The sequence below is a fragment of the Danio rerio genome, chromosome 5 (genome assembly GCF_049306965.1).
Source record: "Danio rerio strain Tuebingen ecotype United States chromosome 5, GRCz12tu, whole genome shotgun sequence".
NCBI classification, from domain to species: domain Eukaryota; kingdom Metazoa; phylum Chordata; class Actinopteri; order Cypriniformes; family Danionidae; genus Danio; species Danio rerio.
This window is the reverse complement of record NC_133180.1, coordinates 45132302-45276480: the sequence shown is the minus strand read 5'-3', so window position 1 is coordinate 45276480 and position 144179 is coordinate 45132302. Positions and strand designations below refer to the sequence as shown.

The following is a 144179-nucleotide window of genomic DNA, read 5'->3' as shown; positions in this document are numbered from 1 at the left end:
TTTTTGGATAAAAATGTGCCAAAGAATGACAATAACATTGTTATGATCAAAATAAGAGTCTGAGAGGAGCCAATAGCGAGTGACAATGTTTATTTGACAAAGTCAAAATAAACAAACAAAAGTAGTGACAGGCAAGGAGGACGAAGAACACAGAGCAGGAACAGACAGGATAACAGGGTCTAGGTAATTCTCCTCAGGGGCCTGAGCACAGACAACACACACATGAGCAAGTGTAACGAACTGACAAAGTAACATAGATACGTCGCCCAGATATAGGCACAATAATGAGCCTCAGCTGGTGAGCTAATCAGACCAGCTGAGTGTCATCATAGCACATGAGCATAACAAATATACATGGACAATCAAAACAAAACAAACCCACGTGATCAAACATACACTCCGGAAAAGCGTACAAACCTGCAACCGTGACAAACATGTTATATATTTGGACAAAAATATGTTCTGTGGTGGAAAAAAAAACACAGTGTTAATACAAACAAATACAGTGTTTATGACCGAATTATCATTTGCTTCACGTTTTAGCTTCATGTCACTTCATATTTTCAGGAATGTATATAGTTTGTGTCAACAAGGTCAGCTTAGCATTAGCCTAATTAATAAAGGTACATTTATTATTATGCATTGCATGTTCAGTTCATTGACTTAGGTTTTCTGTGAAAAATTGTTCAAATAAAAAAAGTTTAATTGTAAATGCCAGCACATCTTAACAGAGCAGTTACATGCTACAGACAAAATATTTATCTATATATTTATTTAATATTAGATAAATGTTTGTAAAAACATTCTCTTATATATCAAAGGAAAATACAAATAATATATAGAAATATGTTTATTAAATACTTATTACCTAATTTACTTGGTAACATATTGTAATATTACTTTTTAATTAACAATAAATGGTACACACACACGCACACACACACACGCACGCACGCACACACGCACGCACACACACACACACACACACACACACACACACACACACACACAGATTGCAGCTGGGAGGGTATCCCCTGTAAAACATATGCTGGATAAGTTGGCGGTCCATTCCACTTTGGCTACCCCAGATGAATAAGAAACTAAGCCGAAAAGTAAATTTATGAATCAAAAACTTGTGATGAATATAAATTTAACCAGATTACAGCACAAAATGCACAAAATACACATTTTAAACATTTTATTTACTATTTATTTCACTTAAACTCAGTAGGTTACTATGTATTCATTTATAATATTTATTTAAGTTAAACAATTTGTTTTTATATGATAATTTATATATTATTTATATATTATATTATTTTTATATTCATGATTTATTTTATTGTTTATAATAATATTTTCATTAAAACCTAAACAGTTAACATTTTCAAGAATCTGTTCTGTATCTGGTACTCTGCCCTTTAACTCTGTGCATCTGTAAATCTATGTGGACTTTCATAAGTTTCAGTTGAGATCTGAAAAACATAATGATTTCCACAAAGCAAATACGATTACGATTACAAACACTGGACCTTTCATATCTCTCAGCAACAGGCTTGTGGAAGGACTGTAACAGTGCGGAGAGACGACTGCTGTTAAGACGGGAAAAGCACCTAAATAAACCACGATGACAAGACTAAGAGCTGCGCAAACAAAGGATTAGCTGAAAGATGAAAGCAAAGGAAAGTGGAGATACATTAATCTACAATGAAATCTGTGCTACTGTTTGCAGTCTGGGCTGCAAAATCAGGCTCTTGTGGATACCATGTGATTTCATATACATTATACAGTGGATACAGTATGTATTTTGCTCACACTTTCACATTTTATTGCTGAGTGTCTCTGGCACTGCAAGTACGGGCTCTCTTAACTGTTAATGACACAAAATATATCAGTTTATAGTAAAATATACCAATATGCTGCAAAAATTGACAAAAAATCTTCGGTTGAGTTTATATTTTTAAATTTCTCTTAAAATAAATTATAGGTCAACACAGGTTTTGTAGCTGTCATCACCTCTGCCTAAATATATACAAAACTGATCTTTATTTTTATTTGATAGAATGTATTAAATTAAATGCATTAAAAATATATTATACATCATATAAAATATATCAAAGCTAATATACTCCCAGTGTCAATAAGGTTTGTAACAATTAAAGATAATGTTTTATTTGTCAATATCATTAATTGCACACTATTTAACATTAAATATAAGTAATATTTACATTTTATATAGTGTTTTAAATTATTTTTTTCATTTAAATTAAAGCTTTATTCCTTTACCAGGAACCATAGATTTATACACTAGAAATCGCATACGGACCCTGAGCGTGTCAATACCTCTCCACATTTGTACAGTGCTCCCAGGACTTTAGCACTTCGTAGGGGTGTGGTAATGAGCAAACAAAAAAATCAAAGCATAAAGGCAGAACATTTCATAGGCAAGATTTCAGTTTTTATGTTTCTGTATGTTAGGAAATTTTGTGCTCACGTAACATTATTAATGATAATACAGTCACTGCACTGACTATAAGGCAAAGTAGCATCAACTTGCTCTAACTTCTAGGCTTCTGCTAGTTTTGTTGAACAAAATCAGTAAACAACGTCAATGAAATATGACAACAAGACGTTGCAATGCCAGAAACTTTGAAGTAGCGACTAGTTTTGAAGTAACTTATAAGAGTGCCTGATAACATAACAGTGCCTGCTCCTCAATGTGCATACTGTCCACACTTAAATTATCGAACATTACAAATGTTAAATACCATTTAGATCAAAAAGGTGGATATGCACATTGAAACGCTGGGGTACTGATGCTTCAACGAGTTGTTCATAACAGATATTCATTCCCAAGTGAATCGCTCTTTCTATTAGAATAAAGCTGCGGTCACACTCCACTGAACATTAAGTGAAGGTTAAATGCATTCTTGTTTTGCCAAATTTGTTGTGGAAACTATGCAGTAGCCGATTTTATGTCATTTACAGTTTTTCTAGTTTGCTTTGACCTGGTTAAAGAAACTAGGTACCTCTTCATTTTCATTATCACTATCCCAGCAGAGCAGAGGACCGGTCTTGCAAATGTGTAAACCCTTTCTCATTGGGTTGACACATTTTCCCTACCATTTTTCCAAACAGTTAACACAGATGTCATTCAAGCAGTCCAAACTCCATTGTTTTAGTTTTGGTAACCAAACAGAATCCATCTATTCCTAACTATTAAAAACTACCAACATCATTATGAAATCACTGAAGCACCGGTTTGACACTCCTTCACACAAATCTTCAATTAGCCATCATTCTGCAAACCTTATATAAATGATGGAAGGTCTGTGTTGTTCTGTGCCAGCATTGATGGAGGAGGTCAATATGACTATGTCCTATACTCCCAATAGATTTGACTGTATATTAGTTTACATGTGTTTTCTCTAATATTTACAGTATTTTATTACTTTTGTCTGTTTTTTTTTATATACAGTATTTCAGTTTTCAGCCACAGTTTGAAAAATGTCATGAATTCAATATATATTCAATCAAAGCACATCTTATTCTTGATCCAATTCTTTGCAAAAAGGCAAATTTGACAGCCCAAATAGAGACAACAAATGCCATTGGCAATAAGCTACAATGGCAAGCAATGGTGGTGCATTTTGAGTTCTGTATTTTGTATTTTGTTGTCCATTGTGTAATGATTAAATGAAAGAGCTCTTATACTTGTTTGCAAGTTATGTTGTTTGAAGGTAAAACTAGCTTTTGTTGCATATGTTAAATGTTTTGACACGATATGTGCCTTTTGCAAGCAAAATGTGTCATTTTGACCATGAGTGCCGCTGTTTAGGCCTGTGTGTTAACTGTTTTGAAAATGTGGAGTTTCAGTTGACAACTGCATCCAAGCAATCGAGAAAAACTGTAACTTGAGCAGCTTTGTTTTCCCACGCTGTCTCTGTTTCACTGATGCTATGGTGTTGCTTTTTTAAATATATGGTCATATTGGCTATAACTTTGCATGAGCACATTAAGTTCAGCTGGAGAGTTTAAACTCAGAGTTGGTTGAACCTCCTTAAGCTGTGGTCACACTAGAATTTGCATGCATATGAATGGAAGTCTATGGGGAAGAACTGAAGTCTAAACTAAACCGAACTGATGACTGGGGTCCCTGGTTAGTACTACCAAGGTCGGCAAACCAGGGTTAAAGGTGGTTACTAAGATGTTGCTAGGTGGTTGCTAAGGTGTTCTGAGTGGTTGCTAAGGTGTTGCTAAGCGGTTGCTAAGATGTTCTAAATGGTTGCTAGGTAGTTACTAAAATAAATTACCATGGTTCTAGTGAGAATTAGCATGTTACTAGCATGTTTCTAGCATAAACTAGCATGCAAGAATTATCATGTTGCTAGCACATTTGTAGTATGAATTAGCATGTTGATACTATGTATATTAGTATGTTTGTTAGCATGTTTTTTGTATGGATTAATACAGGAGTGTTCAAACTCGGTCCTGGAGGGCTGGTGTCCTGCTGAGTTTAGCTCCAACTTGCCTCAACACACCTGCACAGAAGTTTCTAGTATATCTAGTTAGAGCTTGATTAGCTGGCTCAGGTGTGTCTGATTGGGTTGGTTGGAGCTAAACTCTCCAGGACACCAGCACTCCAGGACTGAGTTTGGACACCCCTGGATTGATATGTTGTTAGTATGAATTGGTTTGTTGTTAGTATGTTTCCAGTAGGAATTGGTATGTTACTAGTATAGATTGGTGTACTGTTAGTATGTCTAATGTAAAATCAATGGCAGTTTTTTTTTACAATGGTACAGTTACTAAGGTGCCATAAGTGGTTGCTAGGGTGTGGCTAGTAAGTTGAAAGGTCATTAGTGGTTGGTAGATTAGTAGTCTGAGTTAAATGAGTATAGCCTTAAGTCTCTATGACAGTCTGGCACAAAGTTATGAGATCACAAAGTTTGGTCCAATGTCAAGTCAAAGGGACTTTTCCCAATTTTCCGGGTCAGTTTTGGGAAGTTTGGAAGTTTGGTGTTAGTTTGGTGGTTGTAATAGGAGCAGTCTAGTAGGAGATGCATATATAAATTAGTCTCATAAGAAGAAGAAGAAGAAGAAGATGAAGACAGAAGAATAATAAGTTTATGTATGACAGTATATTAGCTTTTACAAGCCAACATAAATAATAGCAAAAAAATTAAATAGAAAATGTAAAAAAATCAAATAAATGAATAAAATAAACAAGCTATATTTAATCAAGTGATGATAAGAATGAATTTTCACATCATCATTTTCACATGACATTTATTTAAAATAAAATCTTCTGTACTACGTCCAATTTAATGCACTGCTATTGAATAAAAAATATATATTTTAAATCTTCTGAATGGTAATGAGAGCTGCTTCAACAAAACAATTGTACAAGCTGTGATATCTGCCAATCAACCGTTGGCATTAGTATCTTACCAGGAACTCATGTTGATTCTATTGTAAGACTTGAGTTATGCATCACGGCCCAAATAAACAGCAGATTTCCGAGACACACAGACAAAGCAACACTTCACCCGTGAAACCTGGACTCTGACACTGCCTGTTGCTCCTCAGCCGAGACTGGCATCTCACCGCAGGCCCTGGCTTCAGGACCCCTGCCTGTGGCTGAGAGCTGGCCGTGGCCGTGCCCGCAGAGAAGTGTGACAGCGAGACCTGACAGCTCCGGGGCCGGACCCAGGGGCCGCGCTGTCACACACACACAATGAGCTCACACATCAACAACAGCCCCGCTTCCTGATGGAGGATTACAGGACCACCACTACAAAGAGCCATCTGACAAGAAAGCCCGTGTTAAATTGGGCATTAAATTTAACATTCGGTCACAGGGTCATAAGTATTCAAACAGGAGATCATGAAAAACAGACATTAGCTTGGGAGGGGTAAAGAAAAAAAAAAGCGTCGAGTGAATTTTTCAAAATGGGATAATGCACCCGCTACTAAACATTACAGCACTCGGGGTGCTCCTCGCTCCATAGAAAACCCATTATGACCTTCTCAAAAGAACGGCGTGGTCCTAATGAAGCAAAAAACCAGGAATGCAGTGTTCTCCAAAAGCCTCTTGTTTAATCGAAGACAGATTACAAAATTAATTTGGCCTCTCGCCCGTATCGCAGAAGTCTAATTAATCCAGGATTGAAGAAGGGACATATCCTTGGATCCAGCACTCGCTGACGACGGGTTTGTAATCAGCTTGAGGCTTTCAAGAAGAAGCGAAGGGCTGGATTCTCATCAAAAGGCTCTAGGGTACATGTTGGTCACACTGAATATGAACACTGTGCCTCATTAAAAAGAGACAGCAGGTGGGTAAAAGCTGCAAAACCTCTTAACCCCGAGGAAGAAAAACTGCTCTGAAATTCAAATCTATTACCACTCTTTAGGTTTGGTCTGTGGTCGCCCTGGTCAGCCGTACGTGTTTTCACCGGCCACTTGCAGGAGAGCCCGGCTATACTTTCTGTCAAATCCTGTTCCGCAACCACAGTAGAAAAACACCACAGAAGCCTGGCACAACACTGATGTTTCAGCGCTGCTCATGTCCACTACTGCTACACACTGACGACTAGAGTAACGACGACTAAAAATTCACCCTTGTCACTACAGGAATGTCATTTATAATGAGATTAATAGGAGAAGCAGACTCAGTGTTATTATTATTAGACTATGGCTATTGTTAAATTCTGCTTAGTTGTGTTCTGCTCTCTATCTCTGTTTCAATGGAAATTAGGCCAACACACTCAGAATAAAACATGTTTCAATGTACTTTGGTAACACTTTAGCTTAGGTCACAATTCATCGTATTAACACACCATTAACTAACACTACTTGCTTAATAAACCACTAAGTAGTTGTTGATTAATTGGTAAGTTAGAAGTCACGTTTAGTTTTTGGAAAGGATTAAAGGTCCTATGAAATTAAAATAAAGTTTTTAGATGTTAGTCTATTGTTAATATTTAGGATATCTATAAGCTAGTGCACATCTAAACAGTAACAAAATTAGCATTTAGGCTATATCAAACTAATATAAACATGTAAAGCTTATAGTTTGTCACTTCCACCAATAGGGATCAATGGTTTTATTCACGTCACCTCATACTTCAGTTTCTCATCAAATCATGACCAATCAAATGCTCTCTATAATCAAACATGCCACGCCCCCTTCAAGACATTTTACATTTGATGCACTGGCAGAGTAGTGATAACACAAAATCCTATTGGCTGTTGTTTAAAATGAAGAGGAACTACATGTCCCACCATGTCTTCATGTTTTGGTTGAGATTACGTCAAACATCGAATAAAAACACACATTTCAAAGCACATTTCAAATCCCAAAGGACCTTTAAGGATGCAGAATAAGATCATACTTTATGACTACTAATAAACCGCTAATATCTTAATAATAGGCAGGCACTAACCAGTAGTTAATAGCATGCATTGTGACCTAAACTAAACTGTAGCTGGTACTTCAAATAAATTAAATACCACTTTATTAGGTAAACCATACTAGTGACAGATTGGACCCCCTTTTGCTTTTAGAACTGACTAATCCTTCGTGGCTTAGATTCAACAAGGCATTGGAAATATTCCTGAGATTTTGTTCCATATTGACATAATAGCATCATGCAGTTGCTGCAGATTTGTCAGCTGAACACCCATGATGTGAATTTCTCGTTCCACCACATCCCAAAAGTGCTCTATTGGATTGAGAACTGGTGACTGTGGAGGCCATTTGAGTACAGTGAACACATTGTCATGTGTTCAAAGAAACCAGTCTGAGATGATTCATGCTTTATAACATGGCGTGTTATCCTGGAGGTAGTTGCCATCAGAAGATGGGTACACTGTGGTCATAAAGGGATGGACATCGTCAGTAACAATACTCAGGTAGGCTGGGGCGTTGACACAATGCTCAATTGGTACTAATGGACCCAAACTGTTCCAAGAAAATATTCCCCCACACCATTAGACCACCACCACCCCCAGACTGAACTGTTGATACAAGGCAGGATGGATCCGTGCTTTCATGTTGTTGACAGCAAATTCTGACCCTACTCTCTGAATGTCTCAGCGGAAATCAAGACCCATCAGACCAGGCAATTCTCCTCTGACATCTGGCATCAACAACGCATTTGCACCCTCAGAACTGCCACTCACTAGATATATTCCCTTTTCAGACCATTCTCTGAAAACCCTGGAGAAGGTTGTGTATGAAAATCCAAGTAAATCAGTAGTTTGTGAAATACTCAGACCAGCCCGTCTGCCACCAACAACCATGCCACATTTAATGTCCCTTGTCATGTTTAATGCCTAAATGCATTGAGTTGCTACCATGTGATTGACTGATGAATAATTTGCGTTAATGAGCAGTTGGACAGGTGTACCTAATAAAGTGGCCAGTAAGTGTATATCATTTAGGTTATAATGTTGTGCCTGTATTCTGGTACACATCATTACCTTGAAAAAGTATAGAAAATGTACCTTTTGAAAAGGACCTTCTCCAGTCACCTTCAATTTTTAAAAATGTAAATTATTCTGAAACTACCTTTGGTATAAATAAGAACAGACCTGTGAAACATCTCCGGGATGTGTGGTTTGGTGAATCATTATTCCTGAATGCTTCCTATCTGAGTAGCATCACCTCAAGACATAAAACGATTTGTCATGTGGCGCAACTTCAAAAACTACACTCTTAAAAGTAGAACAGTGCTCCCTTGACAAAATTTCCACGTTCTTTTTTTCTTCTTTTAACCTGATTTAAGCCGATATGTTGTTGCCCTTGACTGTTTGTGTGAGTGTGTGTGTACAGAAGAGTGCAGAGTGTCTTTTTTCCACCTCAAATGTTCACTCTGGCCAGTAAAATACAGCATCTGCGTCAAATGACCTTCATCGGTGCCCATACACAGCTTTTACTGTAAATGCACTTAATGAGCGATGACCTCAAACACTTTACAGACTGTAAAACACACACGCACTGTCAGTAAGGGGCCAAATCTCCAGGTCGCCAAAGCAATGACCTAAGAGCCTGGCCATTACCACTGAATTGAGTGTGTTTATTTATTTATTTTTTGGGAGGCAGGAGCACAGAAGTGGTATTGATGGTGTGAAGGGGTGGAGAGGCGTCTCTGTAATGGAAGCTGAAGGGACTGCTGAATGCACGCAGATTCTCATTGAAATGCAACTCACCACTGCGCTTTGACAGGCTTTGACATGCATATAGGCAACATTCCTCCCATCAACTCACCAGCATGAAAAATACATGCTGATTTTTCTTTGCATGGGATGCATTGAAATAGCAATAACCCGCTGAGAATGAGACAGCCGAGATTTACAATTATAGTGGTTGGTGCATACAAAATGATTAGCTTGACTAGTACCACTAAAAATAAATATGTTTGTAAAATAACATGGAAGCATTATTATTTGAATATAATGTTGTTTTAAATGACAAAACCAAATACAACATGCATGGTGTTGGTGCATAAGTATTCATTCATTCATTCATTTTCTTTTTCGGCTTAGTCCCTTTAATCATGATGGGTCTCCACAGTGAAATGAACCGCCAACTTATCCAGCATATGTTTTACACAGCGGATGCCTTTCCAGCTGCAACCCAGTACTGGAAAACTTCCAAATACCCTCATTCACACTCATACACTACGGCCAATTTTTTTTATTCAATTCACCTTATATAGCACCTTATATAGTCTTTTGACTGTGGGGGAAACTGGAGCACCCGGAGAAAACCCACACCAACACGAATGAATAATATATGTATTAAAGCATAATAATTTTCTATATATCATATAATAGTTACAAAATTACAGACACACTGACTTACAAAATAAAATAATATTTAATATAACATTAAATATAACAATATGTTATGATTGTAGTGATTGTATTCAAGCACACTGAATACTTCACATCATTTCATATTTTGTCATAAAATAAAATGAAAACTATAATATTTTTGTGCATAAGATAACATCATTATTATCTCATTATTACACAAACCTGTAATACTTTATTATCAAATAAAGCATGAATTAAACTATAATGAGTACATTGCAGAGTACTATAACATAAATGACACCAATATAATAAAACAAAAAAACATTAAAGTCAACATATTCATATCTAACAGAATAAATAATCTGATCAAATCAACTCAACCTGGATTTTACAGTGAATCAAATACTCTCTTTTGTTTAAACAAGTGCTGTTTTTGTTTTACATTTCAGGCGTTTATCTTTGAAAGAAACTGAACGCGACGCAACAGAAATTGGCAGTGGCATAATATATACCAAAACAGAATTATTAGACAAATTTGAGGTCGTTACAGGTTAGAAAACGACAAAGTTTCACATTTGATAGTTAAGCACACTACTAAAAAATTCAATTTGTTTAATTAAATTTAGCTTAATTAATTTGAGCCAGAAAGTACATTAAAGCACATCAATCTAACATTAGACTTGTTTGGACGGTTAATTAGGCTAACTTGTCAATGCAAACTAATGTTAAACGTTCGCTAAGCTTGAAAAATCCATAAACAAATATTAATTTTACGATCTTTACATTACTACTTCTATAAATTGATTGGACAAAAATTGTGATCACTTGTCTTCTTCACTGGTAAAAAAAATAAAATAATGGCAGGTGTGTTTTTTCTTTTTCTTTTTGCTTATGCAGGGCCACATAATGATGACATGATAGCGTTTGATTGGCGGATGGAGTTGTTGTCCCTTGGTAATCATAAAAAAATGTTGGTCTCAGGACAAGTAGCACTTGGCAAAATCAGGACATTCCTCATTTACACACATACACTATGGCCAATTTAGTTAACTCAATTCACCTATAGAGCATGTCTTCGGAATATAAGGGAAACCAGAGCACCTGGAGGAAACCTACGACATCATGTGGAGAACATGCAAACTCAACACAGAAATGCCAACTGATCCAGCCAGTACTCGAACCAGCAACCTTCTTGCTGGCAGGTGACAGTGCTAACCACTGAGCCACCATGTTGCCCATAAAAGAATAATTTGAACAAATATATAAATGTGCAATATCATATTTATCAGGGGTCTCAAATTGGCAGGGGGGCATATCAGTGACTGACAATTTATAGGGGGGTCGTTTTAACATTCTAGCACACGAAAAAAGTGGAAACCTAACGTAATTAATCCACTCAGAAATTCTTCCGCACAGTATCAAAGCTCCTTCTTTATGTTTTTTTATTGTACACATTAAAGGGGTAGCTTAAATTGCTATGAAAATACTACAATTTAATAATAGGCATAATAATAATAATCAATTAATTATTGATTTACCAAAAGTTTAACAGATAGCGTAAGACAGCAGAATTCATAACTTTATTGACTTTACTAGCAATTGTTCTTCTCAATGTCATTTTTTTTTGTTATTAAAAATATTCACATTTACATTAACATGCTCAATTTAGCCAGCAGTAAGAACTGCTTAAAACTTTACTAATGCATTTTTAATACAAAATCTTAGTATGCATATTATGAATATCTACTAATAAGTCCATTTGAATCGAATATTAGCAAAATTATTATATTTACACCACCATCAAAACGTAAGCCCTGAAGAGGTTTTTGTACAACAAAATACAGGTGGTCTAAAACTGATAACAATCAAATTAATATCAAGTGACCCTTAATCAAATATCAAATGACTCTTGAATATTTACAAAAAAATAGCTTTAAATAAAAATAGAGCATCTAAGGAAATATAACATATATATATCAACGTTTAAATCAGCCCCAGAAATAATCCGACACCGAAAGTAACCCGAAAAGTACAGTACCTTGAATGTCAAGTAGGTAAAGGGTCAAAACCACAAGTTATATGCGACTGCACAACAATGACAGTAATGTAAAAATAAATGTTTTGTTGGGCCAAATCTTGTTTTATTTTCAACCCAGGCTAATTATGAAAATCTGGTCCCATGGACGTTTCTGGAGACCGCAAAATACATCCCCAGAGGTATGTATTTTTTTAGTTTTTGTATTCTCGAACCGAGAAAAGGGTGCTGTTTGCGCTTTTTCGCATCTCAACTGCCTCTCGCGAGTTGCTGTTTGCCCCCGCGCTGTTCTTGCATGAACCCACCAGAGGCCGCTGTCGACAAACTGAATGACTGAGTGGTTGATTGTTCCTCCTCCTTCTCTAGACCCAACCAATTTTATCGATAGACCTGCCCACCTTCTTACTTCCCTAAACCCAGCCAACGGTTTACAAAATCCATCCAAAAAAAGAAACCCCCTCATCTGATTTTTACCATGTTTTCATATTTTACCACTTTCTCACCCTGTTGTTCACTAATTTGTTTTAGTTTTAGGATTCTGTTTTAGTCTTACCTGATTTCTAGAACCGCTCTTCCCCAGACTCGAACCCAGTTGTCGTGGTCAACTCCTCTCTGCATCTCAAAATCACCGATCTACACAACGAGCTAACTGGACAAACTGGTTGCAGCAGGAAAGCCTTCCACACGGAGGTAAGGAGTCAGCCGGTAAGTGCCAAAAGGAACGGCATCATACCACCCCTTAGTGTTCACTTAAAAAAATGAAATGCAGCCATACTGTATACCGCTGGACATTCAGAATGAGCCTGTGTTGTTTACTTTAGACGTCAGCTGCGGGTCGAATGGAGGAGGAGGGAGGGTACAAATCGCCCGCAAGCTGGCAGTTTGAGACCCCTGATATATATTATATTATATTACACAATATATGTCTGTGTGCGCACACAGGTATGTGTGTGTATATTTAACACCGGTAATTGATAACATTTATTGTAATAATGGTAGTAACAGGGCAGATTTTCACGAGCATTTCAGTGATGAAGTTTGCTCGCTTTGGGCAATGACTGTAATGCAGCAATGACAAGGTTTCATTCATAGTTTCTTTGTCTCCACTTCACACATTACTAGAGGCAACTTCCGCCATCTCTGAGGGCTTCATAATTTAGGGTTGTTTTAATCAGTTGTACTGCTTCCAGATCCCACACACTGTTAAAAAGAGCAACTACAAATCATTTGAAGATGACGATGCATCTAGTGAAAAGCCAAGAACAGAGCAAGCTGCCTGTAAGGTAAATAATCGTGTGTGGCTGTGGCAGCAAGTATGTGTGTGTGTGCACGCGTGTGTGTGTCTGTGAAACCCAGGTGTTGTATGATAAATGTGTACTGAAATGTTTCAAGATCACTCTAAAATCCCCTAACAACTGACTAGAAAAACAGTTTACATTGAGGTCAGCCTGGGCCAAAACAACAGCTCCAAGTTGTTTAAATGTTTCACACAATCCAGCATTAGAGGAAATAAACATGCTGTAGAGCGGTTTATGCGCTGAACTAGATTTAAAAAGGCCTGATGTGCTCATAAGGAACAGTAAGTATGTTATCTGACTGTGGTGTGATCTTTACGCTATTGTGCATCCCAAGTGTAATCTAAATGGATGTGTGAGAGGAACTCAGTGATGAACAGCAGGAAGATTAGGGACAGAAGTGAGTCTGTCAGGTCTGATTTCATGACAGATCGTGGGATTCACCCTCTGCCTTTGGGAAAACAATGTTGATTTGAGTCCATGTGGGGGGCCCGCAAGAATATGTGTGAGGCCCGCTTTTACACTGGTTGTAATTGGACAAGATTTTCTACTTTTTTGTTTGTAATGTGCTGGTCATTCAAGCAATCAAGTTAAAGGAGAACTCCTCATCTCCTATTCTCATAAAAATAGCAGAAATTGAGGTTTTCAGAAACCAAGAAGTTGCCAGTAAACTTTTTGTTGTTATTATTATAACAACTTATTATTGTTATTATATGTTTTTCTTGCAATGCCTGAGAACTAAATGTGGTTTAACACAATTCCCAGATCACAATGACTGGTGTAAATTTTATAAATATGTAATCTAAAGAACAGTGTTAGCTTTTTTTAATTGCATATGATAACTGTTTTCAGTATTTCAGAGTGGCTCATTTATAACATTCGTCAGCAAATGTAACATGCTTAAGTTTGCAGACATGAGACTAAAGATTTGAATGTTTCTTTCAATTTCCAAATGTGAAATTTAATCAATATTCTTTGGATTCATCTTCAATGCCTCCTCTTTCATCTTACCCCAGACATGCTCAATAATGTTCATATATGGTGACTGGGCTTGCCAATCCTGGAGCACCTTGACCTTCTTTGCTTTCAGGAACTTTAATGTGAAGGCTGAAATATGAGAAGGAGCGCTATCCTGTTGAAGAATTTGCCCTCTCCTGTAGTTTGTAATGTAATGGACAGCACAAATGTCTTGATACCTCCAGCTGTTGATGTTGCCATCCTCACTGCAGATCTCTCGCATGTCCCCATACTGAATGTAATAGCAAATAATGATTTTTCCTTTACCAAACTTGACTAATTTCCATGAGAATCTTCGGTCTGGGTTCCAATAGGTCTTCTGCAATATTTGTGGTGATTGGGATGCAGTTCAACATATGATTCTTTGGAAAAAACTACCTTCTGCCACTTTTCCAAATGATCAACAGATAAAACGATTATTATTTGTTGCTCTTACAACTGGAAGCGATGACAAGACTTTTGTCAGGTAGTGGATAGGAAGTACATGTCATTCTAATGTAATAATGAAGAAATGTTTCTGCCAAACCATGGCTGCAGCAGGCACAATTATATTTACACAGTGACTGTGACAGTGAAAGAAGTCCCTAACTTCCAACATGACCAATGATGATTATATTGACAGAAGTTAGTTGATTTTCAGGTGCTACATTGCATCATTCAGCCTACTGCCGTGATGGTACAACAGCAAAGTTTCTCAATCTTGTTTTAGTACAGGAAATAACTAGAGAAGATTCAAGCTTTAAATATGGCAATTATTGAAACCCTTTGGTCATTTTTGTGCAATATCGTAAGGGTCTGATCTGATTAAATGATCTGTGCTAAGCTAAAATGCTCTTGCCAGACCGGGCTGAATAGATTCAAAAATTGTTAAAAAAAGTAAACTGTTTACCTCTAACGAAGATGTAAAATGAGCCTACAGTATTTTCAAGAATGTACATTTACACTCCACTTCAAAATAACATGTTTATTTCTTTAGTTTAGCTGTCAGAAATAAAACAGTATTGTGGGATATTAAAGTAGTGACAAACATGTCTGAGCCCTTCAAAATTTGATCAGAAGAAGGTACCCCCAGAGACAAAAAGCGAAGCAGATTTTTAATTCAGACATGCCTGAACAACTGGAAAAGAAAAGTCTTTGGATAAATGTTGCTACTGCATCTCAAATTTTCAGATTTAGATCTGTGAAGAGATAATGCTAACCATTGAGGACCTCAAGTACAACACATATGAAGAGATGATGCCAACTCTCGAGGACTTTGAGGACAACACATACGAAGAGATTAGGATATGATGCCAACTATTGAGGACTTCCAGGACAACACATAAAAATAATACACAAATACACTTAAACATGTACACATAGGGCCCTTTCATACACCCGGCGCAATGCGGCACTACGACGCAATTATTTTTTGTAAGTTACAGCTTGACTCAAACATCGTTCTCACGTTTTGCACCATGCTGTTTAAATAGCAAATGCATTTGCGCTCATATGTCCACCCATAGGCGTTCTGGTCTAACAAAGGAGGTGGGTTAAGGTGCATTGCTGGCGTATTGCTATTTTGAGGAACTAAAATACACTGTTCAATTGACCAGGTGAGATGAGGCCTAAAGTCTAGTGCAATGTTAAACAATGGTTAATACACACAGGATGTACAGAAATACGCAATTATCTTTACAAATGAAAAAAAAAATTAAAGAATTAATATGTTACAAAAATAATTATTTTTTACAGAAATATAAAAACCATACGTTCATGCCTTCATCGCGTGGGGCTTTTCCAGTTTATTCATGACAATTTGCTTTTGTATAATGTTATTATTATTAGCAGTATTATTTATTACATGCATATTTGTATTTGTTTTATTAAAAACAAGCTTAGTGTCCACCTGTCAGGTTTCAGACCATATGGGATATAGCATGTGTATATAGATATAACTAGTTTATTCGCTTGCTGGAAATTAGAAATTAATTTAGAAATAGGTTTGAAACAAATCTTTGGGCTCAACAAACAAAATGATTTATGTAGGCGAATGGATGTCTGTGCATACAACACGGTTCCTTATCCACGAGAGTGAAAGTGAAAGTAAATAATGAGGAGGCTCGTTCTCTCATTCTCGTGCCGCAGAAGCTCTGTTTAACTGCTTTCTCGCTAGTGAATCGCTCAGTTTTTCCACTTACTAAGTCCGCCATGTAAATAAATAAAATAGCAAAAGTGGATTCGGGCATGTCCTTTTTGTGTTTAATGTTTCCCTGTTTGTCCTGTGCTTGTGTACATTGCTTTGCCTTAATTTGTGTTGGCCATGTGCTCCTCTTGTCTTTCCTCCTTGTTTTCAGTTTTCCCACCTTCTTATTTAGACCTTGTTTCCTGATTGTTTTCACCTATCTCTTGTATGCTTTGCTCTATAAACTGAGCTGTGTGTTCTCATTTCTTTGCTGGTTCATTCCATGTGAGCTTGTTTTTGCTTATCTTGTATCCTATTATTTTATCCTTACATGGTGTTTTGTCTTGCCTTTTCTTCTCTCTTGTTTATTTACTGTTTGTACTTTTTTTTTTTGTTTCTAGTGTTTACTTAATTTTGTGTTCTAATCTTTGTCTTGCTTTTATCCTTATAACCATTTTTGTTCCCTTTTTTTCTATCAATGCCAGTCTTGTATTAATTATATTATTAGTTGTCTTATTAGTTGATTGTTTAATTTCTCTCTTTAAGATTCTAAAAGTCATCTTTTCAGTTGTATCCAGTTGCCCGAGTCAGTCTAGAATTCTTTCTACTTGGATTTATATGTAATTTTATATTTTCTTTGAGATTTAGTTAATTTTATAATTTTATTGTAAAATTTATTGCTGCCTTTTTGCTGTCCTGTCTTGTGTCTCATACCAGGGATTCTCAACCTTTTTTACTTTGGGGCTCACTTATAATACATTTGTTATACCTTTTATTTTCTATTATCAGCATTTTATAGAAAAATATGCAATTTTATTTAAATGTAAATAATTAATGTAAATATTTAAATGTGTGTGTGTGTGTGTGTGTGTGTGTGTGTGTGTGTGTGTGTGTGTGTGTGTGTGTGTGTGTGTGTGTGTGTGTGTGTGGATGAATGAATGGATGGATGGATGGATGGATGGATGGATGGATGGATGGATGGATGGATAGATAGATAGATAGATAGATAGATAGATAGATAGATAGATAGATAGATAGATAGATAGATAGATAGATAGATAGATAGATAGATAGATAGATAGATAGATAGATAGATAGATAGATAGATAGATAGATACAAGTTTGAAAGTTGTTATTTCAAATATAGACCCAAATGTTAAATATAAGCGAGAAAGAAAAATCACTTGCACTTTAGATGGCCTTGTAAAAAACTACAGGGCACAGGGCAGATTCTGCTCTTCTTCTTGGCTTTGTGTCTGTTCACCAAGACATTGACAAGGTTTGTTTAAGCTCAAGTCGACCATGGCCTGTTATTGTATGTATATATTATTACGGTGTATTTAAAGCATGGCGGTTTCGTTGTTTTTCTTTTTTTCTTTTATTTTTTCCCTCTTTTTATCCTTTCTGTTTATTCTGGCTTGTTGCATGAGTGAGTGACGTATCACTGTAAACCAATATCGGTCAGTTGCGCATCTAGCTTCACCTTTTGGTACCCTTTTGTTGTGCTACAAAAAGTGGTATGTTAGAGTTCGCTTTTAGGTCCCTTTTGACAGTGGAATTGGCCATAAAAACGTACTGAACCGAACCGTACCAGACTGTACCACTCAGATTAAATGAGCCATAAGATTGCAGGTTAATTATGTTTGTATGTAAAAACTTATATTTGATTGTAACTTTAACATGTTTTGACTAATGAAATTGTGCACCTTTTTAGAGCTTCTTTAAAACAATAATAAAGTAACAAACACTTTACAAATAAACTTGAATTGAGTTTTATGCTTTAAATGGATGCAGATATAAGCAGGCAAGTATTTAATCAATGTGATATTTATCTAATGCGACTTCATTTATCCTGTTCATTCAAATTCAACGCTAAAATCTGATTAAAGATGCAAAACTGAGTAGCAATTACAGCTAAAACATTTGCAATAGCTTAACGTGCTATTTCTGCTTTTATAAGCCTAACAATCGGCCCACAAACATCACAAGTTTTTCTTCAGGGGAAAGCTAGTGACTTCTGTTTGGTTACTGGCTAAGACTTTTTATAGGTTTTTCCAGAAGAAGAGAAAAAGAAAGTGAGCGAGAAAAACTAGGCCTGTAATGGGCCTGAAACTGAGGCAGACCCAAAAAGCCTTTATGGAAGTGCCAAATATGAATCATTGTAGTCCGGATGCCAGACGGGCCTCTCCTGTGTTGCTAAGAGAAAAACCCCCACCCCGTCCCACCATCGAGGGGCAGCGAATGGGGGGTTAAGTGCTTCAGATGGCTGTACAGTTTCAGTTGTGTTAGATATGACTGGATGCTCCTATTCCTGTAAAGGCTGCCTGGGTGGTCCGAGGCAGGGGGCTGGATTTTAATACTGCCACCTATTAGCTGCAGTAGGCTGTGATTTATGCAGCTGTCAGCTTGAACTTCATCAGGCTTGCTGGCCCTGATGAGTTGTGGGCACCCAAATCGGGACCCGAACCTCCCGGCCTCTCTTGAGGAGCTAAAGTAAACGTTCCTCTGAGGGAGGGAGAAAAAGCAAAGCGAGAGGAGGATGAAAAAAATGAGAGGAAAATACAGAGAGTGCATACCTATGTCTTGCTCAGTCTCTCTTCTGAAATATGCCTCCTTTTGAATGTTTGGCTTGTCCAAAGGCACTGAGAGTAAAAAAAGAATAATAAAAAAAAAAGATGTTTGAGCATAGTAATTGTGTTTAGATACCAACAACGCTCTTGTATTTCCATTGTTGACAGTGTGCATAATGTTTATATATATATATATATATATATATATATATATATATATATATATATATATATATATATATATATATATATATATATATATATATATATATATATATATATATATATTTATTTATTTATTTTTATATATTTATTTTTTTGCATATTATTTTTTTTTGTTTGTTTGATTTCTGTATGTAGACCCTGATGTAGAAAGAAGCAAAACTGAAGTCAAATGATTTATAATTTTATGATTTAAAAAGGAATTTACTTACTTTACTTACTTACAGTTCTAAAAAAAAAATATATATTAGACTTTTAGTCCTTGTTATAGTTGACAGCTCAGTATAGGAAGTCTGAATTAAATAGAAACAAACAATTATTACAGTATTATTAATAATAATAAAAATAATAATAAATTAATAATTAAATTAAATTTATTCATTCATTCTTTTTCTTTTCGGCTTAGTCCCTTTATCAATCTGGGGTCACCACAGTGGAATGAACCGCCAAATTCAATTTAAATGTAATTATTATATTCTAATATTCCTGTAACCAGGTTCAAATAAGAACAACTTATAATATCTGCCAGTGGCCATAGTAATCGTTTATTTTTATATATAATTGCGGACTGCTGTTTGGAGCTTCTAAATTTTCTCATTCACTTTCCTTGGGCTTAGTCCCTAAATTATCAGGGGTCACCACAGTGGAATGAACCAACAGTTATTCTGGCATAGGTTTTTTTAAATGTAGCAGATGCCCATCCGGCTGAAACCCAGCACTGACAGTACACCCGTCAACACCAATACTGGTATTTTCTAAACCGCCTTTTTTATACATGGTTTGGCCGTTTGTCCAGTCAAAAGTGGAGTATCTAAAACCAAAACATTCAGAAAAATCTGGCCAATGTGAAGATTTTCCAAAACTCTAGGTATAGTGTGTTCATGTGGACGCTACAATTAAAGTTTTTCTTCATGATGTCAACTTGTGCGTTGTTTTCTCTTTTCTGATTGGGCAACATGGCACGAATGAGGCAAATTATACATGTTCGCAGCAGCTCACAGAACAGTAATCTGCCTCTGTTCTTACATTCGCAATGACTTGTATGCAATTAACTGAATGTACTTAAAAAAATACCTAATTCCTTTTAATGTCTGTTGGTTCGGCATGCCCTTAAGATGCATCACAGTGCGCTTTGGTGAGGAAAAATTCCTGTGTGCGTGTGGACATGGCCTAACTCAGAAACTCCAGTGGTTGGAAACACCCAAACACTCTCTCTCACACACACTTCAGCCAATTTAGTCCAGTTCACCTGTACCACATGTCTTTGGACTCTGGTGGTAGAATAGAAAAATGGGACTCAAAACAGGGACTTGAACCAACAGCCGTCTTTCAATTTATTATTTGTGAATATATATATAGAAAAGTGCAGTGAAATTTCTTTTTTGAAACGCTTATATGTTCTTCACAAAAATTTGTACTTATTCTCATTTCCCATATAGTAATATGTTTGTTTCATGTGCATGTTTCTGGTTCAAATACACATTATAGGCAAACCAAGCTGCTCTGAGTTGCTGAAAACATGTTATCATAAAGGATGCTCAAATGAGCTGCTTATATGAAAAGATTACAGTCCTGTGCATCCAATTACTGATTTGGACAATTGCAATGCAGCTTTTGTAATTGATAATCCTGAAAAAAGTACAGTTATAATTCAAGTAACTGGCCAGATGGCAAGTAACAAATTTTCATAGTCACATTTGGCACTTAACAAGTGTTAATGTAAGTGTTAATTAATACCCTGGCCGTAACCAATTAGAACAGGACATCACTGCTTGGCTCTGCAAACCAGAAAAAAAACAATCTTCATATAGAAACCAGGTATCATGCCTTCAGCTTTGGTGCCAATAAATTACCCTGATTTAGATTCCTGGCCATATTGTCTACAGAGGCATTGCTTATTATTTCCAGACATTGGGGAGGGAAAGCATTACTGTTGTTTAACTGTAAAACAAACCAGACAATAGTCAATAGCCATAATGTTTAATATATGTTCACTTCACAAATGCAGTAAAAAAAACAATCTGAACATGCTACTATCATATCATCTGCAAATGTATACTACCGTTCAGAACTTTGAGTACAGTAACAGTACATCAAAGAAATATAGTTCACCCCAAAATTAAAATTCATCTACCTTTTACTCACCCTTCACTTGTTCCAAACCAGTGAGATTTTTACTTCGATTTTTGTATTTGGTTGTTCTGTGTTTTTCTAACTATGGGTGTCAGTGGTTACAGGTTTCCAATGTTCTTCAAAAACATATTTTTGCGTGTGTTCAACAAAACAATAAAACTTGAACTGGTTTGAAACAAGTCAAGGGTGAGCAAATGATGGAAGACTTTTCACAATAGTAATTCAAAAGCTAACCCTTTCTCCAAATTTCCACCATATCACTTTAAATTGAAGCATTGCTGTTGTATACAAAACCGCATTTCATTTCATTGATATATATTCAGTAAATTGTTTTGGAACATATTAAATTATACAAACTTATATAGCCTGGAGGCTAACATAATCATGATAAAATTCACATTAAAAAATTATTCACTGGAGAAAAGATTTGCTATTCAAATGAATGGTATTGTTTTGAATTCTCCATTCACGAGTGGGTTCATCCTGAAAAACTAATCAATTTATAAATGTTCCTTGAAACTATTAAGCAGCCCAACTGCTTCCAGTGGTTGATGATGTCACCTATCTACACTGCACACATACAGTGCTGTAGTCCATCTTTGTTAAATTGGTTGTCAAGCACTGGTGCATTCCAATAGACATTATGTCATCATTTTCACTTTTTTTTTTTTTTTTTGGAAAATGATATGATGTATCATTTTTAAGAAAAAAACAAAAACAAAAACAAAAAACTTTTACTTCAAAATTAGCATTTTCAGCCCCCAAAATTATATGTAAATGAAAAACCAACAGATTTAGTTGAAAACAGTCTTCCATGTCAAAGAGGTTTGGCTGAAATCAGCATCACAAATTTACTTGTCAATGAACCCTAATAAATGACAGCACAGGCCTTAGACATTTAGTCAGCCCAAACTCTTTACATTGACAAATGACTCAACTGACTGAGAGATGACTGTAATTTACTGTAAATGAATGAGCCATCCCAGGCTCACTGTAAATACATGCCTCAGCAAAAGATTTTTTTTTGTGAAACCTAAAATACATAGCTTCAGACACATTTTGTTGCATGCTTTAAATGACAAATCCTTTAGAGGGTGCTGTTTACATTTTTGCAAATCTGAAAAAAAAAAAAAAACTTTGAAAAAGTTTTGCTGTAAGTTTCAAATACACAACCTTCACTGTACACTCTCAGACATGAAGGTACAATCCTATCACTGGGGTGGTACATTTTCAAAAAGTAAACTTTTGTATTTGACAGATGCAAATTGTTTATTTTGACTAACAACTTAAAATCCTGAGTATACTATAAGAGTTACACACTTATTTTTATATTGATATGTACAGTGCTCAGCATATAGGTGCATTTAAACATAACAGATTTATTCAACAGAATATTTATTAAAATAATATTTTAGTCCTGGAACATCTTCAGAAATGGAAAGATAATACATTTAAATTTATGCAAAATATTTAATTTCAACAAATTTGTATATATTTTTTGTTTCTCTTGATTTTTGCTACTTTTAAAAATAACATAAATTTGGGCTAATCTTTTAACCATTATTTTAATTTCATTTGTAAGATTAGCTTCAGTACTGACTAAATGAATGTATACATTTTGCACAATTATAATATTGTACAGCATCCCAAATATTAATTTAAATGAGAGATTTGTGAGGGGTGTATTCATAAATGATAACCACTGTACATTTAGGTACAAATGTTGACCTGTTACATACAAAAGTGTACCTTTTGAAAAGATACAACCCCAGTGACAGGTTTGTACCTTTACTTCTGAGAGTGTTCTGCATCACAAGTACAACACCATACAAGATGAGCTACTGAGCAAACTGACCATAGCAGAAAAGTTATCCATATATGAACAAAAATTGGTGAGGCAAATTTATTAGATTACAAATCATATGCACATTAAGTTATTTTGTGGTATTTGTTTTGTTGTTGTGCAACAAACTGCATAAAATAAATCTTTTTGTTTTTTGATCATGTCAAATTTCAGCAACGTGAAAAGGAACAAAAGTTGTTGGCTTCATGCTTCCACATAGCGTTCATTTATGCTGTGTGCATGTGCAGAGAGAGAGAGAGCAATTTTCCGCTTTCACACACACACACTTTGTCTTTACAACATAAAAATTCTTTTCTTATATATTAGCCTTTTAAAGCGATAGTTTACCTAAAATTCAGAAGTGGAATTTCTGTCACCATTTACTCACGCTTCACTTGTTTCAAACTTTTTTGAGAGTCTTTTTTATTATTACTATTTTATTAAAACACACACGCATAAAGACCTGTGTGTTAGAAAAATGTTAAAAACTGAAAGCCACAGACTTCCAGAGTACAACCCCCCCCCCCCCCCCCCCCCCCCACACACACACACACACACACACACACAAAAAGAATGTCAGTGGATATTGGTTTTGTTTCCAACATTTCTCAAAATATCTTTTTTGTGCGTGTGTGAATGTTCAACATAAAATCATAAAGGTTTGTGACCACTTGTAACTACATAATGAGTACATTTTAGGTGAACTGTTGTTTTAACATAGTCAACAAATGTCTATGTCGCTACGAAGAGCGTTTCACATCCCTCCTCCCTTTATTTTACATGTGGGAAAATGCACAACACAAAACTCTCGGTCGCTCAATGCTGCCTTAATCACCAATCAAAATAGCGCCCTGATCTCACCACGACTTAATATAAAACATCAGCAACACTATGAAGAACACATGTCTCTTTTCTCTGTTCATTATGAGGAAGGTGTTAGCACTAGCATGGGGTACTCGCTAATTGGCCACCAGATGGTCATTATGTGGCATGTTTTGAATAGACAGGGATTTTTGAGGCTTGTTGCGGAGCACCTGGGGTGTTTTCTGATTGGACCTTTTCTCGACAGATGATTTATTCATCTCATGTCATTGGTCAGACCTCTGTAGCCACAAGGCAAAAATTAAGGGGGTAGTTTCCAAAATGCCCAGGGCATGGGATGGAAAGAATGGGCTCATTTACACAATGAGCCTTTAACAATGTAAGGGGTCAGGCCGTGCATTTGCTTTGCTCTTAATTCACAGCATAAGTTAATGTAACGTACATGTTTTGGTAAAGCTAAACTTTGAGTGCTAGAATGTTTAGAGTCAGAGACTAAAAGGCATATTTCAAGTGTTAAACGATAAAAGTGTAAAACAAATGACTATTACACATTTAACTATTCTACTATTGCATATTTTATTGTAATTATTGCAGCCCAGGCTCATTCTGAAAATGTACCTCTACATACATTTCTAGATGGCACCAAACAGGCTCCAGGAGCTATGTTTTTTTTGCAGTTTTTGTTTTCACGAATCCACCAGAGGCTGCTGTGTATGCTTTTTCAGATCACAAATTTCTCTAGTGAGTGCCATTCATGCCTGTTGTTCTCGCATAAATCCACCAGAGACCACAAAAGACTTACTGACTTACTGAGTGACAGATCCACTGATCACCCCACCCTCATTCTTCCCTAAACCCAACAAATAGTATTTTAAAAAGCACCAATTGACCCACCCACCCCTTCCCTAATGCCAACCACAGTGTTTTGAAAAGCAATCCAGAAAAAAAGAATAGCTCTCTTATTTTTACATTTTCAGATTTCACCATATTCTCAGCCTGTTATTTACTTGTTTATTTTATGTTTTGGCTTATGTTTTTGTCTTACCCGCTTTCTGGAATTATTCTTCGCCAGACTCGAACCCTAGCATCGTTATCAACTCCTCTCTGCGTCTAAAGTCCAACATTATACATGGTGAGGTAACTGGACAAATTGGTAACAGCAGAAAAGTTGTCCATACAGAGGTAATCGGTCAGCTGATAAGCGAGAAAAGGAATGGCATCATACCGCCCTGTATCATTCATTATAAAAATCAAATGCAGCTATACGAAGCTCTGGCTACATAATTTGCGATCTCCAGAAATGTATATAGGGCTACGTTTTCAGAATAAGTCTATGTTAAAAAAAAGCACAAAATCACTGTTTCCTATCTCTGCGATCTTCATGGTTAGTCCACATATTTTTTATCAACATTACTCCTCAAAGTCCTCCTTTTACAGTTTAAGTGTAAATTTAATAGAAAAAATAACCCCTGCCACTGCTTTTAAGCCAGACTGGAATCAGCTGTGGTTGGCCCAATTTACCCAACATAAATCAGCTGTGGGTCAATTAGTCAACTGTTTATTTATGATCATGATCATGATATTGATATTGTTTTTGAACTGATATTATTGCAGAAGCAGAGGTTTTTATACTGTATCTAAGGTTTGGATTATTGTTTGTGCTATTGTGGGATGTTGTGTGTTAACATTCGTAAATACTACAAAAACAATTCATCATTTTGTTGGGAGGAATAGCTTGTCTGCTAAAAAAATTTGACAACCCAGGCTCATTTTGATTACGTACCTCTATATACATTTCTGGAGAGAGCAAAACACATCCCAGGAGATATGTTTTTCTGCAGTTTTTGTTTTTGCTAATCCACCAGAAGCCGCCTTGTATGCTTTTTCAGATCTCAAATTTCTCTAGCAGGTGCCATTCGCTCCTGCTGTACTTGCATAAATCCACCAGAGGCCGCTGCTGACCAACTCAATGACGGACTGACCAACCGACCAATCCCCCACCCTTCCCCTTCCTTAAACACAACCGATAGTGCTTTGAAAAGCACCTATTGACCTGCCTACTCACTTCCCTAAACCAAACTGCAGTGTTTTAAAAAGCAATCCAGAAGCCCTCTGTTTTTTACGTTTTTCGATTTTACCACATTCTTAACCTGCTATTAACTTGTTCATTGTTATTTTTTTGGCTTCTGTTTTTGTTTTACCCACTTTGAAACTGTTCTTTACCAGTCTCAAACCTCATTAACTCTGCTCTGCATCTAAAGTCCACCAACTTACGTGTCATCCACATGCAGGTAAGCGGTCAGCTGGTTAGCAAGTAAAGGAATGGCGTCATACCGCCCAGTACCGTTCATTTGTAAGACGAAATGCAGTCATACGTAGCTCTGGTTACATAATTCATGATCTACAGAAATGTATATATGGCTTTGATTTCAGAATGAGCCTATGCCAAAAATTAAAGCATTGTGGAAATGTGTTCACTGACTGCATATTGGGTGAAAACAACATGAAATATGTAAATAGTATGGCCACAAAACGCTGATGCTGTGTTCATTGCCTAAAGAGTTTTGAAAATGTGACAACAGGTTGGACAAACGCTTGTTAGGGACAGAAAAAAACTGTAATCTAGAGTTAGTTAATGGTTTTTTTAATACCATGAATTGTGACCAAAACTAAAATGTTACCAAAACATGCAGTTAGATATTTAGTTGGCCTTTTGTTAATTGTTCATGTAACGTTATGCACACATCAAAATAGGACATCTGTTTTTTACCCATGCTCATTCCTTTTATAAAAACAAAAACTAACATAATTTATTGAAGCTACAATAAAACATGCATTGCTTTGTTGGTTTTGTCTGTATATATCCTCAGCATTTAACAGCCATTTAATTCTTCCGTCAGAAGCTTTGCAAAGTCCCCAGCAATTATGAGTATGCCCAATTTATGATGTGGTGCGCCTGAGTGCAAATATTTGGTTTCACTGTGTTCTATCTGGGGTTAAACCCATATTATGCACTTCAAAGTTTAAAAAAAAAAAAAAAAAAAAAAACGCTTGCACATGCGTGGAGTGTGACGCTGGTCTCCTCAGCCAAGTTGTCTTTGTAAAGGGGTTTGTTTAATTTACATCGGGTCATGTGCAGAGGTCATACTTGTGATTTTGCAAAAGACTTTGCTTGAGGTCACCGATAAACTTTCCAGATGTGCCAGAATGTCAAATGTGCATAAGCAGAAGCGTGTAATTTTGTGACATGACGATATTAAAGATGGCAGTTTGGTTTCTTGAGCAAAAACTTCACGGGCAGCTCACCATAATTTAAGGTTTTACTCACATTCAGCCATTTAAGTGGAGAAATGTAGGATAAAATAAATAAAATATTTAAAGATATAAACAAAGACTGGAAGACCAAAAATAAAAGTATTACTAATAAACACTTGACTGACATTTCATAACAAACGGGACATTCTGACAATGTTCCCTATTCATTTTGAGAAACTACTGTAGAAATAAATAAATAAATAAATATATATATATATATATATATATATATATATATATATATATATATATATATATATATATATATATATATATATATATATACACATACATACATACATACATACATACATACATACATACATACATACATACATACACACACACACACACACACACATATATATATATATATATATATATATATATATATATATATATATATATATATATATATATATGTGTGTGTGTGTGTGTGTATATATACATATATACATGTATATATATATATATATATATATATATATATATATATATATATATATATATATATATATATATATATATATATATATATATATATATATATAGGGACTTAATATATATGGGGACTTAAGCTTTAGATTTTTTGAATTATAGCTGCATTGCAAACCTTTAAATTTGTAAAAACAATGTAGTTAATCGATCTGCACTGGGAACTCAGGATGGACTTGTGTGAAACCCAGCATTTTTTAACAATGCAAAAACAATTTTTACAGTGCAAGTGCTGTCCTAACAAACCCTACATCAGTCAAAGGAAAGACTATGGATTCACTGTGTGGTGTAGGCCTATCAAAAATGTTTCAGTCATTTCCAAAAATTTTCAGTCATGACTGGTCTTGTGGTCCTGGGTCACATTTATGTGTCACTCAACCAAATTTAAATGTTTCGAATTGGTGAAATGAACAAAAACAAATCTAATAAATACTGTAAAAACACATTCTTACATTATATTATATACTTATGTAGCATAAATATTTTAAGATCAATTACCCATCTACTGTTGTGAGAGTAGGTTATTTAGTTTTATTTGTTTAGTATCAGCATTTCTCTAAAGTATCTGCTAGTATTTTCTCTCTCTCTCCAGAGGTTGGCTGATGAGCCGTGACTGTTCATGTGTGCTCGAGAGTCTTGATCCAGAACAGCGAGCTCATGCAGCCTCATTGTCCTCCTACAAGGGGTTTGTGTGCGCAGAAGAAGCTCAGTTTGTTTAGCTCAATGGAGCATTTTAACCCGCATGGCCAGATGCCCGGCCCAACATATGGTGAGAATCCACTCAGAGAAGATTGAAAATTCATGGAGCACTCACCGACTCTCTGGTATATATCACACGAGGCCAGAGGTCAATCGGAAAAAAGATTAGACTTTGGTTTGTCGGTCAGTCTTTCTGATTTTTATTTTTCTGTAGTTAAATGAGTAATCTTGGAGAGCAGCACCACCGTGTGGGCATCAGATGAATAACAATTTTAAAAAAAACTACTGCACTCATAAAGCTCAAAAACAGTCAAGCCTATTCGATCTATAAAGAAATATGAAAAAATAATTCATGCTTTTATTACTTCTAGGTTGGACTACTATAACTCAATATATTTCGGGATTAGTCAGACAGCTCTATCCCGTTTACAATTAGTTCAAAATGCTGCTGCAAGGCGTTTAACTGGTATCAAAAAACATGACTATATCACACAGTCTTACACTCTTTGCACCGGTTGCCTGTGTCACTTTTAAAATTCCTCTCTTGGTTTTTAAATCACAAAATGGCTTGGCACCTTCTTATCTGTAATATCTGTTGACTGAACATTAGCCTCTTCGATCATCAAATGTATCCCCATCAAATGTAATGCTCTGCCCCTCTGTATTAGATCTATATCATCTCTGTCTGTTTTTAAATTTAGGTTGAAAACAAGGGTGGACTTAGTGATTTCAGGGCCCTAAGCAATTCCAGATATGGAGCCCCAGCGTTGAAACTCAAAACATCTTCTTTTTCTATAGATATTTTTTCTCTCTTGATTCAGTTTTTTTTTTTTTTTTTTTTATAAGTGAAACCTTCTTAATGTAAAATGGAATACAATAAATTCACAAATTAAAAACAAGTTTACAAACTACAGTTAGTTAACCGTACTGGTGGTTAGATATTTATATTTGCATGTTTAGTATAGAAGGAACGTTCCACTATCCATTGTGGTCCACGGTTTATAAAAGAAGTAACAACGTTAAAATCCTAATGATTATAGGCAGATTTTAGAATGATATAAAACATTTAAAAGACCTCGTCATCGGTGGGGGCCCCCAATTTCCCTGGAGCCCTAAGGCTGCTCACCTTGCTTATTGGTAAAGTCCGCCCCTGGCTAACAACGTACCTTTTTGATTTGGCATTTTATCAGTGAGAATTGTGTGTTTTAGTTGAAATTGTATAGTCTTCCTCTTTGTTATTTGTAATGTGCACCACAATGGTCAACCTTTTCTTGTGTTTAATAGTGCTATATAAACAAAATTGACATTGACAGTGACAAAGCTGTGTTGCTTGGAAACAACTATATTTTGTTAACAGATTACAGAAATGTAATTGCAAATGCTGTACATTTTTATAATTCATTTCCTGTAGGCAAAAACAAAATATAAACAAGGCACAACTGCCATGTAAATATCATATTAATTTGTAATTCATACTTCTGATGGGTCAGAGTAAACCAAACTAAACTAAAAAAAAACAAAATGCTCAGAAATCAGAAATGGATTTTACAACTAATTGTTATATATTTTTTATTAATCCATATATTATACATTATACATACTCGTGCGTACACAATCACAGCTTAATCATTTTATGATGAATGTAGAAATGCAGATCGTGCACAGGTATTTAGGTAAAAGCTTCTCATATACAGATCATCAAAATAAACAACAATGTACACTAAAAGTACTCTTCTATATTGTTATTTTGGTGTGTGTGTGTGTGTGTGTGTGTGTGTGTGTGTGTGTGTAAAGATTGTATATTAAATATACTGCATTTACTGTAATAGGAGTGAGGTAGAGATGCTTTTTATCCCTAGGCATGTTAAAACCAAAGTTCTGTCTTTTAGGTTCACCTTTGTGCATCAGAACAGAGCACCATTTTTACATCCCAAAGAAAAAATAAAATTAAGCAATATTACTACAATAAATTATTACAATTACTACAATAAAAGAGCATGCATGCAGAAATAGTCCACCCCCCCAAAAAAAAAGTCATATTTACTGCCCCTGTTGTTCCAAACCTGTTTGAGTTTCTTTCTTCTGTCGAACGCAAAGGAAGACACCATGAAGAGTGTATGAAGAAGTATTTTTTGTTCCTTCTTTGGATGTCAATGGCAATTTTTTCCTAACATTCTGAATATTTTGTTTTGTCTTTAACAGAAGAAAGAAATTTAAAAAGTTTAGAACCACTTGAGTAGGGAAAATAACGAGTAAATACTCATTTTTGGGGTGAACTACACTGTAAAAAAGTTGACTCAACTTAAAGTTAAGGTAACAAACTTCAGGACATTTGAGTTAACTCAACTTAAATCGAGTCAAGTGCAGCAATTGGGTTGAAAGTTGAGTCATCTTAAAACAACTGAAGTTTGTTGCCTTAAAATAAGATTTTTATTGAATTTTTTTAAAGTGAAGCTTTAACTGAGAAAACACATTTTACACTGTTGTCACATCATCTTGTAGTACATACTTTACAAAACAAAACCTGACAGGCACCAATAAATTGTTATTGAGGTAAGAATGCTGGAGATGATCATCAAAACCGATCTTAATTACAAAGTGCCAAAAGCTACTCTGCTTTCACCATTATATGCTGATTTTTTTATTCATATTTGAATTATTGGAGTCTGAATGTTATGTTAGATAACCAAAAGAAAATATGTCCTCCTCTTGGTGTTTGGCGATTATCCACATGGTGAAGCGATGCAGCTTCTCTGATGAACAGGGTTCTTCATGGCTGTGGCCGTGCTGCCTAAATCATTCAGTCCAAATCGTATAGAGGCCATTGTCTGGAAATACTGGCCAAGAAATTCAGTCTCTGGCTTTGCTTTCTCCCAGAACTGCTTTTCGTTTGAAGTGAGTTCATTTCCTTCAGGTATCTACAGTAAATAAGTAAAACACAGAGGCTTTAATTTAAATGGCAAGAAAAATATTAAATGTGCTACACTGCCACCACATGGCCAATAAACAGATTTTTTGTTTATTTATTTATGTTTTTTATGTATTTATTTATTTATTTATTTATCAATATTATTGTTGTTGTCGGTGATAATAATAATAATTTGTTGTTATAATAATAATAATTATTATTATTATTATTATTATTATTAATTATTATTATTATTATTATTATTATTATTATTATTATTATTATTCAAAATGCGATTTCAGCATTTTTTTGTTTGTGGTGTTTTACGGTTTGACGGAATATTATCTTAATTAAAACACAAAATATATAAGGAACAAAAAGCATCTTACTTCAGCAGATAATCTTTGCAGCCAGAGTTTCTCTTCATCTGTGAACTCCATTGCAGAACTGAAACAAGTAAATGCCTCAGTTATAGCAATTTACTTAATTGGCTTGAGAAATTTGACATTAAAAATTTAAAAGTAAAACACCTTTTAGGGCTATCTGCCCCCAAAACCATAGAACCCCCAGTCTATCTATTAATTCTGATGATATCTGGGTCAGAAAATAAAACATCATAACCTGTCAAAGTGCCGTTTGTTTTAAAGGATAACACCAGCAATATTTGAAACAACTTTTGAGGGCGTGCAAAAATGAAAGTGAAATTAAGCTCATCGTTCAACGCGGAAGTATGCTATTTAATTTATGGATAGTCTTTCTTTGCAATCAAGACCTTGAAAAATATTAATAATCATAATAAAAAAAATATCCTGATACATATTCTTGTGTACTACATAGCCCAGCAAATACAGCAAGTGTTAATTTTAGAAGTAGATATCGCATTATAAAAATAAATTAGGCATTTCACTTAATGGGCTTTATATAGGTTATACACTATATGCATGTTGAGGTTATGTCTATGTTATTGACGTGTCACATATCTCCAAAATCACCAATGTCCATTATATTACGGTTTACTCTTTACCTTTTCTCAAACAGCACAAACAAATTGACTTACCTTTTTAGGGCAATAATTTATTGAAGAATAAAAAACCCAAATCCTTATTCTGTCGTAATAAACATCGCCTCTGTATCCAAAAGCATTTCTGTCCAGCAACAGAATATTTTGTGAGTACGTTAACGTTAAACACAAAGCGAAAATAAACATTCAGACAAGAGAGCTGTAAAAACGATCTGTTTCGGAAAAGTCGATGCAGTTCACCAGAGACGTAAAACTGCAATATGCTCAAAATATTTAAAAGAAAATAGAAATTAAATCCAATTCAAAGTCTGGTGCTTGTTCACTACTCTCGCGTTTATTTGCTTTGACTTGCAGTGCAGTCACGTGATTTCTTCTCAGTCAGCTGAAGAACCCAAGTGAAAGAGAAAGTAGCCTAATACAAAGTTTCACCAAGCATAAGCGACAATGTCCATCTAATCTTCTCTACTTCTTTCCTTGTTCACGTTTTACAAAGAAATATCGGAAAGACTTCAAAAGTGAGGATTCATAGGTTATTTATACAATAGTTAACAATAATAAAAATCCATTGTAGAATTTGTTCACAGTTATCAAAATAAACGACTTAAATGACTTAATATCTGTACTTGGACATAATTTATAATGCTAGATAAATCGTGATGATTCTGTAGTGGGAGTGCATCTCCATAAAATCTAATATACTATATATAAACTTTTTGAGATCCCCGACACATTTTCATTTGTTTCTTTATTGTGGATTTGATGCTTCTGTAAGCGATTTGAGTCTAAGAAAAGCTCTTAATAAATAATCATTATCAAAGTTATAATTTATTAATGATAAATATATTATTATTGTTGTTGTCTGTGCTATTCACAGAGCATTTCTGTATTTGCATTTATTGTATTTTCATGCATAACAATCAATGAATACAATCAAGAAAAATATACAATTGAAAAAGTGTTTTGTCGTTTTCCAAGTCTAACGATGTTCAAGCACAGTAACTGAATGATAAAAAATAAAAATATTTCAATAAGATTAATCGTTGTTAAGGTTACAAATAGTACAATTTGTTATGCCTAAATGTATTTAAGGGCAATATACAATCACAGAACTCAGGAACAGATGAAAATGATGAATTATAATCCAGACTCAACATTGTCATATTGTTATATGTGACTATTGCGAATGATCATATTGCAATATCGATGCTAAAACGATATATTGTGCAGCCCTACATTCATGTATATTATAATTGCCAACCCAACGTTAGCAGATGCACTGTTTGTTTTTAATTGTGAAGCTTTCGATGTGTTTTAAGTAATCACAGCACAAGTGAGACATAAAATTGGAAATATTTATTTTTTATTTCTTTAACACATCAGGATCACTTCCAGACATTACTGTCATTTTTCCTTATCCACATACATCGACAGAAAAGCCTCTTTCCTCTAACAAACAACTATGGCTATGTGACGAATAAGCATTCCCAGAATATTTAATATTACAGTTGATTTGAAAGCAAAGTATTGTAAATCAGATCTACAGACTTTAGGACAACTGACTGATTCATTACACAGTATTGTCAGTGATTTAAAAAGGAAGCCCCTGAATAACACACTGATCCAGCTGAGAGGTTACGGCTGATCTAGAGCACCACATTGTTGCCCAGTGGTGTGTTGAGTTTATGGCGTGTGAAGTAAGAGTTGAGGTTTGTGGAGATCAGAATTCTTCCTCTGCGTTTCGGGTTCTGGAGGCTTTCAGCTGTTTGAGGCGCTCCATGCAGTCCGTCAGACTCCTCTCTCCGTGCACCTTGTTGTCACGAGTCCTAACATTCACTGTGTCGCTGCTCTTCTCCTTCTCACCCACCACTGTCATTGAAAATTGTGAAAGGTAAGATCACAATTAATCCACGATCACTTTATGCATCTGCAGCTGACGGTTTTCTTTTAAAAGAGCTGCAATTAAATGGATTATTCACACAAAAACAATTGTTTCAGTGTTTGAGTTTCTTTTTTCTGTTGAACACAAAACTAAGTGCTTTAGAAAAGTGTTGGAAACTGGTAACCATAGATTTTCTAAGAATTAGTTTTCCTACTATGGAAATCAATGGTTAAAGGTTTCTAACATTCTTCAAAATGTCTTCTTTTGTGTTCAACAGAAAGAAAAAAAAACACTTCAATAACGACTGCTACTTGTTTAAAACAACTTGAGAATAAGTAAAAAGTGAGTAAATTTTCATTTATTGGTACACTATCTTTTTAAGAGTTAACTTGTGAATTGGAAATCAATGTATTATTTCCGATGTGTAACAAAACTTGTATAACATCATATTAAAACTATCACAACAACATAATTTTAGCATGTCAACAGGATGCTGGTGAATTACAAAGTAGTGCAAACATAACATATTCACTATGGCCAGATGCTTTGTAAAATTCTGCTTTTTTTTACCACTTTAAATTTTCCTGTGCTCATTTTGTCATTGTGATGAAGTTAAAGCAGTGTTTCCAGGAAGTTTGTTTCAACAAACAGTGCCTTCAACATCTTTTTATTTAATTTTAGAAAATGTAATTTTCTGTGAGTTTGTGGAGTGCTTGCTTTTTAAAGAAACAACTATACTGGTGACCTTTACTTTGTCAGTTATAAAATAAATATACGGGCAGATAGTTACAATGTTTGCATAAATTGATGTTGGTAAACAGGAGAACACCAAGATTTTAAAACTGTCTAAACCAGGGGTGTCTTGGAGGGCCAACTGCAATCAGACACACCTTAAGACCCCTGTATGCTGAAATACTATAAAACAGTGGTTTCTCAAGCTTTTTTCACCAAGTACCACCTCAGAAAAAATTGTCTCTCCAAGTACCAAGGGCAGTATTGAAATACAGTAGCGTAGTTGGCCTAGTAAAGCAGCTACAGCTCTCCACAGATTAAAAACGTGTCAGATGAATTACTATTATTAAAAATATTAATTAGTGTCAGCCATTTAAACATTATAAATAGTCTGAACATGAACACTGTGCTGTGCTTGTATGTAAAAAACAAACAAAACCAAAAAAAACCCATCAACATTTAAACTAAAATGTGCTGTTAATAGTAAAAATGGTAGGTTACTGTTTATAAAAAGTAAAAAAGAAAACTCCTGTACTTAAATTAAAAGTATTAACATATAGTGGCAAATTCATCAACACCTGGAAATGTTGCCTGGACCTCATAAATATAGGCTATATGTCATCATATTCATATATAAATAATTTGTAATAAATTTTGAAATATATGTAGCATTTACATATGACATATTTGATTCCTTCGCGTACCACAAGTGGTACACATACCACAGTTTGAGAACCACTGCTATAAAATACACAAGACGTGTCACTCGTATAGTTTTGAATGGGAAAAAGCCATTCAAATATTTCACTATTTTCATTCACCATATTTAACAGCCAATATGATGAATGAAGCCCCGCCTTCTAGTACAGGAGCCAATCATCGATCACTATAGACTGACGATTCTCCAGGGGAGGGGCTCAACTTAGACGTAGTTTGACGTAGCAGTTTCTGCAGATTTTGTTCGATTTAAAACGTTTAAAATTAAACTAAAGAGACATCTGTTGCTTAATATTACTCGTGATTCCAAATATGAAATTTAATAGTAAGCTTGGCATAAAATGTTGGAGAATTTGATGTTTCCCCATTCAAACAGAATGCCCAAGCACACTGCCCGAGGGGCGTTTCAAAGACGGCCGCTGAGTGAAATGACTTGCCTTAAAGAGACTTTGGTAAACTTCAAACAAAATTGAAAAAAGAACTGAAATGATGTAATGTAATTTTCGGCCGTAACAAAAAAAGAAACATTGAGTTTGTTTCAGCACTCCACCAAAGCAAAGTTTTTGGGGGTGTTTGTATTGATCCTAAACACCTTTAAGCTACCATTGGGTCAGTGACGACAATGCAATCTATGAGTTTGTTCTTAAACTCTGCCTTCAATAACTTACTTCGTATTCTTGTAGTTCATAGTTAGGTAGGAGGAAAACATCCAGCACAACAACACCAATAGCAACAAAAATACACTAGAGGGTTGAGTAGCAGCGCTGGTACAGATGTATAGATTTTAAAAGCACAAACCAGACGAGCACATGAGGGTTTTGTACGGTTCGGAAACAGTACACCGTCACTCAGCCTTTTTAAACTTCTTTTTATTGTCAAACGAAGATCGAAAAATAACTTTGTTTGAAATATACCAAGGCCCTTAGACAGGTAATCAAGGTCTTACTAGGCTTGCCAGAAAAAATCCTGGCAGGTGTGTTGAGGAATGTTGAAGCTAAACTCTTCCCGACACCGGCCCTCCAGGACTGAGTTTGGGCAGCCCTGATCTAAAGGGTTTTCTAAAAAAAAAGTTATGTTGGATCACTCACCTAAAATGAAGTTGTACTGAGCTAACTGAGCATTCCTGATCTTCTTGTTCAGAGTACAGCCTGGGTCCAAGTCCACATCCGTCATCAAACCAACTTTGTGGAACTCCTTTTGTACCTGAGAGTGACAAAGGTTTCTAATTAATTAATTAATTCTAATAACGGTCTTGTAATTCATGTTAGAATCAGAGCTGACAGACACCAATTTACTCTAAACTGTGAGCAGCATACACATTAATGTTTAACATGCTTATTATAGAAGAACAACGTATGAAATTATTAATGAGCAAATATATTTACAAACTGATTACAGCACATTAAGACAGACAGACAGACAGACAGACAGACAGACAGACAGACAGACAGACAGACAGACAGACAGACAGACAGACAGACAGACAGACAGAGAGGTTTTGGGACAATTTTCACATAATAGCTAACCTGCATATCAGGCTTCGGGCCTAGTTTAGAAAAAAAACTTTTTCAAAAACACTTAATGAGATCTAATGCATGCGGTCCGGAAGTGCCAGTGATGCCTTGCACATAGAGATTTCCAGCCACGTGCAATGGAGAACATAAAGAGAAAAATTGCTAATGGCGAACTTGGTGAAAAAATGCTAGAGGAAAGGCAAACTTCTGGTCAATTTTTTAAATACTGACAACTTTAAATAATGAGCCTACTACTTATGCACAATGCACAACTTGTAAATTGAGTAAACTCACTGTGGACCACATACCGCTTGGATATAGATATCACTTAAAGAAGTAACACTTACATAAAAAAGACTCCAAACATTTCTCTAAATTATTCTGATAAAAAAATAAAATGAAATGAAAAAACATCAACTTTCAATTGAATACATATCTGGTCTATTTTAATAGCTGTAACAGTATACGCTGTTTTGCAGAAAAAAGACATATAGCCTGTGCGTCTTGGGCCAGGGCTTAGATTTAAGGCTTGCTGCAGGGCTCTAAACTAAATATTAAATCTTAAAAATTATTTTTTTTTTTTATTAAAAACACTTGTGAATGAACTAAAAGCACTAGATGAATATGCTAATTTACATCATGATCAATTTGTATTGATCTATTTAAAAAAAAAAAAAAAAGGGAGGAAGTGTAAAAAAAATCGGTATCAGAATCTGTCAAAAGTTTAATAAAATAAGTATCAGCCATAAAAAAGTGCACCTTTTGTAAAGCAATGACAATAAAGAGAAGGAGTTATACTAGGAATACTATTTAATTAAAAGTGAAATAAATTAATGTAATTAAAATTTAATAAGCAACAATGCACTTAACTGATCAAGTGTAAAGGCATTGTAACAATGCTACTAAATATTTACATCTCAAGTAACCTTTTTCATTAGAATTTTCTATTCATTAAAGAATACGACGTAAATTTAAACTAAATTTCCACTAAAATATCAATCATAACATCTGTTTACAACACTGACAATAATTCAAAATGTTTCTTAAGCTAAATTATCAGAGCTAACAGCTACTAATGTCTGATGAATAGTGAGCAGAACTTACTCTCTGGGCGTATTCATCACAGGTGGGTCCAATAGGAACCACCATCACCTGACGCGGGGACAACCAAAGTGGCCTGTGGGAAATAAAATCAGGCGTATGTTTTATGCGAACATACAGCAGAGTTAGGAATAAATATCATCATGTGAGAGCCTTCCTATTAACCGTACCATTTCCCTCCATAGTTTTCTGTCAGGATAGCGATCATCCGTTCCACTGAGCCCAGGATGGCTCTGTGGATGATCACTGGTCTCTTCTTGTCATCACCATCATGACTGAAGAGAGATGAGGTTTAAAAGATCAACAACGTGCAGTGCAGTAATCAAATAGAACCACAAAATGTCACTGTTGTACAAGGAACTGAAATCAAGCCCCTGGATGTTCCTTCAGGCACTCAATTTTATTGATTACACTCATTATTGTACACAGGCTGTAATGTTTCACTGAGTAAACACACCTTACAAATGTGAGATTGAAGCGAATGGGCAGCTGGAAGTCCAGCTGAATGGTGGCACATTGGTGATACCTGCCGATGGCATCCTTTATCTGGATATCAATCTGTACCACAGAAAAAGACAAAATAATTGTGAGGATAGTCATTTATGTTACAAAGTGTTCAGGTAATTCTTTATTCATTTGTTTGTACCTTTGGTCCATAGAAAGCCCCATCACCAGGATTCAGAACCCATTTCTCTCCGAAATCATTCAGACTGTTCTCCAGTTGCTAAAACAATAAGAGCTTAATGAAGTGATGCTAAACATTCACAATTAATCATGAATATTGCAAGAGGTATTGAACACTGATAAAAAACACATTGTTGCACATTGATGATATGACTTGTTGGTGGTAAAATTACAATCTATTTAAATTATGGTTTAAAACCTTGGATTTCATTGGAATTCTTCTGAAAAAAGGCAATATTTTTATTCAGAAATGCATTGAGTTTTTCAAATGTAACAGGGTTCTTGCACCATTTTAAAAGTAAAATTTAATGCTTTTTAAGACCTCAACAAACATAATTTAAGACCCCAAAATTTTATAATTTCTTCGGAATAGGCTACTCAATTTAATGCTCTCGCTAGATTAAAAAAAATTGTGCCTGGTCACAGTATGGATAACCAACAGTACCTGCCTTTTGGGTGTCTGGTGGTGAAATGAAACTGTTGTAGCTGACTGTGGGGTGGCATCTGAACTAGAGCTGTAATCAGGCTGTAAAAGTTAGGCCCGATAGAGCCTGAACGCGACAAGTACATTTTGATTGACAGCTTTTTAAAAGCCTGAACCCGTTTGTAGCCCGACATTATCCAAATGTGCACATGCACACAGCTCGTTTGTCTTTTCTCATGAATGAGTCGCTTATATGGGTTAACATTACTTATTCATAATATAGGCTACAGGCCAAGTTGGGACAAAAAAATAAAATAAGCCCTCTGTAAGATCTTAACATCTCAACACTCTAAATAGGCCTGGGTACATACACTTAGCCTTTAAATTGGCCAACGCACCAATAAAAATAAGTCTTTCTTCGCAAATGAATTAAAATAAATGATAAATGATGACGGATATTTGGCACTAACGAAATTAAGATAAAGGCTCTGTGAGATTTGTTTTGCCACTTCACTTCACTATAAGGCGATGGTGAAGCTGAATAATAAAATAATGCCAGCATCAGCCTGTATACTCTGACTACATTATGATTTTATTAATATTTAGTTATAATATGAAATTCTTTACTCATCAAGATTAGGCTATGTGTTTTTGTGGGTGAACATTATTGAATCCAATGTAAATGGCTTTAGTGCAGTCCTGCGCTCACTGAGCGGCACTGAACACCTTATCACTGCTGCTGGTACTGGCCGGGATGCACTACTGATCTGGCTAATTTAGCATGTTTTGGGTAGGATTGTTTGTTCATCTTCCACCAGTCAAGAACATTCATTTCATTTTCCATGATAGCGGTTCAATGTAGCGAGTGACCTCATCATGTTCCCTGTCAGCTCGCTGGACACTGCTCCTTAGTGCTCTACCGTAATACGCAGTGTATGAGCGGCTAGAATGACTGTTTGAATTAAACTGGCGGCTGGCCTGACCGTTGACAAAATTCGCTCTCTTTGACATCTCCGTCATCATTTGTTTCACCTTTGCAGAGATGGATTTCAATGTTGAAACAAACAATTTGATTACTTCCTTGCGCTAATCGAAATCACATGACTGTTCATTTACTGCGCGAGCCCAAGCCCGGCACAACTACGTCTAAAATTATAAAAGTAAATTCCGACCCCAACAAAGACTATCAGCTCTAGTCCGAACTAGTAACATTGTTAGGTCGAGCTGCAAACAATGCAAGGATTAACCTGGACCTGCTATGACTCGCTGCTGCAATGTCCCCCCAACATAAGCGTCTGTACTCTGTAGCCGACCTACCGTAAAAAGCTAAAAAATCATGGAGACTGTCATTTCTCTCTTGTTTCACACACACTAAATTAATCAACTATTAGATGTTTTACAGTGGACCACTGTGCTTCCCTATTGTCATTAAACACACCAGCTAAAAATTTAATACCTACAGCCACTTTACGGTAAAATTTAAAACATTTTAAGACCTTTATTTCCCGGATTTTAATTTTAAGACATTTTAAGACTTTTTAAGGACCCGCGGGAACCCTGTGTAAATATTTCAATAAAACAAATTATAAAAGGTAAAAAAATATTCTTTATAATTTTCCATTTATTAAAGAAAAAAATTTTTTTAGAAGCAATCTTAGAACTTAGAACTAGTACACAAAAGAAGTGTATACAAAAATATTGATTAAGGGGGATTTTATTTCTTGAGCACTGAATATTTTTAGAATAAAATATGTGACGGAAGTTATGACTTAATATAACTGTTATTTACTTTATTTTTGCAGCCGTGCTGAACTTAAGAAAATTCCGTTAAAAAACAAAAACAAACATTACCTCAAAGAAAAAACAAATGTGCTATCAGCTCCAAAATTGAGAGTGATTGAGACAGTAGTGAATTTTACCTTCTCAGCCTGATCCCACACTTCAGGTTCTCCTAGAAACTTCTCAGGCCTGGTGGAAAGGTTGAGTTTAAATGTGAAGCCAAACACATCATACACCGTACGCAGGAAGTCCAGACAACCTTTGATCTCAGACTCAATCTGACAGGGGTAAGAGGGGAACAAAGAATAAACTCCTGATTTCAGTTTAAACCAATTCATAAGCTCATAAAGCAAATGCCTTTAATGCACTAAAAAAGAAATGCAGGATTCTAAAACATTTAGATCGGTAAATAAAAATAATAATTATGGATCAAAGATAATTTAATGACATAATAATAAAAAAAAAAAAAATATATATATATATATATATATATATATATATATATATATATATATATATTTTTATATATATATATATATATATATATATATATATATATATATATATAAAAATATATATATATATATATATAAAAATATATAAATATAGATTTTTTTATTATATATAAAATTTAAATATTAATACATTATCATATCTGTTGTGCTGAATGTTGACAAAACATTATTTCGTCAGTATTTGACAAATTTTCAACAAGTTATCTAAAGAATAAAGTTGATGCTTTTATTGCATTGAATATCTTTCTCTGTATATAAAATCCTATTTGTACATTTGTACTTTTTTATTATTGCAAATGGTACAATTCATCTTTGCCCTAAATTCTTAGCATTTCAGTGTTAACACTGAAAACAACAAATGACAAAAAGCATTGTTCATTCAACAGTAAAACACCTGGTCCATCGAGCAGAAGATGTGAGCATCATCTTGTTGGAAGCGTCTGACTCTTGTCAGGCCAGTCAGAGCTCCAGACAACTCATTACGATGCAAAACCCCAAAATCAGCCAGACGCAGGGGAAGTTCCCTCCAAGAACGTGGCCGGTGGTCAAACATCAGACTAGAAAACAAAAAAACAACTCTGAGAAATCTTCTCCTTACCAAATCTTCTTTACCAAACATGTATAATTCAGCAACACTGTCCTGCCTTTTATACAAACAACAATATGTTAGTAAAGATTTGTTCGTTACGTTTGATGTCACATATCAGTTTTTAATTCAGAAAACTATATTCATTTGCCACAAGCAAATTATACTAATGTACAAGTATAATGTGTTGGAATACTACTGAAAATAATAATTTTAATATTATTTTATGCATACTGTAAGATGGTCAGAGTGATTCATATGTTAAGAATCATTAGAAAATTGTTTTAGGAGATACCACAACTCCAGATACTGTAGTTACACCATGAAAGATTACTTCAACGTGTGAATGTTATGAATAACACAGTGGTCGAAAATGGCTAAGGTGTGTCTGTGTCTGAAAGCTCTAAAATGCTGTCTTTTGATGCAGTATTCTAAAAGAAAGGTATCAAGAAATGTCTGAATCCAAATTCTGCTTCACATCCTTTCTCCGTAGATGCTATATTCTGATCATATTTTTAAGGCAGTCTATGGTTGTGTCAGAAACTGTCTACAACTCGAGTATGTACTACACGACCGATAGAAAAGTACATTCTATTAGAGCTGCTCGATTATGGGAAAAATCATAATCACGATTACTTTGTTCATAATTGTAATCACAATTATCAGATTATCAAAATTATTCGCCCTCCTGTGAATTTTTTTACATATAAATATTTCCCAAATTATGTTTAACAAAGGGATTTTTCACAGTATTTCCTATATTTCTTCTTCTAGAGAAAGGCTTATTTGTTATATTTTGGAAAGAATAAAAGCAGTTTTAAATATTTTGAAACCTATTTTAACAGCTCAATATTATTAGCCTTTTTAAGAAATATATAATTTTTGAGTGCAGAAAAAACTACTGTTATACAATGATTTGCCTACCCTAAATAAGTCTTTGAATGTCATTTTATGCTGAATAATAGTATCTTGAAAAATATCTAGTAAAACATAACGTGCTGTCAACATAGCAAAGATAAAAGAAATCATTTATTAGAAATGAGTTATTAAATCGGTTTTGTTTAAACTGTGCTTTAAGAATCTTCACTGTAAGAAAAAACACTTCAGCTACAAAAGTCATTCAGTCAAGAGCAGTGAAGGATTTTGTCCATTTGTTTTTTGATTATTAATAAAGACAGTTGGCCACAGAAATATTGCAAGCTGTCACTTTAAGAATAGTGCGGTTCTGATATGGTTTCTCTTTCACATGTCTTTTGATTCTCAACTTGTTTGTTTATTACACAAATGAGAGTTAATATGAATAATCCTTAAACACCTCTGACACAAATGTGCATGTATTTAACCATTAAAGCGCCGACATTAAGATGGCGTTAGATGTGTGTGCTCTGCTGTCCGAGACTAAGCGCGAGCCTGTCCGAGGCCATATCCGCGGCGTGCACACACACACACAACAGCTTTTAAAAATATGAACAATGCGCATCCCGTGCTGCAAAAGTTACATAACAGTACATGCTTTTAGTTATTTTCACATGGAACTGAGCTTTGCAGAGCAACAAATGTGTACAACTGAAAAGGGGGCCGTATATGATGGAATAATAGTTTATCTCGATTAATGATTTTTCATAATCGTTAGAAGCCAAAATCGAAATCGGATTTTCGATTAAATGCACAGCCCTAAATACTATATAATATAAATATGAGAAGTCTGAATGGAACTCGAACATACTACATCCACCATTTGTCATAATCACACAACCTACCCACCTCAGTTGCGTTGCTTAACTCCCATTCATGAATTATCTTGTGTGGAATTATGGCATAGCGTATAATCCATTGTAAGTACACTTCAGAATCTTGCGAATATAGAAAGTCATCATGCTTCTTGCCTACTGTTTTTCAAATTCTATGAATTTGATTATACTACTCATATCACATACTGTTTTTTACGTACTATATAGAAGGCAAGTATGCAATTTCAAACACAGCCTATGTGCACTTCACTGCCCTCGGTATTCCATAATCCTGTGCATTCCATTTGTAATATTTGAACTAAATAATAAAATAGACTCTCAAAGAGCCATTTTAGTCATTTTTGTAAATGTATGTTTTTAAAAAGTTATCAATTTTTTTATGAAATTTCGAGAAGTAACTATTGGGGTGAGCAAATATAACTTATAACTAGGGCTAGACAGAATCTGCAGATATTTTTTCCTGTTTCTGCATAGAATTTTGTAAAAAAAATCTGGATTTATGCGAAAAGGTTTTGGGAGTATCACAACTAAAAAAAATTTAAAATAAATTAATATATCAAATAAAAAAAAACTTCTTAACTTTTATTTAATGTTTACAATACAAATTCAATTAGATCCGCTTAATTGGTAAACAAAGCAAGTCTCACAAAGGCTAATAATAGATTTAAAAACACAGAAAATATTACTAAAACTATATTGTAAATAAATCATATGAAAATTTTCATATTAGCCAATAATATTACTGAAATTAATTTAAAAACTAATAAATATAATTTAACACACATTTACAAAAGTAAATGTATAGACTAAATGATGAATTAAAAATCTGCAGATTTCCACACGCGTAGATTCAGTGTGGGACTGCTTATAACCAAAGCTTTCTCATGTTAGTTGTATGTGATTAAATCATTACGCTGTCTCAAAAGTCTGTTTGAAATCAGGTACCTTTGTGTAAAAAGGTGTAAAAAGGTGCCTTTGTGTTAATACGCTGCCTTAAGAGTCATTGGGCCCTACCATACAACCGGCGCGATATGGCGCAAGCGCAACGCGCAACGCAATTGTTATTTGCTACTTTCAGCTCGGCATTGCGCCACACTGTTTAAATAGCAAATGCATTTGCGCTCATATGTGCACCCATAGGCATTCTGGTCTAAAAAAGCAGGCGTGTTTTGGCGTGTTGCTATTTTGAGAAACTGTAAATAGTCTGTTCTTTAGACTATAACAAAGTTGGTCTATTGTCTGGCGCAAAGTGCGCCTGGCTTACACACTACACACAAAATGTAGAGCAATACGCAAATATCTTTACATATGAAAAAGATATAATATATTAAGGATATAAATAATAAGGATATATATAGGATATAAATATAAATTATTAAAATATTACAAAACATATTAATCTCTCATATTAATTTAAAAACCACTGCCTTTACTTTCTTCATCTCGGGAGGCTTTTTCATTAATTCAATTTGCTTTTGTATAATGTTATTATTATTAGCAGTATTATTTATTATTTATTATATCCATATTTATATTTGTTTTATTAAAAACAAGCTTAGATTTGCCCACCTGTCAGGTTTTAGACAATATGTGGTAGAGCAGGTGTATTTAGAAATAACTCAGTATTTTGACCACACTTCGTTATTATTGTTCATTTATTCGTTTGCTGGAAATAAATGAAATTTAGAAATAGTATTGAAAAAAATATTTGCGCTTAAACTAAATTAATTATTTATAGGCTAACTGATATCGTGCGTTAAGGTTTCCCTATCCACGAGAGCAAAAGCGAAAGTGAACTTACTTTACGTCATGTAAATATCAAATGCGCTTATGGCGCGACGCAGCTGGCTCTTAAAGGTAATGGGAGATGAGACTCTGATTGGTTTATTCTCAAAACACACCTATAACTCATTAAGAAAATAAACTCAACCCTTTTAGACCATGCGCCACGGCGCAAAGCAGATTTTCCCGTCCTTAAATTAGAAAATATGAATTATGACACGCTCTGAATGCGTTTGCGCCCTGCGCTTTTCGTTTTGCACATGGACCGTCAAAATAGAGCCCATTGTCTGATTGGTCAACAAGTCAGCACCCTAAGCTTTTGAACGCAGCCTTAGTTTCTCAAGTCAGGCTTGGATCTGAAAATACTAATATTATTTATTTAAACGCCATATGTCACAAACGAACAATTAGAAAGATTACATACCAATGTCCAGGGCAGTTCATAGGCTTGAGGGCAAAGATCTCCTTCTCCACCTCAAAGGAGAACATGTTTTCGCTGTAGTGCTGCCAGTGTCCTGAGGTTTGCCACAGTTTACTGTTGTAGATGTTTGGTGTGACCACTTCCTGGAATCCTCTTTTCCTGTATTCACTCTACATGACAAAAAAGTACCAAAGAACAAGAAAACAGTCAGTGAAAATGCATAAATATTCAAGCGGTTAGCCCACGATAATTAATGGGGTCCTTGAAGTGGACCAACCTATCCATTACATGGTCTACTGAACCATGACTTCCATAAAATGCAATTTAGCATATCCTAATAGACCTTCGCAAAACCCGGCTCCACTTCGCACTCTTGTTGTCTTGCTATTGTAAATTTTTTTAATGGATGATTTTGGCATAGTAGTAGTAACAGAATGATCTATGAATTTAAAATGTAGAGGGAAACTCACCCTAATAAACTCGATCAGCGTATTATAGATGTATGCTCCTTTAGGGAGAAAGAAACAGCTACCCGGGCTCAGGTCGTGGAAGAAAAACAAATCTTGCTCCTGGAAAGACAAAAGGAAAGAAAGAGAGCAAGGGTAGACATTAAAAGGTTAGAGAAAGAATTATGCAGATCTGAAATGTATCTGAGAATACAGATAGATACAAAGGGGAAGAAAAAAAAAGTTCAAATGAGCAAGAGGAAAAAAAACAAAACAACAACAACAGGACAAATGGCTGATTACGCTCTTGCTTTTGTTGTGACAAAGTGTTCCCTGTGCAGCCATCAGTGGGCCCATGAACAGATGGCACATTAAGGAGACAGACATCTGCCTTTTTATGGGCTCAGTCCCCGTTCTCTCCCCCTCAGCCCACCTATCAGACCTGTCTTCAGTCACCGTACCGAGACTCCCCACAAGGAGCATCAAATGAGCCCGAGTCATTAGCACACTGAGGCGTCCACATGTCCACCATTGTGAGCAGTTTTGTCCCCCAAATGTTCGGTGGAAAAAGCATTTTTGTATTCATTTGTCCACAGCTGAATTCTAATTACAATTATTTGCATACAGTAAAGGTGATCATAGCATCAATTTAGTATTTTACAGTCTGAGTGTTTTAAAATCTCTAAATTATATTAGGTTATATTATATTATATTATATTATATTATATTATATTATATTATATTATTGTTTCAAAAAGTCATTACTTTTATTAAGAAAGTGGACATTCAAATAATCAAAAGATGAAGCAAAATTACTAATGATATACAGAATTGTATGATGAAGGCAGCTCTCTGCCGAAGCGTGTAGTTTAATTTATTCATTTTTTTAAGATTAGCCATGTGAATAAAGGCTTTTAAATATTTTTTCCACATCTTTCGAGAGAGAAAAAAACATCTTTTAAGCACTTTCTAGGTGCATTTTCAAAAAAAAATTCCAGCACTTTACAGGTGTGGCAAACTATATATATATATATATATATATATATATATATATATATATATATATATATATATATATATATATATATATATATATATATATAATAATTAATCACATTTATATCAGATGTTTTTTGTTAAAATATTTTTATAGTACTGTATAGTATATGGGGAGAAGAGCTTTCAGTCGCTCTGCTCCCAAACTCTGGAATCGTCTTCCTCCCTGACATGTGCAACATTGACTCTCTCCTTCTGTTTAAATCCAGACCTTAAACTCATGGGTTCAAAATAACTTACTCTTTATAACTGCATTCTACATTCTGTATTATGTCCTTGGATTTTATCATCTTTTTATATTTTTATGCTGTCAGTTTATTTTTGAATTACTGAATTGTGTATATGTTGTACGATTTTTAATTATTGAATTGTGTATTTATACAGGTTATACAGTGACCTTAGGTTTCTTTAAAGGCCCTTTAAATAAAATGTACAGTTGCAATCAGAATTATCCCCCCTGAATTATTAGCCCCGTTTTTTTTTTTCCCAATTTCTGTTTAACAGAGCAGATTTTTTCAACATAATAGTTTTCATTAATCATTTCTAATAACTGATTTACTTTATCTTTGCCATGATGACAGTAAATAATATTTTACTAGATATTTTAACACACTTCTATACAGCTTAAAGTGACATTTAAAAGCTTAACTAGGTTAATTAGGTTAACTAGACTGTATAGGTTGATTAGGCAAGTTTTTGTACAACGATGGTTTGTTCTGTAGACTATTAGAAAAATATAACTTAAAAGGGCTAATAATTTCAACCGTATAGTAGTTTTAAAAAAATTAAAAACTGCTTTTACTCTAGTCGAAATAAAACAAATAAGACTTTCTCCAGAAGAAAAAAACATTATCAGGTATACCGTGACAATATCCTTGCTCTGTTAAACATCATTTGGGAAATATTTAAAAAAGAAACAAAAATTCAATGGGGGACTAATTATTCTAAAATCAACTATAATTGACTCGCATTTAGTGTTGTTTATTTGCATCTTAAATGTGTCATCTTTAATCCTATATTAACTTTTATTTCCATGCATGGTTCACACATTAAGTTGTAAAGACCATCCATTTTGTTTTCTCCCACTGCTTAATCAAAAATGTGCAGAAAAAAATTAACTAAACATAGAACAGATCACCCTACAGGCACATGTGCTGATTTGAGTTTTAATTGCATGCAAAAAAAAATTAATTACATACAAAATGTATCTTTATTTATATTATTATCTATTAGTAAGATAAATTATTATAAAAGCAAAACAATTATATTTAAACAGTTTTAAGCACTTTGTATAAAATATAAGCACTTTTAAAACACTAGACTAAAATTCATTCATTTTCAAGGATTTCCAGCACCTCACAAACCCTGTATTGAACTTTCTAACAATTTATAAATCCTGATATTAAAGAAACGAATCGCTGATGTATACAGTGCTCAGCATAATTGGGTACACCCCATTTAGAAAATGAATATTTTTATCCATTTCTCAGTGAATATAGGCAATGTATTTTGGTGCATTTAAACAAAACAGAATTAACATTATTAAAATAATTATTAATTCACCAAACATATTTAGAAATTGAAAGATAATACAACTAAATTCAGGCTTAATTTAGCAAAAAATTAAAAAAATAAAAATTACAACATACAAAATTTCAACTAAATTTTTCCTATATTTGCTTCTCTTGATTTTTCCTCTTTTTTTTTAATTTGTATTTATATTTAATAACATATGAAATTGGCTGTACTAGTTTTTGGACCGTTTTTGTAAGTTATTTTGTTAGATAAGTTCCAGATTTGGCTTCAGTACTGACTAGTCCAGGGGTGGGCAAACTCAGTCCTGGAGGGCCAGTGTCCTGCACAGTTTAGCTAAAGTCTGCAGGACACTGGCCCTCCAGAACAGAGTTTGTATTAATTTAAAGATAAAATTGTGAGGGGTGTACTTATATATGCAGAGCACTGTATAATTTTTTCAAAATTCCCAATGAATATTAACATGTAAACTTTTTTAAATTTTATAAAAATATCTTCCACATTAATAGTTTCACATTATTTAAAAACTCTTCCAACACCACACGTTTGAATGAGTTTTTTTTTTGTTTTTTTAAAGTATGTATGAGTCAGTAGTGTGTTCCATTAGTATATTTAATTCCTGTCACCCAAGTATTTAGATAAAGAAACATTTACATAATCTATAGGAGAGGATTATAGCTTACAAAGCATTCTGCATATTTTGGGGGGGCAATGCGTGAATATATTTTTCTTATATTTTAGTCATGTGCTTCTACATGCACCTACGTCAATTTATGAAACAAATCTCATTGACATATTTCAGATAAACGGAATACTGATTATGTACAGAAGTAAGCATGTCAATTTTCTCATTTCTATATTTACTATTTACCCGTCCTAGTTTGCGATGATCCCTGTTCTTGGCTTCTTCCTGGAACTTCTCCCATTCCTTCAGCATCTTGGGATCAGGGAAAGAGATGCCATAGATCCTCTGAAGGCTCTCCATGTCAGCTTTGCCCTCCCAGTATGTAGAGGAATTCTAGGATGAACATCATATACATCACTTGGGATTATACTTTATGCTGTTAGCATCACATGTCTGATGTACATGTGGGGGGGGGGGGGGGGGGGGGGGGTGGTGGTGGGTGAATAAGTATTGTGAATAAGTTGCACTTTAAAATGTTGGGTCACACTTTTCAACAAGGCTTCATTAGTTTGTTACTTATTGTATTTACTAACACATGAACTAAGAATAAACAGTACTTATACTGCATTTATTCTTCAAAGTTTACCATTTACTAACGAATACTTAAAATTCCAATTCATGCTTGATGATATTAGGTGATGAACTGTAAGTTGATGTCAACTAACAATAAATAACTTATTTCCATTGGTTAACATAAGCAAAAATGAATAAATACTAAAATGAATGAATAATAATTTAACGAAAAACAATAATTAATTCACAATTCATCATGTACACATTTCATTATGTTGGTAAATACATTAACTAACATTCTTCTAATATAACCCTATTGTAAAGTGTTGCTAAATGTTGCATGGATATTGAGGAAAATCAATAAAAATGCAATTGCATACCTTGTGGATCTTCATGGCCTTGATTTTTCCAGTATTTCTTACATGAGGCCCTCTGCACAGATCAATCAAGGGTCCACACCTACAGCAGAATATATTTTAACAATGCATTTAATAAATAAAATTCAGTCATATTACAAGTTTCATTATTATTTAAAATGTTCACTCTCTCTCTCTCTCTCTCTCTCTATATATATATATATATATATATATATATATATATATATATATACATATATATATATATATATATATATATATATATATATATATATATATATATATATATATATATATATATATATATATATATATATTTTTTTTTTTTTTTTTTTTTTAGAAACTGCGGATCTACAGAGGCTTCAATTCGCACAGGCTTACCAAAATTGGACAATAGAAGATTGGAAAAAAGTTGCTTGTCTTAAAACGCAAACTGGATTCTGAAATATGCAGCAACAGCGTGAAGCTATTATGTCAGTTTGAACCAAAATCTCAGAAATATTTCCAGTACCTGGTTGCCATGAAGATTTAAGGCAGTACTGAAAGCAAAAGGGGGTTAAAACTAGTACTAGTAAGGTGTACCTAATACAGTGACCAGTGAGTGTATATTTACATTGTATTTTGAAATGTAATTTATTCTTGTGATATTTAAAGTAAGAAAATGAACTATTGAATTTTAAGCATTATTTATGTCAGTCTTAAGTGCTCAGCATATCCATCAAAAATATGTTAACATGCTGGTCAAGAAGCTTTACTTATTAAGCATGTAAAAATTACAAGACTATTTTTCCCTTGACAATGTAAGTCTTAAAAAAACCTGACATTTAGATCTTCAGAACAGAAACGTAAAAACAGTAAAACTAAATAACAATAATAAAAAAAAACATACACATAACAAAAGGCATACTTTTAAGCGATTAAAAACCATACCTGTACACTGTAGTGGTTGGGGTGGTAACCTTTTCATTCAGGATCCTGCACTTGAACTTGTTGTACTAGAGGAAAGAGAGACGCAGATTTCACTGGTCTGAATTTCAAGGCACTCGGGTGTTAAGGGTTTATTCATAGCATGAGCTTATATTCCTTTCTCAGAGAAGAGAAGCACCTACCTTGAACATCTCCAGCAGAGTCTCCTTCTTTACCTCTAGCCTCTCAAAGGGCTGCTTCTCTTTGATGATCTTCTTACACAGGTTCTCCAAACAGGGGAAATCATTACTCGATACACCTCTGCAAACCAGCAGGTGAGGAACGGAGCGGATAAAGAAAGTAAAGTGCAAAGGTTTCATTAAAAAAAACATAAGCTCTTCTTAAGTAAAAAAAAGTGCAAAGGAACACCAAACACCTCACAGATGTCACCAACTAAAAGAAACTTTTTCAAGCCGCAGTCATATTGTATGAGAAATGCAAAATATGTTCAGAAAGCTACCTGTTGTGGACCTGACAGAGCTGCACTACCAACCCATCAGTGAAATTACCAAAATGAATAACATTTGCATAAATTGCCTTTCAACAAGTAAATTACTGCATTTATTAGTTTCCTTCGTGTTTATTTAAAGCTTTTGCGCTGATGCCGGTCAGATTAAAGGTCAAGTAATTGTTGAAAGGAATGAAAAATACATTAATAAAAAGAACAAAATTATTTATTTCTTGAAGACCTACTAGGCTGCAGATTAATTAATATGACTTTCAAGCTCAGACTGACATTTCTAATCAGCGATTGGTAAATGGAAACAGCAGTGACCTGCATTAGCATTGATAACCGAAGTAATGAGAAGGATATTATAATTCGACACCTGTAATCTACTGCTTAATACTACGCTTCAACTAACTTCCAATCTAAATCATTCTCAAAAAATAAATAAACATTAAAAAATGAACTGAAAATGTGTTTGACTTACTCATTATCAAGATACATATCATAGTAAAAGCCATTTTCGATGGGTGGTCCGTAACATAGGCAGCCACCATAGACTCTCTCCATGGCCTCTCCCATTATGTGAGCACTTGAGTGCCAGTAAACCTAAAAAGAAAACATTATGTACATAAATATAATGCAAGTATTATCTGAATCTATAGGACATTCTACCAGAAATGTATATTGTTACTTATAAATTATGTAACAGGGTCTGACCTTTAAGCTTGTCTTTTTCAAAAATCATACAAAAACAAGCACAAAATCATATAATTGAATGAAAGAGCGCAACCTTGATCCCTGTCAGCTTCAAATTAATGTCAAGTCCTTTGAGTCATAGCCTTAAAGGTGTATTGCATTTATTTTATGTTAAATTTAATGCAAATATGACAGGACTGACTGAAACAATGGGACAATTAAAGAGTTCAGATGCAAAAACCTTTAAGTGCCATCAGAAATTTTCTTTTAATATTAGCATTTTTATTAGGCTCCTATGTCTTGATTCAGTAATTCCACATTTATGGCAAAAAATAGGTTATTTTCATCACTTTTAATAAGAAATAACCAATAAGAAACATAAGAGGCTGAGAAAAATGCTCATTGTAGAAGAAAATTCCAGATGGCACCTAAAAGTTTTTGCATCTGAAATCTTCAATTGTAAATTTATTTGTATTATTTATTTGTAGAATTTATTTATCAATTCATGTTTTTAATCAATTGAAGCGAATGAAAACAACTTAAACGTTGCTATTTCTCACAATTTTTTTTTTCTCTTAATAACAGTTTTTAGCATAACAAAACTATAAAAGCTGTAGGTTGTTGGCTGAGGACAATGGCAGGGTTTGTACATTTGTAAATTGTTTTTAATAAAAAAAACAAAAATCTGAGAACCAAATGAACAACATATTCCTTTACAGAACAACTCACAGAAGTCAACCATCAGTCCATTTCAGAAATTTCTGGAATGAAATACTTTTTAATTCATTGTATTTGGGTTCTTATTTCAAGGGTGGATAAAGTACATTTCTGGTAGAATGTCCTCTACTGTACATGCCAATATAAGTGCTACTTATTTGTTTGTAAATGAATAAACGTACCGCTTGTGCCTCTTCATCGTCAAATTTGAGAAACACTAGACTGCAGTCTTCCTCTAGGGGCCTGTCCAGATCCCATACCCCGTTGTTCACTTTGGAGATCACAGTATTATCAGCAAGGCCTTGACTGTTCAATAAAAGCAAGTAAGTCGAGTCAAATACACTTTTACTGTCATTCCTATTAGATTTTTAGAGGAATTGAGAGTCTCAAAGAAACATACTAATCTAAACATACAGTAGATATAAACAGACAATGACAGAACAAGCCTAAAACTTAAAAAAAATAAATAATAATAATTATAAACATACACATGTGAAAAAATATGTAACTGTAAATATACTGAGTAAATAGCTAAACATGAGATTTACATACATAATATACAGTTGTATTCAGAATTATTAGCCCACCTTTGATTTTTTTTTACTTTTTTAAATATTTCCCAAATTATGTTTAACAGAGGAAGAAACTTTCACAGTATGTCTGATCATATTTTTCCTTCTGGAGAAAGTCTTATTTGTTTTATTTTGGCTAGAATAAAAACCGTTTTTATTTTTTTAAAAGCCATTTTAGGGCCAAAATTATTAGTCCCTTAAAGATATATATATTTTCAATAGTCTACAGAACAAACCATCATTTTACAATATCTTGCCTAATTACCCTAACCAGCCTAGTTAACTTAATTAACCTAGTTAAGCCTTTAAATGTCACTGTAAGCTGTATAGAAGTGTCTTGAAAAATATCTAGTAAAATATTATTTACTGTCATCATGGCAAAAAATAAATAAATCAGTTATTAGAAATTAATTATTAAAACTATTATGTTTATAATTGTGTTTAAAAAAAATATTCTCTCTGTTAAAAAAGAAGTTGTGGGAAAAAATGAACAGGGGGAATAATAATTCTGACTTCAACTGTACATGAGATTCGTGCCAGCGATTTAGTTCAACGTAATTTGCAGTGCATTGTCAAATAAGCGAAGCATTATGTTTAGTATTTGTAGCAATGAGTGATTAAAAGAAAAATTGTCTAGTGAATTAGCAGCAGAGTGTTACTGCAGGTTGCTTATAAAGCCCACTCACCTGTATCACACTAATATATAAAATAAACTTTTCCTTGCTTACTAGTCTAGGTTTCTAATATACCACTGCACATTATGAAGAGTGTGATCTGTCACAGAGCCAAACAGGCAATCCCAATACAAATTCAGGCTACTGAGTCAATAATGCTACGCCAATACATTCAAACAGACAGAGCAATATTTTCTTTGTACTAAGAGGCTTTGTCGTTTACAAAAAGTACAGTTTTAATCTATGTTGGTAACACTTCACAATATGGTTCTTTTACGTAACGCTAGTTAATGCATTTTATAACAATACATTTATTAAAGTATGCTTATCTTTGTTGACCACAGATAATGAAAATAAAGTTGTTCATGGTTAGTTCTTGTTAACTCACAGTGCATAAACTAATGTAAAAAGCATATTTTTTTCTTTTGATAATGCAAAAATAATAATGAAATAAAAAAATGATAAATGCTGAAGTATAATTAATAAATGCTGCACAAGTATTGTTCATTATTAGTAAATGTCAGTAAATACATTTTGTCATTCGTAATTTTTTACAATTACTAGTATCAATTTTAATGAATCATCTTTCTACTCTTAAAGATGTTAGGCAACCTGGTTTTGTTTAAATGCACCAAACATCATTAGCTATATTCAGTGAGAAATTGATAACATATTCATTTTCAAAAGGGGTTGTACTCATTGGATCCTTTTCACAATACTGTTATAACCAATTTAATGGTCATTAGCATCTAAAATCCATAAAAGTTATTCATATTTTAATTAAAAATATATATTATGTACATTTATATGTATTATATGATATTTGTATCAAATTACAAAAATAAATGTAAAAAACGGCTTGTGCAAGCCCTTTGAAATGGAGTGTATATGGGGCAGGACAATAAATTTGAAGTTATTCTCTCTTTTGGCTGCTGTTATCAGTCTCAAACTATTTGTTTGCTTTTTCTGAAAATCTTGATAACACCATAGTGGAGCTTTTCTTTTATTATTTCAGTAAATAGGATTGTAAAAATTCACTGCACCTATTCCCATTCCCTGGACTCTAAGTTTACCCAACTAGGAGGACTTTCTCTTCTGAGAAACCTGGAAATGTAAAAAGTGTCCATTATCCTAAGCACTAGACATATATACACACACACACTGAATGACCGAACACACTGACTGAAGATTTTTTTACAGTGAAAAATACTAAGATTTTGCAGTGTGTATTTGCATAGCCAACACACTTTAACAAGGCAAGCCTGTTTTTAAGCCATTATTTATTGTGTAAATAAATAAATAAATAAATAAATAAAATAAATAAATAAATAAAAAAGATTTCACACAAAATGGGATATCTCATGCAGTTCAATTTAGCCACTAACCTGATCCCACAGGCAACCTGGTAAGGTGTGGTCTTCCAGGACTCTCCATCTACGACTTTTCCATCAGGCAGTGTGATCTTGATGGGCTTGCTTTCTTTTGCTGCTTTCTCAGCCAGAAGGGCATCATGCTCTTCCTTTAGTTTGTTATAAATGGACAGGCGCTCATCAATGTACTGTGGTGGAGGACTCAGCTGTAGAGAAGAAAGTTACAAAAATGATTGCCTTGTTATGCAAACTCTGTCCATTTTTTTAAAGAGTATGTTTTATATAAAATAAAGCACTTCAGCACTTAAAGTCCCCATGAACCAGAAGCTGCGATTGTTATTCTTTTCGTATTGTGATGCAGTTCCTAGAGAAACTGAATTTTAAATAAGCAAACAGAGGGTGTGGCTTGTTTTTTCTACTGGGAGCTGATTGGATGTAGTAAAGTAGGCATTTTATGCAGAAACATCAGGAAAGGAGTTTCAGAAGAGTCATTACAACCTAACAGACTCGCTTTATCTGTTTGTTCTTCAAACTGATAGTTAAAACAGCGTGGTTAAGTATGTTCTGTGGTGTAAAAAAACTAATTACAAATACTCAAATTACTGTAATTGAGTTGTTTTCTCAGAAATTGTTATTTACTAAGTAGTTTTAAAAATGTGTACTTTTACTTGGGTAAATTTTAGTGCAGTATCTGTACTTTTACTCCACTACTTTCCTTAAACCTACAGTCTTTACTTTATTTTTTTCTTGTCTATGGGGATTAGAAAAATCTATCCTGTGATTGCTTTCCAATCAAACTGCACATAGAAATTAAAATTGCATCATTCTAAACAACCTTAAGACATGCAGCCAACTGTTTGGAAGCATTATAAGTGTCCAAGAAGATACTTTACATGCAATGACGTAGAGACTGAATCTCACTGATGACTAGATGATGGATGTTTACTGTATGGCCTTAAACAAAAATTAAATGCACTACACAATGTTGTGTTTACACACACTCCGACACTCGTACAAATTACATGTAAACGCATAAACCTTTCGCAGCATAACTCACTATTCTTGAGTACTTTTGAAAGGTATTTTTCCTCGTACTTTGAGTAATATTAACCAAAGGTACTTTTACCCACACAACATTTTTTGGGCAAGTAATGGTACTTTTACTTGAGTATGATTTTTCAGTTCTTTTCCCACCACTGAGTATGTTAGCCAGGCCCATTACCTCAAAATCACGTAATCTGAGAATAAAGCTGAAAACAAACAGTTTTTTTTTCAGATTTCAATTAAAAATTAAAAGGGCAAAGTCTTTTTTCTAAATGACACGCACAAATGAATTATTCACCACGAATTAGCCACGTAAGCTGACAAAATAATATGGTTAGTTTTGATTTATTGGGGATTTTAATGTTTAATGTTTTTAAAATTATGAGCCCATCCTTTTTGTACTTATGTGTGAAATACTAGTCACAAGTATATTTATTAAACATTTATCTTTCAAGTTTATTAAGATATGCAATACAGTGTGATACCCTACAATAACATTGTAATGTGTTTTTCCATTGTTCAGTGTGAGTGTGTGAAATAAATAATTTTAACAGACCTCAGTCTTTCCACCTGCATCTCCAGCAGCATTCTTGTTTTTCTTCTTTCCTCCATCTTTAGTATTCTGAAAGAAAGGGTGTGACGTTGGCTGTTACTGTTACCTGTCACTCAGTTGTTCATGTCAACAAGGAAAAAAAGCTCAAACGTGTCACTTCACCTAATATGACACAGAAACTAAGCCTAACTGCAGAGCTATAAATAGCAAGAGCATAATAAATCAACTAAATTGTACATAATTTAAATAGATAACATTGAATGACACTTATTAGACTGCGAAATTATAAAAATGCACTATGTTTTGACAGCAACATGCTTTATGTCAGATATGAGACTAACATTAGCCAGTCTGCTAACTGCATGTGCACTGATTAGTTACCTTCTTTTCTTCCATTTTCAGTTCTTTCAATTGATCAGTCACACTCTCATCCGCCATAACTACACGAAAAATCACAAACACGAACGAGCAACACGATCCAATAACTTACAGTTTAGTACAGTCCTTATTCAATGGCACACACGTTTACCGGATGCTAAGGGGAAGCCTGATGCAACGATATGATGCAATTTGGGTGTTGTCCGTGATTGGTGCCTCGCATTGATTGACGTGAGTATAAACCAATCATCAAGCAGAGCATGTCACTTGTGGCGCGGAAAGATGATGCAACGTGATGTAAAAGGTAAGAAAGCGCTCTAATGTATATACGTGCGGTTTTGCATACGTGCAATCAAATTTGATGTAATATGCGGTTTTTAATTAGACTGATGCAAACAGCTTCGTCCGTGCCTACCGCCTTTTTTATTCCTAACTTTAAAGGTGTTTGATTTGCGATGCGAGCTATGTGATCTGGCGGCATCTAGTGGTTATAAACAAGAGAGCGATATTTTAATAACGTGATACAGTGTTTAAATAGCAGCTCCTTAGAGACTAATTATACAAAAGGAATTTGTTTGCATTGAGTATTTATAGCAAATCTGCTGGGTACTACTCTAATGGGGTATACTACTAAGCTAGTGTATTATTTTACAGGCGAGGGACTTGATCTTAAGTGTTTATTTTTAACAAATGAGGATCAAAATGCGTTTCTGGATTATTATTATTATTATTATTATTATTATTATTATTATTATTATTATTATTATAAGTAGGCCTATATGAACATGTGAATTATACCCTCTTCTGATTATGTTTAAGGCAGGCTACTTTAAAAGTCTGTATATTTTCACATGCTCTTCAGAGCTCTGGTGTCAGTGTTATCACTGTGTAATAGCAGAGCATGTAAATTTTCTTCATACCCCATTAAGGAGGATTTACATATTCATTTAGAAAAGCTAATTGTTAAGCATGCCCAAACAAAGCCTACAAACTCAAGGGTGTTGTGGACTTTGAATGCCAGTGTAAATAAGCCTCATGGACTCAAACAAAATTGCTGTAGGACCCCTGGCGCAATAGCTGGAATCGTGGAACCGTGTCATCCAGGGTCTTCGCTTGCTTGAATGCACAATTTTTTTAGCTCTTAAAATTTTATGCTCCTTAATTTTTAAACCCTGTATAAGGACATTTGTCAAATCCACCTACTCTCATGCATTTTTGAAGCATGAACCAAGATAACATAAAAGACAGCACAGAAGATTGATCGTACTGAAAGCAATAAGCTTGAGAGCCTTTTTTACAGGGGTTTCTTTTGTCTGGAGTCAAGGAAAAAAACAAACAAGCAAAAAAAACAAGACCCGGTTACTTTTGATGCTCAGCATTGTCCAATGAGCTGCATATAACTGAGGTGAAAGTTGGGTGAGGTTTCATCCATTGCACTTAAGAAGATGATCGTAGTGTCAGGCAGACTTGAGGGTGTCTGGTAATTTCATGGTCCAGAAAGTGCTTTTTAAGGTTATTGTACTGTCCTCAGTTCACTTAAAAGAAATGAAAACACTCTTCAACACAAATTCAATGTCAACATTTTAGCTGCTAATGTAACGAGACAAGGGCGAAATATTGGAAATATATTGATAAGTAAAAAAGATGGAAAACGTATAAGTTGCAGGTGACATTCTTATAATGCAGTATTATACAAAACAATTCTAATCATATAATACAAAATAAAATTTAGGATAGGAGGCACTGTAGCTCAGTGGTATACTATGCACTGTCGCCTCACAGCAAAAAGGTCGCTGGTTGGAGCCCCAACTGGATCAGTTGGCATTTCTGTGTGGAGTTTGCATGTTCTCCCTGTGTTCGCATGGGTTTCCTCTGGATGCTCCGGTTTCCCCCGCAGTCCTAAGACATGCTCTATAGGTGAATTGAATAAGCTAAACTGGCTGTAGAGTGTGTATGTGAGAGTGTATTGGTGTTTCGCTGCGTAAAACATATGCCGGAATAGCTGGCAGTTCATTCTGTGGTGGCAATCCCTGATAAATAAAGGACTAGTTTAAAAAGAAAATAAATAAATGAATAAAATGTATGATGTTTTCATATAGGCCTATGTAGATTTATTTCAGAGATAATTTCAAAACTCAATGTGTTCCCTCAAGACTCCCCTACTGGGTTTTATTTGAGGAGTTTCAGTTAATGAGTGAAATAAGATCTGTGATAGTAATAACTTGCCAGAACCTTTTGTTTCTAACATAACTTACAGAGACTCACTGCACAAACATTCCTACTGTTTTTGCTTTGAAACATTCTTTTTATAAAATGCTTATAGCAGCTTCAAAATTTGTGCTTTCAGTATGGATGTGCCTGATTTACGTTGTAGAATAAAAAAAGCAATTTTATTCATAAATTGAAAAACCCTTGAGTGACACGGTGCTGCAGTGGGTAGCGCTGTTGCCTAGCAGCAAGAAGGTCTCTGGTTTGAGTCCCGGCTGGGTCAGTTAGCAATTCTGCGTGGAGTTTGTATGTTCTCCATGTTTCCTCCGGGTGCTCGGGTTTCCCCCACAAGTCCAAAGACATGCGCTGTAGGTGAATTGGGTAAGGTAAATTGGCCGTAGTGTGTGTATGGGTATGTAAGTTTATGGGTGCATTTTTACGATGCTGCATTGGTCTACTTTCATAAAGCAACATTTCAAAGTACTTCATTTTTATTTATTTATTTTTTGATTTTGTATGCAAGTCAGATGTTAGAAAGCTGTGCAGTCAGTTCCTGTGTTATTTTAAAGAGCCCCTATTTTGCATTATAAAATGTAATATTTTGGTTTTGGGGTCTCCAACATCAGTCTGATATGCATGCAAGGTCAAAAAACATGTTGGTTGTCTTATAATATGCATTCATTTGTACCTTATTATCCCAACGAATCCCATATGATATGTTCAGCAATTCTCTTGTTCTCAAACCTCTCCTTAGCGCAATGCTAATCTGCGGTGATTGGTCTGATGACCCAGTCTGTTGTGATTGGTCGACTGGGTTCAGAGCAAGACAAAAAAGAAATGCCCACCATGGTTATGAAGTAGCAGAGTATGTGAGAGCCCAATGCAGGAATGCAATTAAGCAATGCAGTTAAGCACCAGTATATTACTCTACTCTTATACCTAACGCCAAGTAATAATGACACACATTCAGTATTAATCCACACAGTGACAGTTGAACTATTTTAAAAATTGACCGCGCCAGACGTGTGTATGGACAGCTGATAGTGGCCATAATAAGGCAGATGCAAGCACAAAATAAGGCTTAAGGCAGATGCAAGCACAAAATGCATTTAAACTAAGGAAGAAGCACGCGTCATGTTTTCAATATGGGTTTAGACGCGATACGTGAATAGCCCCATCAAGATTTAACCTGAGAGATGCATTACAAGCACTGATCTATAATAGATATGTGCGGAGCAATTACAAGTTACAACACACAATTAATTACACATTTTGCAAACTACAGAAAGTGAGGCCACTATTTTAATCACACTTAGGGTGCTTTCACACCTGCCTTATTTAGTTCGATTGAATCGCACTAGAGTTCGTTTTCCCTTTTGGTGCAGTTCGTTTGGGCAGGTAAGAATGCAGCAATCATACTCGAGTGCTCACCAAAAGCGGACCAAATAAGCGTACCGAGACTAGCTTGAAGAGGTGGTCTCGGTACGCTTTCAAACGAACCCTGGAGCGATTCATTTGTGGTGAGAATATGATTCGTACTAAAACAGGTCCAACCGCAAAAAGCACTGTGCCTTTTGAACTAATTCAGCTGCCGTAGGCCGATGCGTTGTGCATTATGGCATATGGAGGAAAAAGATTTGTTGACAGCGCTTTACCAACAGTGAGAGAGAGGGAGAAAAGGGGGGGGGGGGGGCATTACCTGATGGATCATTGGTAATATTTCCGCAAGATGACCATGTCGCAGTTTAGCTAAATTAATTCACACCTCCTCCTGAAGTGACGTGCGATGCATTAAAACATTGTTTTCCAGCCGCAGCCGCGCTTCATTCTCGAAATGTATAGTTTGTCTAAAGCTGGCATACAATCAGCCAGCGCAGTCGTCCCTCCAGAGTAAAAACGACATTTTGTGTCTGCCAGTTTTGTTTACGTGCGGAGTTCGTTGGCGTTTTCCCGCACATAAATTCTAACCAAACAATAAGCAGTTTAGGAAATATGTTTAACAACATCTGGCCAATGAGAGATTTTGATTTTGTCAGATGACTGCATTTTGGTTTGTTTCATCTGGTTCGAACCAAAGCCAGCAGTGTGGTGTGAAAACGACCCAAAGACGGCAGAAAATAAATGTATCATTTATTACGCTTGGTCCGGACCAAATGAGGCGAACTACAGATGTGAAAGCACCCTTACATCTGGAGGAAGAAGATTCTGGTCCATATGAACTGTAACAGTTACTGACAAAGTCCCATACATAATAATCTCTGCTGATCCTTCCTTTTAATAGCAAATGGCCGACGAGTCCTGCATTGCAGCACAGTTTTATGTTTCAAAAATCTGAAAAAATGACAGGAATTAACACAGCACTAGGTTGGCTATACTGTGGTATTGTTGTGAAAATAAACTTTAACCCGTTATTCCCCATGCACATCCGAATCTTTCACTGATCGCCATCTTCGTGTCATGATCAGCCCTGGCGATCACCTGCACTCTGCTAGTTTCTGAAAGGAAAGGAGCGTTCACGTTTTACCGGAACATTCAAGGTTCTTCATATTTTGTCATAGAAGATCCAAACACACAATGAATAATTTATTCGACTCTGAGTCAACTATTTTGTTAAAGAATCAATAGTTTTAAACACAATGCAATTCAGATTTAAACCTCAGCTGGGTGTTTTCATTCACCTAGTGCTGTGTTACACTGCATGGAAGCTAATTTTTAAAAACCTATAATAGGGGTTCTTTAAGATCAATTAACAAGATTTTTTTCCCAGCTAAATTTCATTGTGGCTTCATATAGCTGACATGATGTCCATTTAATCCCATTGTTGTTTCAGATAAATTCTAATCATTTAATTTTATATATAAGACTTGGTTTTCAATCAGACCATGACCACCTTGTTCTGGTGAATAGTGGCTTAACATATGTCTAAACCAGAGAAATGCACCAGACTGTGGCGCAACTGCTCCAAATGTGTCAGGTTGAAAGTACCTATAAAAAACTCTTAAAGGTCAAGGACTTTCCTTTCGTACACTTTGAAGCCAAAGACAGACACACTTTTCCTTTAGGAAATGTGAATATTGTCTGGATTATCCTCTAGTTTGTTTAATTCCACCAGTTTTCCATTCATAAACAGGCCGAGTGGAACAGGTGACTCAAATGAATTTTGGATGGGGACAAAGGGCCTGTATCTACGCTTTAAAACCGCTTCTCTCAAAGGACAGGCCACTAGCTTATGCAAATCCACCCTGTGCATGTCAGTAATTTATTCCATGGAAGTCACACAGGCTTCAAAACATCCACTGGCCTTCAAGGAAATGCTTCTGAGACATACGGAAGAAAGAAAAAAAAAGAAATTGCATGCAGGATTATTTCCTGTGATGTGATGTCCTTATGGTAATTGTGCAGCCGCTTGGCTTGTAGGTGTTTAAATTGATTGTTACGGTTTGAGTCTTTAATGGTAATACATTCTTGTACGGTTGTGCAGGGAGTTTGTATGACTGCTATTTCTCGTTCAACCTCAAGGTAACTTAATATGATAAATTCTGAATATTATCTCAAGGGAAAAAATCATAACGAGTTTAGAGACAGTTTCTTTATCAAAAAAAGGAACTTGCTGCCCTACTGGAAATACATAGTAAATATAATAGTAATGTTTAGTGCCATTACATTATCCATCAAAGATTGACCTCCCCTAAACTCACTCTGATAATCAACAAAGGATAAGTGAGTCCTGTTAGGGGATTACCAGCAAAGCCTTTGTACGATGGACACAGACCAGGAGAAATACGATTGAAGAAAACATTACTAAAGAAAATAGTTTGGAGTTTCATCAGCAGAAGCCAACTTCAACACTCACACAGTCTCGCTGCTCTGCTACAATCTCAAATCTGCAAAAATTATACTCTAACACAATAGTTCCCAAACTGGGAATTGGGATCCCCTGGGGTGTCACACAACAATAAGAGTGGTTAGTTGGTGATTTCAAAAATCAAATAAATTGTTAGTTTGTTGAAACTATTAGAATTGCCATATTTTAACCCTAACTAAGAAAATATAAAAGAGAAGTTGTTGCAACAACATGCAAATAAAAGGCATAATCCTTCCACTGGACTGTGGGCCCTGGAGTGATTTACATAAGCTTAATGAATTTTATGGCACCATGTTAAACCAAGAACAGACTTGTTGTGCCCACCCATCTCATTAGGTATGGTTAATGTTGAAATTAAGCAAATTAATAAATTACAATAAAAAGGATAGGGCACAGTGGTCCCTCGTTATTCGCAGGAGTTACGTTATAAAAATAGCCTGCAATAGGTGAAGTTCCTGAAGTAGTTTGCTTTATTTTTTGTACAATTATAAACGTTTCAAGGCTGTAAAACCCCTCACTACACCCTTTATACACTTGACAGGCATTAACATTTTTACACTTTTCTCTCTTGTTTAAACACTCGTATACTTCTACCTTCCTTAGCATGTCTAGAACTCCAACTTTTTGTGCGACGGTTAGCATCTTTCTCTCCCTTTTGGGTATAGTACCGCAGGTGCCTTTGACAGTGCAGAAAGTCTTGTCGACATTGTGGTGTTTGTTGGACGTTGTGGTGTTTGTTGAAAACATACAGTACAGCACTCCAGAGTCATACTACTAGTGATCAAACATTTATGTATATTTGGCAATCTGGACGCATTTTGTACTGTAAAGTAGACACGACATGTAGGAGATTGATTGACAATGCTCTACAACCAATCAGGACGCAGAATACAATGCGCTGTAAAAAAAAAAAAAGCTTGTCAAATTTGCACAAAAAAATCGGCGAAAATGCGAGGCCGCAAAAAATGACCCGCGTTATGGCAAGAAAACACTGTATTAGACTGTTACAATTTTGTGTTGTCAATGAGCTTGTGATTATAAAACTATTGGTGTAGTGTTGTGCGTAACATTTGTATACATCTATACAGCTATCTCTCTGCAGCTCTAATATGGTCACCCACTGAAGTTAAGCAGGGCTGTGTCTGCTTAGCATCTTGTTAGAACACTACATAAAAAAACTGGAAGTGGTTTTAGTGAAGCCAGCATAGGGTTGCTCAGCCTGTGGTCTGTGTGGGTCCTAGTGCCCCATTATAGTGAAGGGGACCCTATACTGTCTCAGTAATTATTATACAGTTTATTATACAGAAACAGCTTTCTAAACATAATAGTTTTAATAACTAATTTCTATATTAACTAATTTGTTTTATCTTTGTCATGATGACAGCACACCATTTTCTAGATATTTTTTAAGATACTAGCATTCAGCTTAAAGTACAATTTTTAAAGGCTTAACTTAATTACATTTATTAGTCAAGTTAGGGTAATTAGACAAATACTTGTATAATGATGGTTTGTTCTGAAAACAATCTGAAAAAAAAAATATATTATGGGGGCTAAAAATATTAATCTTAAAAAGGTTTTAAAAATGTTAAAATCCAATTTTATACTAGCTTTCTCTAGAAGAAGAAAAAATTATAGGAAATATTGTGAAACAGTCCTTGCTCTGTTAAACATTGTTTGGCGGGTCATGGGCTGCATAGTTTGGGCTTAGACAATCTCTAAACATAGACAATCTCCACATCTGTAATAAAACTCAGAGTAAAATTTCTAACAATTTTAAAGAAGCAAACTAAGGTCAAAAATATCCCTTATTTCCGTGGTCAGTATGACCCAAGAGGTGATATTATCCTCTAGTCTTCTTCTCTCCTCTAATGAAAAACACAGACATGGAAATATACATTTATTCATTCTGGTATTACTATTGCTACTATTACTAGTACTACTATGAATTTTATAATTATGGCTGTGTAAATAAAGAAACTTACAATTTACAGAAATTTTAAAAATGCTTTATTTTCGTTACATTTCAAGTTCCAGAATCCAGACACTTTTGTTAAAATTAAAACACAAACAATGATGAAACAGAACAAAGTACGGAAAAACTGTGCAAGCCGAAAAAAGTTAATGAAGCAGAATATGGGGTGTGTTGTAGTGACTGTCCAACAGCTACAGCAGGCTTCACTTAGTTTACATTTAAACCACATTCAAATGCTTCTAAAAGATAGTCTTGCTTTGGTGCCACTCCTTCCATGATAATGAAGATTTTGTACCTTGGGATTTTATCCCAAAACTACAGGATATGATGGATTCACATCTGCAAAACATGCTTTTCTTACTAGAGTTTTTGTTTTGTTTCTAGTCCAAATATCTAAAAATGTAAACTTTAATTCAAGAAGTATTTTCTAGACGGGTAAAAAAGATTGTCTTGTTTTAATAAAATAATATGTCAAAAATGTGCATTGTCAATGGTGCACTGCTGTTCATCTGTGTGCTCAATTGTCATGGCCAGAAACTTTCAAAATCCTCACACACTGAAAAATTGTTGCAAACAATTTATATGGGTTGAGATTAAACAAAGAAATTAAATTTTGTAATGTTCAAGTTAATTTGTTTGTTCCCATTCAGCCCAAATAAATTGTTTTCAGCTACTTAACTTAAAATCATCTGAATTTTTTTTCAGTACAGGGAATTCAGTTTTGACAATATGAGGGCAGGATCTCACAGAGTACAATGAAATACAAATGACAACAGACTTAACTTAGTTTTTAACATTCAGTAATAACAACGTTGCATGGTCACCCATCAACAGTCCACATGAGAGAGTTCCCAATGACCTGATAACCCTGAGAAAACGACGAACTGTGCATGCTAAAAGAGCAATGACTCAAATATTATTCCAGTTTCACTCTGAAGAAGGTTGACACTAAGGTCATAATATAATTTCTGCACTTAATAAAATTGTATTCATAATCCAATTACAGAAAGGATGCCAGTCTATTTTGGAGTGGTCATCATCCAGACACCCTCTCTTTCAGTTCTAAGAAAGTGCCCTAATCGATCAGCGGCCACGATTTCCATTAGTTTGCACGCAACAGAAGAGGGTTGTCAGTCTCTGTGAGATGTCAGGTGGAAGGGATTGTTCCCGCAGGATCTAAACTCGTATATCCAGCCCACAGGGTCTTTTCTTGAGAGCCAGCAGTAATTCTCTGAAGACGGTTGTTGTGTTGATGTGTAGCCCAGGCTTCAGTAGAGCCTTTAAAGATGTCTCCATAATCACAGGTCACTGCTTTCTCATCTGCACTCTTACCATATTCCTGAGGCACGTCTCACGCTGTCGGCGTTCTCTGCAGACTGAGCCATTGACAGCTGTAATGACAGAGACAGTTTCATGCCGTGAACTCACAGCGACTGTCAGAACAGCAGAATGTCCCAGACGCATTCAAACAAAACCTCAAGATGCACTGCTCAATAATAACTTTTAGAAATGTGTACACTGCCACTAAAAAGTTTGGGTCAGCATTTTTTTTTTTTTTGAAAAAGAAATTACTTTTATTCAGCAAGGTTGCATTAGATTGTCAGTGAAGACTTTTGTTACAAGATGAAAAATCTATTTTAAATAAATGCTGTTATTTATTTATTTTTTTTAAAGGATTCTGGACATCACATTTGCATCACAGTTTTAAGCAAATGTTTAGTTGCACAATTTAAATCAAATGTATAAAAATCAGAAATTTTTAAGTGATTTCCGAAGGATCATGTGACTCTAAAGCCTGGAGTAATGTAAATAAAAGAAACAAAATAAGGGTCCCTGTTTAAGGATGATTGATTGATTGATTGATTGATTGATTGATTGATTGATTGATTGATTGATTGATTGAAGCATTCATTGCAGAAATAAATTCAATAATTTGAAAAGGAAATATAAAAATATATAGAAAATTACTTAAAGACATAAAGTGCAATAGCATTACTTTTTTCTTTGCAGCTACTTGTTATAATAAATGTGTGCATCAGACAATGTAAGACATCCAAACAATATACGTTGCATCTTTTTAGGACAGCAGCTCCAGGCCAGGAGCCTTGGATAGAAGTTTTGGAGGAACTGACAATCACCTTATTTACTGAACAATATAGCACTAAACGATTTATCTTAAGGCAGATTACACTGACCACAGAAACATCACATATCCTTTTTTTCGAATTTAAAACAAGCACTATAGATCAAACAAAATGTACCATAATTGATTAGATGTAAACTGAATTTAATTAAATATACTGTGTTATTTCAGGAAAAAAAAAAAAAAACATTTGTGTATTTAAATTCAAAATAAAGTCATGTGGACATATTTTGATCCAGCAAATTACTCAAAAGTAATTCATTGTTTCTATATATATATATATATATATATATATATATATATATATATATATATATATATATATATATATATATATATATACATATATATATATATATATATATATATATATATATACATATATATATATATATATATATATATATATATATATATATATATATATATATATATATATATATATATATATATTTATTTATATATATTTATTTATATATATATATATATATATATATATATATATATATATATATATATATATATATATATATATATATATGTGTGTGTGTTTCTCTATATATATATATATATATATATATATATATATATATATATATATATATATATATATATATATATATATATATATTAGTTGAAGTCAGAATTATTGAATAATTAGACCCCTGAATTATTAGACTCTGTTAATTTTTTTGCCCCAATTTCTGTTTAATGGAGGGAAGATTTTTTCAACACATTTCTAAACATAATAGTTTTAATAAATCTGTTTTTAAACTGCTTTTATACCTACACACACACACACTTCATTTGAAGTCAGAATTATTAGCCCCCCTTTGTATTAGTTTTTTGCTTTTTTAAATAATTCCCAAATTATGTTTAACAGAGGAATTTTTACAGTATGTCTATTAATATTTTTTTTCTTCTGGAGAAAGCCTTATTTGTTTTCCGCTAGAATAAAAGCAGTTTTTAATTTTTTGAAAACCATCTTAAGGTCAATATTATTAACTCATTTAAGTTCTATTTTTTCGATGAGATCAAAATTATCTTTGAGTTTCATTTTCAATTTAGAGGGTGTTCATGTTCAATTTGTCTATGACAAGTTGCAAAAATACACTTCAAGGTATTGGCCTGATAACTAAAAATCCTTTAAACCAAGAAGCATTACTAGACATGTATAAGTACATATGAAGAGTTCAAATGCAAAAACCTCTAAATGCCGTAATTTTCATCAAAAATGACACTTTTTCTATCATTTAAATTCATATTTTTTATACAATATTGTATTTGTGCATGTGCATTAGAGCTAAATCTGGAGCTTATCGAACAAAATGGATTACGATAACAGTCCAAAAACTAGTACAGCCAAATTTACATGTTATAGAAAAATACCAAATACAAATTTTAAAAAGAGGAAACATCAAGAGAAGAAAAAAATTTGGAAAAAAATTGTTGTAATTTTGTCGGTTGTATTAATATTATTAATATTTTTGCAATATTTTGCTTAAATTCAATTGTATTATCTTTCAATTTCTAAATATATTTAATAACTAAAATATTATTTTAAAAAATATATCAGTTTAATAAATCTGTTTTGTTTAAATGCACCGAAACACATTGCCTATATTCACTGAAAAATGGATAAAAAAATTATTTTCAAAATGGGGTATACTCAGTTATGCTGAGCACTGTATAAAACATTGTTTTATTTTCAGAAAAAAAATGACAAAATTAAGGAAGCTTCCTCTTAAAACAAGCAAAATAATCTGACAGTGGGTTGAGTAAAATAATCTTGTTTTTGGTTTATCTTACTTAGCCCATTGGCAGATAATTTAGCTTGTTTTAAGAAACAAATAACTTAATTTTACATATTTCTGAAAACAAGACAATATTTATATTGTATATCTGTATGTGGAATATAAACCGGACTAATCTTTATGGTAAAAAAAAGCTGTGTAAACTTGTTTATTGTAATTCATGAACACAGAAAAGAATACACAAAGACTAACAATAACAAACACAACATGTACTCTGTACAGGCCACATATAGAAATTCAATTAAGGCCAGCCAATAAAACAAGGCAATTTTTTTTCTCTCTCTGCAGCTGTATTCAGCATTCAGCCTGTACAGAATATTGGCTTATTGGTGACATGATTAGAAGTTCATTAAATGTGCACTAACAACAGGCTTTACCTTAGTGTTTTAGGCCTACCAGCAACCTGCCCTTGTAATTGGCTATAATACAACTTGTGTACATTATAGTAAGCTGCAATGTTGTACAATTACCCAGCATCATACACCGGTGTTTGTTTCAGAACGCATTTAATATCTCACTATGAATATTAATTTCTTCAACAGTCCCAACAGGACCAAAGGTTAATAAGTGCAAATATTCGCAAAAGCGTGACAGTCACAGAATCGCTCTGACACACGTATAAAACTCGATTAAGCAGATGAAAGAGAGGATCTGAAATGTCTGGTCAGGTGCGGAAGAGTGTGACATTCAATTTCATGTACCAATACTCATTTAAAAATGCTAACAGGGACTTTCCGGAGAGGGTCAACATCGAGAGTGTTTAAAGAAATCATTATGCATTCTCCAAACACGCATAGGCAGCGCAGTTCTCATTACTCTCCAGAGCAATAACAAGAATGAACTCCACACCTTCTCAGAGGGAATAAGGGGGGCTAGATAGAGTATTAAAGCAAGGATGAATGCAAGAGAGAAAAGCCCCTGGCAAACCCAGGCCCCCCTGCTGCTTCTGACATGAAAACTCCTGGCTGAATAATGAGCTCCTCCATTCCGGTAACTCTCTGCATTCGGGATGAGAGGTGCTGCGGCGTTTTGTGCGCACCGCTGTATTGTGTGATCGCGTCTCCGAGCTCACCCATTTATGAATATTTTGCTTGGTGTTGCCGTGGCTGGTTAGGATTAACTGCCTGTAATAAATGTGCCATCTGCACAGTCTGGAGAGCATTGTTTTGGTTTAGTCTGCTGGGTGTTTTCTGGACTGCTGTATATTAATAACAGCAGCATTTTCAAGTCATCTGTGACAAATCAAAATATATTGGAGTAGAGTTTACTGGAAACTGGTGTACCAAAAAGATGCATGTCTACTTATCCTATATGTTCACTTAAAGTACATTCATTCATTCATTTTCCTTCGGTTTAGTCCCTTTGTTCATCAGGGGTTGCCACAGCGGAATGAACTGCCAACTTATCCAGAATCTGTTTTACACTGTTTTACTTCCAGCTGCAACCCAGTACTGGTAAGCATCTATTGACACACAAACACTATGGCTAATTTATTTTATTCAATTAACCTATAGACGAATTGCCAACCTACGTCACTCATGACGTCACACAGTTGCAAAAAAAGACCGGCTGCAATAGCAAACATGTCGTGTTGTGCGGTAGGAGGCCAAAATTGAAAGTCCACAAATAAAAAAACATAACTTTTACCGTACACCACACTGCTTTAATGCCAATTGCAGACGTCTTTGGCTAAAAGGGAGCTGAATGAAGTGATGACCTAATTAAAAATGCTCGACTCTGCAGGTCTCATGTTCAGCATAAACAGTTAAACATGGTTAATTGAACTGCTGAAACTGAATGCTAAGAATAAATCGTGAAAGTGTAAGTTATTAAAGTAAAGCTGGTTTTATATTCACACGTTCATTCAGTGACAACTTGTGACACACTCCCTATATTGTTTACCACGACACTTTGAAAAAAAATCGGTCTGAAATAACCTGCAAGTGTGACTTGAAAACAACACTAACACTGTTTTTTTGACTGTGAACAATGTTGTACTTTAATAGTCATTGGCTGCTCATATGATTTCGCTATTTAGAGTTTGCAAATAATACTTTTATGAAATTATATTATTAAGGAGAAATATTTATAAAACCAACTTTACCTCTTTGTGTAAGTTCATATACCCTGCCATACAGGTGCAGTTCCCTGACAGGTTGCAGTTGTTTTGCTTGTTGATGATTAATTACCCAGGCCTTGTACAGTTCAGTCTTCTTTCCTTTTTTTTTGGTTAGGCAGAACCTCGGTTTTTAGCACTACATAGTTTTGAATCTGGTAATCATAAAACATTATTTCTTGCACATGACCACACAGAACAACATTGTTGGCATCCAAAGACTTGTAGGCCTTTAACAAGAGGGGTCTGGCTGCAGACTCGGTGCAGTGCAATCTGAGCTGCATCCAATGCTTTTTTAATGTGCTCCCCTAACCCCAACCCTAACCCTACCCGTCACAGTGACATCACTCACTCCATATAGAGCATTGTGTCTGACATTGCATTGCTGAGTGATGCAATCTCAGCTTGCATCATAAAGGGTGCATCTATTGCCTTTAATTTCTCTCTTGTAAGATCACTCGGAGCTTCGATGAAATTCTATATTTGGGGCTGGATGCTTGGCCATTTTGTCTTATCCAATATCCACTGGGAGGGTGTTATAGCAAATGGACCTGTCAGATGAACGCCGCTCACTTTAACGTTAATTTTGCTGAATCACTGTGCTTATAACTGGGTGACGAGCTGTTATAATACGCTGAAAGTATTGTGTAAATAATATAGAAATTGTGTAATCAATATATCTTATTTCTAATACTACAACAAAATCTGTACAACCACATTTAATGTCATTCCCTTGCTGTAAATGCTAGTGCTCCTGGGTTTTTTTTCTGCCACCTCCCTGCGCACGCATCCTAAATGTTTACAAACATAGTAATTTGTTTATACCACATGTCTTTGGACTGTGAGGGAAACTGGAGCACCCAGAGGAAACCCATGCGAACACCAGAGGAGAACATGCAAACTCCACATAGAAATGCCAACTGGCCTAGCTGGGACTCGAAACAGATGGCGATGCAATGGTGCAGTAGGTAGTGCTGTCGCCTCACAGCCAGAAGGTCGCTGATTCAAGCCTTGGCTGAGTAAGTTGGTGTTTCTGTGTGGAGTTTGCATGTTCTCCCTGAGTTTGCGTGGGTTTCCTCCGGGTGCTCCGGTTTCCACCACAGACATGCAGTACAGGTGAATTGGGTAAGCTAAATTGTCCGTAGTGTATGAGTGTGTGTGTGGATGTTTCCCAGAGATGGGTTGCAGCTGGAAGGGTATCCGCTGCACAAAAACCTGCTTAAAAAGTTGGTGGTTCATTCCGATGTTGCCACGCTGGATCAATAAAAGGACTAAGCCGAAAAGACAATGAATGAATTAATAATATTAATAATAATAATAATGTGCAGCAGTGGTAAAGTATGTAGCACAATCGCCTCATAGCAAGAAGGTCGCTGGTTTGTGCCCCAGCTGGGTCAGTTGGCATTTCTGTGTTTAGTTTGCATGTTCTCCCCATGAAAATACCCTGTTCAGCTATTTGTTTTCTTAAACACTATATTTTTTTCAACCATTTGTATCTGCTTGTTTATTTGACAAAATCAAATTCCTGTAAAGGCTCTGTTCACATTCTCTCTGCAGGCAAAAAGCTAGTTAAATCTACTTAAATCTACAGTAAAGCCTTGTGCCGTTCTTATGTCTGGATGTCATGCTTTCAGGTGGCACTAATATAGGGCAGGAATTGTCTATAGGAACCATATGTTCTGCTTCTTGTCTTTTTCTCTGTGCTTCTTCCCTTTTGCTGTTTCCCTCTGTTTGTTTTCATCTGTCTTTCTCTCCAGGGAGCATCACAATCAGCAGCGGATGATGGGATACGAGGCCCTGCAGCAACTAAAGCATTGCAAACACCTGCCAAACACACACACAAACACACACACACATACGCACATACCGTCCACCTTCTTCTTCATTCTCCAGCACACTCCTGCAGAGGTAGCCTTGAATCCCCAATGTGGTTGTTTTTTGTATTTGTCAGCAGAAACAGGTCTGCCGCTGCCCCCTGTTCAAATCCAGCTGTACATGCTCAGCCTTTAAATATCGTACCAAGGACCGAGGGTTGCTGTGCACTTTGGATGCAAATGAAGGAATTACAGTGACAGGATGGGATTGTGTTGGGCTGCCAACCTTGTGTCTCACCTTGTGGTGCGAGCAGGGACTGTATCTGTACCCGTCATCGCAGCGGGACAGATCAATCCATACAGCTCAGCATGTGCAGTTGTGGTGACAGGCCTGATGAACCTACGACCTTCCTTTAAGCAGAGAGAAAGAGAGAGAGGTAGAGGAGGTCTGTCTATGCGGAAAGAGAAATGAATGCAGCACTTGCTGTGAAATGTCATTTCCAGAGTTGGCAAAACTTGAGTTGCAGCATTATGTTTTTGGCATTATATCTCAGTTTATCATTTGAGATTTGGTATAGGTAGCCCTCTGACTGTCTAAGCCTCTATACTTTTGGCGAAAGGCTTAAAAGCACCTTTTTCCCACTGAAAGGCAGTTTTCATTTTTACCAATATGTTTAAAAATGAGTATTTATTTTATTTATTTATTTATTTATTTGCTTTTTATTATTTTATGTTATTATTTAATTTAATCGATATTTTTTAATTTTATTGTATTTTTCTTGGGTTTTATTATTGTTTTTATTTTATTGATTTTATTTTATTTCATTTTTTATTATTTTATAATATTTATTATTTTATTTTAACATTCATTTTTATTTCTGTATTTTATTTTATTTATTTTAGTTATTTTATTTTGTTTATTTTTATTTAATATTTTATTATTAATTTTATTTTAGTTTGGTTTATATTTTATTATTTATTTTTCAATTTTATTATTTCATTTTTGTTTATTTTCTTCTTTTTTCTTTTATTTTCTTTTACTTTTATTTTTTACTTTTATTTTATTTTGTATTTTATTTTTGGCTTAGTCCCTTTATCAATCTGGGCTCACCACAGCAGAATGAACTGCCAACTTATCCAGCATGTGTTTTACGCAGCGGATTCCTTTCCAGCCGCAACCCATTGCTGGGAAACACACACACACACTCATTCACACACTTACACTATGGTCAATTTTAGCTTACCCAATTAACATGTACCACATGTCTTTGGACTGTGGGGGAAACAAGAGCACCCGGTGGAAACCCACACGAACATGGGAAGAACATGCAAACTCCAAACAGAAATGCCAACTAACCCAGCCAAGGCTCGGACCAGTGACCTTCTTGCTGTGAAGCAAACGTGCTACCAACTGTGCCACCCTTTTATTTTATTTTTATTTATTTATTTATTTATTTTAGGGCCTTATAGAATACCCAGATTCCATTTTAATGTTTTCATATTTGCTTCTACTTTTGTTTTTGTTTTGTTTTTTGGTTTGATGAAACATCAGTCATTTAGTCAATAAATTAACTTTAATTTTCTAACTAAATACTACTGCAAATTTTCTGTCAGGACATTTGAACAGTTTATGTAACAGTAAGATAATTCTGTCACAATTCCTTAAATCAAACTTTTATTTTGACAGAAGGCATGCTTACAGTATGTGTGTAGCAAATAAAATCAGGCCATCAGTTCATTAATGTGATATGCAGACTATATATTAAAGTAAACTTTTCGCAGTTAAATATTTACACTAGCCTACTTGCGATTTGATTGAGTCACTACTAATTTATACATTTTTACATGACTGGATTGTTTGATCAGAGAAATCACAGTATCCTAAAAATATCAGAAATTGGCATGAAGATGAGTACATGATGACACACTTTTAATTTTTAGGTGCAGTTCACTCAGAGCTGACAGCAGGTGTCAGTAAAAGTACTGTATGGTGGCAGATGTGTATTTGTGTGATAAACATACTTTATCTTGAAGCACACTTAATAAAATGACACTGTATGTTCTCATTGAACAAAGTGGGGCCTTTGGCAATTAAGATTTAGATTCAGAGAGACAGCTTGATAGGCTTGATAGTACTGGGCTTATATGAAAATCTTGTATATTAATAAAGGATTAGTTTGCCCTTCTTCCCACCCCGCCCTTTCTTTTTATAAATTACTAAACCTCATGTCATTCAAATCTACTAAGTTCTTCATTCATCTTTAGAAGACAAATTTTAATATTTTAGATTAAGTCAGAGAGCTCCCTCATCCTCCATAGACTGCAATGGTCCAGACTCCAGAAAATGCACCAAAAACATTGCCAAAAGTTTCCAATTGATTTCAGGCATTAAACTGTAATCAAACAAAGCTCCATGAACATTATTTTATTTTTTTACAAAAAATAAACAATTAAACTTAGTTTGTCTTTAGTCACATTTAGCCCACATTTACTATATGCAATAAAGCACGGCACTGTGCTTCTGACTAATGTAAAATATCTCATATTGCCTATATAAATGGCACAAGGGTGAGTAAATAACACAATTTTAATTTCTTGGGTGAATTAACCTTTAAAAGTATAGTTTACAAACTACAATTTGCTGTTTTTTTCATTTGTCTGGGGACATGCAAAATTGCTTTTTTTCTTTAGAAGAACTTTTTTTTTTGTTTTGTTGCTAAAACTGTGAATTACAATTTCTTGTAATTGTCAATTGTTTCCTGAATTTTGACAGTCAAAAACATACAGCCAAAATAAAATGTGCATCAATAAGGTTTTATGAAGAGAAACGTTCAGTCTGTGCAGGAAGCTAAACATTGTCAATTTTATTACTTTTCACAGGTGGCCTCTGCAGATGGTCTTGACCCAGCAAGCATTTATTTGTTATTATAAGACATCTACTAGACGTCCAAACATAGACGTCTTGGCTAAAAAAAAAAACTATATATTATGATATAATGTATATCTAATATACACCCACTGGCCACTTTATTAGGTACATCTAACTAGTACCAGGTTAGACCCCCTTTTGCCTTTAGAACTGCCTTAATGGTTTGTGGATTCAACAAGGTCCTGGGAATATTCCTCAGAGATTTTGGTCTATGTAGACATGATAGCATCATGCAGTTGCTGCAGATTTGTCGGCAGCACATCCATGATGAACCAGTTGATATATCATCAAAACCTCTTAAAACCATCTGCAGGCCTACTTTAATTCACAAGTAATGATCTACTGAGAACTTTGATGCTCTAAGGATGAGTAAAATTAAAATGTTTACTGATTTTGTTTTTTGAGTGAATTATCCCTTCAATTCACATTTAGCATTGAGCTTTTGAGAACTTTAAAAGCAAAGAACTATAATGATAGAAAATAAATATGGAAGATGATGCACTTAAGGGTCACTTAATCAAAGCGACACTGGCCATGCAAATCCCCCTGAACAAAAGGTCAGATTTTTCATAAGATGTTCATCAAAAAATGCAAGAATATAATTTGTAATTCAAAAAAAAAAGTTATGAAATGCAAAACAGAAACACTGAAACACTGGTGAAACACTGAAAACACGTGAATAAATGCTTTTATGAAGCTTGTCGCACATGTTTACAGAATTTGTTTTCTGGAGAAATGATTAATTCACACACTTGAGCACGTTGTGTACTCTTATTATTCTGCAACGCCTCCGTTTCACAGACACTGACCACCTTACCCATTTGAATTTTACATCCAGCGCTAAAGGCAACCATTCCAGAGTCTGACGGAGTCCAGTTGTCTACCCAAACATAGCCTTGTTAGCGTGGTGTTATGAAAAGCTGAAAATAACAAGCTAGTCGTTTGTCTTTTTTTTTTAAGCTTGAACTTCTTCAGTCCAGTGCGTGTGTGAGACTGTCAGTGTGTGAGCTGCCAGCGTATGTTCTTGGAGTCTGTAAGCTCTACGTGCTGCTTTTTGACTATTTGAAATTCAAGAACACAATTTCAATCAACCTTGGGGGACAAAGACAGAGAGTCAAACACAAGGCTGAGTAAACAAACATGCTTGGGTGTTTTTTTACGAATATTTATTTATTTCATCAAGATGTGAGAATTAAAAAATGAGGATAATTATGATCAAATATGGGTCAAGTCACAAACAGCTTTTGTTCAAGCTTTTGTAATGGATTAATGTGGGGCAATTTAATTAAATGAAAGCTATTTAAATATTTATTTTTCACAGATCTTGCTTTTTGAAAGGATTTTATTGTAGATCAAATTAATCATAGATTCTGAAAGGCTAAAACACCATTGATTTGTTGTGATGCTGCACAGAAGCACAATAAATAAATAAAATATTTAAATGGAGCTCAAGTGATAATTAATGACACATTAATTGTTTATTTACTTTTTTTTTTTTGTTGCCATTTAGATTTTTTCATCACTTATGAACAGTAATATTAATGTTTTGTTCACTCGTTTATTAGTCATTGTTTCTTTTGAATACATTTTTAAAACCGTGTAATTGGCTTTGTTAGTTTTAGTTTAGGTTTTTATTTTGTTAACACACATTTTCAGTTTTGTTATGTTTTTTTGGTAATTATTGCTTTGTGTAGTTATTGGATCAGTGTTTTGAAAAAAAAAAGAATGTAAACACGGAACATTTCATTGAAGCAAAGTTTTCCCAATTTGCTCCTAGCTCTGAACATAAGGATTTGAGAAACCTACAAAAAAAAAAAAAAAAAAAACCTCTGACATATTAGAAATGTCAGACATGTCAGAAATATATATGTTATTTTTAAACTAACATTGTTATTTTCCTATTTCTATTTGGAACAGAGGTGTTGCTAGGGTTGAAAGGGATACCCCCCCCCCCACCCCCCCCCCCCCCCCAAAAAAAAAGTTTTAATTCACCCTGCACCAAAAGGTGATCTAATCTTATCTTAATATTAGGATAATATAAATGGTTTAATGATAAATAAAGGGTTTTTGAGTTGACAGTCTTTTAACAATAAAAGCTTTGTGACTTGCAACACCAAAAAGAAAAAAACATTGATAAATTAACCCACTTCTCATGTGCTAGTCTATTATGAGCCATATCATACCTCCTGAGCCTCCTATCTTCTCCTGATTTGCAATTTCTTTCTTCAGTTTGTTTTTTAAAAATGTAATTTTCTTCTTGTCTTCAAATCTGAAAATATGATTTCATCCAATGTGATACAAAGCTACAAACATATTTATTCGGACAGAGAGATTAACTAAGGTGTAGTGTTGTCAAGATATTTGAAATTCTAAATTCAATACCTTGAAAAATATTGATATTTAATAATAGACAATAACATTTCTATCAAAACCTGTGCAAAAAATAAATAAATAAATAAAGATCTATATGCTAGAAATATGTTTACTTCCAATTCTTTTCTTTTTTTTTTCAGTTTTCAGTTTAACTCAAAATAGGTTGATGTGGGCATTGTAGCACTTTAAATGCATGCAATGCCTGTTTCATTCATACTTAAGCAGAAATTCCATATATGCCTCACAAAAGTAGAACATTCCAGGAAATCCCTAATATGGATAAAGGCATTCAGCAATTGCTGTAGTTGAATGAAAATAAGATTTGAATAAACAAAGTCATTAACTGATCCTTTACACGACTGTGACAATAAATATGTGTTCTTCCAGCCATCTTAGGTATTTTCAAATGAAAGTCAATTTATAATTAGATGCTAACTGACATAGCATGTTACAGTACAATGTAGCTATTAAATAATATGCTAGATGCATGAACTCACTGTGATTTAACAGAAACAGATGTGAATGGCTATATTATATCTAGATAAATATGTCTAGCTGTCTAAATCATATCTTAAAAGCTAGTACAATTTACATTTTTTTATGGCTAATTTGCATGTATTTACATTGATATGATGCACATTTCATTGATTACAGTTATTTTATTTAAAGTTAATTATTATTATTATTATTATTATTATTATTATTTAATATACCCACACCCATATACCCATGACGTGCTCTAGAATCTGAAGTGTTTTAGAATCATGAAGTAAATCTAGAATTAATTAATGAATTTACTTGTATATTATATTATATGTATATGTACATTATATGTATATTATATAATATGACTGTATTATTGCAGTCATATTTGGTTGATATAAAGACAATAAGTTAAAATAGGTGTAAAAGTTTGTTTGGGTTTTCTCAGGGTGCTCTGGTTTACCCCACAAGTCCAAAGACATGTGGTACAGGTAAATTAAGTAAGCGAAATTGTCCGTAGTGTAAATGTGTGATTGAGTGTATATGGATGTTTCCCAGTGATGGGTTGCAGCTGGAAGGGCATCCGCGGCTTAAAACATATGCTGGATAAGTTGGCGGTTCATTCGCCAACGAAAATGAATGAATGAATGACAACAAGTACATTTTATTGCATTTTCTGCAATAATTCATAAGAGGGAAAAATACTATGGTCTGATAATAAACAACAGCTAACAAAAATCTGCTCAAACCTGTCTAATTCAGTGTCCCAGACTTTCCAATCAGTTCCCATAGATGAAAATATAATTAAATGTGTATGTCAGTTTCTCAGAGACTACTTTTTCATTGGATCGAGTCTCTCTCTGTGTGTGTTTGCACTTCTTATCAGACTATTTTGATAAAGAAATGACTTCGGCTCAGGTGTGCAGTTCAGATTTCCATTATATTTTCCTGACAGCTTTGTGTCAGAGATTAATAACGGAGCGAAAGTTGTGACAGGTCTTAATTATTGAGTCCTCACAACATACAGGAAATAGACCGGCTGATAAACATAAGCCACAAAACAATGTCAAATCAGGCGGCAGGCTCTCTTTGTCATTGCGAATATTATTTTCATATCTCATATCTGCATATTATTCTCCGCATCTCAGGTTCCCTCTTAACAAGAATGATAATCAACACTGTTAATGGCTTCATTCCCAACTGGTCATATAATGTTTTTACAATTGATGTCTCCAGTCGCCATTATTTGATTCTGAAGGTGTTTAGTCTGGAGCGGAGGGCAATAGTTTGTTTGGATTAACAATCAATCTACAATTCAGAAGCCATTCAGTTATATTGCAGTGATATTGATTTATTCTCTGGCATAAGATTTGTTGTTCAAAACTTAAATTGCACTAATTGGCTGTATTGTGCTGAGGTTTTAAGTGCATCACCCTTTAATAGCTGCCATCAATATGTCAAGCAGAAAAGCCTTTTGACTTTAGCTGTCAGTTATTGGTTAACAGTTACATAGTTCTTTCTCAGTCTGAATTTGTTTTCTTTAATTTTCTAAAAAACAGGAACTTAGGTGAAGAAAAACCCTTTACTAGACTTAGGCTAATCGGGAGGACCGGGAGAATTCCCGTGGGCCGGTCCGTTTTTTGGCCGCGAGGGCCGGTGTCCCTAGCTCCAGAATCTGTTGCTCTCAGCTGTCACACTTTTTAAAAATAATTTATTTATTTACTTGACCACAGTCTTCTTATTCATTATTTTACGGCAGCTCTGCTCTTTTTATCTATTTTCTCCTAGCCTTGTGAGCAAGATGCAGCCTGCAGGTTAATGATGATATAACTGGATAAGTCACCAATTAATGTACAGCTGTTGTGGTACAGTGGTTAGCATGTTAGGATATGACGCCAAAAATCCGGGTACGGTCCTCGTCTGAGTAACATTTTTTTTTTCATTTTTATTGTTAAGACATATAATACTTTAAGGGTTGTTGAACATTTGAAGTTCTAAAACAGCTGTTTTCTCAAAAAAAAAAAAAAAAAGACGTGATAGTGTAATTAGAAACTGAATTGGAAATGACCTTATTTTAATATACCGGTAGTCAGTGGTGAACTGAGGTGGGCCGGTCTAAGGCTTGAAACTCTAGGGCTGAAAAAGAGTCCCACTCCGGCCCTGACAGTACATGAATAATGATGTGTTAATAGGTCAACTAAATATAACCTTATTGTGAATTAATTAATTAATTAATTAATTAATTAATCATACTGAATAACAATAGAAAAGTGTTCAATCAACATCAACACTTTGAACACAGGAGTTCATGAGTAGTTTAGGATGAGTAAATGGAGACGTGCCCCTCTAAGTAAAGTTATGACACAATTATACATTAACAGCTTGAGTTCATGTTGGTTAAATTTAGCTTAAACTTAAATGTTATTGAATACATTTATTAACATATACTAACAAGTAATTAAGGTAGCCGTTATTCACACATAAACTTTTGTGACTCATGTTGTAGTTAAAGTAATTCATGATTAGCGCATATCTTAACTCATCATTCATTCATAATTAATGAATGAATATTAATACATCTATATTCATGCACTATTATTGTAAAGTGTTACAGAAAAATGAATGAATGAACGAACGAACCAACGAACCAACGAACGAACAAACGAACGAACAAACGAACTAATAACAAAAAAATGTGCACCAATATGTCCTACTTTAGTACATAAAACTGACAGAAATAACAAATGTGGATACAGATTTTCTCAACTTGTGTTCTCAGCATAGATGGTTTTGTATTGTGATCGTTTTCGTGGTGATTTGTTTTTTCTATAATGCATCAAAATTGAGGTCTACATCTGCTGCATCTGTTATGCATTTTAAAAAGGCTCAAAATATACTTGCCATTGTATACCGCTGATATGCTAGTTGTAAAATCATTTCAATGCCATCTTTTGAGAATGCAATTGTAAACTGTAAAGTAGTCAGCTATTTATTTTTTGACTGTTTAACTGAAAAAGCACTAACACGTTTTGACAGGGCAGAAAATGACAATTTCTGTAACTGATCACACAGACAAAATGTGTTTTGCAAATATGAATGTAAAAAAAAAATGTTTGTTATTTGTTTTCATATAAATGAACATTCTATGATTCATACATTAAGTAATCTATAAAGTGGTGTTAGTTAAATGAGTTGTAATTCTCCTAATAACATATTATTTTCACAAATGACCACAGTAGTCAAAGCTATGTACGCCAGCATCCAGCTGTCTGCTTTAATTAACTATTAGCTAATTATTTGCTATGGTATCATTATTTTATGACTTGACTTGTTGAAGCAAATGATTGTTAACTAATTGGTTATATTGTAATTAGTTAGTCCTGTCTGTGTCTCAACAAGTAATAGTAATAGTAATAGATGTTTTGTATTCTATATTCTCTTAAATTAAATGAAAGGATCAGCTAATTTTAGCATCACATAACAAAAATTATGGATTGCCTACAATTAAATGTAACAAATGAAGTCACTTTTTTAATGGAACATTTTAAACATCAAAAGTCGCTAGTGCAGAGATCAGTGACTCATAATGCAACTGACAACCTCAACCTGACTGTTTTTTTTTTTTTTAAAAAGCATTCAATTTAATGCATCCAAAAAAAAGTAAGCCTTGTTTTCATTTGCTTTAAAGGCTTTGTGCATTTATATTTGTTTAATGTAAATAAATGGCCCCTGTGATTATTTTACTTCCCAATAAAAAAGTGCCATTTATATAGCTCATCTGTCTAAATACTGTACTTTTGGGACAAACTTTATAAAATGCATCATGTCCAATGTATTAACTGTGATTGTCATATATCATATTCTTTGAGAAGCCGCAAGATTTCACTTGATTCAGATGTGGGCAGACCATCATTATCCTTCATTTGGCCATCAGTGCTGATGACTGCAGAATGAATGTGAGCGAAATGTTCTTTTGCCTCTGTCTAGTGATGAATTAGATTTTGTTAATTGATTTTCTGGCTGGTCCAGTGGCCTCTCTCATCAAATTAGTTGAGAAGTGAGAAACTTTTTTAATTACAGAAGCAGTTGACTATGTCTAATACGAGCTATTTGGTGTAGACGCTTGTGCAGGACAAAGTCAACCCAACTAAAAAATACAACTAAAATATTTTCACAATGCTAGCTAATATGTATTAAATAAGGTGTTTTCTGTTATATACCATGTTCAAAAATCATCAAAAGATGAAATCTTTTTTGCTATTACAGTAATATACATTATATAAAATGCCATTATACACTCGTTTATTTTAATGTATGATGTATGAAAAAAATGTTCCTCTTTGCTGCTCTATGTCTGCAAAAGTTGATTATGCCTAAGCAGTTAAAGGAAAAGTTCACACAAAAAGGAAAATTACCCGATAATTTACTCAATCTCAAGCCGTCCTTTCTTGAATTTCTTCTTTCAGACAAACAGAGTCTGATTAGTTTTACATTTTATGCCTGCTTTATCATGCTGTAGAATATGGTTAATGTCCATTTTTGAAGATTCAAAAGTGCATTAATTCAATGTAAATCTAAGCCAGAGATGCTTTGATTTGACGCGACGTTCAATCTGAGAATTCAATTAAATTCACCCTTATTTGTAAAGCACTTATATAATGTAGATTGTGTCAAAGCAGCTTCACATAGAAGATCATTGAAACAGTGTAGTTCAGTTTTCAAAGTTTAAGTTCAGTTCAGTTTAGCTCAGTTCAGTGTGGTTTAATAATCACTACTGAGAGTCCAAACACTGAAGAGCAAATCCATCGATGCACAGCTCTACAGATCCCGAACCATGCAAGACAGTGGCGATAGCGGTGAGGGAAAAACTAATTGGCCAAAGTGAAGAATTAAAAAACATTGAGATAAACCAGGCTCAGTTGAGCATGATTATTTCTCCTACGGCCAAACGTCTTGTGCAGAGCTGCAGTCTAGGCGCTCCTCCCCTCCTCCATGACCACCACAGCAGCTGCTCAGGGTACGGCCTGGTCCAGGATTATGGAAACCTTGGCATCATCTCGTCCCTGGTCTGGGATCAAATCTATGGCACTGCATAGTCTCTGAGGGCTTTGGGATGAGTATCCCCGGTGGAAATAGAGCATAAAGAGAATAATTAGTGTAGCTGCTGTTCATAGTGTATACAAACAAGAAGCAGTAACCTGCATGGAGCACATTCATGTATCGTACCGCTAAGTGATGCACTGTGTGTATGGTATCTTAGAAATATAGGTCTTTAATCTAGTTTCGAATTGGGAGAGTGTGTCTGAGTCTCGGACATTATCAGGAAGGCTATTCCAGAGTTTAGGAGCCATAAATGAGAAGGCTCGACCTCCTTTACTTGATTTTGCTATTCTAGGTACTATCAAAAGCCCTGAGTTTTGATATCTTAAAGAGCGGGTTGGACTGTAGCGAGACAGAAGGTTGGTTAGATAAACAGGAGCTAGATTATTTAAAGCTTAATAGGTAAGAAGCAATATTTTAAATTCAATACGAAATTTAACGGGCAGCCCGTGTAAGGAGAATAAAATTGGGGTGATATGATCATATTTTCTAGACCTTTTCAGAACTCTGGCAGCTGCATTTTGTTCTAGCTGAAGTTTGTTTATAGAGGATGCTGGGCAGCCAGCAAACAGAGCATTACAGTAATTCTGCCAAGAAGTCATAAAAGCATGGACTAGTTTTTCTGCATATGAGATGGATAGCATACTTTGTAATTTAGCAATATTTCTCAGATGAAAGAAGGCAGTTTTGTGACATGGGAGATAGGATTTTTAAAAGTTAAATTGCTGTCCAATATGACACCCAGATTTTTCATGGTACAGCTAAAGCTAACTTTGTATCCCTCTAATTGCAGGACGAGTTGTGAGATCTGCTGTGTACAGTTTTGTCTGAGTTTAAGAGAAGACAATTGTTGGTCATCCAGTCTTTAACATCTTTAATACACTTAGTTAGCTTAGACAGTCTCCTCGGGTTCAGTTGAAATATACCATTGAGTATCATCTGCATAGCAGTGAAAGTTGAACCCATGTCTTCTAATAATGTTTACCAAGGGTAGCATGTATATTGTAAACAGTAAAGGGCTTAAAACTGATCCTTGAGGCAGAATGATAGAGGGTTGGGGAGAATGTCTTTAACAAAAAAATCGTAATTTCTAATTTGACGTAACCTTTTTTGTTTGATTTATTGCTGAGCTGCAAAAAAAAAAAAAACAAAGCAAACTGAGATTCAATGTAAATGAATCTAAGCTATTAAAACTATAAATGAGATGTTTTTGTTATTACTGTAACAAGTAGGCTACATTATAAAATGTCCAAAATATATATACTATATTAGTACAAAACTACAATGTTTTTAGTTATTTTAAATATTATTAAATAAATTTGGAAATGGCATTACGCATGACAACTCTATTTACCTTTGGTAATCTAGCCTCCATTAAATTTGGTTTCTGGCTCTTTATAAAGAAAAAGTTTGGGCACCCCTTATCTAAACTAACTGATACACTGCCAGGAGGAAAAGAATGTCTTATGAAGCAGATTTTATGTTTTCGTAACAAAAAATATGGTAACACTTTACTTGAATGGAGTGTTCATAAGAACATTCCTTTATAGTCATGACAGGACTAAATATTAAGGATATTTTATGCATGCTTATGACAACTGTCATTAACTGTGATTCACTCTGTTCTGTCATTTTTAAATGTAAAGGTGACATTGTTTGAGATGTCCTTGTTACGACAACTTGACATAAACAAATACATCAAAACATAACCTGTCAGTGTCTTTGCCATGACAACTTATGACAATGGCCTCGTGATAATAAAGCTTATGACAAGTTATGCTGTCTTCATACTGTCAAGTTGTCATAATTAAGACACAAACAGGTTATGATGCATTTGTTTATGTGAAGTTGTCATGAAGACGTTGGAAACAATGCATTTAAAACAACAGAATTTAACTAATAACACTTATTGACCAGTAGGCTCAGAAGGCTGTCATCATTCATCCACATGGTTAATCAGCTATACTAATAGTGAAGACTCCAGATCCAGATCTGTTTTTACATTACTTTGACTGTTGGGTTGGGGTAGACGTTAATATAATACAATTAATGGGAAATCTAATAAATAACATAAATAATTCTCGTTAACTTCGGGCCACAGCAGTATGTGATCTATAGCTGATTAACCATGTGGATGGTTACTAGTAGGCACAGAAGGCCCCTACTGGCCCATATCTATCAGTTGATAACCACTAATAATGCCCATTCAATCGAATGATAACATTCGAATTGGCTTTATGAACAGCCCTTAAAGTAAAGTGTGCCAAAAAAAAAAAAAATCTATTTTTTAAACCATAAAATCAAATCACTGAATTACAGTGGCTGCCGAATGTGCTCTCTAGACAGTTTCTTAGCTGATCTTTGACTCAACATATGACGCATGACAAAAGACGAATTCCAGGAATACACATCCTGCAGGAACCATGTTGGTTTACTGCAGAAAATGGCAACAAACAAGAAAGATTTGCACTTTCAATTAGTTAACAGCTTTAGTTATCCTTGTTGTCTACACTTACTGGAGCTTCTGCTATGAAAGCATCTTATGTCATGTGTCATATATCGAGTTAGAGATCAGTCAAGAAGCTGTCAAGAGCCTGCTTTTAGCAGCTGCCAGAAGCTAGTGATTTGTGTTTATAATTTAAAAATGAGAAATACTTTTGTTACAAAAACGCATTAATCTGCTTCATAATTGAGGGAGGCTAATAATTCTGACTTTAACTGTATACAGTTGAAGTCAGAATTATTAGCCACCCTGAATTATTAGACCGCTTGTTTATTTTTTTTTCCCCAATTTCTGTTTAACGGAGAGAAGATTTTTTCAACATATTTCTAAACATAATAGTTTTAATAACTCATTTATAATAACTGATTTATTTTATCTTTGCCATGATGACAGTAAATAATATTTGACTAGTAATTTTTAAAACACTTCTATACAGCTTAAAGTGTGTCACCGACTCGGTCCCGGTCATTCCCCTCGCTGGCCAGCAGAGGTCACCATCTCCGGACTTCTAGCATTACATCATCCATTTATGCTGATTGTGCATACACCTGATCTGCCGCACTCAAACACTCAGTCAGTGCGAAGTCTTGTTCAGCCCCGGCCAGCATTACTGAGCGTTATATCCAGCCTGATCTCTTGTGTAGGACTCCAGCCTGTTTCTGACTCTGCTTCGCCTTCTGCCTGCCCACGACCTTCGCCTGATATACGGACTCTGATTCTCGCTGCCTGCCCTCGACCCAAGCCTGCTTCACGGATTCTGAATCACGCCCCTTGCCTTCGACCCATGCCTGGTAACTCACTCTGTGTCTGTTCACCGTCATTCCTGAAACCATTACTAATACTACTGTGGATGTGTGTGTGCACCCAGGTGCATATTGTGTGTGTAGCCCTCTCCCCTTAACTGGCTCAGAAAAAGTAATAAGTCTAGGGAAATTCAAGTAAAATTCAAGGTGAGAGGCACATCCCTATAACTTTAAAATTATAAATGTCTGTTCATCAAATGGTAATAACACACACTTAATAATACCGGGCCTCAGATATATACAGTATGTAGTGTTATTCAGAGTAGAAGTGACTATTTGTTTTCTTTTTCTATGGCATAATATAATTTAACTCTCTCATTTACAAGTTATTTTACACACTGGTTTATTTAACCATTAATTTTCACCCTTTCTGTAAAAGAAAATCACAAATGCAAGGCATATAATAACTTTTTACATTTATTAAATATTGTGAGGCTATTGTGTTAATTTTCTTTCATTGTGTTTTAAATCACTTTAAAGCTGTAGGACTCAATTCACTTTTAGTGACAACACAGCTTCACTTAAGCAGACATACAAAACAAACACACATTTGAGCAACATTATAGCATCAAATAAAACCCAAAATAAAATGTTTTACCCAGCTGGGATTTAAGTCTTACGTTGGCGCGCAATGTTGGAGCTCACGTTGGAAAAAAACACTTTTCAGTACTCACAGAATCCGTAGAAATAATGAAGGTCACAATCACAGTACCCATTCACAGAACCAGACACACTCCAAACGTCTCTGACGTCCATCCGCGATCCCGAATTGCATCACCGCAGTTGTAAATCCTCCGATCACGAAACAAACAGGCCCGATTAGCAAAGCCTCAGTCTCTCTCCAATCGATCTTTCAGTCCGCAGGTCTGACGTTCACTCTCTCTCTCTCTCTGAACAATTAACCACACAGATTGTCCAGCGATCCTCAAATGCACTAAGGATGTGGGTTAACAGTCTTTGTAAACTCAGAACTAACACATGAATTTTCTTTTGTGTAACTATTTCAAGGCAAACTATTAAAACAAAAACTCTAAATCCAACGCATCTGACTCTCTGCTCTTGGTTTCACTTCCTTCCCGTCTTCTAAGCTCCGCCCCCTAACCTCTAGAGGTCATCAAACTCGACACATAAAACATATTTATTTATTTATTAGATAATATTTTTCATAAATAACTATGATATCAGAATTTAAACACCTTTGTTATTTAGCAGAAAGTTCTTAAAATAGTTTGTTGAAAAAAACAAAAGAAAAACAAAAACTGCTTAATATCAACAGATCCTATATTAGTAGAGCTCTACATGTGTTTGAGTAAGATTGTGATCAATAAACACTGCATAATATATCCCTCCGTGTCAGTCTCCTCGTTACAAAGTGACATTTAAAAGCTTAACTAGGTTAATTATGTTAACTAGGCAGGTTAGGTTAATTATGCAAGTATTTGTATAATGATGGTTTGTTCGGTAGACTATCGAGAAAAAAATGGCTTAAAGGGGTTAATAATTTTGTACCTAAAATGGTGTTAAAAAAATTCAAAACTGCTTTTATTCTAGACAAAATAAAACAAAAATATTATCAGACAATGTGAAAATTTCTTTGCTCTGTTAAACCTCATTTGGAAAATATTTCAAAAAGAAGAAAAAAATCAATGGGGGCTAATAATTCTGACTTTAACTGTATGTATGTATGTATATATATATATATATATATATATATATATATATATATATATATATATATATATATATATATATATATATATATATATATATATATATATATATATGTATGTTTATATATATGTATGTTTATATATATATATATATATATATATATATATATATATATATATATATATATATATATATATATATGTATATATATATATATATATATATATATATATATATATATAATGCTTTGTGTGTGTGTGTGTGTGTGTGTGTGTGTGTGTGTGTGTGTGTGTGTGTGTGCATGTGCGTGTGCGTGTGCGTGTGTGTGTGTGTATTATTCTTTAAGGTCAACCAGCTAACAGCATGTCAGATTACAACTTTAAAACTGACTTGCGTTATTGATCAAGCAGGCAGACAGATTATGTATGATGTTTTTTTTCCTGAACTGACGACACAGAGTAATCTCTTGTAAAAAAAACAACAAAAAATAAAATATCCCGATTAACCTTTCAAATGTCACGACACCCCTAACCTGCCATCGACTGATTGTGCTCAAGGCAAACTATAAAGACTTTCCTTGTTGTATTTCCTATAGATTTTATGAGAGTGTTGAAGGACAGAGACTGTTGTTGATGAAAGCGTCGCATTTGGTGAGAAAAACACTTCTGCATCACAGCGCAGGTTTCAGTAAATGAGGACTAAAGGGAGACAAGTTGACAGGCCAATGGATTTGGCAAAGGCTCTTCTGTCAAGTGTCAAAGCCCTGGGCTGCTCTGTGTCTTTCACAGCTGACTGATGGAGACTGTTACTAACAGCATGTCACAGCAGCTCACAGCTAACACTGACGTCCTAATACAACTCGGCTAAACTTTGCAGAGTGGTAACTTGGGGGAATTTAGATTACTTTTGGGGGCCTAAAAATGCTTTTGAACACTGGTTTCAAATGGCAATGTTTTTTTGGGGGAAACCATATTGTTATTTTGTAAACTGCAAAAATACAAAATTATAAAAGAGGTCTAATAGACGTCCAAACATTGATGTCTTGGCTAAAACAGGGCTAAAGCTGGACTCTAATAGTAACAACCACATAGCAAAATTTCTTTGGCCCAGCTCTGGCCCACACAATCAGGTTTTGCTTGACCCCACATGCCGCAGTGAATTACGGTTCATGACTGGACCAAATCTGGCTTTTAGACAAGGGCCAAACACAGACCATATCTGGGCCAAGTCTAAGCCAAGTTAATAACTCATAAGTGGGCCTGAACTGGGCCAGATAGGTTGGTGTGTCACAATTGCAATGAAATTGATAAACCCATGAAGCGTTGTGCTTTAGGCACACTATGGGTATGCTTTTTGTCAAAGTGACCTAATTGGTAGAATTTTTTTTCGTTACTCAAAAATTATTTTAATGTATTTTAAATGTGGGTCAAGACTGGCCAAACTCACATGGCCCACATATCATTTTTTTAAATCTGGGCCAAATACTATGTTTTACATCTGGCCCAAATCTTGAGTGCCGCCATAAAGACGGTGCCACCACTGCCAAACCCTGGCCATGTTTGGCAACATGCTGTAGGCTAGTGCCAGATAAATGCCCACTGTGCCAGTTTTATGCCAAATCTGGGCCAGAATTCTTTGGTACTAGGGAATAGTCCAAAAATAGACTGATTTTTACACTGTTGTTAGTGTCACAGTTCAGGGATTTGTGTGTTCTTTCTGTATGTTATGTGTTATGCTGTGTGTGTGAGGGTGGGTGTGTTTGTTTACCTTTTGTGCTGGCAGCATGCTCACGGATCAGCTGACTTAATCAGCATTCTTCCATTGATTCCTGTTTTACTCGCAATATATACAGTATTTAGTCGATAGGTACTGCTGGTTATCAGCTCGTTGTTCTCGTTCCTGTCTGTTTGTTCCTGTTCGTCGAGTGTCGAGATCGTTGGCCTAGTAGGAACACCTTTTTGCTATTTTCTTTGTGTTCAGTTTTCTATTTTAAACTTGTTCAATGTTGAACCGATTTCACGAGGCCGCCATTTTAAAAGCAAAATCAAGGCTGCGGTGGAAAGAAACCCTGAAGTATTGCCTGAAACACAAACGTTGTGTACCTGACTGTATGTCTTATCAGCGAAGTGAAAGTGACACAAATTTATCATTTTTGCGCCTTCCGATGGACCTGAAGGTCGTTCTGAATGGATAGTGAAAATAAAAAGAAATATCAGACTTCATTTTTAGCTAAAATAAGAGAAATTAGTAAGCTAACAATTTCTTTCCAGATCACATGTTTTAGATGACATTTATCAAACTCAAGTTAATGAACTAATTCTTTCACTACAGACTTGTCACGATTCTGAATTTCGCATCTATTTCCGCTAACATTTAAAGAGCCATTTATTATAGGTTTTTGTAAATGACCTTCCATGTAGTGTGTAACACGGCTCCATGTGAAATGAAATATCCAGCTAAGGCTTAAATCTGAAAGTGGACAGTGTTTAAAACTATTGATTCATCTATAAAAGAGTTGACTCATTGTTGCTACAAAAGAATCATCTTGATAACGAGTCTTTAGCTGTTTCGGTGTGATGTCGATACAAAACATAAGCCCTGCCCAATTGTTCCAAGCCTAAACCCAGGAAAATTCAGTTGGTTGAAATTACGGGAGTTTTCCGGGATAAATAACAAAATGGGTGGGTGGCTGGAGATGGGTTTGAAATACGGGAGCAGTAAAAGTGTTGGCAGGTATGCTCACACATACACTCTGCACTCTGACTACTTCAATATTTTTGATAGGCCGTGCTGGGCATTTCACTCTGTCTTGCGCTGAATGCTGTTGACCAATCGCAAAAGGCGGTCATAAATACAAGTGCAAACACAGACGAGAAATCCACTGATGAATCAACTGATCTTCATGGCTTTAAAATGCTCCAGTGTCCTTGCATCTGTGTTTGCACTCAGTGAAGTGCAGTGAACTGATGAACTTCACGGTCAATCACTCAATCAGTCACTTCTGTTGTGGACTGGGGAATACTATCAGGCAAATTAGCTGTGTTTAAGAATACACCCAACTATGCTTAAATGTTAGCGGGAAATGAATGTTTTTAAAACTTAAGTATTGGAGCAACACTATTACAGACAACACAAGGGTGTGCTACAGAGGACTGCATTAGTTTATTGCTCACCGGGTTACATAAGCTAAAGCAGCAAAGCGTCCCTACAGTGTTTACCTGGTGCCCAAACGGAACTCCAGGAGGACTCTTAAGCTTTATTACTCTTAAAGAGATTGTGATTCTGTTTGATGCCTAGTATGCTTTTAATTGTTTAAATTAAACTGAATGATATTAAAGTGATGTTTACACCATTCTGCATTTTGAAATCATGGCAACGTGGCAACAGCTAGAGGTTTGTAGTCTACAGTATGTTTTTGCAATGTTTACATTGCTAATCCTATACTTCCAGGTTCCTTCCCTTTGCTTTCATTATTTAAAGTGGCAGCGTGAAATAAACGTATTGCATCCTCTCTGTTTTACATTATGACATATAGACTTAAGTAAAATAAAATTTATATTTTTTCCATAAAATAAATAATTTAATGTAATTTCAAAGTACATATAAAACTGAATAGTAACCATACTATTCAGCAATCATATTAATTCACAATCTGAATGAAAAGGGTACTAGGAAACTAAAGGCAACTTTCTCTTCACACTTTCAAAATAAAAAAATGAAAACAGTAGACAGAACAGTTTGGTTTTGCAGCAGTCAGCATTATATTCATTTCCAAGTAAAATAACTGTATTTAAATTCCCCTTTTTGTTGCGTCCATAAATAACGGCAAAAATTTTAGCTGCACTCATTCCAGTTGTAAATTGTTTTAGTTGACATGCATGAAATTCCTTCATGCATATTCTTAGAAATATGACTGAAACCCATTTTCCATTACACAAACCTAATGCATTACAATCCTCGGCTGCTGTGCAGGACTGCTTCATCAGCAACACATCAGTTCAAGTTTACCCCAATGCGACTCAATTCGCTTTAAGGCACACAGGTCTTTCATCATCTAAAAATTTTCACCCCTCTGTAAATGCAGTCAAAAGCTTTACGTTCTCTATAACATGCACTTTCCTCGCCCAAGCATTTTTAGTGAGGAAATATGTTGAGAGTTTAATTGCGAGGGGAGATCTGTGCTCTCCTTGGCTCTGAAAGATTAACCATTAGAGGAATTTGAGGAAATGGGAAGTGGCTACCAAGAAGAAGAAATGCCACGGGGTGCCATGGATCACTTTCCTTTTAATGGCCCGGCATCGTTAAAAGCCACCCCCCCCCCCCCCCTCCCCTTCCTGATCGTGACTCAAAACATAATTGACCTGTAAGGCCTTTAATGAACATAACATATCACAAGCCTCTAAAATAGTAGCATCTTATCAATGAGCCGAGCAGTCTGGCAGAACCAAATTAACGCTCAACAGATGCCACTTTTGATGAATGTCATGTTGCGCAAACCAAACAAGGCCTCTTCATTTGATGGATTGATACCTGTGGAACAAAACGTTAGGAATAAACATGTTTATTTGTACAGTGCCTCTTATGTCTCGAGCACTTTCATGGGACATTAAAATGTAGAGGCTAGTGGAGGACTTAAATTCGTAAATGTAAATCATGGTATACCAGGGGAACATTGTTCTGACGCCATGAGGAAAACAACTAATAATAAAAAAAACACTGAATTAAATATTTATAAAATTAAAAAATGCAGATTGTTTTCTGTGAGGGTTAAGTTTAGGGGTAAGAATATACAGTCTGTACACTACCTGACAAAAGTCTTGTCGTCAATCCCAGTTGTATAAGCGACAAATAATAACTTGACTTCTAGTTGATCAATTAGAAAAGTGGCAGAAGGTTCGATTTTCCAGTTCTGTTGAACTGCATCCCAATCATCACAAATCCTGCAGAAGACCTATTGGAACCCGCATAGACCCAAGATTCTCACAGAAATCAGTCAAGTTTGGTGAAGAAAATAATCATGGTTTGGGGTTACATTCAGTATGGGGCGTGTGGAGATCTGCAGAGTGGATGGCAACATCAACAGTTGGAGGGATCAAGACATTTGAGCTGCCTATTACATTACAAACCACAGTAGAGGGCAAATTCTTCAGCAGGATAGCTTAGCTTCTCATACTTCAGTCTCAAGTTCCTGAAAGCAAAGAAGGTCAAGGTGCTCCAGGATTGGCCAGCCCAGTCACTAGACATGAACATTGAGTATGTCTGGAGTTAAATGAAGGATGAGGCATTGACGATGAATCCCGATAATCTTGATGAACTCTGGGAGTCCTGCAAGAAGCTTTCTTTGTCAATTTAGATGACTTTATTAATAAGTTATTTGAGTCATTGCAGAGATGTATGGATACAGTCCTCCAAGCTCATGGGAGTCAGACACAATATTAATTATTTTTCCACTGCACCATGACGTTATATTCTATACTGTACATTATTTCTGTTAAGTGACAAGACTTTTGTCTAAGCAAAGTCAGACCTTACTGTCTTAATTAAATAATTAAAAATCAAGGCATGATCAGATTTTATTTTAATAAAATGAGAATAATTCTAGAGGCCTTAGTTTTTCATATAATCCACTTTTGAAACCAAACAATCAAATAGAAGTCAAGTTATTATCTATTCTTCCTAAAGCTAAAATACTTGTTCAAGTAGTGTACACACTGTAAAAAATGTATGTGATTTCTATGTTAAAAACTGTAAAAATGCTACATCAGAAATATGTAAGTTTTTTCAAGTTTCTTTAATACGTACAGTGAATAACAGTAAATTGTTATTTCCAGAATTCCCTGCATGACTTAACTTTTTATGCTTTTTGTTGACATTACTATGATTCTTTTTAGTTTTTGTACTTCAAAGTACTTTTGTATTAACACTAGAAATTTAAAAAACACAGTAGTTTACCATAAAAATTAGAAAACACTGTGAAATACTGGCAACTACAGCTGCCGTTTTTGTTTTTGATTTTTGTCGTAAATTGTGAGCATTTTATTGTTTACTTACTCCCAGGACCATTTATATCGAAGTTGATATTTAGCCGCATCATATTGGTGTTTCGTAACATCTAGTTTTTTATGAGGTGGGTTGTTAGCCCAACACTCAACCCCCAACCTGGAGGACCAGGATTCACACAATACAGACAGCTTAGTTTAACTATCAATTCAGCACGTCTGTGGACAGTGGGGGAAACCGGAGCACCCCACGTGAACACGGGGAGAACATGCAAAGTCCACACAGAAATGCCAACTGACCCAGCCGGCTCAAACCAGCGATTCTGATTAACTTAGTTATATCATGCCTTTCTTTTCTTCCATTTTTTTCTTTCAGAAGAAAAAAAAAGTATATAATTAAGCAATATAAACAACTGAAGTCAAAATATGAAATTGGCAGACAATTGTTTGTGTTTCTAAAATCCCCACACAAAGAAATGTTTCCATGCTTTTAAGGAAGGATGCAGGTTTGACAATCTGATCAAAACTGGGGCATAATAACCTTTCCATTTGCAGTTCTGCCAGGATTCTTATACCGGCGTGAACTGTGAGTTTGTATTGATTGAGTGTCCAGTGCGGCAGACATGGATGCCCTTTGTGCTCTAATTAGCAAAGCTGTGAAAAATGAGCACTGCAGCAGAGCTGATAAATGCATTTGTCAGAGTCTGACATGCACTGTGTTAACAGAGCTATTTCAGCACAAAATTCTTCCCGGTAGGGTGAGGTCACGATGTTACCTACAGGGGTCAGTAACACGATGAGAGGACAGTAATAGGTAGTGTCCTGCTTGGAGATTTGAGCGACAGGACCTATGATGCAGGATATTATGTGTGGAATAATTATTGCACAGCTCTTGAATGCCTAATTTAGATCAATTTTGACATTTAGCAGACATATTTTCTAATATTTCCTGCCATGGCAACACTGTGTAACAAATGAATGACTCACTAATAAATTGTTAAATTCCTAAACTAATCATTTTGACACCTCTAAACGTATTTAGTTCCTATAGCAGTGTTTCTGAAGTAATTATTTTAGTGAATGATCTCATAAATGGCAATGTCACGATATCTTTCACTATTGGTCAAAAGTTTGCAACACAGGCTCATTGTGAAAATGTACCTCCATATACAGTACATTTCTGGAGAGTGAGAATGTATTTTCATACATGTACATGTATGATTTATTAAAAACAATATCTTGTGCTGTTTTTGGAGTGTTCAACCTTCCAAGTAGTGTTACTATTCAAATAATATGATCAATAAGGCCCTTTTTACGGTGGCCATGAGAGCTTAAGGTACTGCAATTTAAGAAAACCCATGCAATTACAAAAAACAACAAAAAAACAACAGCTAATTAAAAAAACTGTGTTTATTCATTTGTCAGAACAAATCCTCACATTGCTAACACAATAAAAAAAACATGCTGCATTTTCACACAACACAAACAATTTAGGAAAACGCGATGCATTTTCTCACCACACTCGCAAAAACATGTTTCAAGTGGACCCAAAATGTGAGGTTTTTTTTTTGTTTTGTTTTGTTTATTTTAACCACCTGATGCCCTTGTCTTTTGTATTTTATTAGCCTATATAACCCTCATAGATTTTACATTAGATGTTGCCTACGCTGTTGTTGTCTATAGGAAGAAATGTGTCAATAGAGCCACCATTTTAGTACAGAGTGGTGATTCATTGAAATGAATTTGGGACTTGAATTTGAATTTTGAATTTGAATTTGAAGGTGCAGTAAAGGACTGATCATCCGGAGATATAGATATGTAAACATTTATACATATATTTATGATAGGTTTTCCTGGTGGTCAGTATGCCAATATTTTTTTATTAAAATATTTTTAAAAATTATTTTTCTACATTGATGGATAAAATTGACGGGCATTGCTGACAAAAAGCATGTGGTTGTGTACATGGAAATGTATTATCCTTCCTCCATGTTAACTTTGATCTAATCCATGGCCTAAAACACAACCCCTCTCTTGCTTTCACTTCTAATTATAATGGAGGGAGTGATTTGTTTGTGAATGAATCTTCATTATGAGCGACTCATGTGAACCATCGATATCTCTGCATCTCATCTGCATACCTACCTTTCTGATCTAAATGATATATAACATTTATAATATTCAATAATTTAAGGTGGGCAGTATGCAAATTGAGGCACAGGCACTGTTATGTTATCAGACACCCTTATAAGTTACTTCAAAAACTAGCCATTACTTCTCTTAGCTGGCATTAATGCACGTTCCTAGCACCGCAGCGTCTTATTGTCTTATTTAATTTACATTGTTTGCTGATTTTATTCAACAAAACTAGCATAAGCCTAGAATTTAGTGCAAGTTAGTGCTACTTTGCCTCATAGTGAATGCAGAAAGTGTCTGTATGATCATCAATAACGTGACTTGTTTAGCACAAAAGTTTGTAACATACAAAACCGTGAAAAACTAATTCTTAGCTATGAAATGTTCTGCAAGTTCAGGGTCTGTATGAAATATCTAGTGTACATATCTATGAATAACCATAACCGAAATAGCCATTTTAGGGTCCTCTTGAAACATTTTTTCGTGCTATTTAAATGTGTTGTGAGAAAGTGCAGCACATTTTTGTAAATTGTTTGCATTGTGTGATAATACAGTACATTTTAAAAAAAAATGTGTTTGCATTGTGATGATTTGCAGGATGGCATTCTCGCTAACCTCCATATGGACGGCTTTCCATCTGTTACCAGTTTTTCCAGACAATGTACGTTAGTGGACATGAGACACAGAGAGGGGATGACCATGATGACAGGGTTTGAGTCCAGTGAATAACAATTCCAGAAACATGTGGAGCAAAACAGAAGCCAAAAAAATAAAATAAACGTGTAAATAACAGGGTAAGAATATGGTATAACGTAGACGAGGGCTTTTCTTTTTCTGGATTGTTTTTTTTTTTTAATTGTCTGTTGGGTTTAGGGAAGTAGATGAGTGGGTCAATATGTGTTTTTTAAAATACTATTGGTTGGGTTTGGGGAAGGGGAGGGTGGGCCAGTCAATGGGTCAGTCAGTCATTTAAGTCAGTCAAACAGTCAGTCGACAGCGGCATCTGGTGTATTTACAAAAGAACAGCAGGCGCGAATGGTCTCAAAAAGAGTACACATTGGATTCACGAAAACAGAAACTGCAAAAAAGTAGCTCATGGGATGTATTTGACAGTCTCAAGAAATGTATATAAGTACATTTTCAGAATAAGCCTGGGTTGCACTTTCTTAAACTTAAGTTACTTAAACCATTTCTAAATGATCTTTAATTAAAGTGTATTATAATTTAGATTTTTGATCTGCATAAAAACATATGCTGGATAAGTTGGTGGTTCATTCCGATGTGGTGATACCAGATTAATAAAGGGACTAAGCTGAAAAGAAAATGAATGAATTATAACTATTACAACTATTTAAGCCAGCAACTCAATATGTTCTTAGCATTACTGTCACAGTAAACAAAAAGCCACACCTAAGCCACATTGTATGTTGTTGTAAACCATGTACTGTATTGACAATAATAAAAATATAGTAGCACCAGCTGTATTTTTTTTTTTAGCTTTACATAAGCGAAGTAACAATCATGCAATGCACATTCGCACTATTTTGTTTCATAAAAATGCAACTGCCATCATATTGTGTCTCAGCTATTGACTGTATTGGAAAAGTCTTGACATCAGTATAATTTATAATCATAATCATGTTGCAGTGTTCTCTCAAATACATAGCAGTGTGTAAAACTTGCAAACACCACTGACCTAATCATCATACAAAATGCCAGGCCATCACAATAGGTGAGCGAGATCTCTGTGGAGGAAGAGGAACTGGAGTCTAATCTTGTGATGGCAGAAGCAGAATCTAAGCCAGCCTCCTTTGTGAAGACGCCATGCCGTCAGTTTCTGAGGCTCATATCATTTGGCTCCACCTCAGCAAGTGTGTTTGACAGGCTGAACCGCCAGATAAGAACTGGACGATAATTTATTTAGTGCTTCTACCTGAATAAGGGCATGAGAAATGTGTTCTAGTCTCCCTCTCGCCTGGAACACCTGGGTCTTACTGTCCTCTCTGATAATGTGAAAATGATTTACCGAGCAAAAAGGTCCAGTTATCAAGGCTTGGTATCAAACCTGCACAGTTTGTTGGTTTGTTCATGCTGATTGTTTATTCATTGTTATCTTTTATGAAGCAGGAACAATAAAATGCCCTCATAAATGCTTTTCTTTATGATTTGTGTTATTCATATCACGTCTTTTTTTATGTGATCCATGACATGCTATTTTAAACCACAAGTAAGCTTTGAATATTTTGGTCGAATAACTGAATATGTACTGTAATACAATATATTTTACCAAAAATTAGCCTATCTATACAGCACTGGACTTTTATTTTGGTTATATTTTATTATCGTTGTTTCTTTAAAAAAAAAATAATTGCCTTTATTATGATAAGACAATAGATTAGATTGACAGGAAGTGAAGTTGGACAAATTAAAGGGAATGGGATGTGGAAGGCCACATGTCAAGAAACCTACCAGGCATTTTCCATTATATGTCAGTGCACTGACCAATAGGCTATCATTGCAGAAGGTGACATTTTAATTTAAGGTAAAATAATTGCTTTTAACACACCATTAACAGTTTTTAAAGTAGTAGTTGGGTTTAGTTATTGGGTAAGGGATGTACAATAAGATCAAGTACGTCTTTAGTACTTGTTTCTAAATACAATTTAAATGGCAATATTTTAATAATAGACAGGTAATAGGGTAATAAAATATCAGAACTAGCTTAAATACCAGGAAATAACCTTGCATTCGCTGACCAACTTAGAGTGAATCTTAAGTTCAGGAGCAAAAACATTTCACCCCTATTTTAATGATGGCAACAGAGATGAGGATCCAAATGCAGGTTTACTTAAGAAAAAGTCAAAACAGGTGCAAACATAAGTATACAGGTAATCCAAAGAGTGGTTATAAACAGGCGAATGGTTGGGACAGGTGGCAAAATAACATAAACAAAACAAAGGCCAAAAACACGGTAAGGCAAGACAAGGATAAAGCTTGGTAATGCTCACTTACAGCATACTAGACTCCCGGGTGTGTTCTTGTGCATGTGCTGTGTTTATAGTCTATCTGATTTGTCCTGAACCACTCCAGCTGTGTGTACAATTAGAGTGATCTGGAACTGGTGTGTGAGTGAAGGGCATGATGGGAATTGTAGTTCAGTTTATTGGCAGATGTGTAGTTGGGTGAATTTGAGAGTGCTAGCAAGGGTAACACTGCTGGTGATCATAACGCCTATACCCTTACGTAGTGCACTTTTTCAGGGAGTAGTTATATATATGTAGTAGAAAATAGGGAGAAGTGACAATATAAAGTCCACATATTATGTTTTAACAATTCAGTTTTTTTAAATCATATGTAATTTCATGAAGACATTTGCAGCACAATGCTGTTCTTATTTCTACACCCTGTGCTTATTTTAGCACCCAATGGCACTGTAGAAAATCCATGTAATTGTTTTTATGTGGTTGAGAGAGCTCAAACGACCTGCAAATTGAGAATTGAGAAACACATGCAAATAGAAAAACGCTGAAAAAATAGAAAAATAAACTGAGAAAACAACTTAATCAGCTTGACAACACATGACTCAAAACAAATGCAACTACAGAAATTCACTGCAAATAGCGCAGACCACAATAAAAATGTATTGAGAACCCAGCTGCTTCCTGTTTAGAGTTAGCGATGTGGTCGAAAATCTGAGAGGTAAGTTTTGTTTGATTGTTCTGGTAGTAGTTTGTATATTTTTAGCCCTCATAAACTGATGAATTTCACAATTAACATTAAATGTCAGCAAGCATTACCTGCAGATTTTAGCTTCAGCTTATTCACCTTTGCATACAAGTGGGTTCAGCCATTTGAATCTTTTTGGCTCGGGACTTCTCATTCACTTCCATTCATTTTTAGACATTAAAACAGCCCGTTACACTGGTTATTGTTGCAAATTGACATTTTCTTATTATATGATTCTGCTTTGTTTATATAATCATGCAAACACATGTTTGTAGAGCAAGTAGTTTGACTGTTTTCTGCGGTTTATTTATTCATTCATTCATTTTCCCTTTATTAATCTGGGGTTGCCAGAGCAGAATTAACTGCCAACTTATCCAACACATGTTTTACGCAGCGGATACACTTCCAGCCACAACCCATCACTGGGAAACCCATACACACTCATTTGCACACATACATATACACTATAGAAAATTTAGCCTACCCAATTTACCTGTACCGCATGTCTTTGGACTGTGAGAGAAACCGGAGCAAACGAAAAAAAATCCACGCAAATGCAGGGAGAACATCTCTGCTGTTTATTATTCCAAGTAATTTCTTCCATAGGCAGCTAAATCGGAAGTTCTAAAACAATCGCAAAAACAAACGCACTTCCGCATTGAAGAATAAGGCCAATAGCTGACATTTTAACACTTCATGACAAAGCAAAGGGCAACAAAGTAAGCAGGCACACCAACATGCAAAACATCAGGTGAAAAAGTGTCTTTAAAAAAGTCCTCGTGAAATTTTCCTCATGAGATCAGGCTGGTACATCAGATTACGATAGATTATACTGACATGAGTAAACAAAGGATGTTTTGATTATTTTTAAGAAGCCAGCAAATAAATTATTACATAATTATTTATTATTCAATTTGTGTTGTGGTTCACACTATTAGTCGCATGTTTCTGTATTTCCATGTGTTGTAAGAGTTTGCGCATAAATGTGTTGTCAAATTTATAACGATCAGTTTGTTTGTTGTTTATATATGGATGTGTTTTCTTAACTTGCAGAACAATTTCTGTCATATTGCATCTAAAATGTGAGTTAGACAATATTAACTTCTTGTTGAAATGTTTTATAAAAGCAACATCACCTGTAATGCATCTGTTGTGATTCAGCCATAGGTAATTCACTGGGAATTTGTAACATCAGTAGTCTTGCTCCATCCAGTACACCAACCACACTGATTACATATTAATTGGTAGTAGTCTGTTCCCTGGGAGAATCATTACAAATTGTTTCAGAGGGCAGTCTCAGAGGTTTGTGCTCACTCTCAATATTGTACTCTCGTTTGACTTTTTTCTTTCTTTCTTTTCCTTTCTTTTTTTTTAAGTAAATCTAGTTTAGATGGCACTGTGTTTTCTTATGGTGGAGACACATTGTTTGTGGAGGTAAATAGTTTAGGAATCAATATGGAAGGTCAATGAAGTATGAAAAAGTGCAGCGAAGAGCAGGATAGATTTATTGATTTCATTGCATACAGTACAGATATAAGGCAAACTCAACATTTACATGGTTTGTTATAAAGTTAGTTATGATGATGGGGTGCAAGGAAGCAATATTAGAGATATCTAATAGCCATCCAAACACGATCATCTTGGTTAAAACAAGTCTAAATTTGGGCTGTCAGTGAAAATCTAATATATGTCAATCTACAGTTAGACAGACTTCACATGTTTAGTCTATTCCTGTTTATTAGATTTTCACTGATGGCTCAAATTTAGCCTTGTTTTATCAAAAAATGGTAATGTTCTGCATGTACAGTATTAAACATCTTTTAAACACAATAATCCATGCTGTGGTCTGGGGCATTCAATATAATTTTTCTCATGCAGTAAAATCAGCTTCCTGTTCATGCTGTGCTCTTATTTCCACCCGAACTACTACATAAACTTTCTCTTTCAATTAAAAACACCAATAAGCATCCAAACAACAATAAACAATTATTAAGGATTGTTTATTCTTAAGGGAAACTACTTTAAATTCGCATTGCTAAGTAACAGTTTGACAGACAAGTCTGTGTGATTTAGTAATTGCTTTGAGACAAAGAACTCTCCCCAAATAAAACTTGAACTGAAATTGAACAACTCTCTCAGGAAACTTCAATAGATGGCAAATGAAAGGTGATTAACTACTAGTTAAGGGTCTTGGCAATCTGATTTAACAGCCTGCAATTAGTTCTGGATTGGAATTATACAACAAGTAAGTTTTGTGACATGCAGGTTTAATGTACAGGAGGCCTAAAAATGCATTTAAGATCATGGATGTTTCATAAAATAAATGAAAATAAGGTCACCTATATACATTTCTGTAGCCAGAAGTACATGTGGCTGCATTCCGTCTTTAAAATGAATGCTAAGGAGCAGTATGATGCAGTTCCTTTTTGTGCTTACCAGCTGACTGCTTTCCTCCATATGGACCACTGGCTTTTCCTTTGTTACCAGTTTGTCCAGTAGCTCATCTTGTACAGCAGACTTGAGAAGCAGCCAAGAGGAGTTGACAGCGATGACGGGGTACGAGTCTGGTGAAGAACGGTTTCAGAAAGTGAGTAAGATAACAACAGAAGCCATGAAATAAATAAACAATTAAATAACAGCGTGAGCATGTGGTAAAATCTGAAAATGAGATAAAAAGCAGACGTGGGCTTTACTTTTTCTGAATTGCTTTGGGTTTAGCGAAGTGGGTGTTCAGGTCAACCGGTGCTTTTAAAAACACTATTGGTTGGATTTAGGTCAGTCGATCTGTCATTCAGTCAGTTGACAGCAGCCTCTGGTGGATTTATGCGAGAACAGCAGGCGTGAATGACACTCGCAAGAGAAATTTTAAATATCAAAAAGCGTACACGGCAGCCTCTGGTGGGTTCATGAAAACAAAAATTGAAAAAAAAAAAAACGTAGGGACATATTTGGCACTCTCCAGAAATGTATATAGCAGTACGTTTTCAGAATGAGCTTAGGTTGCAACAAGGAACAATCAAGACAGATATTACTTCATATCTTTCAACACCATATTCCGCACGATTGTGTCCGCCACTGAATAATAATAATAATAGCAACGTAATCACAACATTTTTTTCAGCGTAATTTTGAATTTTTTAACCCAACTGGTTTCAGTTCACACAAATAACCTGCAAATCTGGCCTTTTTTTTATTTTTTTACCACAGAATTATGATAAGTTATAAAAATATCTTTCTCACCTCTGAATTGGCTTTTATGATTCACAATTGAGAGTTTGTATCATACAATTTAAATTAAATAATCTAAGTCTGAATAACAGTTTTACTGGAAAAAATAAGTTGGGGTAACTAGTAAATTGAAATCGAGACAATTAAAAAAACAAGCTAACGTGACAAGTAAATTTAAATTGAATTAAATAGAAAGTTTAAGTTGTAACTATAGATCAATCGAATTGCTGTAACTAGAAAAAAATGTATTACATAAGTTATAAGAACTAGAAAAGTATATTATACTTTATTATACATATATTATGTTTGTAAGAGTCCACAAACATGAGTAACATGCCAGTTAAAAATTGTTTAGTATTGAAGCTGAGTCATTGTTCATGATTTGTTCATGTTAACTAATGCATCAAGTAACAGATGACTATATTTGTAAGCAAGATATAGTATTGCTGAGTAAATGTGTTGTCTATTGGTAGGTCATGTTAACTAATTAGTGTTACATTAACAAATTAAGAAATGCTCAATATAAATTAATATTAACCAAAAAATAAATAATTCTTAACAAATGTTTTCATCAATTCATGTTTAAATTCACAAACTAAATAGACTAAACAATAAAAATATATTCAGCATTCTCCTGCTTTCGACGCCTAAACTGCAGTCTAGCCAGAGGAGAAATGGCTGTGCCCAACTGAGCCTGGTTTCTCTCAAGGTTTTTTCTTTCCTTCACTTTCGTCAATTGGTGAAGTTTTGTTCCTTGCCACTGGCTTGCTTAGTTTGGGACTTGTGAAGCTGCGCATCGATAGATTTGCTCTTAGTGTTTGGACTTTTATCAATGAAATTTAAACCACACTGAAATTAACTAAATTTCAACTCTGAAAACTGGACTGACACAGTTTCAATTTACTAGAACTTCTATGTTAAGCTGCTTTGACACAATCTACATAGTTAAAGCACTCTAGAATAAAGATCAATTGAATAGAATTAATTTAGTAATAAAAAAAAATTCATTAACAAAATATAAAAATACAACTATAAACCAACCACATTGTATACAGTATGTGCTCATTAGTTAAGAATTTGTAGCATTTGTAGCTGTATATGTCCATGAATGCAAAGTTACTGTTTAACAAACGATGAACCTCCTATTTGCTAATTCTTAATAAATATTTAGTGTGCAGTTATTTTTAAGTGTTACCCAAGTTCACAATAATGCAGTTGGCCAACAAAAACTCGTATTGTAAATTATTTAGCTTTTACAAACAACTGTTATTCTTTCTTTTCAGTCCTACACACTAGATATACACCACCTGCAGAAGATCTCACATAAACACATTGAAAACAGAGATCCACCTGCAGCAGGTGAACAGAAGTTATTGGATTTTTTGCCACAAAGGAATATAAGAGCATAGAGATGAAGAATGGTTGGATGTTTCTGTGAGATGTCCAATTCAAACAGTGGATAGGACAATCCACAAGGCCATGTTTTCTTTATGTAAGTTGCTGTCGTAACAATGTCAGCGTGTCTATGGACTGGGGAGCTTGTGCATAATAGAGTACAAGGAGGTTTGTATTGTACAGTAGTTGTGAATATAATAAATATGTGACCTGAATGGATCAGTGTTGTTTCACTATTCTACAGGGATTCAATTGACATTTTCTTCGAGTGACTCTATGATAAAGTCGGTTTCAGAATAAAATTTACACTGTAAAACAAGGTTAGACTGTATCAGCACTTTTACAAATGTGCTGAACCTGAGGACACAGGTGCCTGAATAATAAAAAAAAAAATATCTAGGACATAACTCATACTCCATTCCAGCTCACTCTATTTGGGCCACAGTTGAAAGGGGGAATACTGCTGTACATACTTGAACTAAGGCAAAAAGTATCACCATCATTTCAGTTTTATTTCATTATATTTTTATGTATACATATTTTTATATACAATGTGTATGTGTGGCACAAATTCCCATTGACTATATACATATATGTGCCATGTTTTCTTTCTTTCTTTCTTTCTTTCTTTCTTTCTTTCTGTTTGACAGATGAGAAGTAAATACACTTATAGTAATTTTTCAAGAATAAACACAAAGTTTCCATTGTCATCCTTGGTACTGACACTACAACAAAAACCTCTGTATTTGTAACTGTTTAGTCGAGCGGCATAGTGGCTCAGTGGCTCTCCCTTTTGAACAAACGACTAGTTCCTCTTCATTATACAGATTCACAAAAAGCTTCAGGAGAGCAGCAGGTTGGATGAGCAGGCTTTTAGCAGGCCATTCTGGGCTGTCCGTGCAGGTTATGATATGATAAACTGCTGAGGAGGCCTTCAAGTCTATCCAATTAAGAGGGGATACAGAAGCCTGACTTCAAGGACCAAAGGCAATTACACATTCTGACAGCAGCCTATTTATTATTTGATCCACATCCATTCCTCTCATGCTTTTTCTTCCTGTCTGCATTTAACTTGTGAAACATAGATACTGAGCTGCTTTATCATATACTGTTTGTAATGTGCTTTATGTGTCTTGCACATTATCTGTCTTGTGTTTTGGTGGGCTTTTTTATAGTTTATGCTAATTTAATGTCTCTTATTTTGAAGTTTAATGTCTTTGCTTTTTGTTGTGATGGATTTGGATTTGGAAAAATTATTATTCTGTCATTATTCACTCACCCAAACGTGTTACAAACCTATTTGTATTTCTTTATTCTGTTGAACACAAAGAAAGATATTTTGAAGAATGTTGGGAGGGGGGTGAGGGGGGGTTGGGGTATCCATTGATTTCCAAAGTATTTTTGTTCTAATGGATTACAGTGTTTTTTAAACATTCTTCAATATATATATATATATATATATATATATATATATATATATATATATATATATATATATATTGAAGAATGTTTAAGAAGGTCACAGCAAGAAGGTCGCTGGTTTGAGCCCCGGTTGGGTCAGTTGGAATTTCTGTGGAGTTTGCATGTTCTCCCTTTATTCACATGGGTTTTCTCTAGTACAGGTGCATTGATTGAGCTAAATTGGCCGAAGTGTATGTGTGTGAATGGAAGAGTGTATGGGTGTTTCCCAGTGTTGGGTTGCAGCTGGAAAGGCATCCGCTGCGTAAAAACATATGCTTGATAGCTTGTCGGTTCCCTCCACTGTGGCAACCCCTGATAAATAAAGTGGATAAACCAAAAAGAAAATGAATGAACCAATTTCTGTGTGAGGGATTCACCCAAACCTACCCCAATCATTTGTCCATCTCTTCTCTGATCGGTTGGTGGGCCAAATCAAAAGTTACTATTGGCCAACTTTGGCCCGTAGGCCCTAGTTTGGACATCTCTGATTTACATTGAAATGACTTGTAAAGTTAAACTGATTCAACTTACACATTTAAGGTAGCAAAATATGTTTAGTCTGCTAGGGACATTTTTATTTTTGAGTGAACTATCCCTTAAATACCCCAAAACCTTTTTGTTTCTCAGGTTGTCAGTGAATAGCTCTTTCTCGTGATTTCTTGTTCTTGGGTTCTTTTGGTTTTAAGTAAATACTGCACTCAGATCCACAATATTCAATTAAATAACAGAGTGACAAGATCTGAAAATGTGATTAAAATCAGGCAAGGGCTTTTCTTTTTCTGGAATGCTTTTTAAACTGTTGGTTCGGTTTAAAACAGTGGGTGAGCGGTTTCAATCGGTGCTTTTGAAAACACTATTGGTTGGATTTAGGGAAGGAAAAGTTAATCAGTCAGTCAGTCGACAGTCACCTCTTGTGTATTTACAGCAAAACAGCAGGTGCAAATGGCACTAGCGAGAGAAGTTTGAGGTTTCAAAAAGCGTACACAGTGGCCTCTGGTGGATTTTCAGAATGAGCTTTTACTTATTTATTAGATTTTCTGAGAATGATTGCAAGAGAGGGACCTGTTTTTATTAATCAAGGCTCCTATTGCGTCAATGGCGCGTGCAGATAGAGTGATTACAAACAAAGTCTCTGGCACATGGATGCTTCTGGATGAACACAGGTCATCAGCAGCGCTGTTATGCTGCAGGCAATGTTTTCCTGAGTCATTATTCCTCATTATCCCAATAGCTCAATCCGTGACAGCTGACAGTTATGTGAACATCATTGCAGACCAAGTGCACCTATTGATGGCCACCGTGTTCCCTTCCAGTTATGGCCATCATCAACAGGACAGCACCATGCCAGACTGTCAAACAAATTTTTTTACTATTTTTACCTTTTTCCAGTTTTTTTTTTTACCTGATGAAGACCATGTTGGTCAAAATGTTGTGTTATTAAAGGACTTTTTGAGAGCTAAAGTGGCAATGTGCCGATTTTCTTTTGATCTTTTGCTACTCTGCTTATTTCTGATTGAGCACCTGCCTTTGCGATATTTAGAAGTGTGCACATTTCTGTTTTGTTTGCTTTTGACCTTATAAGGACTCAATCGAACATGTGTGGTTCAACTTAGAAAAGCAGGTTCAGCTGTGTCACCATCACTCCACTGTATGGAAACTGAAGGACCTAATTCTGACAGTATGGCTCACTGTAAATACATGCATCTACCTACTTTTTGTGAAACTGCCAAATACAAACCATCAACAAAAATTTGACTGCAGTGAAGCATACCTATAAGTAACACATTTCAGATTTGCAAAAAGTATACACAGCACCTTCTAGTGCATTTATCATCTGTAACATGCAATAAAATGTACCAGCAGAATCATTTTTTATGTTTTGAAAACAATGTAGGCTTAGGCACAAATTTATAACAATCTTGGGTTGCAGAAGACCCATTGCCACTTCAGTAAATCAATGCCTTGCGTATGGCTACTGGCTACTTGCTAAGGTGGCTGGTCATAACCTTATGACACATCAGTGTATATTAATCCTAAGTTTTTCATTAAAGTGATGGTGTGGATTTTTTTATGGATGTCCGCTCCAGGATGGAGGAACACATATCCTTTCTTATGTCTTTATGATTATTAATAAAGTTGAATGTTTAAGAGCCTAGATTATTATTCTCTGGAATAATAATATTTTGAAAAAAGTTTTAATAATTTGTAGCTGTGAAATTGAAGACTATATATATATATATATATATATATATATATATATATATATATATATATATATATATATATATATATATATATATATATATATATATATATATATATATATAAGACTATAAATATTGGGTAGACCATATGCTGGATAAGTTGGTGGTTCATTCCGCTGTGGCGACCCCTGATTAATAAAGGGACTAAGCTAAAAAGAAAATAAATGAATGAATATATTAATATATATATCTCATTTAGATGTCGATGAATGGTATGGAAGTATATCCCTGACAGTTTTAAAATGCAATAGCAAATATGATTTTCCATGTGTCATAATCCAAATGCAATTGCAAATCCTGCATTACCGTTAGCATTTCCGCTTTCGTGAACACGCAGTGACTGCCTCATTTCAACTGAAAAAGCAAAGTCCATTGGCAAATGCGTTTCCCATGTCTTACAGGCTATGAGTCCGACATTTCCAAATAGCAATATTAATTGCTTTATTTGCTTTTTCTTTTTCTCCACGTTGTGCTTGTAACCTGCCAAAACTCTAATGGAATAGCAAATCCTTTTGGATAAGATCTTCCGATGCCTGAAACCTGTCAATCAAACAACAGGGGAGGGGCTATTTTATTGGGCTTGTTTGTATTGGGAAGTGCCCTCACTCACAGTCGACATGTTTACGGTTTTGAAAAATGGAGCTAATCTGGGAAACTGTGGAGCAAATTTTGACACGGGGTTGATGACAGCTCATACAATACAGATTCCCTTTTACTTAATTTACATTTAATTTTGTACACTGTAAATGTGTTTGTGGCTCTATCGAACAGCACAATCGGTCATTTGGTCTTCGCCAACCTAATTGAAGTTACTGGCAGGGTTTTATGAAGGACCAGGACGTCCTTTGGTGGAAATACCATTAGAAATCATCCAGTACTACATGATGGTTACTCGTGTGTCCAGCTTACTCGGCTGCTTGGAGTATCTGAGAGAAGCATTCAAAGAAGACTGGAGCAGCAGTGATAGCAGTGAATGAAACAGTAATATGATATAAAAAGTGAGCACAGTAAATCTGGTGGAATGCAATTGTAAATCCTATTTGCAATTGCATTTTACAATTGTCTGGCATATAATTCCATTAAAAGGCACCAGTGGATTCTCTAAACTTGTGGTAGATTTGTGTTTTTATAGTACATCAATAATGATACAGGTACGAAAAACTGTTATTGAAAGGTGTACCTACTCCACCCAGAGTTAAGTTACTCAGTTTATGAGTGTGTAAGAGGCTTGGAAACATTCTCGGTGGAAAACCTGGATTGGTTTTTGTATTAAGTAGTGACTAAATTAACCTTGGATTGGTTTTGATGTTTAGTAGTGACAAAATTAACTCTGAGAGTGTTATAAATTCCGCCACTGCTATCTTCCTGCTTTACAGACAAGGGCATGCCTGGCTTTAAGAATAGTGCAGGTCAGTTTATTAGGGAAAGAAATAATTGAATAAAAATATTTCATTAACCTAAATTGAAGTTAAAGTACATACTGTAATTGAGTGTTTTGTCTATAAATATTTTACACTTGATGGCATTTAAACAGTGACATTGGCACTCACCAAATTGTCCAGAGAGCACCTTCACTTAAGCACAGGTAAATTAAACAGAGCGCCCTACGAACTCATTTGCGACTGTTAAAGCTTGCTCCTGCTGATGAGACTGCAAACTCTCTTCAGTAAGTCTCTGACTCTGGCTCTTTTTTATCTGACAGACTGGTCATTTTTTGGGTTAAAACTGTACAAATCCCTACGAAAGTATTCTGAGAGTGTGTCCTGAATAAAAAGACATTCACTTTTTATTGTAATACTTATGTTAATGATCATGTGCAAACTATGTTTACAACATTCCAATAAAATTGGGATGAAACTTTTGATTGAACCGGTTGGCATTTATTTATTTATTTCCTTTTGCCTTCTTTGCCTCTTGAGAACCACTTTTTTGTTTTTTATTTTAAATAGTCTGAAGTATAAAAATGCACATCTTCTTAACCCACTCCACAGGGATAATAATGACATGAAAAGAAAGCACCAGACAAAACAAAAAGAGACAAAAACCCCACAAAGGAACCCATGGCAGACAGTATATCTTACGATTCGCCTGGCTTCAAAGTCTACTCAAACTGATAAAACTGATCAAAGAGGTCGTACTCTGTGGAAACTTCTTTTCTTTTGCATTCTTCTAATGTTCTGACATTCAGGGTTTGTATAGAAGTGTATTTGAATACTGGAATAAAGGGGGAGAGATATACCCTGAGAACAGAGGGTATAAACAAATAAAGTCATAGCCACATGAGTGACATTTAAGCCGGCTGGTATTCTCAACCTCTCGCTGCATCTCCATGTGACAGTGGTCCCCGCCAACTCTGCAGGAATTTTATATTCAATTACATTCTGCATGTTTGAAAACCTTCCAGTAAATGTCAGAAAGTAAATAAGATGGGATGCTGTGCACCCTGCTTCCCTTGAAGATGGAGATTTGGAGTCACAGGCTACTTTGAAAGGGATATTGAGGCTTATGCTCTCAGCTTCCAGGTCACTGGAACATCGAGAATCAGCAGAGAGCATGAACCGATGCTTCACCTTCAGCCTCTGTGTGTGGACACAGACACAAAAACACATCGACAGTGCCTTTTCAAGTAGATCATGTGACCTTGGAAACATGCACATGACTTTTTATAGCTGACACTACATTCAGCTGCAAAAACAAATGTCTTGTGTGTATTATTGTATGTGACAAAATCAAGCTGAAGTGTAACACAGCTTTTTTTCTGAAATAAATTTATTAATTAAAAAAAAAAAAAAAGAATTATTGTCTTATATTTTTACATTGAGTTACAAAAAAAAAACATTAAAATGTCATTCTTTAAAGCCTAAAGGCAAGGATACACCAATCCAATGCCAAACAACTAGCGTATACAAAAACCAACTGTGTTGTTGCTTCATTCCTGGCCTTATCGATGTCGGCCATCAGCTGAAGAAAGCACTCTGATTAGATATTCAGCAAGGAATCAGAGTGCAAGACTGTACCCAAGTATACAGTACAATTATAGTTAAGAAGTAACTCAAATAAGTAGGCGGTAAATTTGCTACATTTCTCATATATTTGGAAATGATATGGATAATTATTTTAGATGATCATACATATTTGCATGAGTGAATCCCTCTGTGGTGAATAAGAATTACTGTGATTATGGTGCTAAACAATGCTTTGTTTACATCTTTGCACATTTTGTCTTCTGGTTTCCCTTTATGGAAAATAAACTGATTACAACACTTTGTACATGATCATGGCCCATAAAAGAGATTTTACACACACACACATGAACACATAAGTGAACATTTAGAGTGAATCAAAACCTTTCATAAAAACTGCCCAAAATTTATTGATAAACACTCATTATTGTCTTATGACAAATTTTGTAAACTTTTTGGATCCGCATCAAATGTATACAATATATGCTGTGTACAGTTTAAGTCAGAAGTCAGTTAGTTAATTTTCATTCATTCATTTTCTTGTCGGTGTAGTCCCTTTATTAATTCAGGGTCGCCATAGCGGAATGAACCGCCAACTTATCCAGCACGTTTTTACGCAGCGGATACCCTTCCAGCTGCAACTTATCTCTGGGAAACATCCACACACTCATTCATACACACTCTCATACACTATGGACTACCCAATTCACCATGTCTTTGGACTGTGGAGGAAACCCACGTGAACGCAGAGAACATGCAAACTCCACACAGAAACGCCTACTGAGCCAAGCCGAGCCGAGGTTCGAACCAGCGACACTATCTACTGTGCTACTGCGTTGCCCGTCCTGTAATTTTTTCTTTTTAAAATATTTCCCAAGTTATTTTTAACAAAGCACAACATTTTTCACAGTATTTCCTATAATATATTTTCTTTTGGAGGAAGTCTTATTTGTTTTATTTTGCCTAGATTAAAAGCAGTCAAAAAAAAAAAAAAATATATATATATATATATATATATATATATATATATATATATATATATATATATATATATATATATATATAATTACGAATATAAAAAGTACCTATATACAATATACATTTACGTTATACAATAACTTGCCTAATTACCCTATATATAATTAACCTAATTAACTAGTTAAGCATTTAAATTGCACTTTAAGCTAAAAACTACGCTGTAAAACATAAATTTTTAAAGCAACCAGCTTCAGGGCATTTTTTTGAGTTTACTCAACTTAAATTGAGTCAAGAGCAGCTAACAGTTGTCAGCTCAAAAAATCTCAGTAGCAAGTTGCCTTACAATCTTGAGTTTACAGTGTTGTAGCCTAGAATAAATATCTAGTAAATATTAAGTACTGTCATCATGATTGATAAAAAAAAGACATTGATTATTAGAAATTAGTTATGGTCATTAGTTGATGTTCAGAAAGATGTTGGAAAAAATATCTTCTAAATGTAACATAGCTATTATATCAAGGCTCTTATTTTTCCTTTACAGCATACTAAACATTGTCTACTAAGTAATTCATATAACCAACAATTGTTTAACATTCATTGTTTAACATTTATTTTTATTGCATTTTTGCATGTCCATGTCAGACAATATTGCGGATGTAGTTGACGTCTAAAATGTAAAGGTTTATTATTTGCAATTGTTTATGATTTATAGCCTTAAAAATGAGCTTAAAGCACAGTCGCTGTGCCGTGCGTCCGCCCATCAGCAGGTTTAGTTTCTACCTGACCTGTCTGACTAGGACAAACAGGAAGTATCCCCGCGTAGGAGATCGCATGCTGGAATCAATGCTTTAACTTTACTGTCAAAATGCACACGGGCAAAATGGTGCAAAGCACGGTTAAATACAAAGTACTTTCGAGCGAATTGAAAGAGGAAGACGAGGACGACTGTACCGAAGAAGAAGACGATGAAGAAATTACCATAGATTTTCATTCGTAAGTTACAATATGAAAGTAACTTTTGCTTGCCGTCTGTCGCACAAGAACATTTCAAATTGGCCTGTTTTTAATGTGGGAATCGATTTTTTGTTCTGTTGTGTCTGGGCTGCTTATAGTTAGGATTGTTAGACAACAGGTGCAATCTAACCTGCTAAACCAGCCTGATGTTAAACATACAGTACGACGCGACAAAGCACCTGCAATGCCAGACCGGTCGACTGAACGCAACCTTTCTTTCAAGCGTTACCGCATCGCGTCGCTTTCAGAAATATAGTTTAATAGCCTAAATGTTAAAAAGTCTCAATACTTTATATTGTGTCAAAGTGTTGACTCTTCTGCAATTACATCAACGAGTGTTAATCTTGACCTTCAAATCAAGAACAAACTTGTTTTAACTGAATCAGTCAAACATATAATTATGTTTAAGTTTAAGCTTAGTCTTTTTCTTATTCCAAATAAATAGTAAAAAAGTATGAATGTATACTGCTGTCAGTAACCGGAAAAAATATTATTGTTTGTATTTTATACTGTATTTTAAATTATATCTATTTCTGGCGTGCAATAATAAATATATGTCGATTTAATGCTCAATAAGCACTGACATGATAATCATGCTTATAAAATTTGAAAACTAGTTTTGTCCTGCTTCATTTTTATAAACAATGAACGTTATAATTCAGAACCATTAAATACCCACACATGAGAATATACATAAATACAACATTTATTTATTTATTTATTTATTTATTTATTTATTTATCAGTGACGCATTAATTGATAAAAAGTGACAAAAATTAAAGAGGTTATTAATGTCACAAAATATTTTGGTCCCACTTTATATTAAGTGACCTTAACTACTATGTACTTACTTCAAATATTTAAATACAATGTACTTACAGTGTTCATAATGCATTGCAGAACACTTCTGGTGCTCTTGAGGTGGGATTAGAGAAAGGCTCAGTGATATGGGTAGGTGTAAGAGATGGTCAACAGTGTAATAACAAATGTAATTACAGAAATAAATTAGAGATGTAATTACATAGTGTTATTTAATCAAGCATAAATATAATACAAAACATGTATTTACACTAAGTACATTGTAACAAATTATTAAGTTCAGTGTAAGTACATATTAGTTCATATAAAGTGGAACCAACCTTTTATTTAAAATATTCTGTGTTAAAAATTCTATTATTAACTCATTCTGTGGTGCGTTTCCCAAACAACAACATAACTTGTGGCTAAACTATCAAAGTATCTACAATGCATCATTTGGGAAAAGAACGATGTAGAGATGAGTGTTTGTTTCCCAAAACCGTAATTTCTCTGTCGCAGATCCAATGTTTGAACTGTGTTAGTTATAACAAAACGTCCATCATGACGCTCTAAACGGGGTGGAGTAACAACTTCTTTAGAGAAGAACCCCATAATTTTTTTGTGCATATCAAACATTTTTTAATAATGATGATAATAACCACCAGTAATCAAAGAATATCATATTTAAGTGATTCCAAAAGGGTTGAATGTTCAGCTTTGCATCGCAGGAATATATATTTTTAAGTTATGTTTATTTTTATATTATTATATTATAGTATTTATTCTGGTAACACTTTATTTTGATGGTATTACTCCATTTGAGTATTCATAGACTTTCTGCTTAATTTCTGTTGATATGCTCCTTCAACAGACATTTAACTAACTATAAGAAACTTTGTAATTACATGTCAACTTACACTAACCCTAACCCCAATTTAACAGTCTACTTATAATGAGAATGAGAATTAGTTTGCATATATAATGAGAATTAGTTTGCATCTAGATGCAATGTAACTTAAATTCGACAAAAGGACCATCAAAATATAGTGTGACCTTAATTTTAAACATGTTCAAATAAAGAAAAAAAAAGTTATTTAAAATGAAATAATATTTCTCAATGTTAATGTTTCATGAATATTTTAAACAGAATAAATGCCTTGATGAGTAAAGCAGATGCTTCAAACCTTTTGATGTCTAATGTATCATAGCATGCATTAGAATTATACATAAACTAGTGCATTATAACAAAAAATATGCAAAATCAAACAAAAACCTTTCCAGAGGAATCGGTCAACTTTTCTTCATTGAATCTTGAATATCTCATTTGTATCCTGTTTGTTTTGCATGCACATTTACACTGGTTCAGACACAAACGTCATGAGCGTAAATTAAGAATCTTAATCTCTTAATAATCAGGATCTTAATTTTTGTGTGTACTGTTCCGTTTCCAACTGTGCAATCTATTCCATCTATCAGCCAGCAGATCAAAGTGATGAGCGAACCACTGACATACTCAGACACATCCAGAACAACATCACAGAAAGCTAAATTTACTTTATGCATGTGCTTTGTGAATATTATCTCTCTTCTTAATGTTCTTACACAATACAGGCCCGTCATCCATCAGCAAGGTGACAGAATGAGAAATGGCATCTGCATCAGGGTCATGGTGGCTGTGATTTTTTTGGGAATCGTTTTTGGATTTCTGGTCTATGAGTGGAGCTGCTATTGTCCTGGAGTTGATTGTCAGGATTTGTCACATCTTCAGGAGCCTAACAGGACACTGAAGACTTCTGAAGATACAGATCATCACGAACACCACCACAATCATCATGAGGACGATGATGATGATGACCACGAGCAAAAAGACGAAGATGATCATGAGAGTCGTACTCATCAACACAGTCAACCACTGTACCATCATGCTGCTATCATCACAGACTCAGGCATGACTCCTTACGTTAATGTCCTAACTCATTTCTAATAACTCATTTCTTTTGTCTGGTGACAATGCATAATACTTTACTAGTTATTCGCAAGATACTAATAATCAGCTTAAAGTGCAATAAAACAAAGAAACAAAATGCTAGGTTATTATGTTAACAGGGAAAATTAGGTTAAATAGGCAAGCTACTGAAAAACAGTGCTTTGTTCTGTAGACCAGTGGTTCTCAAACTTTTTTCATCAATTACCACCTTCTAAAAAAATTGTCTCTCCAAGTACCACCAAAATGAGCAGTATTGAAATACAGTAGTGTAGTAGGCCCAGTAAAGCAGCTACAACTCTGCACAGTTAAAAAACCTGGCAGATTACCTCAGAAATATAGCCTATATATAATATATGGCATATTATATACATAATTTTTTATAAATTTTGAATTATATGTAGCATGTACATGACATATTTAATTCCTCCGTGTACCACTGGAAGGAAGCCTGCGTACCACTAGTGGTAAACGTACCACAGTTTGAAAACCACTGCTGTAGACAATCGAAAAAAAAATGTAAGGGGTTTAATATTTTTTACCCTAAAATTGTTTCAACCAAGGCTCATTCTGATTATGTACCCCTAAATACATTTCTGGAGAGAGCAAAATATGTCCCAGGAGCTGCGCTGTATACGCCTTTTTAGTTTTCAAATATCTTTCAAGAGTGCCATTCGTGCCTGCTGTTTTCACGTAAATCCACCAGAGGCTGCTGTCGACTGATTGATTTACTGACTAAACAACCAACCAATACCCCACCCTTTCCCTTCCCTAAACCCAACCAATAGTGTTTTAAAAAGTACAGATTGACCTGATCACCTCCTTCCCTAAATCCAACCGCAGTGCTTTAAGAAACAATGCAGAAAAAGAAAATAGATTTTTACCATGTTCTCAGATTTTACCACATTCTCACCCTGTTATTTACTTGTTTGTTTAATTTTTTGGCTTCTGCTTTTTACGCGCTTTCTAGAACTGTTCTTCACCTGACTTAAACTCTGTTGTTGCAGTCAACTCCACTCTGCGTCTCAAGTCCACCGGCGTAAATGAAAAAACTGCAAACAGCGAGAAAGCCGTCCATACGGAGGTTATCGGTCAGCTGGTACGCGAGAAAAGGAATGCCGTTATACCGCTCCATAATGTGCATTTTAAAGATGAAATGCAGCTCTGGCTACATAATTTGTAATCTCCAGATATGTATATAGGGCTATGATTTCATAATGAGCCTATGTTCAATTGTTTTTACAAATAAAAAAATATATACTGTAAATTCCAGACAAACTAAAAGAAATAAGACTTTATACAAAATACAAAAAATTGGACATTTGTGAACATTTATTGATCTTTTCAAAATTAATTGGGAAATATTTTGAAAGAATAAAAATGTTATAGGAGGGATAATAATTTTGAGTTAAATATGAAATTATGACAGACATGTTTGTGATGTTGTACTGTCTGACTTTTTTATTTATTATAGCGATCTGCTCCAGTATTGGTAAGGATATTCTTGCGGAGAGCGGGAATGTGATTGATGCAGGGATTGCTGCTTTACTTTGCCTAGGAGTTGTTCATCCACACACTGCTGGATTAGGTTTGTGTTTTTCAGTGTTCATCACTTCACTTTTCTACAAACACATTTTTTCAGTGTTGTCAAGGTTGATAAGCTCCCAGCAGGCATGGTACGTCAACATGATGACAGATTGACTTTGTACCCCGATGTCGTGGGGACATCGCAATTTGCTTGGAATTGAAAATCAGATTGATGTCAGAACCCAACGTCACGCTGACATTAATGCCCGATGTCCAACCTAAAATCAACCAAATATCAACATCTAGTGATGTTACAGCTTGACGTTGTGGGGATGTTACCAATATGACGTCTATCAGATGTTAGAATTTGGTTGAAATACTAATACTTCAAGAAATCAAGAAATACTAGTGTATTCTGTACGGGTTGTCTCTGAGGGGGAAAGGGATATTATTAAGAGCATTGCAACAAATTTCTTAACTTTCACTCTTACCTTAGTATCTTGTATGCATATAGTATGTGTTTCACTGTAATTTGTGGCAACATATGACAATGAGTGCTGCAGTTGCTATGGTTACAGCATTTTACAGTAAACAGAATGTAATGAACCTCCAAGCCAACCTTTACTAAAACCACAGTTGTATTAAAATATTTTGCTACAAACATCAACACAGAAATCCAAAAGCTTAAACCAAACTGAACATTGAATGGTAGACTATTATTTTAGATGAAGACAAAAATACATATATTGATAAATATAAACACTTCTCACTTAAATCAGCAGTTCTCAGTCCTCATGACCCAGCTCTGCACATTTTTTTGTTTTTCTTATCACTCAAGAGACTTGTTTCATTTGCCCATAAGTGCCCTGCAAAGTGTATGTCATAGAATATTCTACCATGATTACAGTTTGAAAGAAACATCCCTTTCAAAAATACAGCTTAAACCATCCTAAGCTGGTAGATTGGTTTTAGCTGGTTGACCAGCCTGGTTTTAGAGGGGTTTCCAGCCATTTCCAGCCAGGTCTTAACCAGCTTAAATAACCAGCTAAAACCAGCTTGACCTGCTTGGTTTAAGCTGGTTTTGGCTGGGCTTCCAGCCTGGCTAGGCTGGTCAAGCTGGTTTTAGCTGGTCATCACCCAGGAAACCATCCTAGAGTTGGCCAAAACCTCTCTGAAACCAGACTGGTCAACCAGCTAAAACCAGCCAACCAGCCTAGACTGGCTTAAGCTGTTTTTTTCCAGGTGGGATGTTCACTTCAATGGGTTTTAAAACATGACTTGCTTATTTTTCTTTAAGAAATTATGGAATAACTATTCACACTTCATGTAAATACACTGCAAATCTTAAAGTTCAGCCATTTTCCATGTGCAAGGGGTACAGAACAATGAACACTCTGTAGAGTACATGTCAGTGGAAGTTCCTTCATGGAGCTCTTTTCTAACAAGCTATTGATCTACAGTATATCAGATGTGTTAGACATGAGAAACATGCTAAATGTGCAGAGTCATGAGTACCAGGATTAGGAACCACTGCCTTAAATGTATTAAAGTGAAAGGGTTTCTAAGGACTTTGTAGCGATGCTTAAATGAATACTTGGACCGTCAGGGCCAGCAAATTTCATATAGTCTGTTAATTTCATAACATTCCTCTTGGTTTTGCTACTTTTAGTAGTGTATGTTAATATTAGAACTTTTAACACTGCAAAAAATGCTTTTCTTACTTAGATTTTTTGTCTTGTTTCTAGTCCAAATATCTTACAATTCCTAAATCAAGAAGCATTTTCTAGACAAGAAAAACATATAGTCTTGTTATCAGAAATAATATGCCAAAAATAGGTGAGTCTTTCCTTAAAACAAGCAAAATAATCTGCCAATGGGGTAAGCAAAATAATCTTACGTCAAAAGAAAAAATAAGATTAATTTGCTTACCCTATTGGCAGATTATTTTGCTTGTTTTAAGGAAAAACTCACTTAATATTGGCATTTTATTTCTCAAAACAAGACAATATGTTTTGCTTGTCTAGAAAATGCTTCTTGATATAAGAAATTTTAGATATTTAGACTAGAAACAAGACAAAAAATCTAAGCAAGAAAAGCATTTTTTGCAGTGAACCAATCATATTTCAGCAATCGATCAAAGAAATATGCCCTGAGGCCTTCAAAATTTGCAAGCACAGGTTTCTGTAGCTTAAATAAATGACAGAGAGACTGTTACTTTACCCAATCCGATTTTAAATTGGCTGCACCAGGGCCATCTAGCAGGCAAACGACAACGTCAACGTGTACTAGTCATTTTGATTGGATGGTCAGACCTATCAACCAGCATCGCTGTGAATATGTTTTATTTTCCTGCAGAATTATTATTGTAGATTATCAGTGCATTCTGGAAAAACAACCGGCAACTTTAAATGTCAAAAAAGGTAGTAACTTAACTTAAGAGTTAGCCTGCTGAATGACTGTGGACAACAACCAGACACATTTCAGCAGTGTTGTGAAAGACTTATTATGAAGATTTTCACATTTGGACTTGCTTAAACACTGTTAGCATTGTATTCTGGTGATAATTACAAGAAATAAGAATGTCTTGTTAACCAGGCTTTTTCTCTGACCAGGGTAGACATGAGTTAGACCTGTTTGTTACTCTGTTGGACTGTATTTTTGAGTAATATGTATGGTTTGTATTGCTGTGGTTTCATCATGATGGTATTAAGAGTTGGATTCATTCGTGCAGAACAACACTGCAGGCCTAGTTGTGAAAGGAACGGTCCACCACTGAGTTTTACTAAAGGATGCATCAACTTTAAACCTAAGGGTTTTCTAAGCTTAAGGGCTTTCATGCAGCCAGGCCCAGTTCATTAAAGACTTCTGGTTTGTTCACACTTGGCAGGTTTGGTTCGATTAAAACAAACTCTGGTGAGATTGCTCTGTTAGTGAGGTTCACTTGAGTAAGTGTGAACGCAGCCATCCAGAGCTTGGTGTGCATCAAACAAGTGGACCGAGACCCCTGAAAAGATGAGGCTGTTTCTGTTTCCAGACAGCAACTTGTGCAGTTCGACTGAAATATGAATTCAACACAGACCAAAGACATCCATACAAACCAAAAACAGAACAAGATGTTGCATGATGCAACCATAAAAAGGACAGATGCTCAAAACATACCTGGCTTCTAGTTGCAAAATTGACTGTAAAATCCAATACAAACATTGGAAATGTAGCAGATCTCTGTTTGTGTGCAGGATGTCCTTGTGCAGCCTTTACAAATGAAAAAGCTCTTTGATACATTTCCATATATACTTGCAATGAGTTTTTTTCTTCAGTCTTTATTAACTAATTTATTTTTTTGGTCAGTCTTAAATATGATTGTGTGATTGTCAACCAGGACCAAATGATTCTTGCCTCAGTTTGTTTTTAGAGACATCTTCATATTGATCTAGTTGTTTGATCCTTGAATCATAGCTTACGCAATGTGCAGGGGAATTGATTTGAAGAACCCACAGAATGTTAAAATAATGATAATAATAATATGACATGTCTTCGCTTCTTTCCACACTAGAAAGGTGTAACAAAAATGCCCCAGCCTGTCCTGATCTTTAGTGTTTAGTGCTTTAGTGATCATGAGCTGGGGGCACAGTATCAATATCCTGGCTAATCTCCCACAGACCCAGATCTCAGAGGCACAATCATGATACCACTACACCCCATTTTTACTGCATAAGATTCCAAAAAAGCAAACAAATATGAAAAATGAACACCATGGGGCCTGTTCCATAAACCAGCTTATTTTGGTAAGTCAGGTTTATTAATGGTGGATTTGGTTTCATGAATCAAATTTGCGATGGTTCAAACTCAGTTACTGTGGCAGGGGAAACTAGCCTGGTCCAGTGCAGGTTAACTCTCAGGTCTTAAGATTAAGCTTAATCAAAGTAATGTTATCATTCACCCGCCACAGTTTGATGTCATTTTAATTCACTTAACCTCTTAATACTTAATAATGATTAATACTTTATAGTCACTTAATAGTATATATATATATATATATATATATATATATATATATATATATATATATATATATATATATATATATATATATATATATATATATATATATATATTTATTTATTTATTTTAATTTTTTTTTTTTAATGGAAAGATATATACATTTAAATGTAAATGTTATTTATGTTTCTGTTTTCCTGTTTATTAAATTTTATTTAATATTTTCCCCCAACATATTAATTTGGGTGCACTAATTTTTGAACTGTGATCTGAGTTTGGTACTAAATAATCTAATGTATATGCACAACGCTATGAATTACATCTAAATTAAAAAATAGATTCTTTTAGAAATGTAACTTTAAATTAATTAATTCATTCATTCATTTATTCATTTTCTTGTCGGCTTAGTCCCTTTATTAATCCGGGTTCTTATCCAACACGTTTTTATGCAGCGGATGCCCTTCCAGTCGCAACCCATCTCTGGGAAACATTCACACATACACTCATACACTACGGACAATTTAGCCTACTCAATTCACTATGTAAACATAGTTGTGTCTCATTTCAGAGATCTTTCTTTTATTGTAGTTGCCAAATGATCAAATGATCTTCAACTTGCTGTTATGGAACCAGATTAAGCATGGACGTTTAGTTCAGCTCTTTGATGTCAGGTTTTTGACTTTAATAATAATTTTTCTAAACAACTTTTATGAATTAGCCCCCTGAACATCTTTGTATTCTGGCTAAAATGAGAATCGCAATTTTTTTTGCTTAAAATAAAGATCACGATTTTCTCACGATTCTGTAGATGTAAAATAAAGGTATGGTAAAAAAAAATAACATATGGCACAACTTCAATAATAATATTATGTGTAAGTCTACTGGTTTTTATAAATAATTATTTTACTACTTATAATAATTCTGAATTCTTGAATTATTATGTTTGAAATATATGCTTGCAATCTGTCATATTAGACAATTTTATTCACTGGTAAAATCAGACATTTGCCATTATCAGATTATATTCAATAATACATAGGCAAGAGTAGTTATACTGACATTGTAAACATTTATTTTTATGCACAAATGTGAGTTCGCAGAAAGAAAAAAACATATCAAATGCTTGTCGTAATCATAACTCTAAAATGCGATATGATCATTTCAATGAAGTGCACACTTTCAGTTTCATTCTGACTGCTAAGTGCTTGTTCATACTTCGCGTACGGCTCCCAAACGATCACTCTGTGCCACAAACTGAATATTATATTTAATGCCTCCAGTCAACAGAAGATAGCAATTTTTGGCTTTAATTTTCCAGGACAAGTGAAGCCATGAGTGAATGACTGGTGCTTCATTTCCTTTAAAATGTTGGAAGTCATTTTCTTATTTGGTCTGGACCAAACAATGCACAAGAACTGAAATTCGAACCTTAGTCAAGTGTGAGGTCATGACAAGACTTGACAAAATAGCTTATCTTAAACTTACATTGAGGTTGACTCACACTTGATTTGAATGAGCTGCTTTCAACTATAATGCGTCTGGTGTTGTAATGATTTGGAGATTTATCAAGGATTTTTTAGGTCTCTCCGGGGAATATAATTACCTGGAATCTTTGGTTTTAATGTTTAACAAAATTCATGTATGTTTTATTGAAGTGAATTTCAAATGGTTTAAGCAAGCAATTTTAAAGCCATCTTTTAGATGTAAAATAATGTTTATGAAAGGTTATAGCAGAAATTAGACAGACACAAACCATTACATGAATACTTGAGCACTCTCAAATGCATAGTGTTTCGTTTTTAATGTCTACAACTAATTAGCGATGCATTTGCCTTTCACAAGGTTACTAAAAGCTTGAACTACTTTTCGAGGATGTTGAATGATTCATTCATGCTTTTCTTTTTCTTCAAGGTGGAGTGTTTTCTGCAGTTTTCTACAATCACACTACGAGATCATTTAAAGCGGTACGTGACACCTTTCAGAGCCTGCCTGCATACAGCGCACCTTCATTACTGCAGGGCCTTCGGCTGCTGCACTCCAGCTACGGGCATTTAGAATGGGCTCGACTTTTCGAAGGCGCTACAAAACTTGCTAAAGAAGGTTTCCTTATCGATGCACTTCTGTCCAGTGCTTTGGAAGCCCACAAGGACCAAATACTCCAGTCAGGACTGTGCGATCTGTTCTGCGATACAGCCGGCCGTGTGAAATCAGAGGGCGAGCGTGTCGCCAATGGGAATCTATCAGAGGTTTTGCTGAGCGTCAGTCTAAATGGCTCCCATTTCCCAGAAAAGCTGGCCGTAAAATTGGCCCAAGACATTTCTGAAGCTGAGAGAACGGCTTTCCTTGCTGCCGCTCAGGCCAGCAGCGGAGAAATCAATGAGCCCCTTATCATGGCAAAGGAGAAATACAGCATTCTTTCGGCCCCCTCACAGCTCACAGGTGGAATGATATCCAATTTATTAGATAGAGTCCGAGAGCAAAACCTCGCTTTTCCGAGCCACGGAGATCTCGCTAATGCCTCTGCCTCTTATAATGCCCTCTTAAATTTGGTGAATGAATTCCTCAACACAAGTCTCAGAGAGAAATTCCCCCTAAATACCACAAGCAGTCATGTAGGAGCCCTTGATAGTCACGGCAATTTCATAGTAATCTCCACCTCGCTCAACAGCACATGGGGATCCAGGCGTTACTTACCAAGCAGCGGAGTGATCCTCAACGACTTTACCTCTGACATCACCCAGATGCCTTATTTCAGTTTTCCTCTGGTGCTAAAGATAATCGAAGATGAAAACGAAGATGATGAGGTGCAGTTTGTTGCTTTAACTGGAGGTCTTTCAGCTCTACTTAATTCTGTGGTTATTTTGAGGAACCTGGTTGACTTTGGCTTTTCTGCTCCTGAGACTATGAGTCCTGCTTCTCTATCTGGCTGCATGTCTTTCACAAACAGCTTGGTTTCCTTCCACATGATTTCAGAAGGAGATGGACTGAATATGGGTGACTGTTCAGATCTCTTTTTGTCTCTTCTGCTTCGCTTGAATGCAAAACATGTAGGAGCCTATGGAGCCCCTGCTCCTGCAGTCCACGCTGATGGATACTAAGGCAACATTAAAAAGGACAGGAATGACATTTGATGTTAAAAATGATACTTATGCACTTTAAAAGCACTGCACTCATGACTTACGTACAGGGTTAGGATGTGGGTGTAATTTTGTTTACTGGTGTTTTAAGATTTTAAACATTATAACATTCTGCTTTTTTACCCAAAGCAATTTATGTCCTAAATGTTCCCTTATTTCTAAGAAGCAGCTTCTTTGGCATCCTGAGATGTCTTTGTATTGATTTTTTGGTGTAATCCTGTGAATCTGTGCTGTGCACACTAAAGCAAACAGGTGAATGGATTTGTTGAACCTTAATGAGTGAAGGACTGCTGCTGGTTTGATAACCAACAGACACTTACAGGTGTGTTTCGTGTCACATGATGTTTTTTTTTTTTACTTTTATACAACCCTGCCTCTGAGGAAGATTTTTTTGTATTTTCTAAAAGTCTGCTGCAGTTTGTATTCCCTAAAAGCAAGCATGTGAACTAAAGATACTGTGTTATGTGTAAAAGGAGACACTGCAGGGAAGCAGGACAAACACCTGAGAAGCTATAATGTAGAATAACTAAATATGTAAAGTATGGAGTCAATCTAGGGGTAATATAAACTTGCAAAATAAAAGAAACAAGTTTTTGTAACAAAAAAATAAGGTCTTAATCAATATATATATATATATATATATATATATATATATATATATATATATATATATATATATATATATATTTGCACATTTTTTAAAAAATAAAATTGCCTTTACAAAACCCATCCACTCAATTGCAATGCTCATTTTGATCTGGTGTTTAGTCAACCGTGAGTTTGCGATGCTGTTCACACTTTGCACTTATGTTGGGAACTTGGAAGTTTACAGCAGGCCTGAGCTGTAAGACCACCTCAGTGTAACAGTGTCTCCAGTTTATGACGTTGCTTAAATGGTGACAGGTCTGGGCCTGCCGTGAACACACAGGTTCCCTTGACTCAGTCCCCTTGTCAAATCAGGCCAGTGAAATGGGCAGACACGTAAAGTGCAAAGTGAAAACAGCATCGCAAACTCTCAAATCAAAATGAGCACTGCAAATGACTGGACAGGTTTTGTTAAGACAATGCTATAAAATGTTTTGTAAATATATATTTACTGTATATATAGCTTTTTTATTTTACTTGCATATATATATATATATATATATATATATATATATATATATATATATATATATATAWTTTTTGTTTTTGTTTTTTACACTGCTTGATTTTTATTTATAAATTCATAATGAATTTATTTAGAATTTCTCAAAACTTAATTTTCCCTTTGCAGTTCTTTAGTTTTGTTTGCAAAATAAATTTTTATATCTCAAATTAATTTTTGCTTTGTGATTTTTGGAGATTTGCATTTATTTATTTGTTTTTGCCTAATGCTTAATTTTTTGTTTGCAAAACTTTTATTTTGCTAGCATATATGGCCCTAGATTGACTTCATTGTAAAGCACTGATTATATATGGTAAAATACCCATCTGTTAGAGGTATTCTGGAAATTAAGTGATATATTATCAAATTATTGTACCGTCATACCAATATATGAAAAACCAACCCAGGCTCATTCTGATTACGTACCCCTATATACATTTCTGGAGAGCACTGAATACGTCCTAGGAGCTATGTTCATTTGCAGTTTTTGTTGTTTTCGCGAATCTCCCAGTGTACGCTTTTTAATATCTCAGATATGTCTTGCGAGTGTCATTCACGCCTGCTGTTTTGCGTAAAGCAATCGGACAAACTGGTAACAGCGGAAAAGCTGTCCACATGCAGGTAAGCAGTCAGTTGTTTCGTGAAAAAAGGAACAGTGTCACACCGCCCTGTAGCATCAGTTTTAAAGATGAAATGCAGTCATACATTCTTCTGGCTACATAATTTGTGATCTCCAGAAATCTATATAGGGCTACATTTTCAAAATGAGCTTATGTTGGTAGATACTCAGAACAAGTTATGGTCAGAGTTAAAATGAGAAAACACAGAGGTGGGGAAAAAATCTGTATAAAGCAGGACTGCAGAAAACAAACTCTTCAGATGGTCTAGGAGAGACTTTAGGTTGTATTGAAGGGCTGTTTTCAGACATCTCGGCTTTATGTTTCAATAGGCTCTATTTTCTGGTGTTCAAAACCTCCAGTCTGATCATGGTTAATGAATGGAAAGGTCGAGTAACTACGACACCCCCCTCACCCATGATGTTTGACAAGTGTATGTGTATATGAATGCTACTTCTATCTGAAGTTAAGGGTCATGTTAAATTATTCAGGTGAAATAATGTAAGTGTATGATTAGTGCATTTTTAGATTCCACATATCATGTTAAAACAAATGAGATGGTAATTTTGTCTAAATTTGTCTGAAATAAATAGTGTCCGTAATCATTTTAATAAGCAATGATCATACATGAAGGATCTTATGAATAGATTTTGTAAAAACATATTATCTGTTTTCTGATGAGTTTTTCTATAGAGTGAATATAATATATGTAATTAGTGATTTTTCAGTCTGTCTTCATTGTGGTGATTGGCTGCAATGTTAGTTTTGATTTGAGATCTTTCTGCTCGATATGGAGCCAGGAAAGTATATATAAGAACTGCTTAATTTTTTCAAGATCTGTCATTATTACTTAAAGCTTAAGTATGTTCATTTTTGGATGCTAAAATACTTTTTTCTTAGCCCTTCTTACTCTGCATGGACCTCATTTCTAAGTTGATGCTTGCCAATAAATAAATAAATAAATGCTGGCTCTGCTGGTTTTAAAACTATTTATTTGCACATCTAAACCAGCACAACAACAGCAGTATTGGCTCAACTTCACATTTTTTCATCACACGCTCAACCTGAAAACATAGCCCTATATACGTTTTTATACGCAAAATATGTAGCCAGAAGTATGTATGGCTGCATTTTAATTTTAAAATGAACGCTACGGGCAGTTCAGTTCAGTGCTGGATTCGGCTAAAAACTCTTCCAACCGACGAAGCTGTGGATTGTGAGCCACACCCTGTAAGTGTTTTTATTTGTTAAAATTGATCATCTACAGACACAGTGTCTAGTGTTAACATAATGTTGTAGCAAGGATGTAAACAATGGGAAATGCTGTTTGGCACTGATAATAATTTAGCTACAAATTCTTATTTATCCGTCACACCCCTGCAAACAGCCACAGTCTTCACCAGCGCTGCAGTGTTTCTCTAAGTGAGTTTTTCTATGGTAACGCTGCTAACAGCTGCTCTGATCGACAGTATTTACACAGCACAAAACCGCGAGCTTGTAGGACCATGACGTTGAGCTAATAAGCAAATCACAGCACATTACGTTATCTGACCAATCAGAGCTTTTTTAGGGAAGGCCTTTCAGAGAAATTTGATAGTCATTTTCATGTTATATAGCTGAGTAGCTATATATAGTCAAAGTAAGATATATGAACAAATATAGTAACCTGATTTTCTACAAGTGAAGCATAAGCACACATTGCTTTGCATCTTATAAACACAACCAAGCCTTAAAAATACATTCTGGAGCACCCCTATAAAATAAATTAAATTATTTAAAATGCTTTCCTGTTTTTCCAGAATTGCTAGTCTTGTTTCCTGTTCATCCACTACACTTCCATGTGTCAGTGGCTGTCAGGCTTAAGTGTTGCTTATTCATCAGCCTGTTATAATTCATGTGCTGTCACTCGTCTCTCAGTGGCTCCAAACAAATGCATATGCATATCTTAATTAAAGCGTGTTACGTTTGTGCTGTCAGTCCAGCCTCCTGCTGAGACACTTCCTCTGCAGTACAGATTCCCAGACATTAACTGAAGGCGCGTGGATCTGATCATGATTTTAATATCGTGTCCTAATTGCACAGCAAATTGTGGCACAGTTAAAGGACATTTGGTGAATTGAAAATGATTTTAAAGGAGTGAAAGAAATGGCTTTCATTAGCTTAACTCGTTTACCTTCTCGCCATCTAGAAAGCGCAGCCAATCTCAGCGTGACATCTCTCATCCATTCCCATTCTGACGAGAAAAATTGCAAAAGATTGCTCCGACACATGACTGAGCCTTAGCGAATGTGTTTTGTGAGGAAAAAATGAGCATGGTGCGCTCTGACAAAAAGATGAATATCAGCGCAAACTGCTGAGGATGGGCTTTGCTTGTGTACTGAATGTAGGAGGGCATGGCTTAACTGATTAAAAATGTATAGGTTATTACAGAAAATCAGTTGTCTTCAGTATAAAAGTTTGATTTTAGTAAAAGTCCACAGCAAGAACATACTCAAATAATTGTTTTTGCAGCTTGTTTAAACTACTTAAAATTAGTTGTAACATGACAATTCTGGAGTTTTTTTGGAAACAACTTAATGTTTAATAAACTTAAATTTGTAAAAACATTTGGATTATTAAATCAATGTGTGTTGGATCAGCATGAAAAAATTGTGTGGAACCCAGCTTTTTATTCAAAGTGTAAACAATGTAAAGCCGCCTTGACAAACGACAAGTGACAGACCAAAAGTCATTCATTTCCAATGGAGAACCAAGTCTCTGAGCCGCGTGGAAAAATTCGGATCTGATTTGAGCTGCGGATCCATTAAAATATTTGAACTTCTGCAACTAGACATATGCAACCGGCCGACCAGATGTGATGTATTCCATTGCTGTCCATGCGCATAAGATGAGAAATAGAAGTTTTTTTTTTTTTTTTTTTTGTCCGAAAAAGTCTATATTAAAAAGCATTTCTATTCATAAATGAGTAATAAAAAATAATACTATTTTTAATCTTGTCTCCACATTCCGTACAAAATATTTAGCAGTCTTTGATGAGTTACTAGTATTCATTCATTCAACCTTGGTGAACACACAAAGAATGAAGGCTCTTGCTTTTGCACTCCTTAATTTCGGACCCCACCGCAAGAATCCACGAAAAGCTTCCCATAGTGCACGACAAAACTGAATATTCTGTGCGACTGCCACAAGGGGGCGTATTCCAAAAGTCGTGTCCAAATGTCGTGTGCAGTGTAAAGGCAGTGTAAGGATTTATAAAAACCGTTTCTTCAGCACCAAATCAGCATACATACTCTAAAGAAATTTGATGGAAGTTCAGCAAGAAGCCTGCCAAAATTTAACGGCCTAAAGACAAATGTGGACTTATGAGAGTCTATTTTTGCTTTTCAGATCTAGTGGTCATCAACAGTGTCAAATGACCCCTAGGTATAGGTATTGACAGTGGCGTAGCGGACGGGCCCGCAGGGCAAGCACCGCGGGGGGGCCCCCGCGTGATTAGGGGGCCCCGCGTCGTCGCGATTTTCAATAATTGAAAATCCGGCAACCGCAATAATCAAAGTCTAGGGAACAACTGTGGTCGGAACCAAAGTTCACAGGTCTGTGTTCTCTAAACTCCTCTCAAGCAGTGGACTACTTCATTCTGATTGCTTGCCGCCAATGTTGCCAACTTAGCGACTTTGTCACTAGATTTAGCGACTTTTCAGAGCCCCCTAGCGACAAATCTATCCGCATTTTGCGCTACGCCACTGGGTATTGAAGGCCTTAGTTCACCGTGAAGATTGTGAAGCATTGTAGTGCAAAAATCACAGGATAGGGATGATTCTCATACTGTGGCATTGTACCTATTTACTATTTACCACTTATCATAGATCAGAGATTATGAGATTGTGGAATTATTAGAGGAAATGCCCCTAAGATTTGTGTTTTAACAAGACAAAAACTACAAGGGAGCAAGACAGGTTTCAGGGAAAAGGGATTGAGGTAATGGAGTGGCTCAATCCCCTGGGTAACACTTTACTTGAAGGGGTGTTCATAAGATTGTCATGAAACCCTAATAATCATGACATGACATTTGGCATGAATGAGATTGTATGTATGCATATGACAAATGTCATTAGGTGTCATTCACTCTGTTATCCCGTTTTAAATGCAAAGTTGTCATTGTTTGAGATGTCCTTGTTATGACAATTTAACATAAAACAAATACATCGTAACTTAACTTGTAATAAACCTGTCGTAAACATGATTGTCATGGATTTCATAAAATCATCACAAGCTATGTTTCCATCCACCTATTTTTATGCGCTTTTTGGATATGTGCAAAATAAAAATAAAAAAGCGGTTGATGGAAACATCAGGATCCGCATCAGTTTTAAAAATGCGCATTAAAAACGATGCGCAAAAGATGCGCATAAACTATAATGGAAACACTTTTATTAAACAAATTCCAGTTTATTCATTAAAAAAAGGTGATGTGATTTTGTTATAAGACATCATGTGAAGAGAAAAATGTGTGTGAATGGACAAACCAGCAGGCTGAGGACATTGTAAAACATCTGAAATGTTATTTTGGTCATTCTAAAACGCCTTACCATGTCAGTATTAGTGTTATTATATCATTAACTACCTCCAGAATTGTTAAGTGTCTATTCACCTTCAAATGCTACTATGCGTTCATTGAGTGTCGGCATACTGTCTTCTGAGGCACAAGTCATTTAATAAATAAAAAAAGCTTCATGCAGTTTCTGCTACCGCTGTAAATTCTATTTTTATGGTGGCTTGAAAAGCCAACATACTGTTATCTCACTTAAACTTATTAGGCTGGCTTGTGTAGCAAGCCAGACTACTGTTATCCTATTAAACTTATTATTATTTTTATTAATATTATTAGGCTGGCTTGTCAAAGCCAGACTACTGAAATGCTATTTAAACTTATTATTATTTTTTTTATTTTTTTTATTAATCTTCTGAGACTAAATTTCTAACTCTATCTCCTCCTAGAGCTTTTGAGCTATTACCACCAAACTTGCTCCAGACCTCCAAACTATTCTGACTCGTGTTGCTATATCTCCTCAGACTGATCCGACTTTCGGTTTTCCGAAAAACGTCCCGGGACTGTCGGAAAAATCCCATAGGCTTAACATTGGATCAAACTTTGTGAGCTCATAACTCTGCATCAGACTGTCACACAGACTTCTAACTGGGCTCATTTAACTCAGACTATCAAACTGCCAATGACTGATCACCTTTAAACTTTCTAGCCACGCCCTAGCAACCACTTTTGGACCCTAGTAACTGTCCCATAGACTTCTATTCAAAAGACTCTCATTGACTTAACATGGGATCAAACTTTATGAGCTCATAACTCTGCATCAGACTGTCCTACAGACTAATGGCTGAGCTCATTTAACTCCGACTACCAAACTGCCAATTACTGATGAGCTTTTAACTTTCTAGCCACTCCCCTAACTACCACATACTGCACCCTAGCAACTGTCCCGTAGACTTCCATTCAAAAGACTCTCATTGACTTAACATGGGATCAAACTTTGTGAGCTCATAACTCTACATCAGACTGTCATAGAGACTAATGGCTGAGCTCATTTAACTCAGTCTAGCCAGCAGCCAATCACTGATGGCCTTTTAACTTTCTAGCCACACCCCTAACTACCACATACTGCACCCTAGCAACTGTCCTATAGAATGTAATTAGGTGTGCTATCGAATGCTTATAATTCTAACATGCTAATGACATGCCAATCATGCTAGCAACATGCTACTCATATGCTAATCATGCTAATGACATGCTAACTCATACTGGAAACATGCTAATGACATGCTAATTTGTACAAGAATCATGCTAGTAACATGCTAATTCATACTAGACTCATGTTAATAACTGGCCTACATGCATATCTTTGCTTAGCAGTGTCCTATTGACTTGGGGGATGGCTCATCTGACTCAGACAACCAATGAGCATCTCAATATGATAATGAAGCTCACAAGCCACGCCCCCAAATTGATTCCATAGACTTCCATTAAAATAGGCCAAGATGTATATCTTTGCATAGCAGTGTCATAGAGACATGGGGGTTGGTTCATTTGACTTAGACAGCCAACCACATTCAAGTGCACTCTGTAACCTCGCCCATAGCAACAAAACAGAGTACCCTAGCAACCATTCATCAACAGCTATATCTCAGCATCAGAACATCGTAGAGACTTGGAGATTGGCTCGTTTGACTCATGATAGCAAACGGAACTTCCTAAATGCTACACATGCTAGCAGTGATTAGCTACATGCTAATATTGACTAGCCAAGTACTGTAACTTGCTAGAAATGCTTACTAAGTATAAATGTTTTATCAAGCATGTATGTAAGGCTTGCCTAGTAACCAACCAGGGTACCCTAGCAAACTGCCTAGCAACCACCCAAATTACCCTAGCAACCGCCTAGCAACCACCTAGCAACGGCCTAGTAATGCCTTAGTGAGGGCCTAGCGACCACTCAGGACACCCTAGCAACCGCCTAGCAACGCCTTAGCAACCACTCAGAATACCCTAGCAACCACATAGCAACACCTTAGCAACCACCTAGCAACCACTTGGGACACCTTATCAACCGCCTAGCAACACCTTAGCAACCACCTAGCAACCAGTCAGAACACCCTAGCAACCGCCTAGCAACGCCTTAGCAACCACCAAGCAACCACTCAGGACACCCTAGCAACCACCTAGCAACACCTTAGCAACCACCTAGCAACCACTCAGGACACCCTAGCAACCGCCTAGCAACGCCTTAGCAACCACTTAGAACACCCTAGCAACCACCTAGCAACCACTTAGGACTCCTTAGCAACCACCTAGCAACACCTTAGCAACCACCTAGCAACCACTCAGAACACCCTAGCAACCACCTAGCAACACCTTAGCAACAACCTAGCAACCACTTAGAACACCCTAGCAACTGCCTAGCAACACCTTAGCAACCACTCAGAACACCCTAGCAACCACCTAGCAAGACCTTAGCAACCACCTAGCAACCAATCAGAGCACCCTAGCAACTGCCTAGCAACAACCTAGCAACCACTCAGAACACCATAGCAACCACCTAGCAACACCCTAGCAACATCCTAGCAGCCACCTAGCAACCACTCAGGACACCCTAGCAACTGCCTAGCAACGACTTTGCAACCACTCAGAATACCCTAGCAACCACCTAAGCATGCTATGTGACATGCTAATTCATACTAGAATCATGCTAGTAACATGCTAATTCATACTACAATCATGCTAATAACATGCTAATTCATACTAGAATCATGCTAATAACATGCTAATTCATACTAGAATCATGCTAGTAACATGCTAATGCATGCTAGAATCATGCTAATAACAGGCTAATTCACGCTAGATTCATGCTAGTAACATGCTAATTCATACTATAATCATGCTAATAACATGCTAATTCATGCTAGAATCATGCGAGTAACATGCTAATTCATGCTAGAATCATTCTAGTAACATGCTAATTCATACTAGAATCATGCTAATTCATGCTAGAATCATGCTAATAACCTGCTAATTCATACTAGAATCATGCTAGTAACAGGCTAATTCATGCTAGAATCATGCTAGTAACATACTAATTCATGCTAGAATCATACTAGTAACATGCTAATTCATGCTAGAATCATGCTAGTAACATGCTAATTCATGCTAGAATCATGCTAGTAGCATGCTAATTCATACTAGAATCATGCTAGTGACATGCTAATTTATTCTAGAATCATGCTAGTAACATGCTAATTCATGCTAGAAGAATGCTAATAACATGCTAATTTATACTAGAATCATGCTAATAAAATGCTAATTTGTACTACACTCATGCTAATAACATGCTAATCCATGCTAGAATCATGCTAATTCATGCTAGAATCATGCTAATAACATGCTACTTATACTTTTTCAAACTGTTTTTAAACTAAATAAACTATTACCAACAGGCTTTGTCAAGCCAGCCTCAAAGTTTGTCTCGACGAACTTTACTGTCTAGTTATTCTTCTTCTGAGACTAAAAATTAAACTCTATCTCCACCTAGACCTTTCAAGCTATGACCATCAAACTCGGGTCAGACCTCCGAACTATTCTGACTCGAGTTGCTATATCCTTTCCGACTGATCCGACTTTCGGTTTTCCGAAAAACGTCCCGGGACCGTCGGAAAAATCCCATAGACGTAACATTGGATCAAACTTTGTGACCTCATAACTCCGCATCAGAATGTCACACAGACTTCTAACTGGGCTCATTTAACTCAGACTATCAAACTGCCAATGACTGATCACCTTTAAACTTTCTGGCCACGCCCTAGCAACCACTTTTGGACCCTAGAAACCGTCCCATAGACTTCCATTGCAAAAGACTCTCATTGACTTTACATGGGATCAAACTTTGTGAGCTCATAACTCTGCATCAGACTGTCCTACAGACTAATGGCTGAGCTCATTTAACTCAGTCTAGCCAGCAGCCAATCACCGATGGCCTTTTAACTTTCTAGCCACACCCTAACAACCAGATACTGCACCCTAGCAACTGTCCCATAGACTGCAATTAAAGAGGTTCAGACTGATATTGTCATGCTGCAGTGTGATAGAGACATGGGGGTTGTTTTTAACTGTTCATACTGGCAAGAAGCTTTGATACATCATCAGTCTAAGCTGTCAATCAGCTCCATAGCAACAAAACAGACTAACCTAGCAACAATATAACAGCAGCTATATCTCAGCATTAGAACATCTTAGAGAGGCGGGGGTTGGCTTGTTTGAATCAGGCTCGTACACTATCTATCTATCCATCTATCTATCTATCTATCTATCTATCTATCTATCTATCTATCTATCTATCTATCTATCTGTCTGTCTGTCTGTCTGTCTGTCTGTCTGTCTGTGTCTGTCTCTATCTATCTATCTATCTATCTATCTATCTATCTATCTATCTATCTATCTATCTATCTATCTATCTACCTCTACCTATCTATCTATCTATCTATCTATCTATCATGCTAACAACATGCTAATTCATGCTAGAATCATGCTAGTTACATGCTAATTCATGCTAGAATCATGCTAGTTACATGCTAATTCATGCTAGAATCATGCTAGTCACATGCTAATTCATGCTAGAATCATGCTAACAACATGCTAATTCATGCTAGAATCATGCTAATTTATGCTAAAATCATGCTAGTAACATGCTAATCCATGCTAGAATCATGCTAACAACATGCTAATTCATGCTAGAATCATGCTAGTATCATGCTAATTCATGCTAGCATCGTGCTAACAACATGCTAATTCATGCTAGAATCATGCTAGTAACATGCTAGAATCATGCTAACAACATGCTAATTCATGCTATAATCATGCTAACAACATGCTAACAACATGCTAATTCATGCTAGAATCATGCTAGTCACATGCTAATTCATGCTAGTATCATGCTAGTCACATGCTAATTCATGCTAGAATCATGCTAACAACATGCTAATTCATGCTAGAATCATGCTAATTTATGCTAAAATCATGCTAGTAACATGCTAATCCATGCTAGAATCATGCTAACAACATGATAATTCATGCTAGATTCATGCTAGTAACATGCTAATTCATGCTAGAATCATGCTAGTATCATGCTAATTCATGCTAGCATCGTGCTAACAACATGCTAATTCATGCTAGAATCATGCTAGTAACATGCTAATTCATGCTAGAATTATGCTAACAACATGCTAATTCATGCTAGAATCAGGCTAGTAACATGCTAATTCATGCTATAATCATGCTAACAACATGCTAATTCATGCTAGAATCATGCTAATTCATGCTAGAATCATGCTAACAACATGCTAATTCATGCTAGAATCATGCTAACAACATGCTAATTCATGCTAGCATCGTGCTAACAACATGCTAATTCATGCTAGAATCATGCTAGTAACATGCTAGAATCATGCTAACAACATGCTAATTCATGCTATAATCATGCTAACAACATGCTAACAACATGCTAATTCATGCTAGAATCATGCTAGTCACATGCTAATTCATGCTAGTATCATGCTAGTCACATGCTAATTCATGCTAGAATCATGCTAACAACATGCTAATTCATGCTAGAATCATGCTAATTTATGCTAAAATCATGCTAGTAACATGCTAATCCATGCTAGAATCATGCTAACAACATGCTAATTCATGCTAGATTCATGCTAGTAACATGCTAATTCATGCTAGAATCATGCTAGTATCATGCTAATTCATGCTAGCATCATGCTAACAACATGCTAATTCATGCTAGAATCATGCTAGTAACATGCTAATTCATGCTAGAATTATGCTAACAACATGCTAATTCATGCTAGAATCAGGCTAGTAACATGCTAATTCATGCTATAATCATGCTAACAACATGCTAATTCATGCTAGAATCATGCTAATTCATGCTAGAATCATGCTAACAACATGGTAATTCATGCTAGAATCATGCTAACAACATGCTAATTCATGCTAGAATCATGCTAACAACATGCTAATTCATGCTAGAATCATGCTAGTGAAATGCTAATTCATGCTAGAATCATGCTAACAACATGCTAATTCATGCTAGAATCATGCTAGTAACAGGCTAATTCATGTTAGAATCATGCTAACAACATGCTAATTCATGCTAGAATCATGCTAGTAACATGCTAATTCATGCTAGAAGCATGCTAACAACATGCTAATTTATGCTAGAATCATGCTAGTAATTCATGCTAGAATCATGCTAGTAGCATGCTAAATCATGCTAGAATCATGCTAACAACATGCTAATTCATGCTAGAATCATGCTAGTAACATGCTAATTCATGCTAGAATCATGCTAACAACATGCTAATTCATGCTAGAATCATGCTAGTCACATGCTAATTCATGTTAGAATCATGCTAACAACATGCTAATTTATGCTAGAATCATGGTAGTAACATGCTAATTCATGCTAGAAGCATGCTAACAACATGCTAATTTATGCTAGAATCATGCTAGTAGCATGCTAATTCATGCTAGAATCATGCTAGTAACATGCTAAATCATGCTAGAATCATGCTAACATGCTAATTCATGCTAGAATCATGCTAGTAGCATGCTAATTCATGTTAGAATCATGCTAACAACATGCTAATTCATGCTAGAATCATGCTAGTAACATGCTAATTCATGCTAGAATCATGCTAACAACATGCTAATTCATGCTAGAATCATGCTAGTCACATGCTAATTCATGTTAGAATCATGCTAACAACATGCTAATTCATGCTAGAATCATGCTAGTAACATGCTAATTCATGCTAGAATCATGCTAACAACATGCTAATTCATGCTAGAATCATGCTAGTCACATGCTAATTCATGCTAGAATCATGCTAGTCAAATGCTAATTCATGCTAGAATCGTGCTAACAACATGCTAATTCATGCTAGAATCATGCTAGTCACATGCTAATTCATGCTAGAATCATGCTAGTAACATACTAATTCATGCTAGAATCATGCTAACAACATAATTCATGCTAGAATCATGCTAGTAACATGCTAATTCATGCCAGAATCATGCTAACAACATGCTAATTCATGCTAAAATCGTGCTAATTCATGCTAAAATCATGCTAGTAACATGCTAACTCATGTTAAAATCATGCTAGGTACATGCTAATTCATGCTAGAATCATGCTTGTTACATGCTAATTAATGCTAGAATCATGCTAGTAACATGTTAATTCATGCTGGAATTGTGCTAGTAACATGCTAACTCATGCTAAAATCATGCTTGTTACATGCTAATTCATGCTAGTCACATGCTAATTCATGCTAGAATCATGCTAGTAACATGCTAATCCATGCTAGAATCATGCTAACAACATGCTAATTCATGCTATAATTGTGCTAACAACATGCTAATTTATGTTAGAATATTGCTAGTAACATGCTAATTCATGCTAGAATCATGCTAGTAACATGCTAATTCATGCTAGAATATTGCTAGTCACATGCTAATTAATGTTAGAATCATGCTAGTCACATGCTAATTCATGCTAAAATCATGCTAACAACATGCTAATTCATGCTAAAATCATGCTAGTAACATGCTAATTCACGCTAAAATCATGCTAGTTCATGCTAGAATCATGCTAACAACATGCTAATTCATGCTAGAATCATGCTAGTAACATGCTAATTCATGCTAGAATCTTGCTAACAACATGCAAATTAAATGCTTGATTTTTAATTGCTAGAATCATGCTAGTAACATGCTAATTCATGCTAGAATCAAGCTAACAACATGCTAATTCATGCTAGAATCATGCTAGTAACATGCTAATTCATGCTAGAATCATGCTAGTAACATGCTAATTCATGCTAGAATCATGCTAGTCACATGCTAATTCATGCTAGTATCATGCTAGTCACATGCTAATTCATGCTAGAATCATGCTAACAACATGCTAATTCATGCTAGAATCATGCTAATTTATGCTAAAATCATGCTAGTAACATGCTAATCCATGCTAGAATCATGCTAACAACATGCTAATTCATGCTAGATTCATGCTAGTAACATGCTAATTCATGCTAGAATCATGCTAGTATCATGCTAATTCATGCTAGCATCGTGCTAACAACATGCTAATTCATGCTAGAATCATGCTAGTAACATGCTAATTCATGCTAGAATTATGCTAACAACATGCTAATTCATGCTAGAATCAGGCTAGTAACATGCTAATTCATGCTATAATCATGCTAACAACATGCTAATTCATGCTAGAATCATGCTAATTCATGCTAGAATCATGCTAACAACATGCTAATTCATGCTAGAATCATGCTAACAACATGCTAATTCATGCTAGCATCGTGCTAACAACATGCTAATTCATGCTAGAATCATGCTAGTAACATGCTAGAATCATGCTAACAACATGCTAATTCATGCTATAATCATGCTAACAACATGCTAACAACATGCTAATTCATGCTAGAATCATGCTAGTCACATGCTAATTCATGCTAGTATCATGCTAGTCACATGCTAATTCATGCTAGAATCATGCTAACAACATGCTAATTCATGCTAGAATCATGCTAATTTATGCTAAAATCATGCTAGTAACATGCTAATCCATGCTAGAATCATGCTAACAACATGCTAATTCATGCTAGATTCATGCTAGTAACATGCTAATTCATGCTAGAATCATGCTAGTATCATGCTAATTCATGCTAGCATCATGCTAACAACATGCTAATTCATGCTAGAATCATGCTAGTAACATGCTAATTCATGCTAGAATTATGCTAACAACATGCTAATTCATGCTAGAATCAGGCTAGTAACATGCTAATTCATGCTATAATCATGCTAACAACATGCTAATTCATGCTAGAATCATGCTAATTCATGCTAGAATCATGCTAACAACATGGTAATTCATGCTAGAATCATGCTAACAACATGCTAATTCATGCTAGAATCATGCTAACAACATGCTAATTCATGCTAGAATCATGCTAGTGAAATGCTAATTCATGCTAGAATCATGCTAACAACATGCTAATTCATGCTAGAATCATGCTAGTAACAGGCTAATTCATGTTAGAATCATGCTAACAACATGCTAATTCATGCTAGAATCATGCTAGTAACATGCTAATTCATGCTAGAAGCATGCTAACAACATGCTAATTTATGCTAGAATCATGCTAGTAATTCATGCTAGAATCATGCTAGTAGCATGCTAAATCATGCTAGAATCATGCTAACAACATGCTAATTCATGCTAGAATCATGCTAGTAACATGCTAATTCATGCTAGAATCATGCTAACAACATGCTAATTCATGCTAGAATCATGCTAGTCACATGCTAATTCATGTTAGAATCATGCTAACAACATGCTAATTTATGCTAGAATCATGGTAGTAACATGCTAATTCATGCTAGAAGCATGCTAACAACATGCTAATTTATGCTAGAATCATGCTAGTAGCATGCTAATTCATGCTAGAATCATGCTAGTAACATGCTAAATCATGCTAGAATCATGCTAACATGCTAATTCATGCTAGAATCATGCTAGTAGCATGCTAATTCATGTTAGAATCATGCTAACAACATGCTAATTCATGCTAGAATCATGCTAGTAACATGCTAATTCATGCTAGAATCATGCTAACAACATGCTAATTCATGCTAGAATCATGCTAGTCACATGCTAATTCATGTTAGAATCATGCTAACAACATGCTAATTCATGCTAGAATCATGCTAGTAACATGCTAATTCATGCTAGAATCATGCTAACAACATGCTAATTCATGCTAGAATCATGCTAGTCACATGCTAATTCATGCTAGAATCATGCTAGTCAAATGCTAATTCATGCTAGAATCGTGCTAACAACATGCTAATTCATGCTAGAATCATGCTAGTCACATGCTAATTCATGCTAGAATCATGCTAGTAACATACTAATTCATGCTAGAATCATGCTAACAACATAATTCATGCTAGAATCATGCTAGTAACATGCTAATTCATGCCAGAATCATGCTAACAACATGCTAATTCATGCTAAAATCGTGCTAATTCATGCTAAAATCATGCTAGTAACATGCTAACTCATGTTAAAATCATGCTAGGTACATGCTAATTCATGCTAGAATCATGCTTGTTACATGCTAATTAATGCTAGAATCATGCTAGTAACATGTTAATTCATGCTGGAATTGTGCTAGTAACATGCTAACTCATGCTAAAATCATGCTTGTTACATGCTAATTCATGCTAGTCACATGCTAATTCATGCTAGAATCATGCTAGTAACATGCTAATCCATGCTAGAATCATGCTAACAACATGCTAATTCATGCTATAATTGTGCTAACAACATGCTAATTTATGTTAGAATATTGCTAGTAACATGCTAATTCATGCTAGAATCATGCTAGTAACATGCTAATTCATGCTAGAATATTGCTAGTCACATGCTAATTAATGTTAGAATCATGCTAGTCACATGCTAATTCATGCTAAAATCATGCTAACAACATGCTAATTCATGCTAAAATCATGCTAGTAACATGCTAATTCACGCTAAAATCATGCTAGTTCATGCTAGAATCATGCTAACAACATGCTAATTCATGCTAGAATCATGCTAGTAACATGCTAATTCATGCTAGAATCTTGCTAACAACATGCAAATTAAATGCTTGATTTTTAATTGCTAGAATCATGCTAGTAACATGCTAATTCATGCTAGAATCAAGCTAACAACATGCTAATTCATGCTAGAATCATGCTAGTAACATGCTAATTCATGCTAGAATCATGCTAGTCACATGCTAATTTATGCTAGAATCATGCTAGTAACATCCTAATTCATGCTAACGACATGCTAATTCATGCTATAATCATGCTAGTAACATGCTAGAACCATGCCAATTAAAGCTAGAACCATTCTAATAACATGCTAATTCATGCTAGAATCATTCTAGTAACATGGTAGTTGATAGTAAAATCATGCTATCATGCTAATTCATACTGAAATTATGCTAATAACATGCTAATTTGTCGTAGAATTATGCTCACATGCTAACAACATGTTAATTCAAACTATAAACTTGCTAACAACATGC

At 35.1% G+C, this 144179-nt stretch overlaps 2 protein-coding genes and 2 long non-coding RNA genes across 8 annotated transcripts; 1 reads left to right on the top strand and 3 right to left on the bottom strand.

Annotated features, from left to right (window-relative positions):
• Positions 1–30851: 30851 nt before the first annotated feature.
• On the bottom strand, positions 30852–32671 carry LOC103911103 (uncharacterized). Its single transcript, XR_661699.5, has 3 exons — positions 32398–32671; positions 31730–31787; positions 30852–31350 (listed from the first exon to the last, which is right to left on the bottom strand). It is a non-coding gene; the product is annotated as an uncharacterized lncRNA (long non-coding RNA).
• Positions 32672–33703: 1032 nt separating this feature from the next.
• tars1 (threonyl-tRNA synthetase 1) lies at positions 33704–58453 on the bottom strand. Of its 4 annotated transcripts, none has more exon segments than NM_001122786.1 (19): positions 33704–34227; positions 36778–36892; positions 38308–38380; positions 38475–38579; positions 38762–38862; positions 38951–39028; positions 41332–41469; positions 42101–42263; positions 46250–46416; positions 46717–46815; positions 50153–50299; positions 50860–50938; positions 51787–51851; positions 51966–52083; positions 52755–52876; positions 53866–53989; positions 56315–56505; positions 57900–57965; positions 58278–58410. In NM_001122786.1, coding segments are annotated over 19 exon segments (2157 nt in total). In that variant the 5' UTR covers positions 58335–58410; the 3' UTR covers positions 33704–34078.
• A 7887-nt stretch (positions 58454–66340) lies between these two features.
• On the bottom strand, positions 66341–89478 carry LOC141385592 (uncharacterized). Of its 2 annotated transcripts, none has more exons than XR_012406315.1 (3): positions 88999–89478; positions 74508–74620; positions 66341–67713 (listed from the first exon to the last, which is right to left on the bottom strand). It is a non-coding gene; the product is annotated as an uncharacterized lncRNA (long non-coding RNA). The 2 variants fall into 2 exon arrangements; XR_012406316.1 differs by having other exon boundaries at positions 89021–89478.
• A 25538-nt stretch (positions 89479–115016) lies between these two features.
• On the top strand, positions 115017–127266 carry ggt6 (gamma-glutamyltransferase 6). The gene is made up of 4 exons (XM_073951384.1): positions 115017–115214; positions 117645–117979; positions 119492–119605; positions 125455–127266. Exons 1-4 carry the CDS (start codon positions 115087–115089, stop codon positions 126639–126641), a joined length of 1764 nt encoding a protein of 587 aa, XP_073807485.1. The 5' UTR covers positions 115017–115086; the 3' UTR covers positions 126642–127266.
• The last annotated feature ends 16913 nt before the right edge of the window (positions 127267–144179 follow it).

Bases quoted from the DNA above. Each gene is read 5' to 3' on its own strand.
- ggt6 (XM_073951384.1), top strand. From the start codon at position 115,087: ATGCACACGGGCAAAATGGTGCAAAGCACGGTTAAATACAAAGTACTT. The intron at 115,215-117,644 runs GTAAGTTACAAT...TACACAATACAG, and splicing joins ATTACCATAGATTTTCATTC to GCCCGTCATCCATCAGCAAG. The intron at 117,980-119,491 runs GCATGACTCCTT...TATTTATTATAG, and splicing joins TGCTATCATCACAGACTCAG to CGATCTGCTCCAGTATTGGT.
- tars1 (XM_073950197.1), bottom strand. From the start codon at position 52,849: ATGGGAGAGGCCATGGAGAGAGTCTATGGTGGCTGCCTATGTTACGGA. The intron at 46,816-50,152 runs GTAAATAGTAAA...TTGTCTTTCCAG, and splicing joins ATCATCGCAAACTAGGACGG to GAGCAAGATTTGTTTTTCTT. The intron at 38,863-38,950 runs GTACAAACAAAT...TCTGTGGTACAG, and splicing joins GGGCTTTCTATGGACCAAAG to ATTGATATCCAGATAAAGGA.